Source organism: Coffea arabica, chromosome 4e, assembly GCF_036785885.1.
Source record: "Coffea arabica cultivar ET-39 chromosome 4e, Coffea Arabica ET-39 HiFi, whole genome shotgun sequence".
Classification (NCBI taxonomy): domain Eukaryota; kingdom Viridiplantae; phylum Streptophyta; class Magnoliopsida; order Gentianales; family Rubiaceae; genus Coffea; species Coffea arabica.
Window position 1 is genome coordinate 2756813 of NC_092317.1, and position 137647 is coordinate 2894459.

At 35.6% G+C, this 137647-nt stretch overlaps 16 protein-coding genes and 2 long non-coding RNA genes across 32 annotated transcripts; 9 read left to right on the forward strand and 9 right to left on the reverse strand.

Moving 5' to 3' along the window:
- Positions 1-1630: 1630 nt before the first annotated feature.
- LOC113740607 (DNA-repair protein XRCC1) lies at positions 1631-5738 on the forward strand. Its single transcript, XM_027268156.2, has 7 exons — positions 1631-2041; positions 2140-2328; positions 2733-2844; positions 3591-3673; positions 3893-4003; positions 4343-4429; positions 5228-5738. Exons 1-7 carry the CDS (start codon positions 1862-1864, stop codon positions 5573-5575), a joined length of 1110 nt encoding a protein of 369 aa, XP_027123957.1. The 5' UTR covers positions 1631-1861; the 3' UTR covers positions 5576-5738.
- Positions 5739-6558: 820 nt separating this feature from the next.
- Positions 6559-19485, forward strand: LOC113741955 (N-terminal acetyltransferase A complex auxiliary subunit NAA15). The gene is made up of 26 exons (XM_027269628.2): positions 6559-6882; positions 7755-7833; positions 9041-9123; positions 9237-9386; positions 9905-10020; positions 11095-11200; positions 12393-12464; positions 12568-12683; positions 12861-12993; positions 13412-13489; positions 13622-13675; positions 13776-13846; positions 14321-14375; positions 14468-14563; positions 15661-15789; positions 15924-16006; positions 16087-16317; positions 16596-16728; positions 16807-16914; positions 17084-17215; positions 17442-17498; positions 17648-17745; positions 17853-17911; positions 18015-18126; positions 18250-18350; positions 18703-19485. Exons 1-26 carry the CDS (start codon positions 6832-6834, stop codon positions 18927-18929), a joined length of 2730 nt encoding a protein of 909 aa, XP_027125429.1. The 5' UTR covers positions 6559-6831; the 3' UTR covers positions 18930-19485.
- A 5408-nt stretch (positions 19486-24893) lies between these two features.
- Positions 24894-27720, forward strand: LOC113741884 (auxin-induced protein 22A-like). The gene is made up of 3 exons (XM_027269538.2): positions 24894-25628; positions 26337-26430; positions 27291-27720. Exons 1-3 carry the CDS (start codon positions 25229-25231, stop codon positions 27397-27399), a joined length of 603 nt encoding a protein of 200 aa, XP_027125339.1. The 5' UTR covers positions 24894-25228; the 3' UTR covers positions 27400-27720.
- Positions 27721-34182: 6462 nt separating this feature from the next.
- LOC113741706 (auxin-responsive protein IAA1) lies at positions 34183-35955 on the forward strand. Its single transcript, XM_027269302.2, has 5 exons — positions 34183-34492; positions 34833-35014; positions 35160-35271; positions 35431-35492; positions 35691-35955. The coding sequence occupies exons 1-5, from the start codon at positions 34281-34283 to the stop codon at positions 35726-35728; spliced, it is 606 nt and encodes a 201-aa protein (XP_027125103.1). The 5' UTR covers positions 34183-34280; the 3' UTR covers positions 35729-35955.
- Positions 35956-41065: 5110 nt separating this feature from the next.
- LOC113742950 (protein CDI-like) lies at positions 41066-42387 on the forward strand. The gene is made up of 2 exons (XM_027270979.2): positions 41066-41232; positions 41313-42387. The coding sequence occupies exon 2, from the start codon at positions 41338-41340 to the stop codon at positions 42187-42189; it is 852 nt and encodes a 283-aa protein (XP_027126780.2). The 5' UTR covers positions 41066-41232; positions 41313-41337; the 3' UTR covers positions 42190-42387.
- A 2433-nt stretch (positions 42388-44820) lies between these two features.
- On the forward strand, positions 44821-45984 carry LOC113742585 (uncharacterized). The gene is made up of 2 exons (XR_003460858.2): positions 44821-45532; positions 45716-45984. It is a non-coding gene; the product is annotated as an uncharacterized lncRNA (long non-coding RNA).
- A 494-nt stretch (positions 45985-46478) lies between these two features.
- Positions 46479-50483, reverse strand: LOC140003799 (D-glycerate 3-kinase, chloroplastic-like). The gene is made up of 12 exons (XM_072047148.1): positions 50168-50483; positions 48650-49035; positions 48371-48450; positions 48213-48264; positions 48075-48116; positions 47897-47975; positions 47778-47809; positions 47625-47693; positions 47306-47380; positions 47070-47186; positions 46914-46964; positions 46479-46795 (listed from the first exon to the last, which is right to left on the reverse strand). Exons 1-12 carry the CDS (start codon positions 50412-50414, stop codon positions 46652-46654), a joined length of 1374 nt encoding a protein of 457 aa, XP_071903249.1. The 5' UTR covers positions 50415-50483; the 3' UTR covers positions 46479-46651.
- A 570-nt stretch (positions 50484-51053) lies between these two features.
- Positions 51054-57606, reverse strand: LOC140005906 (cyclin-A2-4-like). Of its 6 annotated transcripts, none has more exons than XM_072047145.1 (12): positions 57525-57606; positions 55882-56229; positions 55223-55505; positions 54301-54434; positions 53646-53738; positions 53173-53306; positions 52651-52726; positions 52284-52360; positions 52156-52189; positions 51861-52010; positions 51642-51776; positions 51054-51469 (listed from the first exon to the last, which is right to left on the reverse strand). In XM_072047145.1, exons 2-12 carry the CDS (start codon positions 56164-56166, stop codon positions 51410-51412), a joined length of 1461 nt encoding a protein of 486 aa, XP_071903246.1. In that variant the 5' UTR covers positions 56167-56229; positions 57525-57606; the 3' UTR covers positions 51054-51409. The 6 variants fall into 6 exon arrangements, with proteins under 6 accessions (XP_071903246.1, XP_071903247.1, XP_071903245.1 ...); XM_072047146.1 differs by lacking the exon at positions 57525-57606 and adding an exon at positions 56831-56872; XM_072047144.1 differs by lacking the exon at positions 57525-57606 and adding an exon at positions 56502-56696.
- A 3236-nt stretch (positions 57607-60842) lies between these two features.
- On the forward strand, positions 60843-65864 carry LOC140005907 (aromatic aminotransferase ISS1-like). Its single transcript, XM_072047149.1, has 9 exons — positions 60843-61296; positions 61498-61545; positions 62144-62272; positions 62490-62549; positions 63062-63218; positions 63690-63796; positions 63932-63990; positions 64915-65023; positions 65277-65864. Exons 1-9 carry the CDS (start codon positions 61234-61236, stop codon positions 65727-65729), a joined length of 1185 nt encoding a protein of 394 aa, XP_071903250.1. The 5' UTR covers positions 60843-61233; the 3' UTR covers positions 65730-65864.
- A 1554-nt stretch (positions 65865-67418) lies between these two features.
- LOC113742784 (katanin p60 ATPase-containing subunit A1) lies at positions 67419-71893 on the forward strand. Of its 2 annotated transcripts, none has more exons than XM_027270741.2 (7): positions 67419-67853; positions 68486-68969; positions 69310-69507; positions 69882-70126; positions 70566-70724; positions 70819-70906; positions 71440-71893. In XM_027270741.2, the coding sequence occupies exons 1-7, from the start codon at positions 67732-67734 to the stop codon at positions 71719-71721; spliced, it is 1578 nt and encodes a 525-aa protein (XP_027126542.1). In that variant the 5' UTR covers positions 67419-67731; the 3' UTR covers positions 71722-71893. The 2 variants fall into 2 exon arrangements, with proteins under 2 accessions (XP_027126542.1, XP_027126541.1); XM_027270740.2 differs by having other exon boundaries at positions 67587-67853; positions 71434-71893.
- A 1563-nt stretch (positions 71894-73456) lies between these two features.
- On the forward strand, positions 73457-75797 carry LOC140005909 (uncharacterized). Of its 2 annotated transcripts, none has more exons than XM_072047152.1 (6): positions 73457-73712; positions 73900-74037; positions 74442-74543; positions 74617-74745; positions 74952-75074; positions 75569-75797. In XM_072047152.1, the coding sequence occupies exons 1-6, from the start codon at positions 73583-73585 to the stop codon at positions 75655-75657; spliced, it is 711 nt and encodes a 236-aa protein (XP_071903253.1). In that variant the 5' UTR covers positions 73457-73582; the 3' UTR covers positions 75658-75797. The 2 variants fall into 2 exon arrangements, with proteins under 2 accessions (XP_071903253.1, XP_071903254.1); XM_072047153.1 differs by having other exon boundaries at positions 73459-73712; positions 74952-75023.
- LOC140005908 (deoxypodophyllotoxin synthase-like) lies at positions 75345-77523 on the reverse strand. 2 transcript variants are annotated; one of them, XM_072047151.1, is made up of 4 exons: positions 76957-77523; positions 76449-76770; positions 76015-76276; positions 75345-75681 (listed from the first exon to the last, which is right to left on the reverse strand). In XM_072047151.1, exons 1-3 carry the CDS (start codon positions 77337-77339, stop codon positions 76037-76039), a joined length of 945 nt encoding a protein of 314 aa, XP_071903252.1. In that variant the 5' UTR covers positions 77340-77523; the 3' UTR covers positions 75345-75681; positions 76015-76036. The 2 variants fall into 2 exon arrangements, with proteins under 2 accessions (XP_071903252.1, XP_071903251.1); XM_072047150.1 differs by having other exon boundaries at positions 76009-76276.
- A 1200-nt stretch (positions 77524-78723) lies between these two features.
- On the reverse strand, positions 78724-80306 carry LOC113742956 (probable 2-oxoglutarate-dependent dioxygenase AOP1). Its single transcript, XM_027270986.2, has 3 exons — positions 79854-80306; positions 79401-79728; positions 78724-79173 (listed from the first exon to the last, which is right to left on the reverse strand). Exons 1-3 carry the CDS (start codon positions 80231-80233, stop codon positions 78934-78936), a joined length of 948 nt encoding a protein of 315 aa, XP_027126787.1. The 5' UTR covers positions 80234-80306; the 3' UTR covers positions 78724-78933.
- An 8318-nt stretch (positions 80307-88624) lies between these two features.
- On the reverse strand, positions 88625-90374 carry LOC113743058 (probable 2-oxoglutarate-dependent dioxygenase AOP1). The gene is made up of 3 exons (XM_027271125.2): positions 89902-90374; positions 89283-89604; positions 88625-89063 (listed from the first exon to the last, which is right to left on the reverse strand). Exons 1-3 carry the CDS (start codon positions 90273-90275, stop codon positions 88815-88817), a joined length of 945 nt encoding a protein of 314 aa, XP_027126926.1. The 5' UTR covers positions 90276-90374; the 3' UTR covers positions 88625-88814.
- A 2185-nt stretch (positions 90375-92559) lies between these two features.
- LOC113743055 (probable 2-oxoglutarate-dependent dioxygenase AOP1) lies at positions 92560-94376 on the reverse strand. The gene is made up of 3 exons (XM_027271122.2): positions 93832-94376; positions 93340-93661; positions 92560-92935 (listed from the first exon to the last, which is right to left on the reverse strand). The coding sequence occupies exons 1-3, from the start codon at positions 94218-94220 to the stop codon at positions 92690-92692; spliced, it is 957 nt and encodes a 318-aa protein (XP_027126923.1). The 5' UTR covers positions 94221-94376; the 3' UTR covers positions 92560-92689.
- A 4524-nt stretch (positions 94377-98900) lies between these two features.
- Positions 98901-101011, reverse strand: LOC113743057 (probable 2-oxoglutarate-dependent dioxygenase AOP1). The gene is made up of 3 exons (XM_027271124.2): positions 100479-101011; positions 100015-100339; positions 98901-99684 (listed from the first exon to the last, which is right to left on the reverse strand). The coding sequence occupies exons 1-3, from the start codon at positions 100850-100852 to the stop codon at positions 99436-99438; spliced, it is 948 nt and encodes a 315-aa protein (XP_027126925.1). The 5' UTR covers positions 100853-101011; the 3' UTR covers positions 98901-99435.
- Positions 101012-102054: 1043 nt separating this feature from the next.
- Positions 102055-107242, reverse strand: LOC113742803 (uncharacterized). 7 transcript variants are annotated; one of them, XR_003460891.2, is made up of 9 exons: positions 106841-107242; positions 106688-106700; positions 106526-106613; positions 105945-106061; positions 105795-105842; positions 104462-104511; positions 103422-103534; positions 102408-102481; positions 102055-102268 (listed from the first exon to the last, which is right to left on the reverse strand). It is a non-coding gene; the product is annotated as an uncharacterized lncRNA (long non-coding RNA). The 7 variants fall into 7 exon arrangements; XR_003460895.2 differs by lacking the exon at positions 106526-106613 and having other exon boundaries at positions 106841-106882; positions 106973-107241; XR_011813422.1 differs by lacking the exon at positions 106526-106613 and having other exon boundaries at positions 105916-106061.
- A 4276-nt stretch (positions 107243-111518) lies between these two features.
- Positions 111519-118793, reverse strand: LOC140005910 (pleiotropic drug resistance protein 1-like). Its single transcript, XM_072047155.1, has 23 exons — positions 118073-118793; positions 117834-117954; positions 117597-117685; positions 117390-117474; positions 117135-117294; positions 116970-117046; positions 116819-116872; positions 116645-116735; positions 116250-116551; positions 115560-116158; positions 115277-115437; positions 115074-115177; positions 114827-114983; positions 114674-114751; positions 114478-114584; positions 114003-114335; positions 113588-113878; positions 113424-113507; positions 113206-113339; positions 112843-113070; positions 112566-112737; positions 112219-112473; positions 111519-112085 (listed from the first exon to the last, which is right to left on the reverse strand). The coding sequence occupies exons 1-23, from the start codon at positions 118396-118398 to the stop codon at positions 111825-111827; spliced, it is 4269 nt and encodes a 1422-aa protein (XP_071903256.1). The 5' UTR covers positions 118399-118793; the 3' UTR covers positions 111519-111824.
- Between the last annotated feature and the right edge of the window lie 18854 nt (positions 118794-137647).

The window sequence follows — 137647 nt, forward strand, 5'->3', positions numbered from 1 at the left end:
AAATTAGATAAATTGAAAGAAAAATAAAAAAAGAAGAAATTATTTTAATTCCTGAAGTATGGTTCAAATTGAGGAAAACATGCCTTGTGCTCTCCGCAACATGCCTTGAACCACAAATTCGAACCATACTTGAAGATTTAAAATAATTGCTTCTTTTTTATTTTTCTTTCAATTTATCTAATTTTTAATATTCATTTTTAAGATTTAAAATAATTATTGATTCAAAACTATTTATGGAAGCAAAGATATGATTTTTATAAAATAATAAGCAAAAACTTTTTTCTATTTTTTTGGATTACTTGAAGGTTAATAAATAAAAATATGTTCTTTTTTAATGCAACGTGGCCTCAATAAGAGCATTTTCGGCATTAAGGGGTTTTTGTTAAACGTTTGATCATTCAAAGGGTGAGACCGTTATTTGGACAAATTACAGGGATCAATTGGTAATATGATCAAACCTCAGGGGAGGTAAATGTAATTAACCCAAAAATTAAACATACACTAATCATTGCTGATTTTTTTAATTGTATTAAATAAATTTACCAAATATTGAAATTTCAAGCCAATTTTCATTTAGGTAGTTAATCTACAAATTTTTATCCATGGTCCAGTCTATTTGGTGCCTTTAAAACACCAAATAAGATATGAATCAAATATCATTTTAATCAGTAAACAACAAATTTAATCAACGAAAGCATTGCCAATTTATAGGGTAGATGGTAATTTAAAGCATTAATAATTAATTTAGTTTCCTTTTGAGTGTGTCTATTTGGTGCCCTTAGAAAAAAAAAAAGGTAAAGCATTTAATCCAATTCAATCATTGAGATGTAGAGTCGAGCTGCTTTTATTATTTTTACCATACCTAGATACATAATTGCAAATATTAAATTCAGATTTACAATTAATCCATAAAATTCTACAAAGTACACAAAATCGATTGTTGTAATAATTTAGATATACAATTATAAATGTTAAATTTGAATATATAGTTGATAAATAAAGGGTAGATGGTAATTTAAAGCATTAATAATTAATTTAGTTTCCTTTTGAGTGTGTCTATTTGGTGCCCTTAGAAAGAAAAAAGGTAAAGCATTTAATCCAATTCAATCATTGAGACGTAGAGTCAAGTTGCTTTTATTATTTTTACCATACCTAGATACAGAATTGCAAATATTAAATTCAAATTTACAATTAATCCATAAAATTCTACAAAGTGCACAAAATCGATTGTTGTAATAATTTAGATATACAATTATAAATGTTTAATTTGAATATATAGTTGATAGATAAAATTCTATGAGTGCACCCATTTGATTTAGAAATTATCATACAAAGTATTTTAATATTCATTTGGATTAAGAAATTTGATGAAGAATGGATTAAAAAATTTGAAATCTATCCAAATGCTCTAATTATTATTTAAATTACTTAAGCAACATTTGAATTTATAATTCACGAATTATTAAAATATATTTTAAATACTATAATAATTTAATTTAAAAATTTAAATATCTCCTAAATAAACTTAAGAATTTGAATTCTTTCGTCAAATCTCTCGGTCCTATCCCAATCTCAAAGATTTGTGAGGCATTCGTCTAGTATTTTGCATGCCAGAAAGCTGGACGGTATTATAGATGACCGCTTTCTATGGAGAATTATAGAAGAAAAGCAATTAGGGTCGCCTAAGTTTCGAAGTCCTCACTTGACTTTGAGAATGCTCTACTTTCCCCTTTGTTTGTAATCGATTTTAATTTTCCCTTTGTTTGTAATCGAGCAGCAAAATTTTGTAATTCTCCCGTAAATAACTGATGCTAATTACAGCGTGCGAGAAAATTTTTTAAGTGTACAGCAAATAGCGCTTATGTCAGAGTCGAAGAAAGCAAGCTCCGGCGACGGCCGAAATAGCGCCGGAACCAAACGGAATCTTCCTTCATGGATGAGTGCCAGAGAAGAGAGAGATAGTTCAGGTGGTAAAAATAAGGAGCCCAAATCTTCTGCTTCCGCCTCAAATTCCGGTTCCCACGACTTCTCAAAACTCATGGTATACTACCGTTATTGACGTTTTTTTTTCCCCCATTGATCGTTGAATAAAACGAATAAAAAGAATAAAATTTTCATCCAAAACTCGCGTGATTGCAGGAAGGGGTGGTGTTTGTGCTATCCGGGTTTGTCAACCCGGAGCGGGCCGAGTTACGGTCTTGGGCACTTGAAATGGGAGCGGAGTATCAACCCGATTGGAATTCGAACTGTACCTTGCTCATCTGTGCATTTCCTAACACACCAAAATTTCGGCAAGTAGAGGCTGATTCTGGGACCATTGTTTCCAAGGTGATCCTTTTTTTTTGGGGGGGGCGCTTCCCTTACCATGCAAGCGCTTAATTTTTTGATATTCAGGAGGTGAAAAGAGACCTTTTAAACTTTATCTATTTGGCTTAGCTTAAGTCTATAGACATGTATGAATGTTATCCATATATTTGTGCAGCATTGTTACTTCCATCGTAGTATAGACTTTAGACCTTTTTTTTTTTTCTGGGTACGTTTTTTAGATTGGACTAATATAGAGGTAATGACCAAGACTCTTTGTAAGCCTGCAATAGTTGAAAATGCTCAAGAATCATGATTGTTCACTTTAAGGACTGGTTGTGCCGAAAATTTGTTGTTGTTTAATGTTTTCATTGGAATGCTACTCTATGAAAATGAGATGTTAAGATCATTATTTCCTTTTGCTGCAGGAATGGATTTTGGAGTGTCATGAGCAGAAAAAGCTTGTGGATATTGAACCTTATCTTTTGCATCCGGGCAAGCCATGGAGGAGGCAAAGTGTTCCCAATGAAGCCAGCAATGGTACTCGCTCCCTTGTATTCAATGTTGTATATATAGGTGCAAGTAACTGTTTATGGAAGTAATGGACATTAGTGACTTATAGATCTGCTGCAGTTCATTTTCTGATGTTATAATGGATATTAAGTGGGGATGGAGAGTTAGTTATCGACTTATCGTTTCTCTTGATTGCATCTATTACTAATATAGGTCAACTAGAAATCTACCAGAGAACAGATGGAAAATAATGTTACTGGTTGCTATCCAAAGTCCATCTGATCATTGTTTCATGGCTCCTGAAATAAGCACAAAGCCTCAGAAATATGCATCTTTTCTCCTCAGGGACCTGCTTATTCATGCTATGAGACTTGTCTAAAACATCTTAACTTTGGTAATTGATGTAATTTTAGCATGACAACCTGTAGGTGATGTTGTCTTTCTCCAAATTCAGTCAATGTTGAGCGGCTTGATATGTTTTTTACTTTTTACTTTTTTGGAGAATAATTAAAGAGCATAAAACGCAAGAAGGCAACCTCATTGTCATTTTCCATTCTATTATTTTCTAGCACATGAGACAAGTTTTATGTTTCGGGCTGATCCCTGATATTGGATTCATGAAATATGAAACACTAACATGGTTGGCAGTGATTAAGTTGATGTCATGATACTTTGTACAGGGCATTGTTTAATTTGACCATATACGACAAGGAAAGTTTTTGTACTTTGACCCACCTGCTTTCTTAAAGTTTAAACTGGCATATGACGTGCAGATTGTAGAGCAACTTCATCTCTGAAATTGCAGAAAAATGTGGAGAAAAGCTCATGTGCACTGCCTACTGATGGTGCTTCTGAGGTACACATTTTATCTGTGCCTGCTGGCACTACGTCGCCATAGAGTTCAAGTTAAAGAAGTGTTGAAGTTTAGTTCATATGACATATGGGGATAATCAAAACAAACAATATGGCTGGAAGAAATGTTCATGCAGAATAAGAGAAACTGTTTAGATTTATTATTTTGTATTACCTGCATACAATTTATCACTGATCTAGTGTTATGTCTTGTATGAAACAGGATCAGCCTTCTAACCAAGTTAGTGATTGTTTTTCTCCTTCTAGAGTAAAGAAATGGGCTAGTGATGATTTGACTAGGACGCTATCATGGCTGGAAAGTCAAGATGAGAAGGTATGTACATTCTACAGCTGGTTTTATCAACTTCAAGATGGTGGTATGGGACTATTAGTTCTCAGTATTTCTTGCTTAGTCTGCTTTCTAATCAGTTTCATTGCATATCACGGGCTTGGTCATCTTTCAAAAAAAGATAGTATGTTCTGTCATTGCATATTTTGTATTGCTTTTAATTGATCTGTCCAATTAAGATTGTAAGGTTTTTGCGTTCAGCTTGCATACTGATCTAGGAGCATTATATGTGTATTTGCTGTTTCTATTGTGGTTGGATTTCTCTTTTGCCGAAGAGTTGTGAAAGATCTTTAAGTTATGTTTTGAGTCAATCCATTTCTGCAGCCAGAACAGAGTGAGATAAAGAAAATAGCTGCAGAGGGGATCCTCACCTGTTTGCAGGATGCCATAGATGCACTCAAGCAAGGGCAGGTATGTTAACTTTTGATAGGGGATTCTGGGGTTATAATTGGACTACATTCTGGTTTATAGTTAAGAATTCCTGTCACTGTCATAATATACTGGTTGAATGGGTTATTTATCTAAGTACTGCATTTCATATCGGAACGAAAGAAAAATGGTGTTGGTTTTAATAGAGTTCCAAAAATATAGAAGCTGATTTCAAAGTTGATTTCTTGCAATGGACCTTAAGGTTGCTTTTTGGTTACGTCGTCCACAGATTTTTAAAGAAAAAGGAAGGCAGAGGGATATCTAATAAACATTTGGATAATTAGAAATGCAATATTTGGATAAGCAACCCTTGAAATGGCTGGTAGCATTTGTTTGTGTTATATGCAATATCGTGAGCTTCAAGTTGATTTGTATCAGTCGGTCATGTGTAGTTAGGTAGTGATTTGCTCTGTAATAAAAACTTCAGAGTTCTGATGAAAGGCATCTAGTGGTATTTTGTTCTTCTGGCACAGTAAATTTACTTGTGTGGTCTGTCAATTGTTGCATTGGCATTTATATTCTAAAAGTCAATAATTGAGTGGCAGAATCTGGGGTTCCTCCCTTTCCTCCTATCCCGTCAGTGGCATCAGGTTGGAAATTTTGGTGGTCAAACTACAATGTTTTATGTTACTCCATTTTCTTCCATGAGAGATATAACAAATTATTTCTGAGGGCAATATTTAATTTGCTAACTGGCAAGAAATGGTTGTTATCTTGGTGCAATGCTGATTTGAGCAAATGTTGTGTAGAGCTTTCTTCTGACTGATCTTGGTTCTTCAGCTTATCCTGCAAATAAATGAGCAGTGGGCCTGCGTCCCCAGGGTGGTTGAGGAGCTGATGAAGTTTGATGGCACCAAGGATGATTCAGCTTCAGTTAGCAAGAAATATCTTTGCAGACATGCTGTCGCCTGTAAACAGATTTATGAGAATGAGTACAGAAACTTGGAAGATGATTCATCTCCAAAGAAGAAGTCGAAGACTAATGACCATGGGAAGTGCGGGTATGAAGAAGGGACAGCTTCTAAGGGTGGCGATGCCTATGAAAGCGATGATACTGTTGAGATGACAGAAGAGGAAATAGAGCGAGCTTATAATACCATTTCTTCTACACTACTTGATGCTGGCTAATGTTAACGTTGTTGTGCGCTCTTGTTGAAATTTTGCTTGCCTTTTGTCATCTGGTCTCAGTTGCACTGATGAAACAGTGATTGGCAGTAAATACTTGGATTCCTCTCGTCTTCTTCATTGTTTTGCAATAGTAAATCGGTAAACTCCGAATTTTCTTTGCAAATTCCTGCATCATACGTCAGTCAGTATATACTTGAAAATGACGCGGTAAATAAATCACTGCCTGTTTTTGTACCATCGATTCAAATTTCAGTCGAAGAATGAAGGTTGCTTCAACATATCTTGGTTGGCAATACCACACCGGCAAAATGACGTGGCTCGCAACCCACATTCCAGCTCTGATGAACTCGAAAGGATAGATTTTTTGTACCAAAAAAGTTGGATAGATTATTTTTGGGGGCAAAATATATGTCGGATTCCAGAACTTATGTGACCTTCAAGTCTTGATCTTTCCTCTTTTTAAGTTCAATTCTAATGATTCCGTCGCTTTATGTTCTGAAACTCTGAAGGATATTTTTGCATAACATGTACTATATGGGATGTCGTTAGGTATACGTGCAATTGGAGTGTGTTAGCTTTTCATCCATTATTGTCATTACAAGACAAAAGTTTTTGCATTGCGACCTTTTTGACTTGCTTGTGATTGTTCCTTTGGGTTCCCACTTCAAGTCATGCTTAATACAAAAAGGTCAACCATAAGGATGTAAAATGCATTATCTTTGTTATTTCGATTTACTCTTACAATATGTATCTACATTGATTCCTTCGGTGCCATCGTAAGTGGGCATTAGAGGAATCCGATGAATAGTTCATGTGGGAAAAAAAACGAATCATTAAGTTGGAAACCAATCTCCCAGTGTCAAAAAAGGAAAAAAAGATAATGTAAAAATAAATCCGGGAAAAAAAATAAAAGCTAGTAAAATGGTCAAAGGAAAAAGAATGGAAACGCAAAAAGAAACCGCTTGATCAATTGCAGTGAAATTACGGAAAAGCTCTAGCGGCGTTTAGCTTAGCAGCCGGTCTTAGAAGAGTATTGCTAAGTTGCTCGCTCCAGTGTTCTCTCTCTTGAGTAGGGTTGCAGTAGATAAACGCCACCTCCCTCCCATTTTTTAGACTCATACTCCGTCGTCTATTCTTTTCCTCCGGCGCCCTATAAATACTACTGCCACCTTACCAGTTTCGATCAGTTATTCCTCTTTCGTCTCTTGCCGCCCAGTCTCTCCCCTTAGGGGTTTCCTCTCTCGTGTTCAACTGCCATGGGCACCTCACTTCCTTCTAGGGAGGGTAACCTCTTCAAATTGATTGTGGTGAGTTCTCCGATTGCAGTTAGCATTTTTGAGAAAGTAACCTGGAGCTTATTCACTTCAATCTTTGAAAATTGCACCGCTAAAACCCTAGGTTTAGTACTAGTTTGGATTCTTTTGACTATTTGGTGTTTTACTGTTGGATATCCAAAGAATTCTTATGACTTTTCTACTTTCGATTAAGTGTGATTCTCTTGCACTGAAAGTTTGAGAGCTAAGCTGAGCTTTAGATCTTATTTCGCCAGCTGCATTTTGGATGTTAAAATTGTTTTTGACTCGTTGAGATGTTTGCTTGATATGTGTTGGATGAGTTTTGTTGAATTTTGTGCTAGTTATTGTGTATTTGATTATGTTGTATCTTGTATGCTTGTACAGGTGAATAGTTCTAATCTGTTTTCTTTCTTTAGTTAGACGATGTTTTTGCTTAGCTGAGATGTTTTCCTTGAGTTCATTGATGGGCCCGTCCGTCGGAACTAATCAGTAAACTACATAAAATGTTGGAACGCTCTCCTTTTACATTGTAAATTGTTCTGAATATCGATCCTCTGGAGTTAAAATTCATCTACAAAATGGATTTTAACATCCTTTCCTCTCCAGCCTAGTTTGTGTAGGGCGAGTTTGCATGGTACTTTTTTCTGATTTTCGTTGTTGCTTTTGGTTTTAACACAAATTAGTTGACACTTGTGATTTGATAACATTTTTTGTATTTTGAATTTGTTTAAGAAGGAATGCATTGAAGACCTTTGCAATTATCATCAATCTGATTACAAGCTTCATATTCTCAAATTTTATGCTCTTGTTTCTCTTTTACTCCTTTTGTTGAACGAAGGTTCTATTTAGAGTACAAGTTAACTTTTGTCACTCAATCAATGCAGAAATCATATGAAACGAAGCAGTATAAAAAGGGGTTGAAGGCAGCCGATTCAATTTTAAAGAAGTTTCCCAATCATGGAGGTATGTCAAGTCTTTTCCTTTTATGTGAAGTGGGCTCGTGGTATATATATTATGTGAATCAGTATGACGTAACTGGTATGTATTCTCAAATTTGATTGGTTTATCATTTTCTTCTCTCCTTTTCTTTGTTGTAGTTCGCTTATTGCTTAATGAGAAAAATGATTAGATGATTGTTTTACTCCTCTAGCAAAACACTAACTTTATGCCGATGAGGCCTTGGTCAAATCCCCCTTCCCCCTTCCCTATCTCTTGAATCCCACCCCTCCCTACTAGGAAAAGAATTCAAGAAAAGAAATGCAGAAGGGCTTTATATTGGATGTAGCAGAATTCTAAAAGAGGTCCTTTCTGCCTTATTTTAGGAGCTAGAGGTTTAGCCAGCCTGGTCTCGCAGACAAACTTGACTATTATGTTGTTCTTGAAGCCACCTTGTGGTAAAAATGCATAGCCTGGATTCTCCTATTTCCGCCTACCCTTTTTACAGACACCAATCACTCAGAGGAACCTAGAATTTTGCTGGTTTTCATGGAGCTCTTGACAAGGACAAAAATCTCTTGGCTTCTTTTTACCTTGAGCTTCTAGTCCTGAACCTGCTGCAAAGTAAACATTTATAACCATAGGCAATCTTTTACAGAGTGTGCCTTGTCAGAAAAGAAGTATTGATAAACAGTTAGGCAATAAAAGCATCAGTTAATGTATGAAGGAAAAACTCAAAAGTCAGAAAACAGAAAGAGTGTATAGTATAATTGCCACAACTATGAGCTTAGTCTCCACTTATTTTCTTAAGACAGTTTATGTTTCGGCATAATCATGTCTAGGGCCAGCAGGATATTGAATTGTCACAAGCTTATACTTGGGAATATCTGAAATTCTTTCCTGATCATTTTCTGTCCTCAGTTGCAAAGCACAAGACACAGAATATGTCCTTTACTGTTTCCTTTGCTGAACCATTATTGTTTACTCTTTTTTTTTTAAAAATTTAAAAACCTAAGTGATTGAATGCTGATTACATGGATTTCTGTGAGAAAAGTGAGGAGCCTTTTGCAACTGTCTCCAACCATAACGGAATTTTCACTCTTCTTGAAGACATGCTTTTTGTATTTGGTTGCTTGGAATTTGTTCTTCTAAGTTGAATATCTACCTTCATTGATACTGATGTCTGGCTTTTGATTTCTTCGTCTTATGACCTGTCTTTTCTTTATGTTACTAGAAACGCTTTCGATGAAAGGATTGACATTGAATTGCCTAGACCGCAAACCAGAAGCTTATGAACTTGTTCGACGAGGTTTGAAGGTTGCACACACATTCTTATAATCTTTTAGGGTGATAATTTGGATACTTTGTGTCTTCTCTTCCTTTCAAAATTTTTTTAGTAGTACCCTAAATTGAAAGCTGCTTCTTTGCAGAATGACCTTAAAAGTCACGTTTGCTGGCATGTTTATGGTCTTCTGTATCGGTCTGACAGAGAGTACAGGGAGGCAATCAAATGCTACCGTAATGCACTTAGGATTGATCCTGACAACATTGAAATACTTCGTGACCTGTCTCTTTTACAGGTTGAAGTGATTTACCTTCTTGCTCTTGTGACTTATTTTCCTAATGAATGGCAGCATCCTTCAACTAACAAATAGTTACTTGTTTCAATTATTTGTCATAGCATGCTTCATGTAAAGCGCAGCCTAAAATTTCTACCTAATAAAATTTCATTTTTGCACAAAGAATTGTTTTCTGGCTCTTTTGCTATGGTTGGTGCTTCTCTGAGAAAGAAGCAAATTGATGTACATCAGTTTTAGGGAACCCCTGTACTTATTTACTTTCCTTATATTTCTTATTTTTTACAGAGCTTATCTTGTACTGCTAGTTGTTATAATTTTCACATTCATTTGGTTCCACTAGATTGCTCCTTGTGGATTCTTTATAATTGGTTATTCTTTGGTTTCTTAGCGTGGATATGAGTTTACAGAAATAACAGAAATATATGACAATGTTGTGTTGACGACTCAATGGTGTTTTTCTTATTTTACTCCTGTTAGTTTTTATGTAAGAGCTTCTCAAAAATATCTTTTTCTTTCAGGCACAAATGCGTGATTTGGATGGTTTTGTTGAAACAAGACAACGACTGCTCACTTTGAAACCAAACCACCGCATGAACTGGATAGGCTTTGCTGTAGCCCATCACTTGAACTCAAAGTAAACTGAGTTTTTTTTTTTTTTTGGGTGGCTGTACATTTTTTGTAGGCAAAACAACAATAAGAAATTTTGACTTCTTGCCTTGTGATGCTTAGTTGCTTATGCCTCCTCTGTAGTGTTAAGTTTTAGAATCTAACAAGTAGTTCCAAGCTACGTGGTTGAATGGTTTCATATAGCCACAGGAAATATGAAGCATTCTTTTGCGATCTAGGAATCTCTTGTTCCAGTTCCGGAGCATATCTGTGCAGATATTAAAAAGACAGTTCTAGAAATAAAAACTGAGTTCTTTTTGGTGTTACCTCAGCTTCGTTTTAGCCTGATGTTTTGAATTTTCTACCTTTTGCTGCATGCATTGATGTTGGTTCCTTGTGTCACGGGTTGTGTTTCGAAATACCCTAAAGGATTGCGAAAAATTGGGGTCAGAACGAGTGGCTGGTGACACTTGTAATGCAGTATTTTATTCTGTTTTTTGGGTGGCTGCACTTGTTGGTTAACTTTGTAGCTGCTGCTTTCAGCTTATGCATGTGGCATGATGAATTTGTCATGTTTCTATATACAAGCCCTACAATTTGTTGGCAAAAAATCTTTTGAGTTTAGATTATCAAAGAAGATAGGAAAAGCAGCAACCGTCTTCTGCTGATAGATGGCCAGAGAAATGGTGTGATATGGCATTTGAACCGATAGTATAAGTATCGTAAATCTGGTAATTATGGGTCTAATTCCACAAGTCACTGCATGTTGAACCTTTATTACTGAATCACTTGGGAGTGTCCATGCTTTTGGTACATTGTATGACATGAGAGTTGCAACTTGGCTTATCTCTCAGAAATCTATTCGTAGATGAAATGATAATTTTTTAATTGTGCTTTGTATGTACAAGAAGTTTGTACACTACCATCTATCCTAAGCTGATTACATGTTAAGGTAGTGGGACTCTTGCTGATATTTGCCCTTATGTGAAGTAATCTGGTTTTATAATTGCTGGAATGTAATTAAGCAGAAATTAGTCGTATCTGGTGGAATACTGGTATTGATGCATACACCTATATAAATTCTTTTTTTTTTTAAAATCAGTGGATCAAAAGCCATAGAAATCCTTGAAGCATATGAAGGAACTCTGGATGATGATCATCCGCCAGATAATGAGCGTTGTGAGCATGGGGAAATGCTTTTGTACAAGGTAATAGTACAGGCTCCACATAACTTATGATTTTGTTGAGTATCCTTTACGTTCTGGGGTTGCTATGTCTTTATCAGTATTTCCAACATACAGCGGGTGTACATGTTAGCCATTGTGCATAATCTAACACAATAGTGCATTCATAAACTTAATTCTTTCTGATTTTGGAGTTATGGTTGGAATTGAACTAATTGCTAATCTAGATGTTGATAAAGGTTTGGACTTTTATGATATGATTGTTCGTTTATTACTTGAGTCGCTTCTTGGTTTTGACATTGTTACACCAAAATCTAAGCAATTAGGATTGATTTGTTGTTTTTTGTTGGTTGGGTTTTGCAAAAAGATGTACTTTTGACTGCACGTTTTAGGGATTTAAGAACTGTCAGCACTTCGGTATTTAGTTGCATTATCTTGGTTGAATTAGGATTCAACTGGAGCATAGCTTTATTTACCTTCTAGAGTTAATATAAGACCATGCGCTACTTGAAGAGTTTCAAAAGTAGTACTCCCTCCATCGCATTGAGACTGTTATGCTTTCCTTTTTGGGCTGTCCCAAAGTATGGCTCACACCCAAAATGGAATGCAAAATTTCTCTTGTTTCAACTTTTTACCCTCCAAGATTCTCTTCTTTTTTTTATTTATTTATTGGTGGACCCCTTGAACTTCACTTGCTATAGACCAAAATTACTTGCTTTGCCATGAGATACACATGCCTAGATACAAGATATGAAATCATGCATGAAACTTAATCTTCTAAATGGGTTGTAAATTCTTGTAATCAATGTTGGCTCTACATGTCAATCTTGTCTTCAAAAGTTACTTTAAGAGTGGCAAAATTGGAAAAATAGGCTGAAGCTCACGTTCATATGGCGCTGTGCATAAAAAGTTCAACTCCCAAAGCATGACAAAGTTTATGGGACGGAGGGAGTATTAAGTACAGAAAGGTATACTGCTGATGTGTTGGTGGAATTGGTCCAAATGATTTATGGAATTACCCTTTGAAACTCGTAGTATTGAAATGTGTGTATGGCATGTGGTTTTGGGCATATTTTGCTGATAGCGATGGAAGTATTCTTATGCTGGTGCATAGTCTGTGTTTTCTCGTTTGTGGGTGTCTTTATGGTATTTGACTGGAATCTGTTGTCTTTATGGTGTTTGGCTGTAATTTTATGCATGAGATTTCTTGTTTCAGATATCTTTGCTTGAGGAGAGTGGGCTTCTTGAGAGAGCTCTCGAGGAATTGCACAAGAAAGAGTCCAAAATTGTAAGTATGTATGTATGATACTCTTGTTCGGTAGCTAGTTGATGCAGAGAGCATGTATGTTAGACCTGTAAAATTTATTGTGTTCTATGAATGACATTTCTAGGTTGATAAACTGGCCTACAAGGAACAAGAGGTTTCTCTTCTGACGAAGCTTGGTCTTCTGGAAGAAGGTGAAAAAGAGTACAGATTGCTGCTCTCCATGAATCCTGACAATTACAGGTATTATCTTTTAGACTTTTAGTCTGACAGTCATCTTTTCTTTGGGTTTCTATCTATTCCCTGTCTTTGATACTGTACTTCAGAGGATGATATGCTTTTATTTTGCCGTATGATATTCCTGACAATTATTACATGTGAAGAGATGCTTGTCATACCTTTAGTGTTTCTGCTCTTCAGATATTATGAAGGGTTACAAAGATGCCTGGGGCTTTTTTCTGAAAAGGGTCATTATTCATCAGATGAGATTGGTCAGTTAGAAGAATTGTACGAGTCACTTGCTCAGCAATACAACAAGTCATCTGCTGTTAAGGTTACATAGCTCCTTTCATTGTCTCTTCACATTTTTTGCCTGCCTTGAAGATTTATCTGGTCCATTGTCTAAAACTTGGAAGGTTATCTTACTTGGTGATTGTATGCCTGGGAGGATAACTTTATAGGAAAGTACTCTCATTTGGCTTTGATGTGGTAAATGTCGCTTATTGTGCACAATTTGTTAATTGCAAACTATTCTTATCAAGGTAGATCGTTTTGAGATTGCTTGTGATGTGGTAAATGTAGCCAGTTCTGCTTGTTATCCTTGCAGAAATAGACCCTTTTGAGATTGTTTGTTCTTCAATTTGCTGGTTTCTGGACTTCTTGAGGACGTTCTGGAATCAATGTTAAATCTACATCACACCACTCCCCCTCGCTTCTTCCTTTCATTTTAATTTCTCAATTTCGTATGCCAGAGAATCCCACTGGATTTTCTTGAAGGTGAAAAGTTCCAGAAAGCGGTAGAGAGTTATATTCGTCCTCTCTTAACAAAGGTATGGAAATTCATCTTTTCATGTTACTTTTTGACTAGCTAGATAACTTTTTCTGGCGTTTGAGTTGTAATACTTGACCTTGAATCATATCTTGGTTATGAAGCTTAAATACTCTCTTTGGTTGATTTGTAGGGGGTTCCTTCATTATTTTCTGATCTATCCCCTCTCTATGATCACCCTGGAAAGGTTTGGTGTACTTGTGAAATCTTTCCTGTTGGGAGGAGAAAATTTATTTTCTGATACACTTGCTTGGTGTTTACACCTATTTCACTACCTTTTTCTACAGGCAGATATCCTGGAACATGTAGTTCTTGGGTTGGAGTTGTCCCTTAAGACAAGTGGTGGATATCCTGGGAGGTATTGGTTATAAAAGTCATTGCAGATCTTGTATTGTGCTGTAGTCCTTTTGATACTCGGCACATGAACTCAGTTCTCAGTCTTGCACTGTTTTGAGTAATTACCAGTTGTATTTTATTTTTAATAATTTTCAATGATGAATATAGCACTGAAAAGGGTCCCTACAGCTGATAATTAACCTTCTAAGATATATAATGCTAGAATAAAACAAGTTTTACAGATTTAAATTTCTGGTCCTTAGTGCTTCTGTGCATATTCTCTAATTATTTTTTAATTATAACAAGTCAAGATGTTGTCAATGAAAGATATTGTGAAGCTTATGCCACAACTAGATGTTGGTCGTGTCTTATGGAGCTTCATTTTCCTTCTTAATTGGTTATCTTTGACTGGTAGTGAATACCTGATATGCACAAAATTATGCTATCATATCAATTTGTGCATATCAACATGTTTTGTATTTTCCTGTGCATGCAGCTTGGATAAAGAGCCACCTTCTACATTGATGTGGGCCTTGTTTTATTTAGCTCAGGTTTCAATTGATCTCCTTAATATCTTTTACATCTTTTTCTGTTTCATATGTAAGCTTCTTCCTAAATCTCCTAAGGAGCTTCATTATTGCAGCACTATGACAGACGTGATCAACAAGATATTGCTCTAGCAAAAATTGATGAGGCTATAGTACACACTCCGACTGCGATAGATTTGTACTCTGTCAAGGTTTGTCTTCTCTGTGCATAGAGGTTATTTTATAGCTGTGATGCTTATTTTCAATTTTTCATTGCCCATAGTCTATGGGTTTTATGTCTATTTTGTTCCCATTCACTTATCTTGCTGTGATGATATGATCACGTTAGTTTCTTGTAGAAATTATTATATTTTACCATTATCCTGTTTGTTTAGTCAAATCTTTGCTCCATGTAGCTCATCCAACTAGGATACATGTTACTAAATGTAAAGCACCTAAAAACATTAGACTATTTTTTCATAAAGTTAGGTGGATGTTTGGAATAATTACTGCAGCAGGGAGTAAGAAATGGAATGATATGATCCACGTATATAATATGTTAAGCTAATTCCTTTAGTAGAAGATAGAGAGGTTTTCGACTTTATCAAAGCAGATAAATAGCTGGAACCTGTTTTTTACATCTTTATGACACTAGAGTACTCTTTTCTTTTTCCTTCACAAGTCATAATAAGTAATTGCTGATTTTAAATGCTGATTCCTTGTTGATTTCTTGGTTTATTGTAGAATAAATATGCGGAATGTACTGAATAACATACATGTTTTGTTGATTAGAAAAATGCTATACAAGCTTTGCTCTAAAGCATAATTCAACAAGTTGCTCACCATTGCTAAAATTTTGTTGGAAACTTGAAATGCTGATTGGCTGACAGTTTGTTGGAAGGGTGCTGGTTTCTTGTCCCTTTGCACTTAAAATACAATAATATTCGATGTTATATACTAAGGACGTCTTGATTCATCATGTGTTTATATTAGATGGGTAACTGTGTATGCTATGGTTGCACAAATGCATAGATGTGATGAATCTAATGCATTTCGTGTAAACATGTGCTCTTAGTTGGAATGGATCATGGTCTTTACTTTTCATTTGGGTGCTTAAGGTTCAAGGCCTTTCTAGTTTGGCCCACCTCGCACTTTCAACTATTTTGATGTTGATTTGTAGGCCTTTCAACTATGTTGTTCTTTATCTGGTTTCTATCTTCTTCAATTTGTGCCAATTAGGATCCATTTGCTTTCGATTTAGATTGTGCTTTTTCTTTATGCTACTTACGTGGTTTTCTATCTACAACAGAGCAGGATTTTAAAACATGCAGGTGACTTCTTAGCTGCTGCTGCAATGGCAGATGAAGCTAGGTGTATGGATCTTGCAGATCGCTATATTAATAGCGAATGTGTTAAACGCATGCTGCAGGCTGATCAGGTTACAAGCTTTTAAGACTAATGTTTCTACTTTCTACAGAAGAAGGAAAGATATTACTTAATTTTTGAAGCTATAAGTTGATTCTTGGTCTCAATTGTTGAATCATTCTGTCGACTTGTGACATTTCTTTGAAGGTTACTCTGGCAGAAAAAACAGCTGTATTATTCACAAAAGATGGAGAGCAACATAACAACCTCTATGACATGCAGTGCATGTGGTCTGCCTCTATTCAGACTATTTCAATAATTTCTGGGAATTCTGGAATATTTGATTATGGTAATTAATCTTTGATCGTAGGTATGAATTGGCATCAGGTGAAAGTTACTTGCGGCAAGGTGACCTTGGACGAGCTTTGAAGAAATTCTTAGCTGTTGAAAAGCACTATGCTGATATCGTTGAAGACCAATTTGATTTCCATTCCTATTGCTTAAGAAAAATGACTCTCCGGACTTATGTTGAAATGTTGAAATTTCAAGATAGGCTCCATTCACATACTTATTTTCGTAAAGCAGCTTTTGGAGCTGTCAGGTAATGGTTCTAATCAGCTTAATTCTTAAGTTCCTGATCATTTGATAACAAAGTTGAAGGTTTCTATTGCATCATGGTTATGCCAGTGAAACAATACGAGGTTTTAGGAAGTTGGCTGTTTGATTGATACACCTTAATGCACGCTTCTCATTTTAGCACGATAGTCTTGCTTTCGTATTCTATGCAAGGCTAGTATACATTGAATAATTATAATCTCCAGTGACTGTAATATTTTTCATGTCTAATTAACATATTCATGTCTTTTTGAATTGATTCAGATGCTATATTAAGCTGTACGATTCTCCTTCTAAGCCATCAGCTGAAGAAGATGATGAGATGTCGAAGTTGCCACCTTCTCAAAGAAAGAAACTGAGGCAAAAACAAAAGAAGGCAGAAGCGCGAGCTAAGAAAGTATTCTGTGTTTCTTTCTGTGGCTAATAACAACTGTTTCTTGCATATGCACTTTGATTATACTTGAATTGTTTTTAGGAGGCAGAAATTAAAACGGAAGAATCACAAGCCAGTAACGCCTCTAAATCTGTGAAGCGTCATGTGAAACCAGTAGATCCAGATCCACACGGTGAAAGGTTATTGCAGGTAATTTATCCTGTGTGCTGTGAAATTTATCTGGTTTGTTAAATGTTTAAGTTGCTATGACTCAGGTTAATATTAGTCTTCTCATCAGTTACATTTTTCATGAACAAGTCATTGACAAATGGAAAAATATTCATAAACAAGATGATGTAATTTTGGACCGCTTTTGTAGGTTGAAGATCCATTGCTTGAAGCAACTAAGTATTTGAAGCTTCTTCAGGAATACTCACCTGATTTCTTGGAGACACATGTACTCTCTTTTGAAGTACATATGAGAAAGCAGAAACGCTTGTGTGCTTTGAAGGTAGACTATTTTTCTTTCAGACATCTTAAAGGAGGACATAGGAAAAAGAAAAGTGTTTGGAGGGGTTATATAAATGTCGTACATTTTTTAAAGCAATCATTATTGAGCTTTTCCCCTAGTTTTTATTTTTATTTTTTGCTACCCCTTTCCTAACTGGGTCAGTACTCTGCTCGTCTGCCTTTTGTTGAATTGTAAGTGGATGAAGAAATTTCTTTATTTTATGCAGGCAGTAAGGAATTTATTGCGGTTGAATGCTGACCATCCAGACACACATCGTTGCTTGGTATGTAGTTGTTACATCAAATAAGTTGATGTGACTTCTTGACTGTTTCTGTTGGGGATTTATGATATACCTAGACATCCAAACAAGTGTTTGGAGTTCTGAAGGGCCTAGTTTTCTTGTCATCGTGATATCATGTGTAATTGTCGCAGATAAAATTCTTTCACAAAGTAGGATCCTTGCCTGCTGCAGTGACAACTGCTGAAAAGATCATCTGGGCTGCAATTGAAGAAGAGCGACTGACATATGGGTACTTTTTGTCTTCTGAAGTTTGTTTTAACCACACCCCTTTCGTATGTGGCTGCAGGCTTTCAGCTAGATACTTGTATCTTACCATCTTTTTTTAACTTTTTCCAGTCAGTTGCGCGAGAAATCTCTTCTGGAGGCTAATGCCTCTTTCTTTGAGACACATAAAGGTCATCATTGTCTACCTCTTGTTGCTTGGAAATGTCCAATATACAATACATGACATGATACCATAATTACCTGGAATTTTTTCTCTTGTTTCTTGTCCTGCAGATTCTTTGATGCATAGAGCAGCTGCAGCAGAAATGCTGTTTGTTTTGGAATCAAACAAGAAGGATGAGGCTGTCAAATTAATTGAAGAATCAATCAATGAACCCTTGTCAATGTAATGTCACTCGACAGCCCAGAATAATTTTTTATTTTTTTTCCATGATGCTGTTTTGCATGGTATTTTGCTTTCTTTTAGATTATTGCATGTTGGAGCTCTCACATGTTTTTCGTTGATCAGAAAAGGACTTCTTGGACCGGCGAGGAAATGGAAGCTCAAAGATTGTATTGCTGTTCACAGTGCTCTAGAGAAAATATTTGATGATCAAGATGCAGCCTTGCGTAAGTCTTCATCCCATGTCTCTTGCATTATCTTGACTTCAGTAACAGATATTTAAATCCTGCTTGCTTGAAGAGATGAGGGTATAGGACACTTGTAATTAGCTTATCAGTCCGCAGTTTAGTTGCATGGGAATCTATTACTTGAATCTAAGTTATCTTGTCTGGTTTTTAGTTGCATTCATTCTGATGTTGTATCATGTTTAAATATAATTTATCCTTGACCTTGTTATTGCCTGATGCAAGGACGTGGAAGTTTCATGTGTCAGAATATGTATAAACGCATGGCTATGTGGTTCAGAAAGAATCAGAAGCATCTAGTGCTGAACTTGTTTTACATATGTTCGTTTGGCAGGATGGAAATTACGCTGTGCTGAATATTTTCCATATTCTACATACTTCGGAGGCAAAAAGTGTTCTGCTATCACAAAATTGGCTCATCACCAAACAGAGGAAACCTCTGAAAGTGCAGGTACAGTCAATCCCCATGCCACTGAATTTTCAACGAATGGAAACCTGGAGAAATCAGAAGGGTCTAAGGATTTGGCTGGCCAACTACATTCAAGTCTTGTACTCAGCTAACCTGGCAGTTAGATGGTTTTTGTCTGGCTGATAACGCATCCTTTTGAGACGTTGGATTACCGTTTCAAGGAGGAGAAATATCCAGAGTGCTAATTTTTGATGTTTGTGCAAATAGCTGGGAGTTTTGCTGTTGGTTTAGGACCTTTTCATTGTGCCCCACTTTGACCTCTGCACGGTAATTATATGATTTCCTTGAGAATGTGCGTGAACCGCTCCGAATGTAATATGGTAGAACTTGCGCGCTATATTAGCTATTTGACGGTGAGCTGTTGAGGCCGAGATTCCGAGTCTTCTGTTGCCAACATGATGAGCAACTTTTCAATTGAAGTGGCTCACTTGGAATTGACCGGTCACTGGTTCTAGTTTATTATAAGCAGGATACTCTTGATAGTCATAGCAATTTGAAGAGCATGTTGTACTTCCCAATTTCATTCACATTCTTAATGTATAAATGCTACTGCATGTAAGAAAATTTTGTCCTTACCTCATAAAGTAAGACATTTGAGATTTGTAGCCAAGAAATTCACACAAGGCAATATATTCAGTTTCCTCTGCAGTCTGCACTTCACTTTTTATTCCGCCTGGGTAAAATAGCCCAAGCCGCCCTTCGCTCTACAGTCTGAGAGACCAAGTGCCCGTCAAGAACTCTGGTGCAATGTCGCAGATAAACAAAGATTGGGAAGACCGGGTGCCTCCTTATCAGCAGATCCATTTGCCTCTGAGCACGGCCGTCTCTGCAACCCCATGAAAACATGAGTAACCTGCAAGGTTTTCCTTTCGAGTCTTTCATTGCTTGATGAATGCCACCGGACGTTCAGTAAGATTATCTTCTCTGGAGTCCGCCGTCTTATTTAATGAAAGAGGCATCGACATAAATATACATTAAGAATAAGATGCTTGACAGGGTTGCTTTTTACTTGATAGTGCTAAATTGTCAAGTTCCCCTTAAAATCATGATCTCCTCGCAAGATTTTAAGTAGTGAGGGGAAAATGCCAATGCCATGCTCATTTGTGGTCTTTCTGTTGGTATTTCATGTTGCATGTAAAGCCGGGAATAACAACATCATGCCGCGTTCTGAAAATTACAAATGCACAATGTGACGTGTCTTATGAGCCAAGAATTAGCTGATTTACTATGCCTTTTTAGAACTTTCTATTGGAATAGAAACCCTTGTATACTACCAATATTTTAAATGGCCAACACACATGAAAATTGTTATGGCACTTCAGAAACATTATCAAATGGATTCTGAGAATAGCTTGTCAAAAAATCCGAGCATTAGAAATATTAATACGAGAATGGACTGTGGAGTTGCGTGTTAACATATTTATAATATTAGACATCGTTCCCTCAGTGTCAACTTTATAATAAATCTTTCACTGCGACTTTGATTGTCTCAGTCTTTTTTTCTTTTCTTTTCTGGGTGAAACAAAGTTTATGTTCTCTAGTCATTCAATAAGATTTATCGTCTTATTCCTATTTTTGGTTCAGAAGAGCTGCTCAATCGAATGTTTATTCAGAATACCTTCCTCCTGCTGTTTCTGTGCTCAACTTTCACTCTCATCTACTCTCTGAACGGATCTCCCGTGGCATTTAATGCTCTTCTTCGAAACATTTCACAGCCACATGATTAATTTTGAACGATCGAGACTTCGAGAGTGGCCCATGGTTCAGATTTCTGTATTTGAAGCTTGTGCCTTCAGGGCCATGAGATATATATCTGAAGGCATGGATCATGTTAATACACACTTCCAATCTCGCGTCCACCAATGCATGCATGCGTGGAACCTGGAAGTTGCCTTGAAATGGTGGGTCGGTGATCGATGTGCTCTTCTTGAGGATTTTAGAGCGAGCATGCGGCAGCATGGAAAACTACATCGTACGGACTATTAATTTTAGCTCAATTCATTTCATTTGGCCCTCCTCCTCCTCCTATAGTCCTATTACGTCCTTCTCATCCATTTCAATTCATTTCATTTGACTCGGATAGTGAGAGGTTTGTAAATTTGAGAATACAATGGAATATGGGAAGACAGATAAAAGTAGAGCTGAAAGGGATAAGTTCGGAGCGTAATTTACATAATTAAATAAAATGAGGTTTCTCTTCAACAATTTTCTTTTTAAATTGGATCCAATCATGCGCAAGGCTAGAAGTGCACAGAAAAATGAAAATCAATATAGGGAACATTAATTCTTGAATAAAGTTCGAGTTTTTGTGAAACCGCAAATTACATTGATGAGTGGAGTTGGTTCATCCTCCCAAGACGACCTCAACACTGAAATCTACTGAATCTTTTTTTTTTTCATCCATCTGTTGGGTCATGGGTGGGCTAGCTGAATTGGAGCCATGGTTCAAAGACTCGGCTGAGTCCGATTTCGAAATACTTGAATTTTCGAGACGTCACTATAAAGGGTTAAAACGGTCGAGTCACACCGAATCACTCCGAGTCATCACGAGTTAACTCGAATTTTTATTATTTTTACTAATTTTTTAATTAATTTTGTTTATCATATTTTTTTACAATTTTTAGAATATTAAATATTTTAAAAATTCGCGTCTTGCGGAGACCGCAACGATATACCGAAATCCATGTGGAACCGTTTGAGCCGCGACTGCGACTTTGAACCATGATTGGAGCACAAATTAGAATTTCCATCTGATTAACGCCTTCGACGATGCCTCGATCATATGCAGTGGAATCCACGAACATGAATGAAAATGATGGCACTAATGAGAATGAGAACCTCAAGATCATAGCATCGCCAACACACGGACGACTATCCATCACACCGCTGGAGTCTTGCTTCAACAACGAGCTTTTAACACGGCAGCTAGCTGTTCTTGCAGTTCTACTTTCGTCCATTTCTTGCAATTCTTGTACTTGTTATATTATTTGATATATTATAACATTATATTATTACATTTTTTAAAAATTAATATATACATGCACACACTTATTACATTATTTGGTATATAATAACATTCTAAGCATGTTTGAATAACAAACTTTTTTCAAATTTGATTTTGTTTCCATCACAAATATATTTTTCAATCATCTTTTTCATTCTACATACATCACAAAAGGTATTACAATAATTATTTCAAATAATATTTTAAATAATCTCTCATCCGAATACACCGGTTATATTGTTGCTTTCATAAAAGCATTAATGTGCATAAATCAAATATTTCATATATATTCAGCATAGCATTGTAGACACAGTTACACCCCAAAGATTATGATATACATAACAACCGAACCCAACATGACTGCATCTGCCTCTACCCTACAGAGAAGAGGAACTGATAATGGGAAGACGTCCTTCACTTTCCCGAATCCATTAATGTGTAGTAACAAAGTCTTGCATGGTCCTATCTTCTATCGTGCTGCTTAACAAAGGGGAATTCTTGACATGCATATAGGGCATTTATCAATTTCTTTTTTAAAAAAAAAAATTTGAAGGTCACATTTTGAATCTTTTGCCCAGAAGTACGTAGGGTATGTTCCAGCCTTGATGTCCATTCACGGTTGGAGCCTATCGTGTAATTCGGACACCAATTTTCTTAAATAATTATATGTAAGTGGTTGAGGGAGAAAACTTAGAAATATATAGCGGATCCTGGCAGGCTTTTTTTTTTAAAAATTTTTTTGGTTGGTTTAATTCTTTCCCAACCAAGGAGAGGCAGAGGCAGTATTATTATATATGGATGTGCAGGGAGACAACTCCATCACAGATAACCCTTTTGTGGGACGTTGTATCGGTGCATTTCACTGCCATGTCCGGCGCTAATGAAGCATATGCTGGGTTGGAAAGAAACACGCTCTCAATTTTTAATTAGTCTTTAATTAGCAACCTTATAATGAATATGATTAGTCTTCAATCACAAGGTTAAATAAATTATATGTGTACACATGCAAGTCTTGTGCGAGTGAGCACACGCAAACACACATAGATCTAATAAGGTACATATGGTATACATATATAGAGGAAAAGTAACCCCTTAGTTCAAGTCACTTTTTCCATGAAATGACTATATGTCATTTTACATACATGGGGTTTTTTTTTTTTTTTGGCTCCTAGTGTTTGTATATAGGAGTTGAAAGTGTCTGAAAGATTAAAAAAATAATAATAATTCTCCATCATGACATCTTGGAGGGTCACAAGAGGCTATTATTGAAGGTTGGATGAGGTTTTTAATCTCTACTTAATTAATTTTAGCTTGCCTTGATGGTATTGCTTTATCACCGAAACAAAGAAACTAGAAAATATCAAAGAGATTTCATGTGGACGCACATATGAGGCTACTTGGGTTCACAAAATCTTGACTGTGGCAGATGGAATTTTGAAGTATTATTTGCTCACACTTTCAATTCAAATTAACTCTTTGGTGAGTTATAAATGGATAGAGATGACCTTTAATCATCAAGTATGCTAATGGTAGACTTAAAAAAAAAGGGATAATTTCACAAACCTCCCCTTAAGTTTATGACGATTGCAGGAAGTACCCTCTAAGTTTAAAAAATTACATAAACCTCCTTTAGACGTAGTTTGGGGCTCACTTTGCTGATATAAGCAAAATATCTCCGTTGATAATCCTATATTACCCCAGGGGGCTTTTCTCCATAGAAATAAAATTACTTTGTAATTTTAAACTTAATATATTGCCACATACTTTAAGAAAACTTGGGATGATCACTATATTATTACCGCGAGACCGACTTCACTAGACTGATTTCTTTGATGATAAGAAATCGCATGATTTGTCAGGACACATAAAAATCTAGCACAAAGTTAGCCGATTTAACTACTCAAGACACAGTCCCCTTCAGTCAGAAAGGGTAGGATGTGCTTTTAATTAGTTGACGTATAAATATTAGTGATCCCAACGATAAGACAATTTTTCTCCTACTTATTAGTTAGGTTAGTTAAAGTTCGTTGATTCTTCTCCTTGTACTAGCCTAAAGATTCACATCAACAACATTCAAGATATGGTTGCACATGAATGCATTTGTATGCTTGAATTAACTGGGTTCTCTTTCAACCAGTAAATTAATAACTTTGCGCACTAAACTAGTAAGTATATGGTGGTTTTAGTTTCCCAACCGTCGTGCTTGATCTTGTTCTCCGATACACACCGTTCACCGACCATATTGGTCGGATTCTTGTTCTCTGCAAAATGAAGGAAAAACGAATATTGGCAGTTGGCATGACTTTGCAATATCGAACAAGATACATATATGGAGTATTTGGCACGTTCCTGTGAAGTGTGAACTTGCTGCTTTTCCATGGAAGATCATTCGCTACGATCTACATCGAAGAAGAATATGTTCTTTAATTTTGACGATCGATTTCTTTTGCGAGAGACAATGAAACTATATATGTGCCAGCCAACTCACGAGGGTGTATAAACTGATGAGACTTCATCTTTGTAAGAGTAATTTTTTTTAATTTCTCCCTCCTTCAATTCCTCACACCCAAAAAAATAAGACAAAGGAAAAAAAATGATGGTGAAGATATTTTTAAGGCAGACATAAATTAGAAAAAAGTTGGAATTCCTCTTCTTTGTATCTCATGCACCTTTTTATTTTTCTTTATGGAATCCCCAGTGTCCCATCCTCGATTGAGTAGAATCATAACTTGAGACAAGCAACGAATCAAAGTCTAGGCATATAAACATGTTGGAGGCGCGAGTACTACGTACTAACTCTGGAGGGAGATTCGGCAGTCGAAGTTTCGGTGCCAAAATTCTAGTAATACATTATAATATGACTAGGAAGAAAATAGGAAAGCAACAAATTAAGAGCCTAACCGAATTAATTAATAAGACTAAACTAGTTGATAAATGGTAATCCATTTTTAAAGAATACATACATACATGCAGATATTTTTCTCTTTCTTTTTGTTTTCCCTTGTTTGCGAGTGTGTGTATATATGTATATCCCAAAGCTTTCACCACCCTGCTGGTCAATTAGGCAAAGCACATGGCTTGTTCCATTTTAAACATGTCCAACGGTGGGGATTAGTTTCCTGCAAATCATGAAATAGCGGATACCCTTAGGATCTTTTCCATATCCACCTTTGAGTTTTGCCGGCCTTTCCTTGTGTTTTAGGTAGCAAACATTTCCCTACCATTGTTTCTCATGTGACCGACCACTCAGTTTGCTTGACCTGGCATTGCTTCTTCCAAAAGTGCACTATAAAACCTAACTATCTGTTTAATATATTGCTTAAAAACCGAGAACTACAATTGTCACTCATATCTGCGCAAAAACCCTTCTCAAACATTAATAGCAAGATGGGAATATCTTCGACGTTACAAGAGATGGCGAAAGACGGTCTTGGACTTGAAATTACCGAGCTCAGGTTAGGGCTTCCAGGAGGTGGCTTGGATCAAGTGATGCTGAAAACTGGCAAGAAAAGGGTGTTTTCCGAGATTGAAGAGGATCATCATCAGAATGGGAAGAGATCGAATGAAGCTAAGTCTGAAATAATACCAAAAAATCAAGTGGTGGGATGGCCTCCAGTTTGCTCCCACCGGAGGAAGATTAGCTTTAATGGCCAGGAATCAACAAAACTGTACGTCAAAGTTAGCATGGATGGAGCCCCTTTTCTCCGCAAAATTGATTTGGCTGCTCAGAAATGCTATTCTGACCTTCAGCTGAATCTTGAAAGGCTTTTCGGTTGTTACGGTATTGGTAAGTAGTCATCTTATCCAACTCTGGCTAATTCCATTTAGCATGAAACTTAATTAGTTCACTAACTAAGCTTTGAATGGAGTTATTATAGAAGCTAATTAATTAATCACTTATTTTGTCGCCCTTCGCCATGCAAATTCCTAACTTAATTTAGATAAAGTATGACTAAATCCTTGCAGACATTCACATGTTGTTGCTACAAACTCCTAGTGCTTGACTTTGGCAGCTAATTCCCTTAGTTTATGCTCATGACCTTCATAATAAGCAAAACTAATCTAGTGGAACTCAATGTGGGACTGTTTTTTTGGTTTCCCTTCAAGTTTCACCTTATTTACCACATAGAAGGAATCAATGTTTCAATATTTCGTTTATCTTCCTAGACATACGTTTTGCCTAATTCTTCTATTGTATCACATGTTATTCTGGGACAAAGACATAATTCACCATGGTTTATTGTCGGAACTAGGTGTCCATATGCTGCTATAGTTTTGGAAGTTGGGTTATTACAAGGATTACAATTTGAAATAAAATGTCCTAAAAGAAAGGGCTAAAGAACTCCTGATGCATGATGTAAAACAGTACTAAAAGTACAAGATAGTAAAGTACCAAGTGAAAAAAAAAAAAAAGCCTAGAAAGAACTTATTTCATACTGAGAAAAACAAATTCAGCTGTCCTTATGATCTCATTTGATATGTTGATTGTTGACAGGAGAGGCGTTGAACGATGCGGACAGTTCAGAATACGTTCCCATATATGAGGACAAGGACGGGGACTGGATGCTCTTGGGTGATGTTCCCTGGACGTAAGTCTCAATTTTACCTCGTTTCCACCAATACATTTGACAAAATACGCATACGAAAATGCAATGTCGCAAATTTTCTTCTCTAGTTTGTGTGGAGGGGCCAAAAAAAAAAAGAAGAAGAAGAAGAATGCTGTAAGAAAAAGATGTTCTTTGCAAGAATTTAATTTAAACGCCTATTTTCACTGTCAGACAATAAATATAACAAAGCCATGCATTTCAAGTTAATTTGTGATGATATTTGAATCGATCTGAGAAGGGAAATTTTCATATTTTAACAGAAAAAGAAATACTGTGTTATTATGGGTTTTGGCAACAACACCAGTCTTTTTCACTTAATACAGTATATATCGCCGACAGGCTCGATTTTTCCGCTAGTTTGCATCTCTCCATGACATAATTGTCCTTGAGGACAGATCCCCATCCAACATGATTTAGTGCATGCAAAGCCCTAGGAAAGATCTAGCCAGAATTAGTACTAGCAGATCTCATGCGTGTGCAGCAAAACTATGAAGATTTTGAACATGTTGATAGAACCGAAAACACCCCCCCCCCACAAAAAAAAAAAAAAAACCATATTCCTTTAATAGTTCTTTTCCTTTTTGTTTTCCCCTAATCTTAAGTTTTAGAAATTGAATCAATTCGTGGCACGAAGGACGTTAGTTCTTTACTTGTTAATTCATGTGTCAGGCTCAGGCGAAATTTGATAAAATGAACTTACATGCTAAGTTGTTTCTTTTTATGTGTCTAAATGTTCATTAGAACGTGAAAAATCTAATCTAATCTAATCTAATCGCGATTAGAGTCGAAAAGATCTTATAATGCTAAAAAGCATCTTGTTTCTTTTTAAAATTAATTTGCAGGATGTTCATTGAATCATGTAAAAGGCTGAGGATCATGAAGAGGACGGATGCAAAAGGCATTGGGATTCATCCAAAGAGCACTTTGAAAGGAACCTCACGAGATGGATGATACATATATGCAATTTCTTCCTCACGCTTAGTACTGAGAAGTACTTGAGACTGAATTCGGTGTACCCACTATGACTTATCTTTCCACATAATTACCTGTCTGAAACAGTAGTATTTTAACTTTGATTGGATGGGATGGATGAGTTTCCTTCCCTAGATGTCCCAAATTTATGTAAGTTGACAATTCCTTTGCCTTTTTATATGTAGCATTTGCTCAAATTGACGATCGATTTGTCATATTTGGATTTTGTGTAATGAACAACATATTGTGTTCCTTAATACATTTTTGGCTCATGTATATATATCAGTTGCTTGCTAGGCACATCAGTTTTGTTATAGTAGAAGTTTTTTTTTTTTTTAAATTTGCTAGCGAAAAGATAAAAAGAGAGAGCTCAATTTTTTTAAAAATTTGCGATGCACATGAATTTTTTTTGGTTGGTTGGTAATAAAAAAAGATGATCATTATGATGATTTTTTTCGCCTATAATAAGCGATGATTATCGCTAATAAACCGATTAGTGACGATATGATCCTCGTTTGTGGCTCGGAAAAAGTCTATATAGCCACAAACTGCTAATTGGTCTAGAATAAATATGGTTCAAACTAGACAGAAGATTAATAAATTGGATTGTTTTCGCAATTTCAGTTTAGAAGATTATACCCTTTGATTTCTATTGGCATGTGAATTCTAAATACCGAGTAACTAGACATTTAGAGACATTTAGTATATACACTTGAATTGTTGTTCCAGACATATTCACATGGACATAGCCATATTCACATGAACTCCAGGTACAGAACCTCCTTCTGCTGCTGCTGCATAAATATATATATATATATATGTTCTGGGCAGTTGCTTCAATCACATATTTTAACTACCTAAAACTACTAGCATCACGGTACCCGGACAGAATGAATGAAGTCTGACAAGGCTGTGTAAATTTATAATCCTAGTGAACAGTATTTGTCGTCGATTACTATGATTGAATTGAAATCTTAAGTCATCCTCAATTTTGAAGTCATATTAAGGTCATATCTTTATTAACATGTGATTTTGATAATTGTTGTCGACGAGTAAGCCACGTCCACACAATTTATTTGGCTTCGAGTTTGACCGTGTCTTTGTGATCAAATTAAATTAACCCTTTAAATCACTTAGGCTCCGTTTGATAACACTGAATCTGAATTCTGAATTCTAAATTCTGAATACTGAAATAATTAATTTGCTGAATTTTAAACATTGAAAAGAGATATATGAATGTCTGAATCTTAATGCTGAATCTATTTATACTGTTTGATAAATATTCATAACTTAATGCTTAATAAGCTAAATTGTACAATTTTGCCCTTCTATCTTTTAATCCAAAAAGGAAATAGAACCTATGATTTAATTAACTTAAAATTGTTAGGTATGAAAATGACAATGATTGTGAAGAGCAACGCATACAATGACAATGTTTCTTTGTGTGGGAAAAGGGTATGGTTTCATCATTTTTGAGAATGGGAAAACGAGTTTTTAATACTCCAAAAGCACGTTCAATTATATTTCTCAATCTTGCATGTGCTTGGTTAAAGCGTTCTTCTTTTGATCTTGGACGAGAAGCATTTCGAAAATTAGACAACCAATATCTAATATTTCGATATGGTGTCATAAAGCCACGTGTGTGTGGATAAGCTGCATCACATAAATAAAATTTATCTACACAAAAAAAATATATATCAAAATATAAATGTTTGTGGATGAAAATTACTGCAAAAAAATACTATTGTTAAAAAAAAATTTTGAATAGAGAATATCAGGTTGTTTTGTTTAATTAGATAAGGATTTTGAATAGGGAATATTAGATTGTTTAATTAGATAAAGGTTTTGAATGTAATTAACAAACAGGGATATATTTGGTAGATAAGATAAAGTAGTTGAAGTAAATCTCTTGATTCTTATCAAATTAAGCATTCAGCTACGATTCTTGTGCTGAAAAAAATACATACAAATTCAGCACTACTTAATAAGTTCAGCAGGTGAATTTTTATTTATCAAACACCCACAACATCTGAATGTCTGAATGAATTCAGTTTCAGCTAGGGGTGGGCAAAATTATCCGCTAACCCGAAAACCCGTCATATCCAATCCGATCCGATCTGAAAATTAGGATATCCGATTTTTATTATTTGATCGGGTCAAAAGAGGATCGGGTACCCGCTAAGATGCGGGGCGGGTTAGGGTCACATAATTAAAAACCCGCGGGTACCCGATCCGCCCCGCATATATATATTTTTTATTTTATTTTTATTTTTATACACACACTATAAAATAATAAGAACTAAATAAGTAATTTTATTGAATAAATTATATTACAAATATGAGAGACTATAGTTTATTTACAAGATTCATTTGTAGAGGCCATGATCTTATATTTTATAGAAAAAAGTTTAATTAATGTGGAACATATATATTAAAAAATGTGCTACTTATTTCAAACTTTTATTGATTTCGAATTCTTTTAATTTTTTTCCTTTATCTTATATTTTCTTCACATGCTTATTTCTTGGTGGGAAACCTTTTTTAGAAAAAAAATATTTCTTAAATCTTAGATGAATGTGTAAAATATAAAATTAAATTGGTATAAATTATTTTTTAAAAAATTAAATGATAAATGGGGCGGGGCGGGTACCCGTTGACCCGACCCTATCTCAGCGGGTACCCTATTATAGGATACCCGCTGATATGCGGGGCGGGTAAGGGTCAAAAAATGGCTGACCCGCAAGGTGCGGTCGGGTCAGCCAAATGGTGAATGGGGCGGGTACCCGACCCGCGCCCACCCCTAGTTTCAGCACTTTTTTATGTTATCAAACAGGCACTTATTCAGGTTCTCTGTATTATTGGTCTCAAAACTGTTTATGCTAATCCAGTATAGCAGAATTGAATAACAGAATTGAAAACGGGAGTCAATCTTTTATTCAACTTCTTTGACTTTGAAGACCAACTAATAATTTTTCGCCCTCCTCGAATTTACGCTTGAAATCTCCAATTTAAACTAAGTTACGCTGACTTCCTTCTTGAATTATTATGACTTTTTTTTTTTGGTAAGATGGGTTCGATTTCGATCACTATCATGAGTCAGACTATGCTTTCGGGACCATTGGTTATTTATAAATCACACTGACTTCCTTCTTGAATTATTATGACTTTTTTTGGTATGATGGGTTCGATTTCGATCACTACCACGAGTCAGAGTATGCTCTCAAGACCATTGGTTATTTATAAGGGTTCTTGTAGATCATTGATCAATACAACTCTCATATTAACAGTGGGATTCAAATACATAACATTTTACGAACAAGTGACCCGTTCTTATCAATTGAACCAATTTATGTTATCGAATTATCATGATCATGCTTATGGTATTTCATACGCATATGACATATTCTTCAACTCTTCGATATTCAAATAAATCTCTAATTTTTTGACTGTGTACTTAAACGTCGATGGGTGGCTGTATAAAGTGGCAGTGAAGAGAAATTGAAACGCCTCTCATAAAAAGATGACTGCAAAACCGGGCAGGAGCATGTGTAAAACTCATTGAATTGATATAGACGCTTTAATAATATTGCCGAAGAATATAATAAATTACCAAAGATGTTAATCCGCACTATATACAAGTTCACTTATAAAGTAATTTGTTCAGGTCAATTAGAATCATGATATGTGTAATCGAAAGGGGCGATCCCCATTCATGTGAAAACGTTGCTTGCTTAATCAAATCTAGCTAATGGCCCAATATGACAAAACATTAAAACGTGCGATATGATCAAGACATTTTCTTGGTGGGAAAAATCCAAAAGACATAATTTTTTATAAAGGGAAAAGTGCTGCTGATTGATTCGTGATTTCAGTATCGTGTAGAACCAATACCAGTAATACGGATAGAAGACACTTGAGAGACATGTTTGCATGCTGCCATCGAATGACAACGTACGCCTTCATGTGATTGGCATCTTCTTATAACAAATTTTGGTGATATTGGAAATCCATTTAAGTGCTTGGTCTGCTCAAATTTACACATGCATGTTGTCACGTCTCAGCGTGAAATTAGTTCATCTAGTTAATATTGCTGCTAGAATGTAAAGAAGAGAGAATGTTGGTTAATTTAGTCTAAAATTATGAACTTGATATTTGTATGAACGAGTAAATAGCCAGAATGATCACTAAACTATCTAAAGTGGCGCGGTTTGATCACCAGATCGATTTTAATTTTTTTGGTCCAAATGGTCACTCAACTTCTTAAAATGGACAGTCATTTTCTGTTAAATCAACCAGAAATGACTTACAATCTAGGACTTACATCAAGATGTACGCCATATAATAGTGGACTAGCTAGTAAAATTTCTGAACTTCTTGTTGTTGCACATATTAATTAGCTATGTAAACTTTTGTTATGTTATTGTAATATTTTCTCTGAGAACAAGCGCTTCATATGGTCCCTAATGTTCTTCAAAACCAAAATAAAATTTGGTTTTAAAGCCTTTTATTCTGCAAATGTCAATTTTACGAATTTAATGATCTTTGTTCGAGGTCTTTATCTGGCATTGAAATCATTGGTTGCAAGCCTCGATCCAAAGAGGCCAAGTTTGTTCGTGGTTTTCGTCAACAGTAAACTTTTGTAGCACCTCATATTGATATTGTTAATCAATAGTGACATGCATGATGCTTACGTTGATTAGAATTGTCGCCTTTGAATTGGTTTATGTGAATAATTTCTGCCTCTGTTTTTTTTTTTTTCCTGAAACTGAATGTGTGTTGCACGTTTTGATTTGTACGACAAATTTGATAAGCGTAATTACATAATTTTGAATCTTGAATTAGATGAGATTTTGTAAATTAAAAGTTTTTACATCTAATTAAAGAGACTTTTACTGGTATGTGTGTTGAAAATCACACGATAAAAAATGGGCTCCATATTTTGAGGATATTTATTTGCTTTTTGAGGATAATAAGTTACTTCAAGTAAGGCTTTGTTTGGATTATCATTTTTTTAAAAAAAAAATTATATCTTTCATAAATACATTTTTTAAATATATTTTTACTCCATACGCATATTAAATTATTACAGTGAAATTTTTTTATAAAAATTTCAAAAAATAGCAGTCTAAATAGGCTCTAAAAAGTTTTGTAATCCTTGTACTTTTGAGCAAGAAAATAGCGCGGAGACCCGGTGGGAAAAGGAAAAGGAAAAGAAAAAGAAAAAGAAAAAATATCGGGGCTGACTAGAAACAACCCAGCGGTAAATTATGACGTGTATCAACCTAGGGGCGACGGCAACGAGGAAAGCAGGGGGCGGAAAAATTAAAGCAGCCCACTCGTGTCGGTTGATTCTGGTCCTTAACAGACTAATAAGTAGATGCGACTCATACTACTGTCAAGGCCCGACAAAGCGACACCGTCACATGCTGGTCTGTGGGCCCATCTTCAATTTGAGGAATTCTTATCATATGGACTTATGGAAAGTTGACTCGTACCTTATAAAACCCGACATCTGGGCCCTACTTTCCGTTTGATCACCTTCTACACACGAGCACATGGCTGTGCTCCTCTGTAGCACCCTTCAGTCCTCTATTCATGCACTTGCGTGTTCCGGAGGTCTTTCCATTCCGGTTATTGTTTATACAATTCGAGAAACCTCATTGATTAGGGAGAGACAGCCGGCTAGTTAATTTCCAATAAGTACAAAAAAAATAAAAAGTTCGGAAATTGATTATCATAAATATGGTAGGAGTTGAATTTCATTTAGTGATCAATAATTGGAATTTTAATGTACCGAAAATTCACTTGCTTAAAATTTTTGAGTTATTGTTGAAAGATCAATTGATTTAATCTTCTTTTTTTTTTTTTTTCAAAAGCTGATATCTTTGTGTTAATTTTCTTAAATGAGCCAAGCATGCGAATAAGATTAAACTACTTAAGTCGTTAATCAAAAACTTGGATTATACACTTGTTCGAGATCTTTCTTTTATTTCTTTTCGATCTATTGATAGTTATATTTATAATTAAAGATGATATTTGTTATACATGTATTGAATAAAAATTCGATGAATGTATTTACAATCCATGCATCTAATATAAAAAAATAGAGTTAACCCATTCTACATCTCGATGAATGGTTAAAATAAAAGCATGGTTAATAACTAAAAAAGCTAATACCATTCCCATTTTCATTTATCAGACAATTTAAAGGACATTTGATACTAAGATCAAGAACAAATCTTGATACTCCCTTCGGAGGTAGGGCGCCATTATAGAAAAAGGAAAAGATTGAAACAAAGAAGCCCGCCACTCTTTAGCCGGACCTTTATTTTCTGGCAAGCCGCACCTCAAACCCCCCCCAACACACACACACACACACAAACAAAAAACTACTCTTGTACCATCGGATGTTGATCTAGATCACGTAAGTAAAACTTGATGATCCCACATGGACGATGGACAGGGACTTATAGTGACGGTACATACATGCCCCAGCAACAGGCTATCACAGCTTCCACATAAAAAAAAATTGAAAGAAATAATTAAGAAACTGACCAGGTCGAACCCGACATGGACCCAAAATATTGAAAGCACTCAAAATCAAAGCACACGCTTCACATCATTCAGTCACCGATCTACATGGACCAATGAGAACGCCCTGTTAAGATACGTGTCAAATCCTCAATGGTCAGTTCCCGGAACAGCCGTCCGAATTGAATTCCTCCTCCTCCGCTTCATTTTTTATATGCGTACATACACACGGAGGTAAAAGCCAAACGCGCTTGTAACTCTTTAGTCATCCTTTTGTTTTTGGTTAAGTTGCCCCTCTGCAGCCGGACAAACTACTAGAAGGAAAGAAGATGTCATCCGACAAGTCTAAAGTGTCGCCAGAATCCTACTCCTCCGCCATGAATTTTGAGGAAACTGAGCTCAGCTTAGGCTTACCAGGTGGACCTCGAGTCCTGAATTGCAGCCGGAAACGGAGTCTTTCAGGAGGTGCTGATCTGAGACTGTGGTGTTCAAGTTCTGGGCAAAATGAAACCTCAGACTCAACAACCATACCTCCAGCAAAGTAAGCACTAGTACTAGCTAGGCATGCATATACATATATGTATAATTATGTACTAAGCAAGTATATGTTTTGTACAAAATGGCCAAAACAATTTATTTGCTTCTTGCAGATGCTTTGAATATTGCTTCTACACATTTCCGCGTTAGATAATCCAATTTATAGATACAAGTTTTTGTATTGATCATATATACCAGAAGTACTGATGTACCGAATCTTGTCATGCCCCCTCGATCCCCTCCTATACTATTGTACGGCAACCCATGAAATCATAGCTAGCTAAGGTAGGATGTGATTCTATTTCTAAACTCTTAATTAATTAAGCAGGGGTTTTGAATTTCAGGGCACAAGTGGTAGGATGGCCACCTGTAAAATCATCGAGGAGGAACATGATGAAGAGTAGCAAATACGTAAAGGTGGCAGTAGATGGAGCTCCATACCTGAGAAAAGTTGATTTGGAGATGTACAACGGCTACCAGCAGCTTTTAGCCGGTCTGGAGGGCATGTTTACCTGCCAAACCATATGTAAGCATTTTTTTTATTTTAAATTACTGCATATGTACGTAGACAGCAATCTGTTTTTCTTCAGTGTTGGGTACAACCATATGTTCCCGGCCGACCACGGAAAATATGAATTTGTAGCATGATATATGACTGTGTGTATCATCAGGTAATGGTGCGAATCAGAAAAAGCTGATGGATCCTGCAAATGGTATGCAATATGTGCCAACCTATGAAGACAAGGACGGAGACTGGATGTTAGTTGGAGATGTTCCTTGGAAGTACGTTCGTTCGTTCAAGAATTGTTTAGTTGTTCCTCAAAATAATTATATATTTTTTTTATTAAAAAAGAAAAACCAGATTTGCTTGATCTCTTTAACTTCGTTTTCCTTTCGGGCTCGGCAGTAACTTCCGTTTTGTTAATTGATCTGAATTTACAGAATGTTTGTGGAATCGTGCAAGAGATTGAGATTAATGAAAAGCTCGGAGGCAATTGAATTGGGTGAGTTGCACAATTTTTTAAGCCCTCTGGTGTTCTTTTCATTTGAATGATTCCAACTTGTTCTCAGAAAAAACTACACACGCATTGAGTCTGATTTGAGTGGAAATAGTTAATATATATATATAGAAATAAAAAACTGTAGTTGTACTTTATTTGGTTACATTGCTTAACATTTTCTTAATTTTGACGTGCATGCAGCTACAAGGACGCCTCCAAATTGCTCGAGCACTTGCTGAAGAAAACCTACTTATTTGGGATAGAAATTTCATGTACAGATCTAGGTCGGTCGGCTCTTTGAGGAGTTAAAGTTTTGAGGATTAATTATAGGATATGTTATACTAGTAGTGTAAGATTATTTAAGGTGTAGTAGAACAAATTTCTGGCTTCTTTTTCCTTTTCAGTCAATGTAAAATTTGGATACCCTGAAATGAATACGATACTCTTTGAAGTTAATTTCTACACATACCTACCTGTGTTTCAAAATACTGTTGGCTGTGTTAGGTACCATTGAATTTACAGCAAGGGATAGAGGAGGAATTCAATTCAACCTTTTTATCCTAAACGAATCCACAGAAGGGATTTTTTTTTTTCCCACTTAAGAAGAAAATGTTTAATTTTAGAGAATAAAGCAAAATCTTTGGAGCCCTCAAAGTATCAAACTGTTATTTGTTTTCAATAAATATGATTCGACACTTATCATGTATGCAACACATTTTCCACTTTGTATTGATTTTTTGTTCTTTTGGGAATCAAGTTGATCATGGCTTTCCGGCTCCGAACAAAGACAAGCAACAGAAAAATGGAAACCATATTCCAATCTTGATGACGTTTTTCAGCTAAAACAGCTTCTTTTTTTTCTTTTTTTGTAAATAAAGAAAACTGAGTTAATGAAAATAAAAAATAGAGCGGCTTAGTCTTCTTTTTAAATGGCAAGCAAGACTCTCCGAGATGTTCTCAAGCCTATGCGTTTTGCTGGAAACTAAAATGCAATGGGGTGTAAACGAATCTAATCAAGATGAACATTTTAGTGTTCAAGTTTCTTGTTTAATTATTTTACCGAATTTGAAATTTCGTTTTATTTATTTGTCGAATTGAATGTAAACGAATTTTGTTATCGAGTTTGAATGTTATCGAACATAAGATGCTGTTTATCATTGAATTAACTAGTTAACAAATCAGATTTGAACGAATTCTGTCAAATCGGGTTTGAATTTGAGTATGAAAAAAGTTTGATTCTCTTTCGGTTCTAATCACGCGTCAAACGGACATTGGATCTGTTATTTCACTGAGGCCGAGTCCAGATTACTAAAAGGTGGCTTATTATGATTGACCTCAATGGCATCGGCTAATGGGCTGAACAGTGACATAAATGATAGGGAGTGGTGTAAAAGGAGATAAAGGAGCCTTCCATCATTGAAAGCTGAAAGCTGAAGTGCTAACCCGCTGTTAGACAGAATATTTATCGTTTCAAGGCCAATATGGGCCTAATTAAGTCCAAAACAAACTGTTCGAAGTTTCTTTTCTCCTTTTTAAGGTAAACAAGCTATTGTATTTAAAGATTAAAGCCTCAAAAGCATCCTTCTCATTTTTCTTATTTTCTTAGTGCATTTTACAATTTTTTTTGAATGGTAGTTGTCGATTCTTTGCGAACGGGACAAATGATTTAATGACATATACTAGATTGCATCATATTCTTGAACAATTTTTCCATCCATCCATTTTTTTTCAATTCTTTAGAGTTTACACGTATTATACCATACTTTTCTCTTCATCCTAATGCAATCCAAACTATTCCGATTAAACACCTTTAGTTCCCCCCCCCCCCCCCTCTCCCGGCCTTTTTTTATGGATAATGGAAAGTTTAAGAGAAAAAGATGAGGTTAACCAATTATGAAGTCGAGCCATAATATTTCAAATCCACCATGAAGATGTTCCTTTACAAAATTGCCTACCATGAGGAACTATTTCTAGTAGCAATAGAATTTCAAACCTAACATGTTAAAATGGTACTAGTTGAGCCAACCCTCATAGACTTCCAATTGCATGTGTGATTGGAAATTACACCAAAAATAATCTTCACTTGTTGACGAAAATTTCTAATTAATGAGAAAAAGCTTACATTCTCCGCATGCGTGATAATACACACCTATTTCTAATATTTTTTTTTTCTGAAGCACATAATAATCCCTCTGATTTAAGCCAAATACTAGTATGTCGGGATACCTTAGGGTACAAACTTTAGAAATAAAAGCCAACTCAAAGGGCATTCGTGATTCGACCATTGTTAAGCTCTTTTCGTAGGGCAACTTGCTTTCTTTTCTACATAATTCAAAGGGATAATTGCAGAAACCTCCCCTGAGGTTTCTACTACTAGCATTGACCTCCCCTATCAATTTTGAAATAGCATTGACCTCCCCTAAAAAAAGTTGGAGCCAATTTAAAAGGTAAAAGTGTGTGAATTTACTAGAGTACCCCCAATTGGATTTAACTTTACCAGATAAAAGGTTTAATTACTTTCATCAAAACCAACAAATCCTTTCTTAAACAAATTAAACTAAACAAACTATTTCTGCATAGTTAAACTAATTAACTAAAGCTTACTTTCATCAAAACCAACAAATCCTTTCTTAAACAAATTAAACTAAACAAACTATTTCTTCTTCTTATTATTAAACTAAACAAACAATTAATATGCTGAATTAATCGATCACCTAAAACATTATCCTAAGATGCATTCTCAATCATCGGCATAGATTCTTCAATGCAAGTCTCAACTCCCAACTACCTTAATTTGTCCAAACAAAACGCGGAAAAGAAAATAAAATAATGTCCCAACGACCAATAATTCAGTCATCTGCAAACTCTCCACAGAAAAATTGGATTATATATCAATAACTCATGGTCGCAGCTGCAACAAAAAAACGTGTACCTTTTACTTGCTTATAAGTTAATTTGTTGTGAAAAGAAGCGGGACGTAAATTTGATTACAGGGAACTCTTTCTTCCCGCATTAGTATGAACCAGTATCGCACCATTGGAGCTAAGTTCTTGTTACGCGTAAGCTGATTCTAAAGTACAATGACATTTGACCTTACAATAACTCTACCAGCTGTGTATGCTTTATGTACGCACTTGTATAAGGTAACCTATATATGTTAGCACTAATTTGAATAGTTTTAGTTTTTTGTTTTACATTTGTAACTCAATTATTGAATGTCAGTGTTGCAGAATCTGAGGTTATTTTCACCTTCAAATTAATTGGCAAACACTCCCTCTTACCCTTGGCTTGAGCTGAACAGATTAATGTGACTTGCTAAACAGATCAAGTGGACTAGATTTATAATTAAGACAAAATTTACTAGTTAAGACAAAAAAAACAGGCTAAATGAATCAGAGCATTTTCATAGCAAAAGTCTATGAAACCAAGCTCAATACATAGAGTTCGAGCCGTATGTGAATGGAACGTGATCAAGTACTACCTTTGAAAACATGTTAAAGAATATAAACTTTTACTTCAAAACCAATTGGGAATGACTGAAGTAGCCATTGTTAATTAGTTTAGTTGGTCTTGATTAACTGATGGGGAAATTAGAATGTATAACGGCCACCATTTAGCTTCTTCCTTCCCATCTTTTCCCTTTTTTTTCCATTTTTCTCTTTAGCCAAATAGATGAAGTTTGTTTTTTTTTCTTCAAACAACTAGATGAAAATGTGAATCCAATTAAGATGATGCATCTTGAAAGGCTTAACAACTTTAAAGAAATGAAATCTATGTAAATTTTCCACAACTACTTTCAAATTGTCAAACAAAACTTTGAATGAAACATTTAGATCAAAAAATCTCCTGCAAACAAAGAGAACGTACATGTGATCTACTTTCGCTATTTTTTGCAAGACAACTTGCGGTCAGTTTCATGCTCAGGCCATGGAAGTGCCTACCTAGATGGCTTAGCTTTAGATGGTGGAAAACTAGTTTGTGAATGTAATGGATGCTATACAGGCCATGATTGTTCTGAGCTTATACCTGACTGCATTGCAGACGTTGATAGGTATTAGTCTAACCACAGATAGAACTAGAGCAGGGGGAAGGGAGGGTCAATTGCCCAAGGTCTGAAAATTTGGGTTTTATACCGTTGTGAATTCTAGATTGAATTTTTTGAAATCCCTTCTCCAGTGTTCTATATTTGCAAACTTTTTGAAAAGTTCTAATACTTTTGGATAAGCAAAAAAATTCTACATTACAGTTTTAGTTGATGAATCAGAACTGCATTCCTTGCGTATGTTGAATTGGACTGAAAAAACGTTGAAATCTAATCTTGACTCTCTTGGTTGCATGCAGCAGAAACCCGACGTTCTTGGAGCCTTTCTGGAGGAAGAATGCAGCAAGTAGTGCAATTATGGTGGCAGGATGGCATCACATGGGCTATGAATTTGAAGATGGTTCACTAACATCTAAAGAACTGGAGGAGCAAATACGAAAGCTCCATGCTACAGCCGGAAATGCAATCACAGACGGAAAATACATAGTCTTTGGCGGTGGCTCGACTCAGCTCCTTAGTGCAGCAGTAAATGCTCTTTCATCCAAGGTTTCAGCATCACCTACAAAGGTCGTTGCATCTGTGCCATATTACCCGGTTAGTCATTGAAAACATCAAGTGAATTATCATCTCTAACACTTGAAGCCAAAACTGGTCAAGAATTATATGTTACTCTTGTTTGATGCTTGGTGAAGTTAATCATTTCCTGTTACTACTCTTCAATGTTGCCTTTCGATTGCACCAGCAATATTTGTTTTGTATTGTGAAGGATGTTGGGGAGTTCCATGATGCTCTCCTGTGGCTGGAAGAAGCCATTCTCTAGGGACTGCAATATGACTTGAAGCTGCCAAACTGAGTATCAAGCAAGCTGCGCAAACTGAGTTGGAAAATTGCTGCTCATTATTTTGTAGTAATCCTGGTATTCATGGGAGACTGACCATCGTTTATAAGCTAGTGCAAGGAACTGCACAATTAGCCGTTAAGTAGCCGTTGGTTTCTCAGCAAATGAAGTTGTTGCAGGTCTGCATCTGGAAGCATGATGTTGCATTTATACCCCCTGAACTTACTTGATGATTAATGCCTATGCCCCTCCCTTATTAATACTACTTGTCAAACAAGATCAGAGCAAATTTGAAAGAAATTTCTTATCTCACTTCTACAAATAATTTTTTAATGGGACATCAAGCTGCCTGGACTGATTCTGCAACATATTGTTCCTGTTCAGGGATGCTGTATGCCATTTCTGAACTTAGAGGGGAGGTCAGTGCAAGTGTCAGTAGTTTCAGGGGAGGTTTCTGCAATTTTCCCTAATTCAAATTCAACACGTTATTTTAAGAGGTGTACACCCTTAAAAAAAAAAAAAAAAAAAAGGCAATCAACAGTCAACAGCGGGTTAGCACTTGGCAGTACACAGATTTTCACGTCATCTAGAATTCATCCACAAGACCGCCGGCACGCGCAGCGGAATTACCATTTACAGCCACGCAAAATCCCCGTGCCGACACATGTTTGACAACTGTAAAGATGCCTTCCCCCCATCCCCTCCTGATTTCCTCCACACCGAAGACATCAATGCCCCTAAATTTCCGCGTTCCCTCTCTTACTTCCTTAGACTCGTTTTCTCCACCCCACAGACCAAAATTCTCACTCTTTTTCCATTTTCAGGTCCATCCCAGATCTAGAAGATCCAATTCTTCCAAGAAGGTACGGAATCCTGTACGTAGGTAATGTATGATCTCTTGTTATTCAAGATTTAATTTTGATTATTCTGGGTTTGGCTGCAGGAGTGAAAATCTTGGAAAAACGGTAATGTCTACATTGGTGGCAGAAACGAATTTCAAGAATGAAGAGGTAAGGAAATCTTTGAGCCCTACTAAGGCTGGACTTGATTCGCTTCCCAGGAGTTTGGTTAACGGCAATGCTAACAAGGACAATGCTGATAAGCCCCCCAAATTGAAGATCTTTATTGGGTATGATCCCCGTGAGGACATCGCTTACGAGGTTTGCCGTTATTCATTGCTGAAAAGATCTTCTATCCCGGTTGAGATTACCCCAATTAAACAATCTGAATTGAGGGGAAAGGGTCTTTATTGGCGTGAAAGAGGGAAGCTAGAGAGCACTGAATTTTCGTTTTCGCGGTTTTTGACTCCCCATTTAGCTGATTATGAAGGTTGGGCCATGTTTGTTGATTGTGATTTTCTGTACCTTGGTGATATAAAGGAATTAACCGATTTGATTGATGATAAATTTGCTATAATGTGTGTACAACATGATTATGCCCCTAAAGAAACAACCAAAATGGATGGGGCTGTGCAGACGGTTTATCCGAGGAAGAATTGGTCTTCCATGGTTTTGTACAATTGTAGTCACCCTAAAAATAGGATCTTGACTCCTGAGGTGGTGAACACAGAATCAGGGGCATTTTTGCATAGGTTTCAGTGGTTGGAGGATGATGAGATTGGGGAGATTCCGTTCGTGTGGAATTTTCTTGTGGGGCATAACAGGGTTGTTGAGGGCGATTCAAGCACATTCCCTAAGGCAATACATTATACATTAGGAGGCCCATGGTTCGAGGCATGGAAGGATTGTGAGTTTGGAGACTTGTGGTTGAAGGAGCTTGAGGAGTATAAGAAGGCGAAAGAGAAGAAGGTAGATAGCTAAAATGTAGTTCAAAACATTGTTTGATTACTGTTTAATTCCACACTGAGATTACCATTTGGTTTCCATTTGTTATCCCAATTATTCTTGCTAGGCTTGTAGAGTTGCTCCCCTTTAGGGGTCATTTCGATGTAATAGTTGTATTATTCAATTTCTAGCAGTTTCTTATTGAAGAATGATGCTATTAGTTCTCCGGATTTACTACTAGTTTCCATATTTCTTTCTTACAATTGACCAGCTATTTGTTGGAAACAATTTGACGCTTAACCACTTTCTCTTTCTTGAACTCTTGAGATTGCTTTGGTTGCTTGCCCGTTTGCACATTGCATCCTGTTTTAGGTACTACTGTTTTTGTCTTGATTCCTGGTTGAGTAGCTGATCTTACTGGAGAAGTAACTGATGTTATGATCTTTAGGACCGCACTTTGTTGGCACATCATCGCTTTCGTGGTTGCTCCTGGATCAAATAGGATGCAGAGTTTATGTGTTTAGACTAGTATGTTTTCTCATCCGTATGCAGAGCTACAAGCATGCCTTTTGGAGATCACCTGTGGTACTTATATATGGTAGTAGTTTCTACAAGAGGGACAACTGTAGTGTTTCAACTTTTGCGCTACAATCTCAGGCTTAACCCCAGAAAAACCTGGTTTCTCCCCCATCAGATGCATGACATTTAAGAGTCAGGCAGAAATTCCATACAAGATGCAGTTTCATTATGTATGCATATCTACTCCTCTTCCACAATTGTAATTCCTTTTCCCTGCTGTTCCAAATTCTACTCGAGTATTCATCTCAGCAAGAAGAATTGACATCTAATTCAATCAACCTGACTAAGAATTATATCTCTTCATGTTCAGTATTCCGCTATGTGGCATCTTGGTTGCTTTTTGTCCTCGGAGAAATTTTTTGTTCTAGGCTTACAAACCCTGGTTTGCTTTACAAAAGGGAAACAAATAGAGCCAATATTATTGCGGAAGCTATAAATACATGGCAATATTGCATTCACGTTCTTACGTGCTTAATGCACTCCTTATATGCAATTTCTGCTTGGCAAAAAAGAGTGAGAGCGAGACTTTACTTGTAGAAACGAACTAGAACTAATGGAAGGACCTAATACAGTCCTGATTCTTGATTATATGTTCTTGTCCTATCTATGTTTTCTTCTAACAGCGGCATTAGTATTCAATCATATAATAATGTTATTCTTAGTCAATATTGCTCATTGCGCACGGAAAAGTCTCTGCTCTGTTCCAGTACAGCTATGATAGAACACGGCGAATTGACTGGTTTAAGTTGTTCGCTTTTAAATGATGCGGCAGCAGCATTCACCGGTTGCATAAACCGTGGTGACGGGGCCAAACAAGTTAGTATTTGCGAGGCATAGTTACAAAACCCCGGTCTAGCCGTGACGGGTCAGTCAGTTGGCCAGTGAACTGGCTGCTCAACCCAACCGAGTTGATAATTGGACCAAATAAGGAAGAAATCAGTTAAAAAGTCAATGACCAGCTTTTTTTTTAAAAAAAAAAATTTGATTGGTTCAACCATTGTTTTGGCCACAACTTTAACAATTACGGCTCGGGAAGGATTAGGTGTTTTTTTTTGGATATTTTTTAAAAATTTTATTATAACAGTATATATTAAAAACTTTATATTGTAGATGATCCATTTGAATTAGATATACTTTGGGGTGTTTTAAAATTTAAAATTTTATTGAGATATTTTTTTAAAAATTTCCTACCACCCACCACCCCTCCTCTCTCCTCCATAGCCACCAACCCTCTCCTCCCCTCCGCTGCTGCCATCCTCTTCCTCTTTCTCTCTCCTCCTATTTTGACTGCACAACTTTGCTGTATTAAGTTAGTGAAATAGTAGCCGTAGTTTGTGGAGTAATTAAATTGCTCCTAATTTCATATGGAGATGACATAACATATCAAACAGGGCCTTAGTGAGACAGTGCGTCCCGTTTAGCTACTTACCTGAGCATCATTATGTAGTTTCTATTCCTCTTTCTTTCCATTTTGTATCGATGAAGTGCTTAATTTTACTCCGTGAAGGAAATCGCCATGGGAGGAGAGGAAGCAAAGAAGTGAGGGGCCATTCTTGTTGGTTTGTTTCATGAACTCTGTTTTTTTTTTTTTTTTTTTCGCAACGATAGATGTCCTATAACCTAATCTAGTCTAGTTTAATGGGAACCTAATCTAGTCTAGTTTAATGGGAAGGGAAGGGGGTTCGATGTGAGTACAAACTCCATCGATGAAGGTCAATTAAGACCGCCATAAATTGTGGCAAATTTATGGGAGGCAGGAATTGAACCCCTGACCTCCAGCATCACCTTTAATGGTGATGACCACCGGACCAAATGACCAGTGGCGTTTCATGAACTCTGTTGAGCGATAGATTTCGGAGCATCACCGTAGGTAGAATAATATCAATATGATGATATCCGCCGTAATGAAAATGACAGCCCCGGCCGAAAGGACAAATGCTATTAGATGATTAGACTGGTCTTAGATGATTGATTTCTCTCAATTCAGGAAACCTCATAAACGTGCAAAACACTTTCTCTTAATTAGCTTGACAAGTTTTCATATACTATATTTAAACAACACACAAATAAATTAAATTAAAGGTGAGATAGGAGACACACGGCACGCTTGTGTGATAGAACAAAGACATATGTATGATAGGCTTATCCACGACTACAATCTAAAGGACTTATTTGTGCTGTGGAATAATAGAAACTCATCAGAACACGAAACTGAGGCAGGCGGATGTGATTGTGAAGACTAAAGAGAGGAATATGCCAAAATGCCAGAGCATCCATCCCTAAGCGCCAATATGCCAAGTCCACGTCTTTTATTTTAGATCTTATTTGATAACTCAGTTAAATTTAATGAATTCAGATCCTGTTTTATGATAAAAAATTGAACATCTGAATTAATTAAGTGACACTAAATTTTTCTAGACAAAACTTACTCCCAAAATTAAGTGAGAAGTTATTCACTTATCACTGAATCTGATATGCACTCAAATATATTAGATTTAAAACTTAATAATTTAATAATTTAATGAATTCAGACTTCATATTTCAGATTTCAGTTTTATCAAACGCACCCACACGTTACAAATTTAATAAAGAGCACAGGCTTGGCTTATGACTTTTAACTAGAATTTGATAGTAATAATAGCTTCACTCTGAAGCAGTCTAGCTAAAAGCTGCTGTGTATAAGAAAGCAAAAGCAGTAGTAGAACTAGTTGAAGATGGATGCCCCGCCGCTCTCTCAAGAGATGTCTTACTACGATCATGTTAAGCAGCGACATACGGATAAAGGCTGCCTCTATGCTTGGTCTGTATATCTAATTAATTTCTTCCTTTTGTATTACTGTATTTATTTATTTTTTACTGAGATCGATGGATATGGATGTTATCTCTTTTCTTCAGTTCCGAAAACCTAATCAAATCCTTACCTTACCCAGAAAATACTACTACATATATTGCATGTAATTCTTTGCAAACCTTTGATGTGCAGTTTGTTCGCGGCGTGTTGCTGTTTCTGTTGCTACGAGACATGCGAGTGCTGTTTGGATATCATCTGCTGCAAGTGTTTCTAACGTCTTCTTGGTCTACTGATTCAATTCTCTTTTAATTTGTGCCCGTGAAGCAAACTATGTCGTCCTGTTGTTTTAGTTTTTTGAGCTCCTTCAGCTTCTTGGTGTGGTTCAAAATTGAGACTTTAACCGGTCTCAGGTGTTAAAAAGATTGTCAGACTCGTATAAACTGTTCTCCCTTCGTAATTAATTCCTTCTTCGTACTTTGGCTGAATGATTCTGCATTTACAAAAATAATTTTATACCTCTGCCTAGTACCAAGTCGCTAGAACCGAAACAGACCAAACACTCTCTTACAGTTTAAGTGACATCCAATCCATTGTAGTAAAGCAACGTTCAAGCTTTACACCTTGTGTGACGTTTCATAATAAAAGCTCACGTTGATGAATATTTTCGTTTTCTAGGTGGCAACTTGCTGTCGTGATTAATCTCTAATACTCATGGTTTCACGACTGAAAATTCTGGCCCGGTCAGCTTGTCCAGAGTGAGGATCATATAATTCACTTTTACACGCACAGCTTTTTCCCATTCTTTGCCTAATTCCTTGTTTGCCCCCTCCAAGTCTCACTTCTTTGAAGCCATTGAAAGTCTACCTTCAAATTTACATCTATTCTCGGCCATATTAGCCTTTTGCACTCTGCTAAAACAAAGGGGAAGGAGAAAAAAAAAAAAAGAAATCAACGGTTTCACCTAATAATACCTACCATATGACCTTTAAATTGTACAAAAAGTTGGATAAAAAAATGGTGAAGACAATAGTACAATGATAAGGCTGATCCAAAAAACCATGTCTAAGCAAATGCACGGGAAAAATCAAGTCCCCCTGCACCGAAGCCTATTGAGCTGCTAATCTTTACCTAGCAACCAAGGATGGGGTTTCTTCCTTCGTCAATCTCAATGACAAGGACATGCTTTGGATCAGAACCCTTGGGTCCTTCGGCGTAAAGGGTAGGGAGATAAGCCTTGTATGCAGGCAAGTACCGTGAAACAAAATCCATAACCTGTGATGAATTGAATAAGAAAAACATTTCAATATTCAAAAGCAGATTCCAATATACCAATTGAATTATCAATTTTGGTATTCATCAAGCAACAGATATATGTGCTTATTAACCACACCTCTTCATCGGACATGCCTGGGTTTCCATCCGCCCTCATAGCAATCTCTGCCTGAAAATAATCCCACATGACTTAGTTAGAAACTTGGATGGTTTTTGCAAGGAAAAGTTTTCTTCCTGTCCCAGGAGAAAGGCTAATGGGTAACTAATGATTAACCTGCAACCGCCACTGGTAGACATAATTTGGGTCTTGAATCTTGATAATTATCCATGAGTTTACAAACCTGTCCCATACATCATAATATGCTTCCAGATTCTTATTCACTGTCTCAAGCTGCAAAGTCAAGTTCATATCTGACCATTATGGTTTTGATCAAACTTGTTACTCAGTGGGAGGATGAGTAAACACGGTCGGCTAACATGTTCCACTAGATCAATATCGAGTACTCTTACCTGAGGATCAACAGCTTTGACGGTTTCAGCAGGGACAGGTTTAAAACCAAGCATCCAACCCTCAAACAGGACAGCCTAACAGATTGGAAAAAAGAAAAATTACAACTCAATGTATATCTGCCATGTTCATAAATGAAGCATTATTCAGATGAGAAAAAAAAAAAACCCATAAGAGTGTATAGTTTACTCATAAAGGCGGTCTAGCAAGGGCTCAAGTCAGATCCCACAAAGAGTGGAAGGACCAGCTACTTTCTAAGAAACCAGAACCAAAATTCAATATCAAGTTGCTATATTATAATGCTCAACTGAAGCCTCTTACAGTTAGTGGCCCCTCAACTTCTGGCCATGTCGAAGGATCAGCTCGGTCACCTCTACCATTGTGTGCAGACTGAAAGGTCAAGAGACGGGTTGGCAAATCTAAACTCCAGATGTACGACTGAGATAAAAAATTTTGAAAGTTACACCAGCTTACTTTATCATACCGAGGAAGTTTCATTTTCAACCCTGAAAAGTTCAATGTATGATTAAACTAAATTCTCCAACTATAGGATCAATCAGCAAGCCAAGGAAAATGATGCTGGATGTTCTTACCTTCTTTAGTCAATTTGGATAGAGCTGTCAGTGTCTCAACTGACAATGAAAGATCATGGCTTCCAGCATTTCCGCGAAACTGATTTCAACAATATAGGTCTTAGAAAATTCCTTCCATCTCTGCCGCTCTCATTTGAAACAAAAAGACAGAGAATGTTGAGTACTTAAATTGCCTTACCTCTAAAAGCGCATTCCCTGAATTGCTTTCACGCAGTTTTGCCTAAAAATAAATCAGTATTTCTCTATGGAATGAAAACATGAAGCAGAAATGCAAGAAAATAGGGAAATGAAATTCCAGATCCCGACAGACATTTACCTGACTTTCTGCAGTTAAATAGAAGTCGTCAATGGATAAGGTTGCAGTCTTCCTGTTATTCAACATATTATAGAAGTTATCAGTCTTTCTTTTCCCATGTACACAAAGAACAACTTAGATGGCTCAAATTCAATAGAAATCACCATTTTGCAATCTACCTCCCAGTGATCCGAAAAAGATAATCCAGTGCAAAGACAAGTGTTGTTTTTCCACAACCTTGTGGTGCACTAAAACCAATCTGCATTAGAAGATAATGACAGATTTATTAGGTTGAATAGCTTAATGGACATAAACTCCACAAGACGGTGACACGTGCGTCTCACTTGAACTTGACCATCTTGGGTTTTCCTTCTTTTTTCTACTTCTAACAATCGCTAGCGTTTGAACCCAGTGAGAAAAAAAAAGGACTAAAGGAACATTAGAAAATAACTATGTACCACCAAAGGAGGGATATCTTCTCCTTCATTAAAAGTTGACATATGCTGAGAAATTTCGTCTTCACACCACAAGAACACTGGAACATAGTAGTGGTAGATTCGAATTTTTTGAGGTTCTGTCATATACAACTCATCGAGTTGAAACAATCTACACAATTTTGAGCCATACAGTAACCACTTATCAATAGACTCTGCCACCTTCTCTGTGGTTAGACCGAACTTGTCTAGAAGTGGTCCTGAGCATATGAAATCAAATAGATCCTTCACAGCTGAAACTTCAGCAGGGGCTGTAGGAAAGCGGGAATGTATTGGGCCTTGCCTGTGACCATTGTGAACAAAATTATCACCACAGGCAGAATTGTCTTGTATCCAAGAACTTTTACTGCCTGCATCAATAATACTAGTCAACGAATAAACTTTACAACCAAATCTCATTTATGAATAGTTGGAATGAGAGGATGATTTCAAGTTTTTACTTCTTTCATTTAAATTGCTCATACTGAAAAGCTACAGAGTAGGCCAAAAAGCATGATAAATGCAAATGAAATTGCTAAGCACAAAAATTTTTGTCATTTTCATTTTCAATTGAGTATAAATGATGATATGAGTAGAGAAATAACTGCAGCTCTTTGCCAGCCACTTTTACACAATACTACCACGTAAAATGAGATTGGATACTCTAGAGATTTCTAGAGAATCACAAAGTTACAGGATTAGAAGAGAGCAACGAGTCATTGAGGCAGCCTAAATCCTTTGGTTCACCTTAGAGTGGCCACCAACATCACATGTTACTGGTATCATGTTCACGGAAATAGGCAACGCCAGATTCTTCTAAGTAGCTGCTTCACACTTGTAGTCTGTTGTGGACTGAATGGTGGGAGCAACTGATTTGCATTATTGGGATATGCATTCTAATAGGGGAGAAAACCTAAGCCTACGACTAACTCTTGAGAAAATCATAAACCTCTGCATAGTTCTTGAGAGTTTCCACTTTCCAACAGATTATTATTCCTCGCACATTACGTTTGTATGGGGACGAATAATGATTTAATGATGTACTGTAGTTCGAAACTCCCTTGTAGGTGTAGTAATTTAAGAATTTAAAAGCGAAAAGTATAACTGTACTTAAAAATCAGTTCAGCCTTTAAGAAAAAGATGAACTTAAACTTGGTATTAGCCACACATAATCATCCCTCAACCCTTCTTTGATCTGTACGTTAAAAATCTTAATTCATGATTGTACAAAAAAATAACGGGATTTCAAATTGAACTTTACTGGAAAACTTACCAAAATTTAATAAATAAATAAAAATCTCATTCAGCAGCAAATAAATACTCCAGAAACGTAATGTAAAGCTAAAAACAAAAATCAAAGGAAATACACCAAAAAAAAAAAAAACTGTAGCATTTCAGTGTAAATTCAATTAAAAAAGTCAAGATTTGCTGAATAACAAAACATCCCAGAAAAACAAATTAAAAATAATTATAATTGGCCTAGGAATTCTTCATAAAATTTACCTGATGAAATTGAGGATTCAGGCAACATTTGGGAAGGTAAAGGAGAGAACTTTGCTCTGACTTTGGTCAGTGCTCTTCTTGGGACGGCAGCCCATTTGGATTTGATAGCTATCCGATTAGTACTATTATTATGATAACAATCAGTATGAATTATATCGGAATTGAAATTGGAATGAGATGGTGAGGTGGAGGGCGGTGTCAGCTGCCCTGGATTTGTGGGTTGCCATAGTATATTCACCGCCGCCATTGCCGGGCTTATCCCTCAGTGCTCTTTCTCACTCCAAGGGTGGCAATGCGGGTACGGGAATATGAGACGGTTAATAAAACGTTGGTTTTCTCCGAAAGAACATGTGAAAGTACTAAAGTACCCTGCTATAAATGGATAATAATTCTCTTTTCCCCTCTCTTTTCTGAGCCATCAGTTTGTAGGTAATAATAATATATTGCAAAGCCGACTCGCTCTTTTTCCTAGTAGAAGACGCAAATTAGTTTTTAAGAATTGTAGCCAGGGGCTCTTCCAGCTGCAACTGAGAATTAACCTGAATTAATCAATTTATACAGCCCTCTCATTCTTTCCTCCAAATAAAAAGATTTCTCCAGCGGACAAACATATAAGCTTTGACATTGGATAGCACGGTACTGATGTCCTCCTTCAGCTCAATATTAACCATCCAAGTTGTTCCTCACATTCTTATATGCTTCGTCCAATAGCAATTGGCAACAAGATCAAGGCTTTAAATTCAGAACTTTATTACTTTTCTCTGTCCTATCATGTAAACATGATGCCATTCTTGTGAACCATTTTCATCTTCTCTCCTGAAGTTGAATACGTACAAAGCATCCCTCTTTTTTTCTGTTTACTCAAAAGCATCCACATAAAACAATGTGAGCGAAACTTCGCAAGTAATATTTGCATCCGGTTACCTACAACTTACAGCCAAAGATCAGTATTTTACAGCATTTGAAGGCATCGAAGTTGTTTAATCCAAGAAATATTCCAAGTTCAAGAGACAGGTTTGGAAGGACCAAAACCTTCAGAGAAGTTCAAAGTATTGTCAATGCTGGTAATGAAGAAAGAGGCTGCACAACAAATGTGCATGGCGACCAAAACAAAAGATAACTATAGACACCAAGACTGATAGAAGGAGTAGGAGGTCAAGCAGAATTGTTTCTAGCCAATGGCAATCTGCAGGTATAGAATCAGTCTTCAACTGTCCTCCATCCATCAGGACATCGGCCATTTCATGTTTGGAACACAGTGTCACAAAGTTTTGGGGAGCGCAGAGCCGCAACACATTTAAACTGTTGTCAAAGAGCAATTTACATTAGTACTATGACACACATTATACAAGGGATGAAGCAGCATAGGATTCACTGCACTTCCTGTCATACAGCATCAGATAATCACCTCAAGTTAATATGAAATACAGATAAACTCAAGTATGATTCCATGCCTATCTTCACTATATCTGACCTTATCTTGCTGGTACTTTGTGCGTATAGCATTTGAAGGACAAGAATGACTGTCTAACTGAAGACATTGTAAAGCAAGAACTGTTGTTTTCAGATCTGAAGCCTTGTACTTGGTATAGTATTCCATTGTTGGATTCTGCCATTGAAGGACGAGTTAGTGGTAATCCCCTGCGGAAAACTGAACCAAATAGATCAACTCATGAAAGCTAAGGGTACAAACCCATGGGTGGCCTGATTGTTTAAGTGTCCATCTGGCAAGGAATATTGCTGATGCAGCAATTACAGAAGGAAGGAACTTCAGGAAACCATAATGGACCAATGTCAACTCTGCAAGGTACTTGGCTAAGAACTCCAACACGAGACTCGAGCACTGTAGATATATTAACATTTAGCACACGACTTTAGCCTTTCCACCAAAATATACTGGATTGGTGAGTCTTTCAGGCAACAATAAATGACCCAAGATCTAAAAGCATCCACTGTAGTAAAGCATTACTAAATGCTGACTGTACTACCTCATAAGATGAATGTGCTGCACGTAGGAATCTCCTGTTAAAATAACACACAAGGAAGGACTAAATGTGAGAAATCAGAGTGTCAAGCACACTAAATTAACCAAGATTTGTGATCAAGCAAAACCTACCTAAGAAAAGTTTTAGCAGTAGGAGCTGACAGTTGAAACCCCAAATTGTTCAAAACTTCACTCTCTAGTTCCAGGACCTGCAGGTTTACTTCCATCAGAATCAGATGCTTCACTCATATAAATCTTAAGAATGACTTTTGCTAATTAATTAGTGAGATCCTACCAATAACAAAGAAAATTTTAAATAAAATCTCCCATTATCAGTGAGCGGGTTGAGCAAAACAAAGCCTTATAGAATCTGAAACACCGCGTCTTCTCGACTTTTCACTTCACAAAATGACTCTTTTATTGGTTTTTCCATTTTCAGTTTGCTTGAGTGTCCATTCTCAAAGTGAAAAGGAAAACATGTGATGTGTGAAATGTGTACCTCAGTTTTGGTGTAAGTGTTGTCCGTGATGAAACACAACTCCTCCACACGTGGTGCACAAATTTCTTCATATTTCCTTCAAGAATGCGAATTGATATTCAGATTAATGTATTGTATGAAGGAAAAATGCATGGTATCTTAGAGAGATGTTATTCAAACTACTGGTACAGGAGAAATTGATCTTATCTTGATTCTGGCCAAGAATATTTATGAAAGATAAATCAAAATTCAGTTTGTCTATGTAACTGCACAGTGGGAAGAAGCTAGAGAGCTGCTAGTGTCAAAGTTCTGAAATGTAAGAAACCCTCTCACAAAAAAATTGCAACATTAGTTTTCATGAAGGGCACATAATTTCGTCAATATGGTTTCTACTGATTATGTTTTGTCAATACCAGAACTAAAAGGAAATTTTGTAGAACTTTTAAACATTATAAGTGTTTATGCAAAAAATTTTCAACAACAAAAATTAGAGATAATACTATCAAGAAAGCAGTAATAGAACATGGTAGGATATATGCTTACGAGGCAATTAGCATACAAGTAATGCCAAGAAGTTGAAGTCTTTGCCTTGCTATGTACTTTTGAGAGAGGAACATATCGACCAGATATACTGTCAGATAAAGTGTGTCTGGCACCAGCTTATAATGATCACACGCCTACATAGATTTTGCCAATTGGTTATGTTGTACTTTGGCAATAACTTTTCAAGGAAAAGAAAATTTTAACCAACAGCATTAAAATTTGGAAGAAGAAAGTTTATAAGCTGATGCTTCCAGAAAAAATGACATGATTGATGCTAGCAACACAAACTATTGCTAGCCCTGAATCAACAGAAGCACACTGGAAGTATCATTCTTTTTGTGAAGTGTATGAATAACTAGGACAGACATTGAAGTTGGAATCCTGAATACACTCAATTGGATTTTCTAAGTGCCATATAAACACATAGCTCTCTTGAAGCACATTATCTCAGGATGGGAAAAAAATTTTCTCACCTCGACAAGCCAGTCTACTAAAATTCCCCGCATTGTCTGACTGATATCTTGCTGAATTCCTTCCATATAAAGAGAATCTGGTCTTCTGATGATCTGGAGAAATAAAGGGTTATAACATGTTTCAGCTGCAAATGTTCTACCCATGGTTTAGAGATATGGAGATCTTTTTCCATTACTATTACATCATAGAATAGTTATGCAACAAAAAACTACAGATGGAAAACTTTCCATGAAAACACTGACATGCAAACTTCTCAAGTGTACCAGTAAAATTATGGTATTGCTGCAACCTCTGGTGGAAAAGCACTAATACAGTGGTATCTCCTAACTTTGTTGCAAAATCTCAAAGTATTTCCTTCATGAGAAAGAAAATTGTAATAGAACTCAATCTGGCTCTTCTAAATAAATGAAACTGGGTTGAATGGAAAACTTACTTTTGACAGCATATATTAGAAGCATTCACGAGTGACTTCTGATCAAGTTAACATCAATTTTAATCATAAAAGAGACAATCTAACTTCTCATTCTTACGGGGGATTATGGTCTATCTAGCTCATCCCACAAGCTGTAGGAGGTAGGACAAGGTATTCTATACCATTAGTTATATGTATGTATGTGTTTGACATGAACATAAATATATTTTGTATGAACCTACCTCTGCAACATGTAAGTTCCTATATATCTCAGAAGCGTATAGGCTGCATAACTGGGGATCCCCGTGATCAGCATCAATATCAGTAAAGTCTGGTGTTGTAGATGCTGCTGACATCTCATTTTCAAGAATGGTTTCTGCAGTAGTAAAAGAAATTTCAGATTTCGTGTTGCCAGAGCTTCAAAAGGAAAGAAAAGGCAAAGCCTTGACATACATGGTATGCAGGTTAAAATAATGTGTTCAAATTCCTTAATATCAGCAGTCAATATAAGAAACAAAAACATCCTATCCAGTTGAATGTGTTTGTACAATATCTGCCAGATAAACCAAGAAACCTCTAGTAGAACAATAAATTAACAAGCATAGCCTCTGCAATATGATTGGTTTCACTTAGACAAACAAAATTAGGGATACATATGACTGACTGCTATAACTTCACAATGAATCTAAAGTTAAAGAAAGCCTTCAAAGATCCACCTATTCTGGTATATTAAAATGGGTGAGATTGGACATGAATGATGTATCTCCCTGTAGTAGAAATGACAAAATGTGCTGCTCCAGAAGTCCATCAAAACTGTTAGAAAAGGAGAGAAAAATATGACTAAGAACTATATGACCTTTGTGCATTTGTTCACCATACCCGTCCTGAAACAAGAAATCTCAGATTGATGAGAAACTGAACTGTGCGCCATTTTATTGTCTAGGAAAGTAACAGATAAATGTCTTTCAATATCTACACAAGAAGGAAATATTATGTTGGCACAAGCATCTAGCATACTTTCAATTTCTTGAAGCTTTTGTACATAAAACATATTCACATGCTTAATTGACCTATATAAATGCGTATCAAGTCCAGCTCACTAGTACTCATTAGCGTAGCTGGTTAAGTTTGTTATGATTTGGCTGACAAAGAGGAAGAACCAACCTTTCTTTGAAATGCTTTCGCGTCGCAAGAGATTGCCACATTCTTGCTTTATGAGCTGACAATCTTTGCCACAATTTTTCCTGATAAATTCATTTGAGCTGCATAATGAGTGCTTATCCAACTTCAGTGAACAGGCAACTTTGCCAGATTGAAGTGATGTACGCTCAATTTCTTGGCTGATACTTGTTGCTGAATCAACCACAGCCTGTTGCGCTTCTACTGCCACAGGAGCAACCAATTTGGACTCCATTATTGAGCTTTTTCTACCTTCTTTTCTGTTCCTCTAATGATTAGAAGAATGAAAACAAAAGTAAAAGTGATTATTGAAGAAAGAAGAAACAAAAGCTCCATAGTTTTATAAGTAAAAGACACACTAATAAGCATGCTAAGTGGAGTTGTCAAGCTATGATGTGAACTGGTATCAAATACACTAAGAGAAAACTAGTAGTGGCAGGCTTGTTCTGATCTTGTGACTCTTTTGAGTAACCACACTTTCAGCTTAAACATTGTTTCGGATTCAACTTGCCTTTCTGCGACTCAAGTATTAGGATATTGAAGACATATACAATCTGAAAGTGACATATACGGATGATATTTCTACATTTAAATACTTCTACAGGATACAAACTACAAAACAAGCTGAAGGATAGGGTACAGACAGGAATTTTAGTTGCATTAAGGCACTTCCTTCGTGAATTCTTGCAGAAAACATTAGTGACATCCTCAAGAACAGCCCTCCTCTTTGGCTGATTACAAGGATTAGGAGGAGCATCGTTGTTCCTCCCATTCAAGGCCGGTCTTTTCAAGTTCAACTTCTCATCTTGCAGCTTTGACAGTTCCTTGGAATGCATATCTCCTGATTGACGATAAGCAGCTGCTCGAGCTCTTGTGATTCGGCCTGTTGGCTCTCCAACTGCAGATTTTACCAGATTTTCCTTCATCATCTTGAGAAGACTCAGAAATACTGTAAGGCAAGTCCTTCTAACTTGAAGGTCAATTCATCAGACCTGAAAGTTTTCAAGTGACAGAACATAAAATTGATGACAATCTGAACAACTGAGATCAAACTGCAAATACAATGGTAAGAACAGTTAGCACCATGATAAGAAGGCAACGAACAGAATAAAGAATCCCCCAAATACTGGATTTCAATTACTATAACCATAATCCTTGTGTTTAGGTTAATTTCTTCCCCATCCCGCAAAAAGGATACAAGAAAACACAAGGGAACAGAGTTATGTAAGAAACCCTTAGTACATGTTTACTATTAAGATTATACAATTCCATAATCTGATGCAGAGTAATGCTAGACCAGTCATCATCAGCCCAGCGTGCTATCTGATCGTTCAAAATTGTACAAACTGTGTGCAATCTTGGTAATCTGAGCAAGTCAATTTTTTCAGCAAGTGGCTTTCTAGCTGTTATAAGACTAAAAAAGAAGAGTATCTAGATTCCATTTATGCAATCTATTGATGAGTTTGTCTTCTTCCTTGTATTTTACACTGCTGGTTCATAAACTAGGAATAAAAGGAAAACAATAAAATCTTCTAGAAAGACCAAAAAACATGTTTAGTTGTTGAAGATATATTTGGTCATAGCCCATGGTACCTCAATCAGCATGACCTGATAGGCTTAATTTCGAGCAATAAAGGATCTTAGGATTGAAGTTAAAGTATAAATTTCAAGAAGCGAGATATTATATGCCTGCATCAGTAAATAGAACCTAAATCACCATATTGAAGACTAAAAATAAAATGTCAAGATCAGTACATCATACAGGGAGAATAACACAAACCAAAAAGCCTCAATCTTCCATAACTAATAATCGCTATCCCATTTGTGTTTTCTTTAATGATATTAAAAAAAAAAAAAGTGTTCTTTCATGCTCTACATTGCTTGCAAGAACAAGAAGCACAAATCTTGATGGAAAAGAAACTCAAGGCAAACCAAAAAGGAGCAATGTCATACAACTTCTTTTCTTTTCTTCTGAATATTTGAAATTGGTCTAAAAACTTTGAACCCATCTAGATAAGTTTTTTTTTCCTTCCCCTCTCTCATTCAAGATAAATCCAAAATGCACCAAAAAGTCTTGATGAGATGGGGTTTCCCAGCAACCAAACAAGAGCAATGTGGACTAAAAGCCAAGTCTTTTTTAGCAAATAAATGTCTTAAAACTGTAAAAATTTGGCATTGGACAAATGATTACAGACTCGTGAATCCCAGAAAAAAGCATAGCCAATCAAGAAAATTCCAGAAACCACATGCATTAGCATAATCAAGTATTGTTGATTAGAGTCAGAACCTTAGACACCCTGCTTTCCGAGCTCAAAAACCCTCCAAGAAAATCTTGCATAAAAGGGGAGAAGGAAATGTAAAGAGTGTTGGGTAAAGTAAGAATCTTTATATAGTCCCATGAGCGGGACAATGTGGAGTTCAAACTCTACTTAAAAGAAAAAAGAAAAACGTAGTCTGAATTTACAGTGAGGCCATTTGACTAAAGCCTATGGGAATGGGAGTATTAAGATTGGACTCTTTTGACTCGGACAAAGTTAGTTAGTGTCATTTAAGATTTTTAAGCGTTTTAATTGGGTGCAATTAACGTAAAGCTGCAACTTATCCGAGCTGGCAAATTTTTAATTTTTACAATCTGCCCCTGAGTTTCGTCTTCAATTACAAAAGTTGTTTAGGCGCTGTCAGTTGGTGTTTCATCCTTTAAAGGGGGCTTTTGGGAAACGAAATCCCTCATGTTAAAATTTGTTGGTGGATTGGAACGGTGGGCGATTGATTCTGAAAGCAGTGATATGCTGCATTTATAGTCTTTGTTTGTGACCTGTGAACCTGATGAATCTGGGCTGTTAGTCAGTATGACTTTAAAATGTTAATCGAACTAGAAATTTTGCGGAATGCAGCAAGAGGGTAATTACTTGACTCCGGTGAAAAAGATCTGCTACTATTGCAAAACAGGCTCACCAAAACAGGTTAGATTGCTCCCAACTTTCTTGAATTGTTACATTTGTGGAACTTGTCCGAAATTGGTCTCATGCATCTTCATTTGCTATATAAAGTCCTAAAAGTTTCATGTTGGTGCTCTGCAACTTGACAATAACAAATTTGATAATTACATGTTCAGAAGGTGACCTTATACCTTTGAACAGTCAATTGGTCGCTAATTGAGTTCTGTCTGGTTGTTTTTGTCATAAATTCGTAAAATTTTAATGTAATTATGATGTTTAGTCGTACTTAATTCCAAGTTTACAAATTCGTGTTTACACTAAGGTTGTATCAGTTTATACTTTATACATGTGTGATAAGGAGGGATGGGATTGATTGGGTGGCATGAGGAAATGAAACGTGAGTAAGAGATTTCGAATTTGAAACATTTTACCTATGTGACTTAAAAAAGAAAAAAGTTTATATGAACGTCATAATAATTATATCCGGCCGGATAGAATTCGACAACACTTCAACTTAAGAGCCCTAGATTTGATGTTTTATATATACAAGTTGTAGGTAATGACAAGAGACACATAAGATGTTGTTAATCAAGAGACATAATAACTTGGAAACCGAATTTGAAAATTTTACATCGTTTCTTCCTTTCAAATGATCACTGTGTTCAAAGTAACAAATTATTAATTTTAACTTCAATAATTAGTTGTATATATTTGTCATTAAAAGATATCTTTTCGGTGGCATGAATTTACTAAATGATGAGATTGAAATCTCATGAACAATATTAGTTGATCCATCTGCATAATTTTGTTGTTAGTACGATTTATCATCGACATCTTGGATCCTCTATTACCTGACAACTAATTAAATTGCATGTATGCTTGCAAGTTTAACTCTATATAGCTACAAGCCTGCAATTGTAGCGTTACTCCTAATCCAAAACCTGAAATATTAGAATCTCTAGATCGTTGATATGTCAATGTAATCCAAGAATGGGAATATGTCCTCTAATATTTGGTTCCATGTTCGACTTTTTTTTTTTTAAAAGAAAAAAGAAGGAAAATTAATCATGTTAGTTAGAGTAGATGACCAGCACTAGGTCTGGAGAGGCAAGGCTTTTCTTGCTAATACAAAACATTACTCGAATCAACTGTGCAGGAAATTATGCCTGCTAGCTGACTCACTCCTGGAAATGTTAAGATGAAACAAATCCAACCAAGTTCCAAGAACATTGGAGCTGGAAAAAGATGGTCGTTATTTTTTATTTTTTGGGTTCCATTTGTGCTTTCAAATAATCCTCAAAACTCAACCAAAACGAGAGGAAAAAAAAACTTTGATCACATAAGCAGACCGCACTGGCTGGCTTAATCCGTAAGAGTTATCAGCATCTTTTTAAATTCTCAAATGCATTTCAGGTGGGTCGTCCAAATCAGATAAATCCAGAATGGTTCAACAAATTTTGGCTTCAAGGACCAGCAACAGAAACTACCAAACAAATCACTGGACCAACTTCGGAAAAGACAATCCAAAATGTAGCAGCCACAAAAACGTGGAAAATAAGACAACCTCCATATACCACAAAAAACCCTTCACTGCAAGCATGAATTTATTCGCACCTTAAAGTTAGCTCGGATGGTTTCGAGATAGCCTAATTAGGTTTTGAGATCACTTGTTCAAGTAATCTCTCTATTACTTGTGTATCCTTAGGGGCTGAATGCACAAGCGCAGGAAAATTATTCCAGCAAAAAATTAGAATAGTCCCTGTGTTGACAACCAAAAAAAAAAGCATGAATTTATTTTAATATAGTTATTTTAATATAGTAGGTCTTTTTTCCAAGGGTCAAATGTAACGTCTTGGAAAAAAGTAATTGGCCAATCAACCTCCACATGTTTTCACGGAAGGCATACAGGGCCCTTCATTTGGTTCTTGATAATGCTTTAGTACAGTGTACTTTAATTTGCCTCTAGATGATTCTTTTTTTCTTTCTTCTTCTTCTTCTTCTTCTTTTTTGAATTATTGCCATCAGTGCTTAAAGTTTTGGAAATAACCTACAAATCACTAGAGAGAAAAATCCAAAGGGAAAAAGGAGGAGGAGTGTATGAGCATCTATAGCTGCCAGATTTTGTTTTTATTTTCTCTGCCGACTTATCAGTCATCCGTAGGCTGGAACGCAACAATGCCAGTCCAAAGTCAAATCCCAATTACTTATACTTAATCCGTTCAGGAAAATCAAGAATTATATTCATATATATCCCGTCCTCAGTATCCACCTCATTCCGTCCTGTCCCACCACCCAAACTGAGTTAGGAAAAATTATACGATGTTCGTTTGACAGTTCATGTTGCAAGATTCTCTAAATTCCTACATAGAGAACGAAATTTCTCAGAAGTATCAAAAGTATTAAACATCTATAAAAATAGCTCAATAATATGCGTAGAAACTGTGTTACATTAACCCATGAAGACTTTAAACTTTTCAAATTATTGGCAACTCAATAATATGCGAAGCCTGTTAAGACATTTCTATTCTACCAAAAAAGTTAAAAAAGGAAAAAAAAATAAAAATCTAATCTTGCTGCCAATTTAAAGAAAACGTTGGTCAAACTGTTTGGAAGCTGTTAAAACAGGTCAAGAATGCGAAAAGAGGCAGATAAGAGAATACAAAACAAAAGTGGAACGTAAGTGCATCTCTCTGGCCTTCATTTTTGGCTGCAGTTGCTTGTGAAGATAAGCGGCAGCCTATAAGAGGCGTTTCCTACAAGGAAAAATGGATAAAGGAGAAGACAACTAAATAAAATCAAAAGGGTGGCAGCCTTTTTTTTATGATTGGCAACTTTTTCCACATTTCAGTAATCTGAATTCTAAATTCGGTAGACTGCGTAAAAGACAAGGGCCTTTTCTGCTTTTACCATAAAAGTATTCAGATTTAAAAAGACTTGATTTTGGGGGCTTTGAGGAGTAGGTGAAGACAAAGTTCTCTCTATTCGGCTTATATTTTATGCAGTTGCATATTCGGTGGGGGAGTTGAGTAGAGGAGAGAAAAAGACGAGTTGAGAAATATGGGTTCTCATGGAATGCTTGCTAGAAGAGCTCTGCTCACTGAGAATCCTGTTATGGTTGAGGTATTGCACATTTGATTGTTAAATTCAATTGTGTGTTTTTTTTGGCCCTTTCATTTATTACTTGTCTTATTTGCTTCAATTCAGCCTGTGCACCTATATGTCATAAACTGGTATCTATTAGTCTGTGGAAGAAATTGAAATGCGTGCTTGGGCTTTTTGTTGGTAAAGGTCTGAATCAGTTTTGTGCTTACCATTTTGTAGATTCAAGAATTGATCCGAGGTGTAAAAGATAGCATTTCTCTTGCTCAGGTTTGTTTACTATCCCCTATGTTTTGGAGTTTGTTCTTCCGAGTATACCTTTGCTTGGTTGTTCTTCTGGTTTTGGATTTCAAGAAATCGAAAAAATGGGAATCAATATCTGTTTGTCTCCCCCTGTCAATAGCTTGTAATGTGCGACTTTGGAATTTGGATTCGGAATTTCTTGGACAAATAAATTGGACTGAATTTGACTTATATGACCACTGAAAACTAGAACCAAAGTGGTTGTTCTTGATCTCCTTTCCGGACTTTGACTTGTTACCAATTTCAACCGTTTTACTTGTCATCATGACTTGCCTCATTACTCAGTCTGCCTGATTAATCAACCGGAGGACGCCGCCTTTGTTTCTATTTCAATTTGAGTGAGAGAAAGAGAAAGAGAGACGTAAATATGTGCTTGTCTGTCTATCTACTCTGTAGACCTCTTTGCTTAAATTTACAAACATATATGAAAATTTAAATAAAAGGATGTATTCTTATTAAAAATTAATTTTTAATTTGTTAATCTCCTGATGTTTCTTCTTGTTTTGGGAAGTTGATGTGCTTTCTATATTGGTTCTCTATCACTGATTATGACGCTATCATGCAGGGAGTAGTATACTGGCAACCACCAAAGCAGGCATTGCAAAAGGTACAAGAAATTGTCGGGGAGCCTTCTGTTAGTCGTTATGGTGCTGATGAAGGTCTTCCTGAACTAAGGAAGGCAATAGTAGAAAAGGTTTGGTCCTTCATTATCATCATTTACTCTAGTAGTTTTAGCTGGAAGTTGTGTTGCTTGTCATAGATGGTTCATTGTTGACTAGAATGTTCTTTGCTATTTGGCTTTTTAGATATAATGAACAATTTTTAGTTGCTACTAACCTACTGAAAGCTACTTATTATTCAGAAAGTTAGCCAATCCTTTCAAATTAATTCTTTTCAATTTGTCTCTTCAGATGCGCCAAGAAAATAAGCTGCACAAATCCTCTGTAATGGTGACTGCTGGTGCAAATCAGGTATCAAGCTGCATTGTAGTTCACAATAAAGAACACAAGTTCTAACTCTTTAGGTTCTCTTGGTTTCTTGTGATTATAATCATCTCATGGCATCTCTCTTTTGTTATTTGTGCCTGCTATCTTCATTTTACTCTGTTCTGTCTCTCTTTTTGTTTTGGTGAAGTTATTAAACCAATTTGAACTCATCCCCATCCCTTGGCCATGTATATTGTACATTTTCATGCATGGGAAAATAGTTTTTCGAAGAGCCAGCAACTCATGTATAGAAATATCTCAGGCTTTCTAAGCTATTTAAGCCAAGTCAGATCTTAAAAAGGCTAGCCTTAGATGCAACCAAGTAAGCAGAGATAAAGTAGGGAAGCTGGTAAAGATTTGGAGGTTCCTAAAAATGTATGTGGGCAGAATGCAAAGATTGAACTTTGTTTCACAAAGTTTCAGACTTTTGATCAGTAATGTTTTGCCCTTAAACTCAAAATAATCTTCATTTAAGCTTCTGTCTACACTGATTGCAGGCATTTGTCAATGTTGTTCTGACATTATGTGATGCTGAGGATTCTGTAATTATGTTTGCACCGTACTACTTCAATGCATACATGTCATTCCAGATGACAGGTGTTACTAACATTCTTGTTGGTCCCAGTGATCCAAAGACTCTTCATCCAGATGCAGGTTGATTACTCTGCAAAATACTTGTTTCGTGTCATTATTCGTTCCATTATGTTTATTCTTGATTTCGATGCACTGTTCTGAAACTTTGCTGTCATTGAAGTAGGGCCTAAATTTTTCGGTTTTGGCTTCTGAAGTAGCGTTTGCTTGTTAGGCAGATTTATTCTCGTTTTGTATTCGTTTTAAAGCTTAGAAAGTTTAAGTCTATTCTTGGATTTGTCATGCATTTAACAAGTATTCTCAACTTAGTTTTTGTCCTAATAATTTTAGTCAAGTGCAACTTGCTTGGGTAATGATGTGTATAAAGTTTGTCCAGCACTAGAAATTAAACAAAAAGTTGTGGCTATTGATATGGAGGTATTCAGAAGTACCCCATGTTTACAACAGTCATAGTTCAATACTGTTTGCTAAAACAATGGATAGCATATTGGGTGATGAACAATGTGTCTCACTTAAATCTCACTTGATTTTCAGATTGGTTAGAAAAGACTTTACTGGAGACTAAACCAACACCTAAGCTTGTTACTGTTGTAAATCCCGGCAACCCCTCTGGAACCTATATCCCGGAGCCTCTTCTTAAGGTCTCTCTCTAAAACTACTTCTATATCTGTTTAAGTGCTGTTCGGCTAATGATGGTAGCAGTCTGTTCTTTATATTCACACGTGCCCTTATCCTCTGGAAAACCAACTTACATTCACATATGACATGTTCAACAGAGGATATCGGACATTTGCAAAAGTGCAGGGTGTTGGCTTGTTGTGGATAATACATACGAGTAAGTACAGTTTCAGTTTACTTTTATGAGCAATTACTTGTGTTGAAGTCTATCCTTTCTCTCATGGACATTTGTTCACTTCATGGAAATATGCTACTAATGCCTGTTTTTGTACTGCATAAGTCACTTCTGCAGTATCTCATTGGTGCTTGTCTATGTTGCAAAGGTTTAAGCTATTCTTCATAGCTATTTCATGCGTGACCTCCTCAGCTGGTAATATAGTTGGTTTACTACAGCATTGGGTAAAGGTCTGACAATCTGACTCCTTAGATTACTGAAGTGACCACACAGACTTGAGATGGATGATTCTTCGTAAACTTAGCTTTGGATTACAAGATCCCTTAATATACGGAACTAAGTTTATATCTGTCAATCAACTCATTGCATGGACCAGATACACGTGAAAAGTCACGATTGATTCAGCACGAGGCTCTTGCTCGTCTGGACGACCCTAAGAATGAATGTGTGGTACAAAGCTACCTCTATAGGTGGTACAAAGCTTTATCACCTATGCAAGCTATGACCTCCCAAGTCAGGTTTGGTCAACCTGTTCATTACATGACACCACCCTTGTTAGAGCAATCTCACTGATGCAGTCTCATCTAAGTTTAGGGTTAAACTGAAAATAAGAAGAGTAGCATGGGCCAACAGCTGGATGTAATCAAGTTTGATTTCTTTATAGAAGGCGGAATAAACTGAAGACCTTCCATTCAGCAGCTTGTTACAAAAATATGTCATACAAGACTTGATTGGTAGTGCATTTTGGTAAGGTTGTCGCTAATGTGTTTTGATGGAAGAACAAGGACGACGCATGACAAAAGAGCTAACAAAATCACTGTCCTGTTGCTTGTTTCATTAAATATCTGTCTAATCCTACTTTTGAGTACGCATAGCTTACACGGGGTTAAAATGTCAAATGTGCAGGTACTTTATGTATGATGGTCATAAACATGTCTGTGTAGAGGATACTCATGTAGTCAACATCTTTTCCTTCTCCAAGGCTTATGGTATGATGGGTTGGCGAGTTGGCTATGTAAGTAATGCTTTACTGCTCCGTCCTGAGATTGTCCCATGTTTGTTTAAAGAAATAATAATGAAGTTGTTTTGTTTCATCCCTCTTCTTCTTCTTCTTTTACTTCATGACATAGCAACTATTCTTGTGAACTTAGTGATGGCACCAACTTGTTTATTTGCTAACGTGAAAATGCTACTAGACATACTTGTCTCTGAGGCAAGAATGCCTGCATTGAGTTTTGATGTTTGAAATAACATTTTGCTCCATCCAGATTGCTTTCCCTTCAGAAGATGAGGACTTGAAAGATCAACTTCTCAAAGTCCAAGACAACATACCCATCTGCGCACCCATAATCTCGCAAAAGCTGGCTCTTTTCTCATTGCAAATGGGACCAGAGTGGGTCACTGATCAAGTGAAAGACCTTGTCAAGAACAGAGCACTTGTTCTTGAAGCATTATCACCCTTAGGAGAGGGTGCTGTTAGAGGTGGAGAAGGTGCAATATATTTGTGGGCAAAGCTTCCAGAGGAATATCCGGACGACTTTGAAGTCGTTCGCTGGCTAGCAAGGAAACATAGAATAGTTATAATTCCAGGGAGTTCCAGCGGCTGTCCTGGTTATGTAAGGATCTCATATGGCGGATTGGCTGCAGATGGTTGTCGAGTTGCTTCAGAAAGACTAAGAGAAGGGTTAGAAGAACTGGTGAAAAAGGGAATGGTGGAATAGTTTCTCTTGAATATTATTATAAAGCCCAGAATGACTTGATTCTAATGGATTCTGGCTCTGGCACATTTCAATGTTAGAAAAAGGACGGATTTTTGTGCATTCTAATAACAAACATTCACTCTGTTAAAGCTTTCACTGGTGGTGGTTGTTCTGTCGGCCTAAATGATGATTGAATCGGCATGTCTCTAGGGACAAACATTTTCATATAGTTGAATTTTTTTTTTCTTTATCCCATTAATGTCTCTCTATGCATTGCTAAACATTCATCACACATTAAAATTTATTTATTTCCGTCGACTGGTTCGTGGCGTTTAGCCATAAATTGTTTAAGACGCTGTTGCTTGTGATGGCTGGACCTGATTGAAAAGGAGGAAGGTTCAAGAATGCACTATTAGCAAATGGAAGAAACAATTAGTAGTTCAGAAAAGGATAAGCAACAAAGGAATGTGCTTTTGAGTCTTTGATGCCTAATTCCCTCGATTAAAAAAGAAATCTTTGATGCCTGATGCAAAGCAAATTGGGTATCAGTTATCAAGAATGAAGTCGCTGAGCTACCCGGCAATTCCCGTGCCGTGATGGGAACATGTACATTACATTTGAGGGAGGTAACAGGGGGTTTACAGGCTCCCACGGTACAGAGGTTAAATTCGAGTTTTCCCCTTGAGGTTAATTCCGTATAAGTTTTTGTGCCTTTAACCTTTTTTATTTACATGGATCCACCCTTACTTCTGTTTAATTCTTTAAGTTAGTAAGATATTTTTCAGCTATCAAATAGTTCTTTTTTAAAAAAAAAAGTTAGAGGAAGCCAATTGAAGATATTAAACTATGTGTATGAGAGAAAGCCGACAATTAGATTTACGGCGTAAAATTTTGAATTAACCCCAAAAAGAAATCATTCAAAATGATAATGTGATATACAAGATTCATCTTTTCATTGAATTGATTGAGAGCTTGAGTGAGAATGCAAAGAATTAATTGAGCTATTGTTGAAGTTTGTTAAGTCAAAATTTGATTGTAAACTCAAGTAACTCATATAGTTTGATGAATTTGAACTTGAGCCTATATATGTGATGTGATGTTTTAAAGCACCTTGAAGTATAATCAAGTCTTAAATGTATAATTTTTTAAATTTTTTTTATGTATTAATATAAAATACCTATTGTATCCTTTGTTTAAAAAATATAAAATATTAACTTATATTATTTACTTAAACTCCACTGAATTTCACCGAGTTAGGCTTTATTGATCTCGAGTAAACTAAATTATAGATGAGAATGAATTGGAGCTTAAACTTTAAAAATTTGGGTTTAATTTGATTCATTTACGTTTGCTTGATTTTACGTGATACCAATGTAAGCATATAGCATACAAGCAACTTTCATTAAGAAATACTTCAAGTTAGCAAGATTGGAAATGCTTCAAGTAGAAATAAACAGCAAGATTGGAAATACTTCAAGTATCAAAGGAAAAAATGGGCGCGAGCAAAAAGCATAAACGAAAAATATGAAAAATTAGAAAAGCGGCCTCCAAAGTGAATGTTAGGCACATTAAACAATTCAGACCGCACAAAAAGGTACAGGCTACAGTGCCTCCAAATCTACTCGTCCCTAATTCAAACGGAAATCGAATAAAAATTAAAATGTCCCAAGCTCCGAGGATAATATTGTAAATCTAACAATCTCCTTCCTTACCCGTCATCAGACCGTTCAAACGTCGCCGTCGTTCTCCGCCCTGCTCGAACCCACCCGAGCAAAACTAGAGAGAGAAATTACCCAACACTCCCCAACTTCTAGAGAGAGAAAGACTGTGATATCTGTACCGCCTCGGCATCTTTGCTTCAATTTCTATCTCTATCCGTTTGATTTCTGAAATTCCATTTTTCTCAGCAAATTTCTTACCAGAACCCAAACATTTAAAAACCCTAAATCCCGAGGTTTAATAGTACAAGTCGATATTTTGCACTACAAGAAGTAAGAGGTAAGCAAAATTCAGCTGACAAATAATGGTGGGCGCGTCACTGGCCGGGTTGCAGGATCATCTGAAATTGGCCAGAGAATACGCTCAGGAAGGCCTTTACGATACTTCAATCATCTTCTTCGATGGCGCCATTGCTCAGATCAACAAGTACTTCTGCTAACTTTTGCTTGTAGTATCAAAATGCTCGCCAGTTTTATGTTGTTTATGTAAATGCATAGCTGAGAAACAGTTTGGACATTGGAAAGCTTTTCTTGAACTTTGAAGTAGGAAAGTTGAAGTTTTTGTATAGCTTTGAGAGAGAGTGAATTGGGTGTTGGTGCATGGTGTGGATGTAGGATCTTTGAGTTTTGATCCGGTCAGTAATGGATTAGGAAAAATGGCAAAAGAGCTAGGGTTTTTTTAACTTGGAAAAGTTGTCTCTGAAGGATTTAAGTTTGGGGTGTGAAATGTGATGCGATTTTGTGCACCTTTCGTGCTAATCTAGCATGTGACGATCTCGAGATTTCTGAAAATATATGAAATAGAGGAATGAAGATGTTAGGAAATGATATAGGAAAAGGGGAAAAGAAAAATTTCCCCCCCTTTCTTTCCCTAACTTTTCTTAAAAATGTAAAGTTGGAAAGAGTCATAATGCAGTTAGGATTTGCTCAAGCTTCAATACTGTAGGGAAAGGAAAATTGAAGACAAAAAACAGTTTTAGCTTTTCTAGGTAGTCATGTTGAATGTAATGCTATTGTTTATAAATGTCTTGCTTTTCTTACGTCTTATGTCATATTTAGGCACTTAAATACAGTTGATGATCCAATGACGCGTTCCAAGTGGATGAATGTAAAGAAAGCTATTTCTGAAGAAACAGAAGTTGTGAAGCAGTTGGATGCAGAAAAGAGGTCTTTCAAGGAGGTTCCTGTTGGTAGGCGGCCCAATTCACCACCAATTTCAACTAAATCATCCTTTGTCTTTCAGCCCTTGGATGAGTATCCAACTTCGTCTGGTGCTCCAATGGATGATCCTGATGTATGGAGGCCACCCAGTCGAGACACAAGTAGAAGGCCAGCAAGAGCTGGTCAAGTAGGAGCAAGGAAGTCTCCACAAGATGGAACTTGGGCTCGTGGTTCTACAAGAGCAGGAACAACTGGCCGTGGAGGTAAGGCTGGTGGTTCTAGTAAGTCTAATGCTGGAGTTAGAGCCTCAACTGCAGGGAAGAAAGGCACAGGCACAGGCACAGGCACTGGCACTGGGAAGGCCGGAAAGGCTGAATCTGTGGTAGGTTTTGTGGATAAACATTATATTTTGTTCCTTATGTATGTTATCTTTTGGTTTTGCATTTTGAGAAATTTTTCTTGCCAAAGAGAAAATGAGAATATACAGGTTTAGCCAGTCAAATCGAGAAAACTTGAAGTGATTCTCACCTTTGGCAAGAAAAATTTTCTCAAAGTGCAAAACTAATATATGAATCTGCATGACCCACGTGGAAGCTTTACATTGGAACCCAAATATATTCTCACCTTTGGATTCTAGTGTGCCTTGATCGTGTGTTAATCAGTGTTTATTTTTAATTGGAAAAGTTTCCATGGGTTGCTCATGATTATGTTTCAACTATTAGAATGGTGATACTGAAGATGGAAAGCCAAAGAAGATACAGTACGAGGGACCTGATGGAGACTTGGCTGCTATGCTTGAAAGAGATGTATTGGAAACGAGTCCTGGAGTGAGATGGGATGATGTTGCTGGGCTGAGTGAAGCAAAAAGGCTTCTAGAGGAAGCAGTTGTTCTCCCGCTGTGGATGCCTGAATATTTCCAGGTATGATGGGCACAAAACCAATTGCTATTGATTTAGATGTTTGCATTGTATGATAGAATTAAGCTAGATGTACCTTATTTTGTGAACACATAGAACTTTTAAGATTTGGTTCAATGCCTTTGCCGTATTACTTGTCAGTTCCTTGTCTGATGGTGCTTTATTACTAATAGATCGTTTCCTTGTTGTCCGGAGAGAGTATAGTCTAGAATAACTTTGTCTGGATTCTTTTGGAATTTTACCTTGTCCCTGAATTTGAGATGCAGCTGCTTCTTTACTTAATTCCATTGTTAAATGAACACTAAGGCTTAATAGAGGTGCATCATCTCATAATCACAAAAGCGTAAAGTTGAATCTTGAGATGTATTTGCTGACAGGGAATTAGGAGACCGTGGAAGGGTGTCCTTATGTTTGGCCCCCCTGGTACTGGGAAGACACTTTTGGCTAAAGCAGTTGCTACTGAGTGTGGGACGACATTTTTCAATGTTTCTTCTGCTACTTTGGCTTCAAAATGGCGTGGGGAAAGTGAGCGGATGGTTCGTTGCTTGTTTGATCTTGCACGTGCTTATGCTCCTAGTACAATTTTCATTGATGAGATTGATTCGCTTTGCAATGCTCGGGGGTAAGGGTTCTGTAATTCCTGAAGAGAGGTTCTGCCTATTTTCCTATTAACAAATTTTCAGTGTCTTATTGTACTTTTAAGTCTCCTCCCAGTATCTGTTAGTTGTAAATGAAATTGTGTGTTTTGGAAGTCTTCTGATATAGGTAAGTTGGGCATTTCTGGTTGCCTAGCTGCATATGACTATTGTTATCCTCTCTTAGACACAAAGAAGTTGCTTTTTCACATCTAGTGTCATTTATCTTTATGTATGTGGGTGAACCTCCCCATTTTGTACTTTAAACTGTCTATGTATCTGTTTGGTTTAGATGGAACTGGAAAAAACTGATATTTCTTTTGACTGACATGAAATCTATGCTAAATTTTTGTCTTATTATGCTTTTTTTTTGGATGGGTAACTATACATGTAAGTATACCTATACATGTCTATGTTTTTGTTCAGGGCTTCAGGGGAGCATGAGTCATCTAGGAGAGTCAAGTCTGAACTTCTAGTTCAGGTAGATGGTGTGAGCAATTCTTCCACTAATGAAGATGGTACTCGCAAAATTGTCATGGTTTTAGCAGCTACTAACTTTCCCTGGGACATAGATGAGGCATTGAGGTTTTGTTCTTGAATCATCCTTCAACTCATTTCATATTTGTTTATAGTAGTCATCTGGGGACGAGATGAATACCTTTTCGTTAATATCATACAGGAGGCGTCTCGAAAAGCGTATATATATTCCTCTTCCAAATTTTGAGAGCCGTAAGGAGCTTATAAGGATCAATTTGAAATCTATCGAGGTGAGCAGAGCAATTGCAGATACTTTGTGGTTGAGTTGTAAATTTAATGCTTTCATCATCTACTAATTTGGATGTAGAATTGGAGGTTAAATCCTCGTTAAGTCACTTAAAGTTTCAGCTATTGCATGGACAATTTTGAGGTTCAACTTTTTTATTTTTCAAAATTCCAATTAATTAAAATTTTTTTTTTCTGAGTACCCTGAAAAGATCTTTTATCTGAGTGAAAAGAATTTGGCTTCTGAACTTGATAGCTGGATCACTTATTTCTTTCCTTTGGTAATGACACATAGGATTATGTTTGTAGAGCATAATAAGAAGATGTTACTTGTTTGTGCAATGCAGAACATACAAGAAGATCATATTATAACATCACTTCATGTTTGATGTGTTACTTCTTTCCTGCATTCACATCAATATTCTATTGTCTCCAATGAGGGAGTTGGTGGAATTCTAAGGAAAATCTAGATGTTCTACTTCCAGATTAAATGGATATTCTTGTGAACTGATTCTCTTTGTCTATGCATAAGGATCAGGTAGCTGCAGATGTGGATATTGATGAAGTAGCCCGAAGAACGGAGGGATACAGTGGAGATGATTTAACAAATGTTTGTAGGGATGCATCTTTAAATGGCATGAGGCGTAAGATAGCGGGGAAGACACGTGATGAGATCAAGAACATGTCAAAGGATGAGATTTCTAAAGATCCTGTTGCCATGTGCGACTTTTTAGAAGCATTGACCAAAGTTCAACCAAGTGTTTCTGCTGCAGACATAGAACGGCACGAGAAGTGGTTCTCAGAATTTGGATCAGCCTAGAAGAATTGAGTTATTGTGAGTCACTAATTTTCTTTTGCTTAAGATTTTGTTGCTTTGGTGTATCTATCTGCCGTGCTTTAGCATTTTGTAACGTAACTGCCTGCTTTCTCAAGTTACTGGGCAATCACTGCTCCCAATTCATCTATTCTTTAGCTGCCCTTGTTGATTGTCATCTTTGGTGGTTGTGTTGTTTTTCTTTATTTTTTTCTCGCCAAATATGTAAGCACCAAAACTAGTTAATTTGATTCCAGTAATTGTAAATTTTAAAGTTATAATTGAGTTCTGGAAAATGGGTCTCCAGATTATCTGATTTGTCATTACTACATGGACAATCTATATTCTTTCCTTTTGCAAGCCAGAGAGATGTTGAATTTAGGTTACTGCTGGGGCCAATGAAGGTTTGGTGAACGGTCCTTTTTAAAGCTACCGTTTCTCTAGATGAAGAGAGCATGGAGGAGGGAGGGAGTGTTTTCTTCTTCTTCAACGTTTGTGTGTGTGTATATATATATGTATATATATATATTTTTTTGGTTTTGGGGGCGGGGGATGGGTTGGGGAAAGGGGTTGTGGTTTGGAGGGGCAGCTCTTTGGCAGTTTTGCTGCGTAGGTAGGAGCCTATCAATGTTTCTGCATCATGGTCCAAGAAGTAATTTCAGCGGGAGAAAGTGCGACTTGGTATCATATTTCACATTATGGGATTGAAGAACTTCAAGTTTGGTAGTGTGAATGTTGGGCGTCCTTACTGTTCTTTGAGTGCGTGATTGTGGGCTTGCCACCAAACGCTGCCTTTTAAAATCCTCACCTCAGGTAGTTCGAATTATCAATTGGTTGTCTGTTCCTTTTGTATGGCACTGCAGAAATGTCCAACTTTCTTGGAGTACGGGCGTATTGATTGCCTCACATGACGCATTTGAAGACGGCTAACAACTTACAAGCTCGGTGATGTTTACGTTATTAAGCATGTTCGCCACTTTGTAGAAATCGTCACAGATGCTAATGATTTCGTCTGCGTTCTGTGCATCGCTTGGCCCGCCCGCTCTCATAATCAACTTCTAACATTTTGCCGAAAGAAGATATAGGGTGCAATCTCATGCGCTCCTAATTGGCTCTGATTTTTATCGAGTTCACTTTTTATGTCTTTTGTGACATGTAGCATAATGCGCCTGGTTAACCTCCTTAAAGATTGAGAATTTTGTCATGATCTCTTTGGATACACTTTTGACAGCTTCTCCTCAGGATCTGGGTTTGAGCAATTGATACATAGGAAAATTGCATGAACTCTGTGTAAACGCTATAGCAATTTTCAGTGAAAGTTGCGTTCCCCATTTAATTCCTCCATTTAAATTGAGAGCAACCCTATCATCGTCAGGAATTATCTCATGCAAACCCATTTAATTAGATAGGTGCACGTATAAATGTACATGTCTATGCTCGAGCCTTAAGTGTTCTTGGATGAAAATTTTCCCCCTTTCAAACTGGTGAAATGTTGAGATCCGAAATGCCAATCTGCTATACTGTCAATTTTAGATTCGTTGTCATATTGAGGTAAAAGATATACTGAACAAAAGAAAGAAACGAATGTCACTCTTGACAAATTTTGTTTTAAGGTAATTCTGATCAGAAAAGCGTACTTTCTAATATACAAAACAATGGACGTGGAATAATATATATATGGGTGAGTTGGAACAGTTTTCTTGGTGGTAACTGGGTGAGCTTACCAAAGCTTCTACTCAAGCCTCCATGTCTTCTTCTGTGCTTGTAATCCTCAACTTACACTGCCGGCAGCATTTCATCTATTTTGACATCCCCCGCGAAAAGTAAAAGGTCGGTCCTTAATTTCATCCGCCTAAGATTCCAAATCATGGGAAGCCACAACCTGCATTGCACTCTAATTCTTTCCCATATTCTGCTTTTCTTGTTTATCCACAATATTGCAGCCGGTGGTGGTACTAGTACTGCTACAAACGAGTTGTCGAGGGTGACATTAAGAGGTAATTACTAACAGTCAATTTAAGGTCACTGTTAATCATTTGTGCACATAATTATCCCTTTAATGCTTTCGTGATCCATTGAATAATGCGAGTTAATTAATTTTTTGTTATCGGTTAATAAGATCATATGCCGTACGTCATATGAAACTACTGAAGTTGTTGAATGGTGATTAATTTGACGTTGCAGATGATCCTTGTGCTAAGGCCTCTTGCGGACAAGGAGCATGTGTGCCTTCATTGCTGGGATTTGACTGCGTGTGTAAAGCCGGATGGAGCAAGATGCAGCTAGGTCCTATTGTGTTCCCTGCTTGTACCGTTCCCAACTGTGAGTCTCTCTCACCAATTACACTTGGAATTGGTATCGAATATCTTTAAATGCAGACTCCAATTATAGTAAATAAACATGTTGAAATCTTGCCCATGCTATAATTGATTTGACAGAACTTGTGTGTGTGCATGATTTTAGACCCAGATTACTGGACCAAGTGCAGTTTAATTTCTTGAAGTTTATATTCTGTCGCATAGCATCTGGTTGTTGTTAGTACTTTAGGCTATTGCGCAGTAACTTGCAATAGGATTTGATACAAACAGTGCTATATATATATATATACTGCTTTTAATTTATTTGCGCCCTTTGATTATGTCTAGTTAGCATAGTTTAATGTTTTTCGATTGAAAGAAGGAAAATGGGAAAATTTCACCAATCACTGGGAGCGAGTGAATATGCAGGCACCATCAATTCGCAATGTGGCAACGGGGCGCCGCCACCACCAGCTGCTCCTCCGCCATCATCAGCTAATGCTCCTCCTCCCCCATTCAATCTCTTCAACCGTAGGCCACCTGAACTCGTCCTGTCTTGTTTTTCCTGTCTATTTCGGTTCCTTAATGCGGCTTTAATACACAGCTTGTAATCTGGTTTGGTGCGGCGATGGAACCTGCGTTCCGAATCCGAATGGGCTGGGATACTACTGTAAATGTAACAATGGATCGGCCAACTTGTTCAACTTGACAGGCGTTGCTTGTTTGAAGGAGTGTGAGTTTCCAACTCTGTTCATCATCTTTGACGCATCAACCATTGAACAGGATAACCATCTTTGACGCATAAATTAAAAAGTTCCATTTTTGTTTCCCAGTTGGTACCAAAACTGCACCTTGTGATCAACGATTGACTAGGCACTAGTAACAACTAACAAACGTTTTAAGAGGCTAATTGGCATTTCTTTCTCGCGAAATTTACAGGCTACCTTGGAGCTGATTGCAAAGGAGTGACTTTTGGCTCTCCTTCGAGCCCACCACCACCGCCGCCCCCAGGTAATCTGTTCGGCCCGCCTACCGGCTTCTCCCCATCACCACCAGAAAATGGTAAAGTTGATTAGCCCAGTAATCGTTGCACCTCCCTCCACGTTAACTTGTGGTCCCATGCATGTTTACCATTCAGACTAGTTTAAGAAGATTACTTTCATAAAATTATGATGAACCAGATCTTCCAGTGAATTCATTTTTTTGGGATCTTTACATGAGAGTTATCGTCGGAATAATAAACAAAAAACAGAGAATGCAAGCAGGTATCTGGAAAATTCAGCAACCAATCCAGAAACCTTGATGCCTTTGAGGTAATTTTGCTTTAGTTAATTGATCACGGAATCAACTTTTGTGAACATACATTTATATGGTCAAGTAATCATGAAAATCATCCCAAAAAAAAAAAAAAATTTCGCAGCTTTTTAATAGAACCTCCAACACCACGAGTGCTTCCAAAATATATTCATTTGCCATTCCTTTCATTTTAATTCAAAGTAGTGGAGTGATTCTCTCACTGGTAGTATTCAATTCTTTTTCTTTTTTGGCTGTGCTAGCTTCAAGCAACGCGGCGAATTGCTCGACAAGTCTTGGCTCAGTGATTTTGATGCTATTATCGTTGATCTTCTTAGCATGCTCTATGTAAACGGGGTTGAAGGTCCAATTGCAGCTGTAAGCAATGAAACGCCTGTTGTTAGCATGCATTTGTGAACTCATAATAAATAGTCTATGATAATTGTTCTATAGCTTATTATACTAAATCCTTTTCCTGCTGTGATTGATAAATGAATTACTCATTGACATATAGTCTCACTGATAATGCATATAATTGCTTTATTTCGTTAGGAAAATTATCATCATCGGAAATAGATGAAAACCCAAAAATATAGAAAATGATATATTACATGGCGTTTTAAAACTAAGCTTTTGTTCCACACACATTCACACAAGTTATTGAGAGACACAAATAATAGGTAAATGGAATATAGAAGCCAGCCTTAACATGAGAAACGAAGGCATCAAGATCAAGTTCCACAGAAATCCTTGATGGCACGTGCAGTAATATTATCTCCACTGCAGTAGTCAAGAAACGCTACGTTGTTAAATGGCTTGAATTGCAATGGGTTTTGGTCATCATCGACAAGCTCCTCTGGGATTTGCAGCGTCCCATGCATAAAAGAGAATAGTCCGATGCTGTATTTTTCTTCCGTTCCATCTATGATAACTCGATGGAGGGGAGCATATACTTTGCCATTGCTCCAGGCCTACCACCAAAACCAAAGGAAAAATCAGAACTAATCTTATATCTAGTCAGTTTTGCATCCTCTGCCCATTTCATTTTCAATGCTGCTCTTATTCTCTACAATATGCATGCCAGTAATTGAAACAAATATATTTTTGTTAATTGAATAAAAAAAAAAAAGGAGCAGGCCCCACCGTAAATCCCTCGCCTGCTACGACCAAGAAGGCTGAAGGCGTGGGCGCAAAATCGATCCACTCTCCATCTTTGGTCTCAATCTGCAGTCCCTTAACATGGTTCCCGGCCAAAACGCTCAAGAAAGTTTTGTCCACATGAGGTCGAAGGCCAGTATTAATTTCATTCGTCTTTGGCGTTCGATATTTTATGAATCTCATAAGGTGGAAGGCAGACCGCACCAGGAGCTCGTAGTACTTCTCTACCCCATAATTTTCCAATACCATTTGCATCATCAAGTTTTTCAGTTCCAGTAGCTGCTTCGCGTATGAAAATGCTGTTTCACTAATTAAAATAGCAAAAGATAAATTAGGTATATATATATATGTTCATTTAAAAGGGTAGACGAGCTAATAATGCATATACTATACTATCAGTGTAGAAAAAATTAATCTCTGGATAAGTCTGTATATTCTTGAAACACTTTGACCAGTTTAGAGCAACGTACAAAGAAGTAGAAGAATTGGTTACCAGAAGCTATCATTCCCATCTGGCCAGATGAGATTGGTGAAATCCTTAGTTGCTTCGAGAGTTGCAGCGTTTGTTATGCCCAAGTATTCAATCAGGGGCATAACGGAGTAGTTTCCACCATAGCCGAAGCCAAGATAATCGGAAGTGTTCTGCACCTTGATTTCGACGGGCACGTCGAACAACTCCTTTGAGAGATTTAGCATCTTTTCGTGGAGCTCTGGGGAAATATTTTTGTAGACTGCTACAAAACATCCATATGATTCCAGGGCTTTTTGGACGATTTCAGATGTTGATAGCCAGGAACTTGAGCCGGGAGTCAAGTTTTCGGAGTTAAAATGTATTATCGGAAGAGCCTTCTCTAGTGTTTGATCAGAACCCATCATTTATTTTATTTTTTTGGCCCTCTCGAGTATATTAAATACAGGAGCTCTTGCTAGATGGTGGTATTGAAACAACAAAACTAGACAACCAAAGTATATATAAAGCCTAAGCATATCGGAATTGGTGCAATTGTAGCCGATTGATGTCCTTTTTAGAGTTATGGTGTGTGCTTACAATTACAAAAGCTATTGCTATTAGTAGTATATATATATATATAAAACTAAACTGTAACAGAATATCTATAGCCGTTAAAACCATATGGAGGAGTTTGGAGAGAAAGTGTTTGTCTTTTGGTGATATTATACAAAATATTACGAAATTAGAAAGTTATTATGTGGTGACTGATTAAATTTATTGAAATTCTGAATTTGGAACGATGAAACAATTCTTTTATAGTTTTGATGAGCAAGTATAATGTTCAAAGTAACTTAAGTTCGAGGTTATAAGATTGAGAGCCATCACTAATATGCATACATACATATACACACACACATAGACACATATATAGAGAAGGCAATTAAAAGAAAATCTTGTGGTGAATTAATATTTTAAGCGAGAAAAATGACAAAAGACTTAATAGTATTTTCATTTCTACAATCCAATCAAATCAATGTTACGCTATCAAATTGACTCCCCAACAACTCACGTGAATGCATGATGATATATACAGATTATTTTTGGTACCGAAAAATAATTAGGAATTTGCTCAACATTGTGCAGCGTATCTCATGAAACCATCCACATTAAAATGAATATTGTACTAATTAGTGGAAGGACTACTACGTACCATTTGATCCACGAATTATTTTAGCTATACCCCTAGCACTTCGCTTAATTAATTTATTATCCAAAACCTCTTCTTCTTTTTTGTACTCTTTTCAGGCTGATAATTGTATTGTACTACTTGCATGCGTTGCAAAGTTGAACATGAATTTCAAGTTTTGGCATGTATTCCAATAGCTGCAAAGTTATATTCCAGTACCTTGATCACTCCAAGGTCGAAGATGTAATTAATCTCTAGTGCTATTTTCAATCTAACTAGGGAGGATTCAATTCTTCCAAAACATTCTTGGTTCAATCCTCTGTTGGTGAAGTCAAGTTCTCCCAAACAAAAAAAAAAAAAAAAAGAAGCCTAAATATGAAAATGTTGATATGGACACTCGACCTGAAATCAAGCATTTTAAAAATATTAAAGTCAAATGATTGAAAATGTTTCGCAAAATACTGATTTTATATTGGATTTTGGGTCCGTGATATTATTTGGTCTGAGTTAATTTATGATAAGTGAGAACAGGGGTGGAATTGGGACTAGAAATTTAGTTGGGTAAAGTAAACCCCTTTTTTTTTTTAAAAAAAAAACAAAATTATCAGAACAATACTCATGAGTAGCACTAGCAAGCTTGACATATTGCATTTCATATACTGCACAGTCTTTCATACAAAACGATAAACATATGTGACAAGTTCCCACCAAAGAGCTTCAAAATCACAAATCACAACATAATTAAGGAGTAGTACTTTGTAGAAAAGGATTATCAGGAATTCTTGGCTGCTATGTCCCTGATTGAAAAAACTAAGGTAGTACATGATGATAGATCAAACACCACAGAAGGCCACGATTGGACGTTCCATTTTATATTTCCCTCCTCGTAGAAATTCAAGAAAGTCCAAGTGATTGAAGTCCTTGAACTGTAGCGGGTTCTTCTCGTCAATTAATTCTTCCGGAATTTTCACCTTCTCACGCATGAAGGAGAACAGTCCAATGGTGTATTTCTCTTCAGTTCCTCTTATGACTACTTTATGTAGTGGAGCATGCACTCTTCCATTGCTCCATGCCTAACAAGCCAATCTTATTAAACTTCACTAAAGCTTTAAACAACAGTAAAAAAAAAAAAAAAAAAAAGCATAAAAAGATTGTAGATTGTGGTATCAAGATTACAAATGGTTGATCTAATTGGATCGGATTTTACAATCCCTTCTTTGTTCAAGATTATGTTTTTCTCCTTACCTATTCATTCATTTATGTTTTCTGCGTCTATGACAGAAAGGAATAGGAGGGTGACCTGAAAAGGCTCTCCCGCTATGACCAGGAAGGTTGACAGTGAAGTTGATGGCTCATAAGTGATCCATTCACCATGTTTCAGTTGTATTTCTAGTCCAGTCACTTGATTAGTATCAAGGATGGCCAAGAAGCCTTTGTCCACATGAGGATGAAGACCAATATTGATCTCATCAGTCTTGGGTGCTCGGTACTTTAAGAACCTCATGAGGTAGAAAGAAGATTTGATCAGAGGGTCCAAGTACTTCTCCACACCATAACTTCCAAAAACCATTCTCATTACACCATGATCCAATTCCGATAGCAGCTTCGAGTATGAAAAAGCAGTTTCACTTGTAAAGAAAGCCAGAATATATGATAATTAGAAAACTTAGTTGGTAAAAAAAAGAAAAAAAGGAAGAAGATTACTGAAGTTTAAAGATAAAAGAAAGAGAAAATATTTGAATGAAAATTCTACCAAAAACTTGAGTTTCCGGCTGGCCACATGAGGTTGGTGAATTCTTCGGTCGCTTTAAGAGTTGCCCCATTTTCGATACCGAAGTACTCAACCAGGGGCATGAAAGAAAAGTTTGTACCATAGCCGAAGCCAAGAATATTAGAAGTGTTTTGTACTTTGATTTCAGTTGGGAGTTGAAATAACTGTTTTGAAAGTTCGAACATTTTGTCATGCAACTCCTGAGAAAGTTTTTTGTATTTTACTAGGAAACACCCATAGGATTCAAGGGCTTGACGAACCAGGTCAGAAGTTGATAGCCAAGAAGTTGTACCGGGAGTCAAGTTTTCCTCGTTGAATTCTATGATAGGTAGCTTAGATTGGGCATCGGATTCGGAACCCATTGTGATTTTTCAAGAAGTAAATCTGGAAAGAGGAAGGGGGGGGGGGGGGGGGGGCGCTGAGGATGGTTAAGGATTCTGAGCTATGAGTTGCTCATGTCCATGGGTATATATAGATACGGAATATGATTTACATTTGTCTGGTAAAACGCCTGGGTACTTACCGACATTAAGCCTCCCTTTCATGCTTCACTCAGTTATCTGATTGGTGGCTACGGAATCAGAACCAACAGATCCCAGGCGCTGATCCTGGGCTTATTCATATCTTCTTTTTTTATTATTTATATCTTTAGTTATTACTACCTTCTTATGGGGTGAATGCGGAATCAAATACAACAATTGAATGCGGAGAATTACAACAATTTGAAAAATAAAGAACCTAGCAATTTAATGAAAATAAGAAGAAGTGGGAACTTAAAAAGGGAAGAATTGGGAGAAAAAAAAAAGCAAATAAATTAGATTTTATACTGATTGATAGGAAGAGAGTACTATTTTCTTCAAGTTAGGCATGCACGGGATGTTATATTCATCTTTCCAATATAGCATTTGTATGCTAGTGGATTTTGTTTTTCTTTGTTTAAGGTATATGGTATTGGGTTGATGCTAAATATCTTTCCTTTTTTAGTGGCAAGTCGAGCAGTGATACTAATAAAGTCGTGCACGAGTTGTATTTTCCTATTTAATAGCACACAAAATGTTTTCAAAACTTGTGTTATCACACAAAAATGTTATCCCCACCCGTTGAGGGGGCTTTGCTATAAAAAAAAAAAAAAAACCCTTAAACCTAGGCTTCAAAATTGTCTTAATAATGCAATGATTCGAGATGATAAATGGATATTACAGAGTCTGCACTCGTTCACTAGAATTTTACACCTTGGATCTTATGCGGAAGTTTACTTTTGGATATAAATTGCTTGTCTCAGGACTTATCGCTCGCAAGGGCGAGTCGATTTTGATACTAAAATCACCATTGGCTCCAACCCCAAATTATGTGAAAAACTGGAAAATTGTTCAGCTTACAAATGGCAAATATATGCGTACATTGAAGTTCAAAAGTGGAGGCTTATGAGGATTTGGTCTAATTGCTAAAGTTGAATTTCATGATTTAAAAAATCTTGAGTTCTAATCCGGTCATCCTCCTTCCGCTTTTCACTTTTTAAATCTCATTCCTCTCTTGCTAAAAAAAAAACAAAAATAAAAGAATTTGAAAGGTGGAGACTAGATAACTTAGTTCAAATTTCATTTCTACAAGAAGAAAAACATAGAAACCCCAATATGACGGCTGGGATGCATTTCTGGGACTAATTATTTCACTTTAGATATCACACATAAACTTAATTGCTAGCTTCAATTTACATGTCACATTTGCTTTTTTAGCCTTTTAGATAGTCCTCTCCATTTAAGTTCAATCAACTTAGAGTGCGTTTGATAAAACTGAAGTCTGAAATCTGAATCTATTAAGTTATTGAATTGTTAAATATTAAATCTAATACATTTGAGTGTTTATCATATTCAGTGATAAGTGAATAACTTATCACTTAATTTTGGGAGTAAGTTTTACTTAGAAATTCAGTGCTACTTAATTAATTCAAATATTCAATTTTTTGTTATCAAAAGGTCTGAATATGTTAAGATTTGATTTCATTAACTTTAAGTGCTGAATTGGATTATCAAACAGGACCTTAAGCATGAGAAGAAGAATTGATTAGACCCCACAGTCCACAGTAGGCTTTAATACCACATTTTGACCGCTTGCCCTCTTTGTAGTAAAAGTCAATATACTTGTAGTGATTGAATGGCTAAAACTGCAGCGGGTGCTCATCATCAACTAGTTCTTCCGGTACTTGAACTATCAGGTCTCAGATAAATGTGAACAGGCCGAAAGAAATACCTTTCTGCATTTCCGGACATTATAACCTGGTGGTGTGGAGGTTCAGTCCTGCCATTAGTCCATGCCTAGCCCAACCACATCATAGATGTACATGGTTAATCATGGATTACTAAAACTATTTAAAAACATTAGCACATACTTTGATAAGACCAATTTTGATGAATTTGTACCACTTTGTATGAAGATTGTGTGACTTACCTTGTTGAGTTCTCATAAGTTGGGTTCTGTGCAATTCAAATCGATTCGTGTACGTTTGATATCCATTTATATAGCTTTGGTGTAATCGTGAATGTTACCAATTTATTAGTTAATAAATTTAAATTTACATTCGAATTGTATGGATTTGCACTACAAGTTAGAAGAATTATATCAACTGGTTTACACCTGTGTTTTAAAACTCGGACCGGACCGGCCGGTTCGACCGGTCGAACTGGGAATCGGTCAAGTGTCTGGTCCGAGTCATGCTTAAAAACCGGGTAAGTAAAAACCCGATCAAATCCGGTCAAAAACCAGGTTTGACCGAAAAAACCGGATTTTTCCGATTCAAACAGCATTTAAAAAAAAACTCAAACTTTTTCAATATTATGTTTTGACCCCTAGATTGTTAAAAATTATTAATATATCTCAAATATTTCATACTTTATCAATATTTTCTTAAAGTTTGGTATTATTTTTCAATTAAATCCATAATTTTAATTCTAAACTTGTTAATGATCATTAAATAATATAAATTGTTACTTGATTGTTCTAATTTCTTTGTATTTTCTTGTTAAATATATTTAAAACATCAAATATATATGAATATACATTTATTAATATTTACATGTTATTAGGTATTTTACATATAATATTTTAATTTTTAAATAATTTTTATTTATGACATCATCCGGTTCAACTCCTATCAAATCCGGTTGAACCCATTGACCCCTGATTCTTGAGCTTGACCGAGTCGATACTCGGTCCGGTTCTGAAAACATAGGTTTACACTAGACAGAACTCAAGTTGTGAGCTCCGTTTCCCATTCTTAATATCGTGTTTTGAATTGAGGATTTCCTATAGAGTTGATGCTGGAGGTCAGGGGTTCAACCCCTGCCTCCCACAAACTTGCCACTTTACGTGGCTGATCTTCTGCCCCCACGGGATAGCTCGAGCGGTCCGCTCCCCCTCCTTAGGATATGGCGACCTTCCTGACTTGTCCAGGGTTCGAGTCCCGCTGTTAACGTGCTCGGTGTGGAGTGGGGCCTCCTCTCCCGGGCCGCAGGGGATTAGTCGGTCCCGTAAGGATTGACCCGGACATCCCTGTGTTGACAAAAAAAAAAAATGATACAAATATTATATTATTGAGCTACTTATTTTGCCATCAACTCCTAAACGTCCTATTTCAGCTAAAAATCTCTGTTGGAGCAACTTTCAAAAATGTATTGCACTCGAAACAACTTTAATTAGTGGGTCTAAATCACGTCAAATCATAATAATAATAAATACTCATCTTCTTAAGATTCTGCCAGCGTATAATTGAGGGGAATACATAAAAAGGTGGAGTGAAGTTGAATCCGTCAATCTACTTGTATTTGAGACCTCTCTACTTCCAAAGTGCAACTTAACAGAAATTCATCATCAAACATCTTACCATGTCGGTAGCAGGAATTTTGACTATGATCGAAGTTATTCGGGAAGAATGTGCTGCGTCTGAACCCGCGGAGAGGATGATTATTCTACCTTAAACAGTTGCATTTCGACAAAGGAGTCCGGTGTCTGCTAGTGTCGCAAATAGTAATTAATCCCTTACAGGATCTGATCCCAATCTTGTGGATGCACGAGCTGTCCAGTAAAAAATTGTTTCCGCAAGCTGCATAAATCTGCTGTACAACGACTGAACCATATGAATAGCTTTTGGTTTTGGCACTATGTCAATAGGGCTTGCATGCGATTGGATACTCTTCACATTTAGATTGAGTTGGTTTCATTACTTCAAACCTTGTATAGTCGCATAAGGATAAAGTTTTAACGTTATATGGTTAAGAAAAGCTTCTAGTTAGCTGTGACAACAAAGATATTGCATGATATTGGGACTAAATTTGGTACACACACATGGGTGGTTTAGTCAAATTACAAAACGACAGCTCCAGGGTTCATTTCTTCCAATTTCCTAAACCGTAAATTAATTACTAATGACTTCGCACGTATAAGTAGGTCTGACATACATGAATGTGCCATGAGCAATTCATTATGGATGAAAATATTTATCAGTTGGAAAGGAGAAGAACCAAGTCTGTTTAACTTTATAATAAAGTTACTCTTTTCTGTGTGCTTTATAGCTTTTGCTCTCCAGTGGAAGTTCAATGGGCACCAGCAAATCAATGAGTGCGTTTGGATTGAAAATTATTTAGGGAATTTTTTTAAAAAAAATTTACTGTAATATTTTTTGTAATTTTGATTTATGTGCAATAAAAAGTTGGTTGAGAAATCGAAAAATTAATTAGAAAAATGTTTTGAGATTTTTAATTTTCTTTTCAAATGACTCTAATATTAAATCAAGGACAGGTATTACCTGCCAATATGTGACCAAGATTGCTATTAGACTGCGGACACGATGGCAAAGAGCGGATCTAACTTACATAATCAGATCATATATTAGTTCGCCAATATATATCACCGATGTCCCATCATATATATAAGACCATTCTCCGAAATATCAATTGCAAGCCCAATAATTGAGGTAGCTATTTTATATATTTTGTATCTCTAAAGGAACAAGAAATAGTAAACACATTATTTGAGTCATTATCTGAGAAGATTTTCTGGTTAGCCGACTTGACTCAGCATTTAAAACTCGTATAACACTTTGAACTATTGTTGCCTGTAACACTTCGAACAGTTGTTTTGCCTGTAACACTTCGAACAAAAGGAATATCCTTTTTTTCCCAACACAATGCGATTGGAATAATGTTACCAAGAGTTTGTTGTAAATAAATGAGCATTTCAAAAGATCTTATCCCACATTGAAAAATCAAAGGGACTTCTCTTCACTTTCTAATGCTTAGGTTTTTATTGGATTTGAGTTATGTTGGTAATTAGTGTGGGTTTACGCGCATGAGAGGAAAGTTAGATTGGGCAGTTTTCAGTACAACTTTACGGATTTTAGTTTTACTTTTATTTCATCGGTTACAAAAGTCAAGCACGTTCACAACATTCTTTTTATTAACATATATTATCTCTTATCCTCTCCGACGTACGCTGCCTGATGTCTAAAAATAGCAGCTATTTCCACTTTAGAAAGTACACCAAGAAAGCTGACAGTAGAGACCTTCCTGCCAGCTTTCTTCTTTTCCACTCTCTGCTAGATTTACATAACATTTGCTAGTTCTGATCCTTCTTGTTCATAACAAAAAGAAGGCTTGTTCAATTCTAGGGAAACATTTCAACCACCTGAAATAGTTTCTTAGAACAGTGCTATTAAGCACGACTCAAACTTCATTTTATTAGCTTTAGTTAACATTATTTTTGGCTATTTTTACAACAGAGTTTAGTCTTTTACAGTTTTTTGAGTTGTAGCACTTTGACAAATTTCAATAACTAGAGTTCTAATACCTAGAGAGAATGATGAGTATCTACCCAAATTCCAAAAACTACATACGTATTTTTTTCAATAAGGGAGGGATGTAATTTAAGTAGCAATAAGGGAGGGATGTAATTTAAGTAGTGGAGAAGGAGAAGCAAAATTTTCATCCCAAAATCTCTAATTTCAGGAGCTTCAGTTTAAGTTATTAGACCAAGGACTCTTCTATCCAAATTCCAACACATGGTAATTCTATTGTTCTAACTATTTGTCCATGTAAGAGCTGTTCTTCAGGGTCATTGGCTATCAGTGCTTTCCTTGAAAGTGAAACAAGTGTCACAGATTCGATCGAAGAGATTAAGAAAATAAACACAAAAACTAACAAGAACGAAGAGTACACGCCATGTAGTGGATCTGATTAATCACTCAGCTGACGGTGTTCGAAAATTAAACGTCTTGTTATGACTGGATTGGTAAATTGAAAGACCATGGTAGGGATCCCTTCAATCTGTCTTATTCCATTTGAAGCAAGTGCTTACGTTTCGATCTTAGATTAATGTTTAAGTCAGCGTAAGGTTACCATCATCTTGACCACCGAAACATATTCTAAAGCTCCAAGAACTTTCCTGAGAGTTTCTAATTGTATTGATCTTATTTTAAGATATCTTTAATTAATTTAAATAGTATTAGTTTGTGTCTTATTTTCTGTCATCCTCTCGTTGTTTTGTATCTTTCCATCAAAGTCCATCTCAGATATGGTCCATGTTTTGTGACCTAATATGGTCCTTCTGAGTTGATGAGCAAATTTAACCTCAAACACGATTTCAAAACTTGTATTCCTCACACATTTAAACTTTTCTGATAATTGTTCCTTGACCTTGTGATCTAATACGGTCGTCTCCTAAGGATTTCTTTTCCAAGACAACCAAAAATCTTTATTCTAGTTACTACTGATTTCGGGCAACATCGATCAATGCAGTATCTAGCATGGTCCCTTCAATTATAACTAAAACTCATGGGGGGTACTACGTGGGGTATGCTATGTGGGGGTTTCATATGATGCTGGGGACTTAATGTTTAGTTTTTCTCAGCTCAAAGACTATTATTGTTTGTGTTTTCCCTCAAAGACTATTGAGAATCTATTGTTAATCTCTTGTCAAAATCCAACTTGCAACCTAGCATTTTCTACTGTGGTCCTTTTGGAGACATAACGTTCATATATAATTGTTAAGATTTCTGGTAATTATCAAACTGTTTAACTTTTGCCTCATGTAATTTCATCCAGTTACAAACCAATAATTTTATTTGTATTTGGCTAAAATGTTACCATACAAATTTATTTATTTGTCACTATTGATGATCTACGTTTCCTCCAACATGAATTAGTCTAACATGGTCCCCTTCAATGATAGCTAAAATCCATTGGGATATGTGTTCAACAGTCCTAGCTTGATGACGAGTTTGCCTCCCCACTAGAAGTTTTGAATGTTGAATGATAGATAATGGATTTAGTCACATCCAATTTGCTTATATTGTGCGGTCCCTTCACATATTAAGATTTTAGTACATTTTAGACATTTTCCCTTGACTTTAGAAGAACTGTCAAATTTTATTTTGACATGAACATCATTCAATTTGAATCCAATTACTCTTATTTGTGGTTCGTTTTCACATACTCACTTGAAAGTTATCATTAGTGTCTTGTTTATGATTTTTGGTTACATCTAAATGTAACAATCCCCTATGGTCCCCCTTCAAATCGTGGAAGTGCCTAAAAAACTTCTAATTTTCGGCTATACAGGTTGTCCTAATATTTTTAGTTGTAGTTTTGTCTTAATTTTCACCTCTTGAGGAACTATTTCTCCATATACTTTTAGAACTGATTTCTTGTTACCTCTTGCTTGCAGTCTAAAATGGTCCCCTTCAATTATAATTAGTGTCCATAAGGATAACTATTATGGTATTTAGAATCCAATTGTGATTTTTTTTTTCATGTCGCTTTATTTGTCTACAAGAGTATACATAGCTCTTTTTGTAAATGAATTCTGGTTACATCCCGAAGCACTAACCAATACGGTCCCCCCCTTCAATTATAACTAGTATATATATATACAGCAATCAATCGTATGATTTCTATCGTCATTTTAATAAGAAAGAAGAAATTGGAAGCCGTCCAGATAATATATACGGCCTCCATGACAAATTAATAGTTCAGAAATTCCTACGTACACTAATTAAAGAATACGTATAGACTATTTTCCCCATATTATAGCAGGAAAAAGGATAGCAGTCGGGATTGCCTCCATGACAAATTAATCCATTCTGAATGTTAAATGTCAAATAAAGTGAAAAAAAAAACTCCATCATTGACGTGCTAATCGAATTACCTCAAAAACATTATAGAATGTTAATGATGCCAGTGTATTCCGACATTTTTATACATACAAAAAACAAATAAATTATTACAATATTTTGATTTTTTTTTTGTGTGTGTGTCTAATGCCATTTCTATGCATAATCCTCCCAGCAAGATTTTGTGTTCAAAGAATTTTTTTGTAAATGTGTGTCGTTGAACTTTAGTTTAATTGAAACGAATTTCATCACAAGTAGGATCTTGTATCAGTAGTCATGGTAGAGGACTTGTTTTTTCTGTTCGATTGACAACGCATCACAACGATATTTTTCCAATATTGCTACCATATAATACATAAATTTGACAGGTGAAATATTTTTCCAACGATATTTTTTCTTTCTAAAAAAAAAAGAAGGAAGCAGAAGGCTAATTAATTACTTAGTTGAGGAGTAGCCAGGATTCAGGATTAATTACTAATACATATGTGATGAAATAAACCTTTTCCAGGCGACCCAAATTTTTAGGCCATAGATTGATGTATAGTAGTACGAGATCCTCCTTTCCTGATTCTTCATGTCATACGGAAATCTGTTGCTGCAATCATCTTTTTATGATCATACATTAATCGTAAATTTGGACTTGTAATATTACAGGAAATACACGACAAATCAAATCAAGAAAACACTGCAGATGTGGTTACATCAACCAAGAACTCCTAGATCGATGTAGCGTTTATTTAGTACAGCAACTTAAAGGAAGTACCACGACAACATAGACTTCTTCAAACGCCACAGAAATCTTTGAGGATGTTTTGTGATCTCCGTCCTTGGTCAGTGGCATAAAAGTTGAGTAAATCCACATGGACGAATGGTTTAAACTGCAGCGGCTTTTCATCATCAACTAATTCTTCTGGTACTTGCACCATCTTGCTGAGGAATGAGAACAGGGCTATTGTGTACCTTGTTTCTTTTCCATTTGCGTCCATGGTGACCTTATGGTTGGGAGAAAGCACCCTATCATTGCTCCAAGCCTAATCCCATGCCAAAATATTAGAAATTAGTACACATTACCTCGAAGATGCATGCAAACCTTTCATGACCGACAAGAATGATACATGTTATTCAACATGCTATTTGTTTATTTATTTATTTATTTGTGTTGCCTTTCGGCCTTGTGGTCTTAATGCAACAGATTCAATATGGTCTCGTGCATATTCAAGGAATAATTAATTCCCAGAGATCTATCAAACCTGGCAGGCATCCCCGGCCATGACAACAAATGATCTGGGAGGGAAATCAACGGTAATCCACTCACCATCCCTTGTCCTTATTTCCAAGCCAGAAATGTGATTTTGATAAAGAATGGTCAAGAAGCTCTTATCGGTATGAGATGGAAATGCCATGGTGGTCTCATTCACTTCTGGGGCTCTGTATTTAAGAAACCGAAGAAGATATGTGCTCGATTCTACATGAGAATCGCTGTGTTTCTCTACACCATAGCTTTCAAAAGCCATCTTTATTACCATTTCATCTAACTTCGCCACTGTCTTTGCAAATGAAAATGAACTTTCACTGAAAAAAAAAATTATAATACAGAAAGAAAATTGGTAAGTGCAACCAAAAAGAACTAGAATTCAATGTAAAGAGAATCAAAGATCAAGCATATATAAATAATTTAAAAAGAAAAAAAAAGTTGCATGGTATAATTTTTAGGTATATGAGCTAGTGTAAAGTTAGAATACTGGCTGGCACAAAGCGAGGTCCAAAAGAGTTCTAGCTCTGACTATGCGAGATGAGATACGTATAGACTGGCTCGGGATAAAATTGCACGAAAATAAATAAATCCATGAGAAGGAACAAAAAGTTTACCTGAAAGATTTATTTCCTTGAGGCCACATGAGATTGGTGAAGCTTTGTACTCCATCAAGAGTGGTGGCATAGTCAATCCCTAAGCCTTCATGGAGTGGAACGAAGGGAATTTGACCAACGTAGCCATGGTAAGGCTTTTCATTGGTATTTTGGACCTTAAGTTGGGTTGGGAGGTCAAATAAATCATCAGCTGCATGAAAGATGGCCTCGTCAAGTTCTTGGGAAATTTTGTCGTAAAGAGCTATAAAGCAGCCGTGGTTTTCAAGGGCATGCCGGATATCGTTGCATGCCAATGACCAACAGCTTGAACCTGGATTCAGTTCTTTGTTTGTAAAGTCCACAACAAGAAGATTTGTTGGTGTTACGGAACCCATAGTCTTAATATCTTGATTGATCAGAATTATTAATAGATTGTATAGAGGCAAGTTTGGCAAAGATTAGCGTTTCCCGAGCGGGTTCTTATAGAATTGGCCCGCAGGTTAATTGGAAATATATTTTTGATAGTCATATTGCACTTCATTACTTATATGGGTGTAGAATTATCTCTAGTTTAATGTTTTGATTTTCCTTGAGATCCTCTACGTACCGACTGAATCAAATATTAGCAGTATGATTTTGCATGAGATTGGGACACGACAATATTCATAATTCATCTGACGTATTAATGGGACCTGAATGTTTTAGAGAACAAAAGAAAATTAGGACCCAACTGATTGAGAATTCGATTACTCAGAAAGCTGAATTACAATTCTTAATCCAGTGAAGAATTTTGCATTAATTGTAGGATAGCATTGTACAGAAAGAGAGAGAGGCGTTCTTATTATTACTACTATTACTATGTTTTTTAACAAGAGAGGTGGTGCATCTTAGTTTTGAGTGATAAGAGAAAATTTTAGAAGAGTGAAAAATGAAATCTTTTGTTTCAAAAGAAATATGAAATCTTTTAACTTCTCTGTTTCCTTTGGTCAAGAGTGAAAATCATATTTGACAATCCAATGTTAGAAAGAGGGAGGCTCAAACAAAGGGAGCCCTCAAACAACGGATCGACCAGAAGGTTACCAAATGTAACAGCGACTTTTGTTCTTGCATAAGGCAGGAAAAGAGCAAAACTTTGATAAACGAAAAAGATAGCCAGTCATTAATCTTACAAAATATGCTGGCAATGGGTAGATTGGGGAAAATCTGCCTCTAATATGTTGTTAAGCAATTAAAAAAACAATTACATGTCGATCATTTGGATCATAACTTTTTTTGGGCACCTTATATCTTATATTTTAGTTTATTTATTATTTTTTTTTTTGGAGTATGTGAGGAGATAAGATGGGAGATTAGGAACTACATTTATGACTGGGAATGAAAAGGGAGTAATTAATTAGACAGTGACTCCATTGTGGTCCTGAAGAAGGAAAAGTTTTTTATGTTAAATGTTCTTGTCGGGGTCTCAAAAGCTACATTAACTAAGGTCAATGTGAGAATAAAAAGCAAGTTATTTCCTTGTCAAATGACCTATTAGCAGATAACTGCTGTATAAAAGTACATCATCCACACATTTATACCAGATAGTAATACATAGGATCATCAATAATGCCAGCCATTTTTTCCTTTGAAACCACATTCTACAAATAAGCATATATATATATATATATATATATATATATATATATGGAATTCTATTCCTGCATTTATGCCAAGAAACACAGAAAATAAGGCTTCCTACATATTTAGATTCAAAAGCTTGCTGCTTAAAAGAAGATGAAAATTATGATGAGGTAAACATGTACGTATGGCAATCTTCTTTTTCTCTAAATTAGTTTGAAGAGAGATTTTATGTATGGTCATAGTACTGGATCTCCCCACTAAAACGAAGAAAAAGCACCTCTATCACATTACCTCGAAGCATGTAAATTACCGCATGATCTTAATTCTTTTGAATCATCTAACCACTACTGCACATTTTATGGCAATAGTTTCTAATATGAAATCCTTTACTAAGTGGTTTTAGCCATTCATCAAGATGGAATGCGTGATAAGCTTGAATAATATCTTAAGATGTTTAATCATGTACATATAATTGAGAGATCCCAATCAAAAGATAGACACCGTAAAATAAAACACTTGAGTAGTTTCCGTTACATTGAGAAAACAAGTTCCAAGAAGGTTGCTCATGGATATGTGGTCAACGAAGCCAATCTGTGCCCGAAGCTGGTGTAAGGACAACATACCTTCTCTCTAAAATAGAACAGCAATTTTCTAACGTGTGGTAGGTGTCGGCAGAAAGATGAATGAGTGGTGGCAAATTAAAAGATAACTTAGAGAAGTTAGAAGCCGACGAAGAAGGATTGTGATAATTTATAACGTTGAGGTGGCAAAATTCGTTGCCTAGCTCCTACATCAGTTAGGATCAACAGATCAAAATTTAACTTTTTAATTGAAACTAAGAGTTGAGGAATTATGTCCTTTCCTCCTGAGCTCATCAACCCAAAGAATGATGTTGTTTTAGCTTGAGCATTGCGGATTAACGTCTCGAAGATTTAGCACTGCTACATCGCACTGTTGATGCAAATTCGTAGCAGGTCATGGAACTTTACTGAAAAAGTTCAAAGTTAAATTGTTAATTTTATACAATAATTATAATCATTCTTATTTGAATTACTCAAATTCTGGCAAATTAAAATCCCACAATTTTCACTGAAAAGAAGAAACTAAACAATAAGACAAGACGCAAGCCAACAACCACGATTTATTTCACTGTGCTAGACACAGATATCAAGTCACATTAACAAATGTCTCAAACACCACAGTAAGTTTTGAGGGCACACTCAAGCCTCCGGTTCTCCTCCTTGCTGAAAAAGCTGAGATATTCAAGGTGGTCAAATGGCTTGAATTGTAAGGGATGTTCATCATCGACCAGCTCTTGTGGTGTTTGTACAGTGCCATCCATGAATGAGAATTGTGCGATCGAATATCTTGGTCGTCCCTTCCCTTCCATAATCACTCGATGATGAGGAGATTTAATTCTGTTGTTGCTCCATGCCTAGTTGTCCGCGCAAAATAGTCATGCTAAAGAATTTCAATCTAATAAAAAATGGCAAAACAAACCCTGGAAAGCGATCAAGAAATAAGAATTCATAGCATGATAATTCTCTCTTCTCTTTTTTTTAAAAAAAATTTCCTTAACCTTACAATCTCTTATATAATGTTATCTTTCTTTCTTTGCCTTTTCTTGTCCGGATCTTTTGGGTTCCAAAGGGTAGGTTAAAATCATCACAAAATGTGGTTTATCGGGTTCTATGGCTGAAATCGACTATCTCTGAGATATATACTAGAGTGGGAAACTAACCATAGATTTAATTTTTTTTAACCGTCCAGTTACATGAAATTTTTCTACTCAAGTCAAGACATGCAGTGAAATGGTAGCAGTAGCAGATGATTACTTACCATGATTGCATCACCGGCCATGACTACAACACTTGAAGGTGAGAGATCAACACCGAAATATTCACCATCTTTGGCTTTTATCTCCAAACCATTAACTTGGTTTTGATGAATGGTTGACATAAAGCTCTTATCCGTATGCGAGACAAATCCCAATTTGGTCTCATTTTCTTTGGCTTCTCTATATTTCATCACTCGACTCAGATAGCCAACTGATTGCAGGTGGCTGTCACAATACTTTTCCACGCCATAGCTTTCAAATATCATTCTTACGACAATTTCTTCCAATTCTGCTGCCAATTTTGTGTAAGCAAGCAGCTTCTCACTGATTTAAAAAAAAAAAAAAAAAAAGCCATAATAATAATGGAGACCAAATAACTCAAAAAGTAAATGAACATGTACTGATAATCATAATCTCTAAATATATGCAGGTTGAGAACTTATCTTGAAAAAATTGTGAGGAAAATAAAAATAAAAAAATATATTGAATCGTACCTGAAGCCCTCATTTCCATTTGGCCACATGGCATAAGTGAAAGCTTGCATTCCTTCACTTGTATTGGCGTCATCAATTCCCATGCTTTCATAAAGAGGAACAACTGGGATTTGACCCACGTAGCCATACAAGGGTTTGCTGGATATGTTCTGCATTTTGGTTTGAGTGGGGAGATCAAACAGCTCCTCTAATGCACCGAAAACTGCATCTTGGAGTTGTGGGATTTTTTCATACGAGGCCACAAAGCTGCCATATTCTTCGAGGGCGGACATGACTTCTTTGCGTATCTTATTCCATGCTGTTGTCCCTGGTTTGAGGTTTTCCTTGGAAAAATCAATGGTGGGAAGTTTGTGCAGCGTCAGAGAACCCATTGGATTCAGTATTCTCATCAGATAATTACTTGATTTTTACTTAGTACTGAGATGAGACTGAGTTGCCTTTGTTCGTGTTCTTATAGAGTTACAGGTACCAAGAATTTATTCCAAGCCGTAGTAGGTTTAGCTAGAAGGTGACGGATTCCGTCTCATAACATGACAATGAGTGAATGATTGATTTCCGTCACCATTATCAGAATCTGAGGAATTATTGTGTTGATTAGGCATTAATGTTTCCACATAATATAAAAAAGAACAGGATAACTTAAATCTTTGCACTCGCATTTACATCTATCTATAAGGACAAACATTTTCCAGGAAAAATATGTACTGTGAATCCTTCATGTTTATTCAAATTTTATTTTTCACCATCAAGTTTTATTTGCACCACGGACAGACACTTTCCAGGGAAAATTGCACGCTTAATCCTTCATGCTTATTCAAATCTTATTTTGGTTATAATAATGATTTTTTTTTTCCTGATAACACAACTAGGAAACTAAAATGATAGGAGGACGAACGATAACACTATTACAAAATAATCACCAAGTATAATACTATTATATAATTATCTAAAATTCACACATAATGAGAGTTGAATCAAAATCTTCTAATTCTTGGGGTCTTAAAAGTTGACTACTAAACTAAACCAAGGTATGGTCGTAAACATTCTTAAATATCGACAATCTTTTTTTTATAAAGAGCATTAAATAACGTCAATTACATAGCTTCTTCGACCCATATGTTTTACATAATTCAGTCCCAGCAATTCTTGTTGATGCTCAATTGCTTAGAAGAGTCAGAACTAATTAAGGTTCCCATCTTGGAAGATTCTTGATCATAAATAGTTGGGACAATTTTTTGACAAAAATACTGTAACATTTTTTTTGATGTGATGTATGTGAAATAAAAGGGTAATTAAAAAATATATTGATGATACAAGTAAATCAGTGTGTGTAAATAAAATGCAAACCAATTATGGTTGTTGCTGCATGATTAGACTCTGGCTGGCTTTTACTACAAAACAAGACCAGGCATTGGGAATGAGACAATGAGCTAATTGCTCACCATCACTCTGATTATATCTTTGGTCTCTTTTGTAAAAAAAAAAAAAGAAAAAAAATTCTATGGTCCACTAGCTTTATCACCAATTATTATTGTAGTCGGAAAACAAATGGCATTTTCTACCAATAAACATCAACAAATGAGGACGTATCAAGTAGTATGGCTCTATCTATGATTTTTAATCATCCAGATTCCTTCAATTATATTTTGATTATGGACATTAACAAAACCCTAATATAACACTATAACAGCACACATCATATATATTCGCATCGCGAAGCATCTGGTGGAGGGAATGAATGTTCCCTTTTTTAATAAGATGTGGTACTGATTTCCACTTTGCTTGAACCATATATATATATATATATATATATATATATATATATATATATATATATATATATATATATATATATATATATATAGACACACACTCAAGTATATACAAATCGATTTTGGAAGCGTACAAAAGGGACTTATTTGGTTGAGAAAAAAATTTAACACAGAATCTGCTGCATTAATCTGGATCTATTTTTTTATTGTTGTATTTGATAATTGATATGCCAATGAGAGTGTGTACATCCACAAGCGGTTGATAAATCAGCATTGCTACGCTTAGGGGCTCGAACATGCAAAACATCCATTATCCTTGTCAATAATTTTGGTGGGCCATTGATTGATGTTTGTTTAATGAAGAGAATTAGAATCTAGAGCATCTCTCAAACAACTTTGTCCGTGATTAATTGTTTTTGAAAAATTCAAAAAAACTATCATTGTTTTTCAGAAAAATATTCGCTCTTCCGTTCCGAATAATTACTCTTAACTCCGATTTATGAGTGAGACAACATGCTAGTGATATCAAGAAGTAAATAAGGGAAAAAGATAAGTCAGAAATATTAGTGGATAAAGCTTTCCATAAAATTAGATGACATTAACCTGTCCCGAGTATTCATTTGCATTAGAGTTTTCTTTTTTCAGAATTTCCAAATATTTACCTCGTCGAAGATTAACTTATGGATTAACAATTGGAATCCACATAGCCCTTTGATTGAAGCAAAACGTCAGAGGTACCTTGGTATTAATTTGGCATGGTTTAAACAGTACTATACTCCCTGGCATCCTTTTATAGTGTGGTGGGATTGTTTTGGGGAGAATTCGAAGGCGTTTTTGCTTGTTACATATGGGATTTATGGTTGTTCTCAAGAACTTAAATAGTGAAATCAACATATTAACTATGGTTCTTTTATCAATATGGTTTGTTAATGTGCTTTTGCAGTGACTTTTTATATTTTATACACTATGGAGAGACGAATAGAAGGCTGCTCTGTGGAAGCACTGTGGCTGCAGATGCTACCATTCAATCAATTGTGCAGATGATTGGGAATATTGGGTAAATTAGGAGTTTAGTTAGAATGGAATTTTGCTCCTGACGTCTTTCCTTCGAATCAGATTATAGTGCAGGAGTTTTACTGCTTTGTCACTGCATATTGCTTTTTCTAATAAAAGTTTATTATTCGCCCATGAAAAAAAGAAAGGGTCAATATCAAAGCAGTACATCATATATATAGGACAACCGTAAAATTACATTAAAAAAGAAAATTTTGGAAAATACCATGTAATTGTAGGAAGATAATGGAAATTATGCTTATTTGATGAATTTCTTGAAGGGCATAATCCTAAAATCCAAAAAAAAAAAAAATTCTATCCTAGTTTTGTTTAATAGGAAAAAAAAAAAAAGGAAAAGACGACCAAAAATTTTATGGCTTTCATGGGTTCAAGTTTCTTCCATACACAGATATGCGCATCCATCCAAGTCTGCTTTTCCAAAGCCGAGTCCGTTCATCAATTTTGGGCGATAAGTGTGGCTCGAAATGGACAAGCTGCTTGCTTCGTACTGGTTTTTCCAACCCATCCAAGGTAATTCTGACGTGGCTCAGTGGGCTTATGAAAAATTGCATGATATGAGACACTTATGAAGTTTTCTAACTTTATTTGATGTTGGACTGGCCTAGTACTAACCTCAAACCCATTTCAGCTTCTAGGTCCACAGATCTTGCAAGTTAGTTTTATTCTTCTGCTTCTTGGTCCTAGCAATTTCTTCTGCGATATTTCTAAATATCTTCACAAGTTTAATCCATTTTTGTTTCGATAACAAGGGAGGGAGTGCCCGTGCATCATGCGAGTATTTGGTGTTTGTAATTAATTAAAGAGAATTTTAAGATAGCTATTTGTTGGTGGTTGTGTTGTTATTTTGTGGATCTTTGAAAGTATTTAAACTGGTAGGAGAGTAAGTAAATAAAGATAAAAGTGGAATATCATACTAAATGATAATATTTCATAGCACATGTTTCACTAATAGATTGTCTGCAAAAACCATTTAAGTTTCCATTTCTTTAGATTATTATTCAATTTTCATTTCACAAATTACAGGTAATTTCATTAGCTATATGTCTATTATTAGGGTTAAAATGTTAATCAACATGTTGATCAATAAGGAAAGTCATTTAAGTTTCCCTTTTTTCAGATTATTATTCAATTTACGTTTCATGGATTATAAGTAATTTCATTAGTTATATGTATGTTCTTGGGGTTAAAATTCAAAGCCACACTCATTCTTATATAGTGTGAGGTTTTGTTTCGCATCTTTTTGGTTTCTTTTTGGTTCATCTTTTTAGTCTTTTTGCAGCAATTTTAGGTTTGTTTATTTGTATAAGAAAGCATTCATTATTGTTCTATAATATAAAAAAGTACTTATTGAAGTTGTTTGCTTGAAATAGTTTCTACAAATTCATCACTGCATAAGGAAATCAAACTATTTCTATTACCTTTGCTTAATTAGAAGGTATATGTGAAACACTATCAATATCAATAGTTTAGAAGCTGTTTATTCTATTAATTAATTAGTGGTTAAACAATTCAAACTCAAATCAGCAGTATATCATGTAACCTACCAATTTACAATGCTTCACTAACAAATTACTATCAAAATGAATTCTATCTATAAATCACTCACTACATGCAGTAAAAAATACACCATAACTGAACTAATTAAGATGTTTTTTTTTGGCTTACCTTATTCCAAATACCTCTCGGAAAACTTTTTCTTGTAGTTGCTCCAAACATATTACATCATAAGCACACCATTCAAATTATACAGACCAACCAAATTTTCAAAATTTGTTATGGAAGTAGTCACCCAACACTACACACCACCAAACCCATCCAAGTAAACAATAAAATTAAGGAACAAAACTCACTTCAAGTTGAACCACCAAAAATAGTTTACCTTGAAAACCATTTTGGCATGCAGAGTATAAAGGTAGCAAAAACAATTGAATATGTTTTCTTCGGATTAATCGGGATCTAAAGAGCAAAGACAATTGAATATGTTTTCAATGTGTATTCATTTCAATTGCACAATAAATACCACACTTCAAGTAAATGTGCCTGTAACACCATTTAAGTAATTACACCAATATATAAGCTTATATGACTTGTACCCGATGCAAAAATAATTATAAAATAATCCCACGTACCAAAAATTTCTAAATGTCTTCACAAATATACGCTTTAAATGTACAAATATAAGGAGATTTTTATAAACATATCACCATCATTTGTACCAAAAGCTAAAAAATAAACTCCATATTATTCCATATTTCGAAAATACCCCAATTTATGCAATTGAAATTTAAAATCTCTTTTTGATCACAACTCAAGCTTATACAGTAGAAGGATTTGAAAGTGCACTTTAAAACCAAAGGGCAAGGAGTCATGGCCAGTAACACGAAGACCATGAAGTTACATCAGAAATTAGAATTGCCAAACAAGTTGGACTTTAGGAGATGCTGTCCACTGACTAGCTTTGATTCGACATCCTTTAATTACTCCGTGAGACACGAAAGGTTCAGTGCAATAACTGTGCCTTTTGAGTTTTGACCACGAGGAACACCAGAAAATGAAAAATGTCCATTCAAACAGACCCTTAGTCCACACTCTACTCAGTATTCCACGTTCAAATTTCAAATTTCAATCCAATCAGAGGACTTTATTTCCACTCACTGCACCGCTAGCTAACATCATAATTCTAGAAAACGACATAGAAATTCATAGAAAAAGCACAATCATTGGATGCTTTGCAACAAAATACTTGTAATTAGGATCATCAGACTCCACAGTAGGATTTAATTTGACACTTGGATTTTTGCCCCTCCTCTGTCACGCAGAATAGAAGATACTTGAAGGGATCGAATGGCTTGTACTGCAACGGATGCTCATCATCAACTAGCTTTTCTGGTACTTGAACCATCACGTCCCTCATGAATGCAAATAGGCTGAGGGAATATCTTTGTTCACTCCCTGACATTATTGTTACCCGATGAAGTGGAGGTTCGATCCTGCCATTAGTCCACGCCTAGAAAGGCCAAATTAAAACAACATTTAGATTGAAAATTAAGTCAAGCCAGTTTTAAGTATTACAACTAGTGTAGATGAGTTAAAGAAACCTTCGTTTAGTAACTAAAATTAAGATTCGGCCTTGTTCCGTGATTACATTTTTCTATTAACTTTTTCACTCACATACATCAAATCGTTACAGTATTTTTTTCATGAAAAATCAAGAAAAATGCAACCCAAACACAAAAATTTTCCGTTCCTCCACCACCCTTCTTAAATTTTACTTCTCACCGGTTTAAATGAAAAAAAAAAAATTGTAGAACGAATGAAGGAATGGGATGTGGCATACCATACATACATCCCCCGCCATGACAATGAAAGAAGAAGGAGATAAGGAATCAATAAGCATCCAGTCGCCATTCTTGGTCATGATCTCTAGACCATTTACTTGTGCTTGATGAAGAATGGACATGAAGGTCTGGTCGGCGTGAGGGAAAAGACCGACATTGCTTTCATCTTCTCGGGGCGCCCTGTACTTGATTAGCCTAAGAAGGTAGTAAATGGATCCGAGGAGTGATTCACAATCCTTCTCTACGCCGTAAGTCTCTGCCACCATCCTCATCACCACATGATTTAGTTCAGCAACAAGCTTTGAGTACGAGAGTGCTGTTTCACTGTTCCATTCAAGAAATCATAGCTCAAAAAAGCACTAGCAATTCAACATGTCAAGTGAAGTAACCACTCCACTGATTAACTGATAGCAGAATACACACACGCACGCACGCATTTACACACTTATAAAGGAGTACACACCTAAAATGATTGTTTCCATTGGGCCATAATACGTTGGTGAATCTTTGAACTCCGTCAACAGTGGTGGCATTTTCGATGCCCAAAGCTTCGAGCAAAGGAATTCTACGGTGTGCAATATAGCCATGAGAAGGCGAATCAGAAGTGTTGAGGACTTTGGTTTCCGTCGGGAGTTCAAACAACTCCTGGGATGCAAGAAAGATGGCCTGGTGAAGTTCCAAGGAAACCTTATCGTAGTTCGCTATGAAGCAGCCATACTCTTCCAGCGCTCGAACAACTTCTTCCCGTGTCGATAGCCAACGAGTAGAACTGGGATTCAAGGTTTCCCCGGTGAAATCTAGAACAGGAAGCTGGTTTTGCCTTGTTACAGAACCCATGAAAAGAATCGAGTATCCTGTTACAGGTAGCTGGCTTTGCTCGGAGTTTTCCTAGTTTTAGAAATGGCAAAGGAAAATCTTTGGTCTCTGGTAATAGCTCAGAACCACTAGTGCTCAGTTCACGCGTAGGGTGTTTATAATTGTCGGCGGTAAAGGATGTCAGTCATGGCGTGGAGTTGCAATCCGATGGGCCCCAATGTAATGAGAAAATTATTATAAAAAAAAAAAACAAATGAAGAAGAAACTCTCCTCGTAATAATCATAGCCTGTTTCAGGATAAAGTGAGTCACAACTCACAAATGATTTTTTTTTTTTTTTTTTTGAGGGTAACTCACAAATGATTCAATGCTCCGCTTCATAACACTTGTATTTGAAATGCTTTCTGTCTTTATTTTTTATTTTTTTTTGCAAAACGGTAACAGCTTCCATTAAAATTCAAATTACATACTCCCTCCGTCCCACTTTGATAGTTCTGTTTCTTTTTTCACACAGTTTAAGAAAAAATAGTTAACTTTGTTGGAAAAGTAAATTTAGATTGCTATTTTCCTAAAATACCCTCACATTAAATATGGTACAACTTTATGGGAACTTGAATTGATGGTAAAAAAAGAATCAACTCTCATTAAATGGGTTAGGTTTATAGTAACAACTACTTACATTGAATAAGGGTATTTTAGGAAAATTAAAATACAACTACATTCTTCAATTGGAAAGTGGACTACAATTTGGGACAGATGAAAAAGGAATACAGGACTATCAAAATGGGACGGAGGGAGTATATAGTTTGAGCAACTGCTCTTACATCTTGCTTGGCTAAGTGTCTTTAATAGGCACACCATCTTTGTAAGTACTAGGAGGAGAACACCGCGCGATGCGCGGTGAAAATTTTCATGTTTGCCCAGTTATGCATCATACATAATTAAATTTCAAGTTTACCCAATTATTTAGGTTTTTCCAGTTATACAAAGTACATAATGGTTGCAAATTATATTAAGCTAAATCATAAATATTGTATTCATCCATTCAAAATTAGATAAAGCTGTATCGTATTTATCCATTCAAAAGTTTCTAAAGCAATTAGCAAAAGTAATTTCCGATGATACTGTAACCGTGAAGTGCATCCATGTTAGCAGACTTAAGAAAATGACTCTCATCTAGAAAGAAAACGAATAGTATAATTCTAAGTTACAGGACTTGTTGGATTTCTTTCTCCACCAAATTTTCCCATTAGAAAGCAGTATCAGTACAATATTCTTAATGTTTCAAAAGGTATAAATTATAAAAATACAAAAAAGCTATGAAATGCCCTTTTTCTCTCAACTACTAACACCCATGAAGACTCCTTTTTTAATGTAAATAGTAAGAGATACAAGACTCAAACACAATTGGGAGTGGAGAGCTGCATATGCTTCCAGTCTGTGATAAGATAAACAAGTCATTATCTCAAGTTTAGAACCTTATTGACATAGCAAATGAGATATGATAAAGCAAATGAAATAGATATATAATGGAAATATTTTGGGCGCATGATAACAGCAAAGAAAGGTATTAATACCTTTCAAAATGGCATTTGAGGCCAAAATATTCATCCACCGACCCAACAAATTTTATCACTTTAATCTTGTTTTCCTACAACAATTGAAACTTATTCAGAACTGTTTTTGAATTTTGGAATTAAAATCACCAAAAGACGAAACAAGTTCGATTTCTTTGGAATTCATACAAGGTAGAGACATCAAGAAAAGAATATAGGAACTTGTAGAATAGAAAACTTGCAATAATATTTTTTGAACTAATTTTGACTATTTAACTAACATAAAGTAAGAACTCACCAAGAAGGCTTCATACTCTTGTTTCATCAAATGTAATAAAACATCTCTACACTTAAAAGTCACCAAGAAGATACACAACTATTTATTTGGCTGAGTTAGACTAAGTATAAAAATTGTGCATCTCATGTTTAAAGGTTTGAAACTGCACACTTGTCAAATGGATTTAAACCAAATTTTGCATTCCCACTTGTGCCCTCAAATAAGGACAAGATATTAGTCGGCCAATATTCTGCATCTTTTTGTCATTACTTATGAGTTGTATGTAAGTTCTTAATCGAATTCGAGAAAAGAAGAAAGACAAAAAAATTTTTTGTATAATACATACTGTATAAAAAAATCAATAAAAAGAAAATGACAACTTCTTTAGTGCTACAATTTAAATATGTTTCACCTTTTTGAAAAAGACATTTTTTAAACCATTTCAGCCATTTAATTAGTTAAACAACTTCCTAAATTGTCAAGTCCTTGTGCTCCAATGAAACAGCAAAAGTGGCACGCCACTTAAGTTCCCAATTTATATTAAATCTACCATAGGAATTTTCTCGTCCTAATTTTTGTGCTTATCTTAGTAGCCAAATTTTTAAAGTCAATGATTAAGAAACTTATTTACATAGCACACCAAACATCTTACTAAAGCAAGCAGCACATTGTGGGCATAATCAAACTTATGTAGGCATAATCAAACTTATTGATACAAAACTAAGAAAAAAAGAAGCCAAGAATTTAATTTCACTTACTTGAGTTATAAAATGCTATCCAAAAGTGTGAAATAGCTGGCTACCTATCTCTCATAGTAGACCGCGTATACATAAACCGTTGCACCTTTATCTTGGGCACAATTTTCTTACTTCTATTTTGAAAAGCAAAAAAGAAATTTAGAACCAAGTTTTTACCATAGCCATGATGCACAGGTATTCAAAGATTCAAAAGTCAAAAGAATTAGCTTTCTGGATGATGCTCTCTGTGTCTTGCTTAGGAACCTTATATACGCTTCAATAAAACAAATTAAATTGCAGCAAGAAGTACAATTATTAATATGCATATCTTAAGTCATAACCATTTTCTTCTTTGTCAGGAAGAAATTACCTTATTTCTATGTGCTTTGGTAGCCATCTACCATGAGGAAAAAATGATCAAAAGGGTTAAAACAAAAAAGGATGTCCCATGATAGCTTAAACAAATAAAAGCTAGAGCAAGAACAAAACCAAGAAAATGATTTGAGAAATCACCAAACAACAGAATCATGATGGGAACAAGAGGAGATTCATCAAAAAGAGCTGAGAAAGAGTATTCATCGCCAAGATATCATCAATATACATTATATTTAGTCATACTTACACAAAATCAATAAGATTCCAACATCAGTACAATATGTCTTGTTTTACAAATAAACACTCACCAAGGGATAAAATGCAAAGATAATCTGGTCGCAACCAATTGTTTTTTATTCTGTATTGCTAGCAAAATAGTCAGATATTCCCCTATATATGAAGTTTCACTTGGAGGTTAATCTTTTAATTCCTACAATCCATTTTGCAGTTTCAAGAAATGCTTCAATATGATGCAAAAAATACCAGAGAGAGAAAAACATAAAAAATAAAAATGAAATAGGTAATCTAATAACTTTAAATCTAGAGGAAATAGGATAACCTTCCCAAACAATCATCCTCCACTTTTTTCAAGACCAATAAATAGGGCAAAGCGAGAAAAAAATTACAATAAACTACTAAGGAGGAAGAGGGGGGAATGAAGAGAACACAAAAACATTAAAACACACCTTCATGGTTGAATGGAGAAAAGTAGCCTCCTTTTTCCTTGTTCCTTTATCTAGAAATAATATAGAACAAACAAATGCAGAAAAAATCAAATTAATTAGGAAAAAGTAAAGACAAAATCAAATTAGATTAACTTTTTTCCAGGGGAAAAAACAGAGAGTCTAAATAATGTGCACTTTGAGAAAAGAATTTCTCCAATCCTTTGTTGCATATCTTAATATCTTGTAATAAACATTTGGAACATATTAAAGCATAGAAGATAATTATAATTAATATGTTAGACCACCAAATCTAGCATAGGGTCTGTGAAACTACAATACGAAACAAAACAATAGCAACAAAGCCTGAGGATTAGCAGGAAGCAAAGAACTTGTGTTTGCCAAACCATAAATAGGCATTAAGCACTAAACATCTGAATGCATTTCCAAAGTTTCACATCCAAATTGATTAAGAAACCAAAATTAAAGAAAAAGCCAACTAAAAAAACCGGAAAAAGGTAAAGAAAAAACAAATCCAGATTTTTTCATCAAAGAAAACTATCAAATTCCACATATGATGAATTTCAACCAGCTAAACCTCTTCTTTCTTTTGGGTGGTTCTGCTTAACCAGCAATGCAAAACATAAATGACCAAGATTGGAACCTAAAATATTAAAATCTCAAAAAAAAAGTCAACATATATAATGCAAATACATGTTAAATACAAATACTAAAGCAAATCATATGATTTTTTCCCAAACAAATTTTGCTTGTTTGAAGCAAATCATGTCCACATCACGCCTGTGCTACCATACGTTGTGCTATAGCCATAATAAATCTTGGTGAATATATCAACATGAGTAAATGTTTTTTACACCCTGCAGTCTTCAAGGCAATAAAAAAAACCCTGATTCCTAAAGCAAAAATATTTTCCCAAGCAACAGTAATATGTCGAGATTTAAAGACACTAAGCCAAGTATAACTGAGCAAAACTTCTCTAGCAAAACTGCTGGATTGAGCAAATATGCAGCCATAATTTCCTAATCTTATACCTGTTAACGGTCTCTAAATACATTCTAGGAATAAACTCACCACATGTAATAGTCTTTTATACACACACATACACATACTTCACCATTGTTCTATAATAATCTGGACTAAACATTTCAATCTTTTGTCCAAGTCAAAACATCATATGCAAAAAACAGATAGACACACAGACCAGGCATTTTTGTAATAACTGATTATCTAGGTGTGATATTTCAAGTAAACCTCTTTTTGTTCCTAATACAAGAAACACACATGGAACAAAATGTTATCCGGTGATTAGCAAATGAAAGATAATGAGCAATTATACCTTAGCAGCATCTTCCAAGGATTTGTGGTAGAGTTCACTAGTTAAATTCTGCAAAATGAAAATCAAGAACCACCAAAATAATTCAGCAGAATGCAGTGTTTTATCACCAAATTACATATACCTTAGGCAGCATCTAGTTGAAGTTCATACAGAGTTGCTCTGTCAATTGACAAATCTTTAACATGTCTTCTATACTTGTTCTTTCCCATGTTAAGACTCCTTTCACTCCATTGCCAATTAGTCTCGCTCTAACTTATTTTGTCTAACCTGTTAACATATTAATTAGTCATATAATAATCCTTTAATTGCTAAAAATGCCATACACACTATAAACCCAGAAGGAAAACCCGTCTAAAATAAGTTGCATGATAAAAGGTAGGAAGGCTACTATTATCAAACTGTTCACTAATGAATTAAAGGAGTGAATTTCAAATTATTAGAGCCGACTTTCACATATCTGTCTATAATTGAGCATAGGCATTTCTGATTCATGACATTTGTTCAAAATCTGGTATTTTGATAAAACAGAAGGTTGAAGGGAAAAACTCATCAGAAGATTGCACCTATATAATATTCAACCTCACACTTTTTCTTTTGTCTAAACAAATAAACCAATCAAAATATTATGGGTAAAAACCCTGCACCATGACAAAGATTACACATTCGCACTCATGGGAAAAAATCTTAAATAGAAGACCTCTCCAAAAACCTTAAATAGAGTAGCGATTTACCTACATATAACCATTTATAGAATAGCAATGAAGCAGGTCGACAATCTTCTTGGAGCAAGATATGTGAATAAGGCATAGGCAAGACTAACTGCAGACATATTTCTATTATTTCGACCCATAACATCAGAAGGCATTAGGGAAAAAATTTCTCAAATTTCTTACATGTGTTTTGATGCTTCATAGCCATGGGAAAATTCGAGATATGCATATGGCAAGAAAAACAAGAATAAGTCAGTAATAGAAAAGGAAGGATGCAGCAAAAGCACATTTAATCATATAGAACCTGTTTTTAATAAGGGATCAACAAAAACTTACAAAATCTGATAAAAGTGTTGGAGGAAATTTGTAATATTTCACCTGCAAGATCAGAAATTTATGTATATTAGACAAATAAAAAATTTTAAAAAAAATAAAGGGCTAAATAAGTTTTGGCAGGGAGGGAAGAACTTTAAAACAAAGAGCCTCTCTGAGAAGATGAGAGAGGCTGGAAGATGAAGAAAACCATCTTGCTCGTTGTTGTTCTCAGAGAGAGGTTGGAAGATGAAGAAGAAGAGAGAGAGTTGTTCTAAGAGGTTTAGAGAGTGACGGTCGATGAACAAAGAGGGAAAGATGAGACTTTTGATGCATCGAGCCCAACCCCCTGTCAAATCCCACCAGAAAAAGCTGTTACAGAGAGAGGAAGTCTACACACCACATGTTTATTCAGAAAAGTGAAAAAAAAATGGGACAATGAGACTAATGGGAAGCGTTTTTCTCAAGGTGGAGCAAGGTAGATTAATTAACTAACAATTAATTGCAATAAATTGGTAATTAATTGTGATTTGTTAGGCAACAAAAAAGTAACAATATTAATTAATTAATTATCAATTAATTGTTAAAAAGGACAACCAAATGTGATTTGATTGGCAACCAAAAAAAAAAGGCTAAATTTTGGCTAATAACTACACATAATTGATAATTAAATGCGATTTGTTGGGTAACCAAAACAATATTAATAATTATAAAAGGCTGATAATTAAATGTGATTTGTCAGGCAATAAAATTGCGAAATTATTACTTAATTAATTAAAAATTAATTTCAAAAAATTGATAATTAAACTTGATTTGTTGGGCAACCCAAAATAAAAGAGGACATTTTTTATAAAATTTGAAAAAAAATTGTAATTAAATGTGTTTTTTGGGGCAAACACAAAAAAAAAGCCAAAATTTTTGTTAATAATTGCAAAAAAGTTATTAATTAAATGTGATTTGTTAGGTAAAAAAATAACACTATTAATTAGTTATTAACAATGAATTGTAAAATTTTGGTAATTAAATGTCATTTATTGGGTAACCGAAAAATGGAACCCAAATAAAAAGTAAATAAATAAATAATTATAACAAATAATAATGGGGAATCTATAATTAAATACGGTGTGTGGCGTGACCAAATAATAAATGACACTAATGGAAGGGCACCACATTGTTGATTGTTTACGTAGAATTAATACTAAATAAAGATTATCGTGGAAATTTGATAATAATAGTTGAATGTCTTCCCCTCTCATTCCAAAAAAAAAAATAAAAATAAAGAGCACCAATTTTTTTCAATGAGATTAGCTAGGTTCTCGTTGGAAAAAAATCAAATAAAGAGTAAATTTTTCACGATTGGAGCATAACAAAAGCAATTACAAAAAAAGATAACATAATAATAATTAATACAATTAGAGCATAACATAAGCAATTATTACAATAAATAAAAAATAATAATTACTAATTATGATTTATTTGGCAACCCAAAAAAACGTTGATAATTGTGAATAATTGGGATACCAATTTTTTGTTAACACAATTTATTGTTGGGAAAGGGAAAAAAAAGCTAAATTTTAGCACAATCCTGCATGCAATTAGAAAACTACCACCTCCCATCCAATCAAAACTCGCCACATCACCATTTTCATGTGCAATTGGGAGGACTACCACCAGTCGACGAATCAGAGGACGACAACTCATCAAATTGGAATCAATTGGAGGACTACCACCAATTGACCAATAGGAGAGTGCCACATCAGCAATTGAGTTCAATTTGAGGGAATGGCATTCACACATTTACTATATATGTTAATAAACACAACACACACACACACAGAGTCGCCGGTCCAGTCGCGTATCTTATTCCCCTGTATTTAACAAATTTATTTACCTTTTACGAGAAAGGTTATATCTTCAATGGCCTCGAAGCAACAAGGTTTACCTGAATCTTTCTAATCTTTTTGAATAATTTTGATGGTGGGTCCTCAAAATATTTGTTTGGTTCACCGCGATATATTATTCAGGATTCATGATCATGATTTCTGTAGGTGGGTTTCCTTCCTTTCTAATCTTAAAAAATCTCCTTTCCAATTTCATAGTTTGTAAGGACCGGAGAGTAGCTCCCGTACTCTCAACCCTATATTTAGCTAGGCATGTTAGTAGAGTTTGGGTGATATCAATTGTTAATAATTATTTAGGATTTATCTTTTTTTATGCTGACCATGTATTCAATATTATCATTGAACGTATAATAAATAATTTAAATTTGAATTTAAAATCTAAATTTGACACGACTCTACGTGTTTACACTACTGATACTGGGTGCATTAATAAAACTAAAGTCTAAAAATTGAAATTTAAAGTATGAATACATTAAGTTGCTAATTTGTTAAGTATTAAATATGATACATTTGAGCGTACTAATTTTTTAAAACAAGTTTTGTTTAGAAATTTCAGTGCTATTTAATTAATTTAGATGTTCTATTTTTTTAAAATTATGAAATGCATCTAAATATATTAATATTTGAATTCATTAAATTTAAATACTGAATTGAGTTATCAAATCAAGTTTATATAAACCTATTTGTAGAGGTACATGTAAGTGATGAAAATCAAAACGGATTTGCTGTACGAGCCCATTAATTGCCCAGAGTTGGCAACAGAGTTGAGTCTGACATTTGAATTCATCTACTATTTTGCAGGGATAGTTATGGGTTTGTCGACGTGGACAACCAGTAGAGACCAGAACACGGAATTTATAAGCCCCGACTAAGACACCGCAACACTTCGGCCCATTTAGGTTACCATTTTCAAGCAGGCTGCCTCAAATATTAATCCTTAGCGTAGGTCAACCCAGGTGTAGGCCTGTCAACGAGCTGGATCCGGGCCAAAGTTCATTATTCTGAACCCCGACCCAGCATACTATATCGGATCCGGATCCGAATCCAATGAGTCTCGGATTCGGGTCAGGTCTACCCAAAAAAAATCTATCAAAACTTACAATTTCCAACAAAAATGAGAAAAATTATATATTTGTAAGCTAATTTCTAACTAATACAAAAAAAATCAAATAAGAAAAGAAATTAAATTGACTTTACTCAAATACATCACCCTAATCAAATTATATTGATAAATATATACATTTTAAATTATTAATTCATTTATATCCGGATTCGGGTCGGATACGGGTAGGAATATTATATTCCGCATCCGACCCTTTTTTTGTTTAACAAAACGGATCCGGATAACGGAATTAAATCCCTACCCGTACCCAGAATAATTTGACGGATCCGGTCCAGGTCTGACCCGGACCGTTGAACCTCGCCGGATCTCCTAAGCAAATCCAAATTATTGTCCCAAAAAAATAAAAAATATATTCACTGAGAATTGAATTGTTTAGAGTAAATTATCAGAATCCATTTGACTGTGCGTGTTTTTGGTGTTTGTCTTAGGAAAAAAATTAATATTTGTTCAAAACTATTTATTTTTCCATAAAAAAATCTAGTAATATAAGTTTATTGGTATTTTTTAATTTATGAGTGTTTTATAGTGTTATCGTAAATAACGAAGGTCTTATTTGATAACCCAATTCAGCACTTAAATTTAATGAATTCAGATCTTAATATATTCAGACCATTTGATAACAAAAAATTGAACATCTGAATTAATTAAGTGGCACTGAATTTTCTAAACCAAACTTGTTTCCAAAATCAAGTGATAAGCTATTCACTTATCATTGAATGTGATATACATTCGAATGCATTAGATTTAATGTTTAGCAATTCAATAACTTAATGGATCATATTTCAGATATCAGATTTCAATTTTATCAGACGCAGTCTAAGACTTTCTATACCTTCAAAGCAGAGCTGCCAAAATAGACCCATCAATCTAATTCGAACTAGTCAAAGAAAGGAAAAAAAAAAGAATTTATTCTCTAGAAATCAAATCAAACTAGTCAAAGAAAAGAAAAGAAAAGAGGACGCTTTGTGGGATTTTCTATTGAGAGGACCAACTCCAAGATAACAGCACAGCAGCCAAAAAGATTGGAAGACCTTCTACGATTCTAATATCGGAATATTCAACAGTCAAATGAATGGAGGACCCATAGATCTTATTAATTTGGGGAGGTCCATTTCTTAAATTCAAACCTGTCCCTTAACTAATACGACTAGTACATTGCTGGTGTTTGCTAAAATTGCCTTCTTATTCTTAGTCAAAATTTGCATGGAAATGAAACAGGAGAAGGTGGCTTGTGAAGAAAAGTTGTAGCCGATCAATGTCGCGTGATTAGTAACAGCAAAATTGAGGTGGTGTTTTGAGATTTTTTTTGTGAGGACAATAAGGGAACCTAAATATTGCGACCATATTTTATTTCAGCAACTCCTAAGTTTTCAAATGAGTCTGCATTAGCCCGAAGACCATTCTCAGATAACGAGTCTCTAAGCAGGAAAGTACAAGCAATATTTGCTGATCCGGGGGTTAATCTCTAAACAAGTCAGATCATCATCCAATTAAAAAAATTTTTAATTCCTTCATGGCTTTGTTTTGTGTATGTGGGTAGATCATGCTACTGTTAACTTGTTTACTTTGCATGGAGCATTGACATAGAAAGATAAAATAATTTTAGAATAATAAAAACAAGATCTTCTGTCTATCAGAACTCAGAATGATAATTGAGCTCGATCGGAAAAGACAAAGCTTTTATGCAAAATTGCTGACTACCATTTATTATTACCTTAAACTAAGCTTGATCGTTTACAAATAAATGAATAACATATATCACACACTCTATATTTATTTATATATATATATATATATCTATGTATATCCACCCAGTGGAGTGGAGTGGATAATGCTTCAAAATGCCCAGCCCTTTTTAAATTGAGGATTGAGCATTCAAGCAAATCTATACACAAACATTTTTTATGCTTCCAAGTGTCTTGCTCAGGAGATGAATGATGATAAACCCAGCTTCGCTTCCGCAATTTTGTTATGACTGCGTCTTTTATCTCCTCTGGAAGTTGAAAGTTTTAATGGCGTAGGCAAATATGAAGGCAAAAATTACTGGCAATCCAACAACTACACCAGCAACAGCTGGAAGAAAGTCATGTTTGTAACCAAAGTAACTTCTCAGGTAATCTTTAATTAATTCGCCGTTGTCTTCAAGACGATCAGACAGATCCCCCCATTGGGATACAAATAGGCCATACAAGCTCCAAGCCACGGGACATCCCCAGTAATACCATCTCCACCAAATAGGAATCCTCTGTTGTTTGACAAGAAATTCAGAATTATTAAAAAGAAAGAAAGAAAAAAAAGAGAGAGTAAGATTTCTTGCTTTGCTTTGCTTTGCATGCGTGACTACTATGGAAAGAAATGATGATATTTGCACAACTTACCGGTCGGGGGATGAGGAATCCAGAAAAGAGATTCCATCCAGCATAAAAGGCAGCGGCGACGACGGCAGAAATGTTGTGATTGGGAGTGACAGACACAACCATCATGCCATAGAAGGTGAAGTACAGTAATGTGAAGTACATGAAAAACAAGTACCAAAAGAATTTCGCGGCGGTCCATTCAAATCCAATCATAGCGTAGGTAATGAGAGAATAGAATACAGCTTGTTTAAGGATGTATAAAATCTCAATTCCAACCTGGAGACAGCAAAACAATTTATCAGAACAAAAAAAAAAGACTACGCTCGTGAAGTGCCATGCAACGTCTGATATTCAGGAAATCGGCTCACCTGTGCAAAAGCATATGGCAAGGCAGAATACATTCCGGCTGCTCTCTCTCTGTAGAATACCGTCCGTTCTATAGCCACCACAGGTTGCACTGCTGCGGAGTTTTGCACCCCCAGGAAGAGAACAGCAGCATACATTGAACCCATGGCATTGATAAGATCTTGTGTAGTCCCCCTGCGTTACAACAAGCCAATACGTTTAGTCAATGGAACTTGTGTCGAAATCATGCTTCACAGGTTGTTTTTCAGGCCACATAATGTGAAGCGCTTGTTAACTTACTTTCTTTTACCCAGCTTCCAGAAGATTGTCCCAAATGACAGAGCAATGAAGGAGGTGAATAAAAATCTCACGGCTGTATAAGGTGGATTGCGCCAGTATGATATGCGTTGTTTCCAGAAGCAAGCCATGCATTGCACAGGGAACGCCTGAGAGTACTTGGTAGGGAAGTAGAGGTCTTTTGTACCAGGGCGCGGGCTATCTAGTTCATGAATGAGTGCTTTGTTCCTCCTGGAATTTGCAACATATACAGAGTAAAGAAGTGCATACTAGATTGATGGTGTATTCTGTCATTGAATATTGGCGGCCCAAAGTAGCATCATCTGATTTAGAGGCAGAAATTGACTGTTGAATAACTAAACTGACCTGTATAAATCAGAGTTTTTATAGATCTCAGCAAAATCGGCTCCCAACATAAGTTCTTGTGCTGAAGCAGTAACTTCCAACATCCAGGTTGCTGGGTTGTAACTATCTTTGATTTTGCTGACTCCATCAATTGCCTGAATTTGAAAGAAAAATGAATATGTAGGATTCTAATTTGGAAAACAAGCTTTTCAAGTACTACATGTTAATCAGAAACTTACCTCAAAGTACTTAATCAATTCGATGGAATTGTGGCCAAGCGGCCCGACATATATTTCTTGGCCTCCTCGCTTCAGAAGGAATAACTGCAGAACCATGTCCAGTTTTAGCAGTTCTCATTAATTCAAAAACCAAAAAGTACTCAAAATTCTGAACAGAACATTACCTCATCGAAAGCTTCAAATATGTCAATGCTTGGCTGATGAATGGTGCATACTACAGTTCTTCCAGTGTCTACAGTATTTCTCACAGTTCTCATCACAATTGCAGCAGCTCTTGCATCAAGACCTGAAGTTGGCTCGTCCATGAATATGATTGAGGGGTTAGCCACAAGTTCAACGGCAATAGTAAGCCTCTTGCGCTGCTCAGTTGAAAGACCGTTGACCCCTGGGAGCCCCACAAGTCCATCTCTCAATGAAGTAAGTTCCACAAGTTCCATAACTTCCTCAACGAACATCTGCAGATATTAGTAACATGAATATGCACATAAGACACTTGATAAAGGAGACGCACATTAGCAAGGTTTCATAAATTTGTCAGCATTTTGATTGTTAAGCCAAAACAGATTGAGGGATACAAACCATTCTGGTTTTAGCATCAACTTCTGCGGGCAGACGCAGCCAAGCTGAGTAAACTAGAGACTCATAAACAGTAACGTGAGGAGAGTGGATGTCATTCTGCTCGCAGTATCCAGATATCCGAGCAAAGGTCTCCTGATTCTTTGGATACCCAGAGATTGTAACGTTTCCTTCAATATATCCACCAGTTTTCCTACCAGCCAGCACATCCATTAAAGTTGTTTTACCGGCTCCACTGACACCCATTAAAGCAGTTAAAACACCAGGCCTAAACGCTCCACTAATCCCCTTGAGAAGCATGAGTTTATCTTCAACAGCACCCTGATCTTTCATTGCCTGCAGGTCATTGAAAGAATTAAGCAGTTATTTCGGAGATGGGTACTTCAATGACTAATTATTAGCAGTAGCAGTAGCTGCTTATAAATCATCAACACAGGATTCCTCTCGGAAAGTTTGAACTTGTAACTTGTCCAAGTACCTGTGGCATGTCAACTGAGTATCTTATGTCGTCAAAGGTAATTGAATGCGGTTCAAATGGAAGAATCATTCCTCTTCTCCGATTCTCATTGGACTCAGTGATGGCATCTGCCCACGTAAAAGTAAACCTTTAGAAACCACACAAGGTAGAGGCATCATTACATCCATAGGCATCATTACATCCCTATGCAACTTACCTACGGAGCCATCTCTTTGGCCAGAATTTTCAGTGTTTTCACTTTCTTCTGGTAGAACAGCTTGAGGCTTCCCGAGTGCTGCAAAAGTTTTGTCTAATTATTAGTACCTGACCTTCAAATGATTTCAACTTACTAAACAAAAACAAGACTCACGCTGAAGATAAGTGAGAGCGAGGGTATAGAAGAAATTTAACAGGAGAATGAATCCACCACACGCTCCAAGTCCGATCCAGTACCAGTATGATTGAGGGAAGAATCCTTTAGATTTCAAGACTTGAGCTCCCAATGTTTCATTTGTATTTGGCACAATCTATGCGAGTACAGAATATAATAAGAAGTTAGTCCAAATCCCAGATTCAGAAATTCAGGAACCATGCAATTGCTGAGCATAGTAATTTACTTGTCTCCAGTGCTTTCCCGTAAATTCGTTAACAAGAATTGCATTCTGTGCATACATCAATGGTGAGGACCAGTAACCCCACAACCACCATTTCTTCACTTGATCTGCATCATTCCATAAAATAAGAAAAACAAAAGCAAATATCAGTCACTTTTACTGATTATGAGGAGAACAGAGATTTGACTTTGAATTCGGAGCATTACCTCTTGATAAGACAAATCCACCCAATGCAAAAAGCAGCATCAATGCGAATGTCCCAAATGTGTTAGCCACAATCATGTTCCTGGAAGCTGCCCCAATGAATCTAAACAATGCTGATGCTACCTGATTTATAGCGACCAGTATCAGGTAGTGTTTGAAAAACCTGCAGCAAACGTACCAGATATGAAAAATGCGGACCTTTACAATAAAAGTTACTGAGCAAAGTTAGTTTGATAGTTTACTTTACTATAGAAGTTACTGAGCAAAGTTACTTAGGTAGTTTACCTCGCAGGGCTTGGATCAAATCCAATGACATAGTAGGTCATAACTACCCAAACAGCAACTTCAAGAAAAGTGATGGGTATCTTGAGAATCCATGTGGGCAGAGCATACGACCAGGCAGGAAAAAACCGGAAGTCCCTTTGCTTGAAGAAGACCGGAAGCTTGAGAATTGTCATCGCCAGTTCGGACATTCCATTAAACATGACCTGAACGACCGAGAAAAATAGAGCACCAAGATATATTCCTCCATCAACAACATTTCTTCTTGGCATTTTAGTCCTAAAGAACACTGTCATTCCGATAAGGGCCATCATGATTAGCTGAGAGATTTTGAAAATGTAGATAAAGGAGTTTCTCTTTATAAGCAAGAGTTCTCTAGCGGAGTTGGCTTTAAAAATCTCTTTATTGTTAACACCATAGGTTTGGGTAGTCAAAGCGGCTGGATGACTTTTGCTCTTATCAAATGGTGTTGCAAGTTCATTTGCTAGTGTCCTTCCAACATGGAATGATTGGAATGACTCGGCAAATTCAGTCGCAGCTATATATCTGTAGGGTTCGTCTCTACGTGCCCAGTACTGCTGCTGATCTTTCTTTGATGTAACCTGCACAAATATGTAATTTTATGTTATAACTGGATAAGGGGACTCAAAAATCGATGTTATTATAAATGTTTATTTTACAATAAAAGCATACTTCTTGCAAGAAGTCAGCAACTCCTTTCCTCTCCGGGCATCGGAAACCCATAGATTCAAAAAATTCAAGAACATTTTCTCGGGGGCCCTGGTAAACAATCAGGCCATCGGATAAGAGGACAATATCATCGAAGAGGTCATATGTCTCAGGAGCCGGCTGCAGGAGTGAAATGAACGCAGTTCCCTTCATAATATGCACATATTGTCTGAGGGAATTCACAATCTGGAAAGTAGTAGAACTATCTAATCCAGTTGATATCTCATCCATGAATAGTGCATTTGTCGGTCCAACAAGCATTTCACCTGAAATTTTAAGTAAACCATCAGCTAAGTTTAGGGCTGTAAAGTCTAAACAGGGCTTGCTCTGGTTTATTAGACGTATGGTTCAGTTTTTACCTGTTGTCACACGCTTCTTTTGTCCTCCAGAGATTCCTCTCAGCATTTCATCTCCCACCAGAGTGTCTGCGCAAATTTCCAGTCCCAAAATCTGCACAACAATGAAAAAATGAGTACTTATTTTGCGGTTTCATGCTGTTGTAAGACTAAGAGGAATCTAACGAGATACGGTACCCGAAGAACATAATCTGTGACAACAGTTGCTTCTTGGCCTTCAGTAGCCGCAGACTGGAATAACCAAATAGAATATGTGAATCACTAAATGGACAAACTAAAATTGCTTTGCTGATTAGTTCAACTATGACTAGTGTTATTTCTTTCTGACCTTCATGTATATATCAATATCGGGATCAGGCTTGATATTTGCTGCTTTTTCTCTTCTTGACAACTCCGCCAACATCTCTGCAATTTTTTTTTAAAGAAGAATGAATATACTTAATCACCAAGTAAACATAAAAGAGCAAGAAGTAGGAGTAATCTCCTGACTAACCATAACGAGATCCAACGCCTTGGCACCTGGCAGAAAATGCTAGAGTTTCTCTCACAGTCATTTCTCCAATATGGAGATCATGTTGACTAACATACGCAGCAGTTCTTTGGGGTACAAATTCATTCATGCCGTGCCCATTGTAAGTAATCCTTCCAGAAGACTGGTGTGAAAAAAGAAAAGACGTTAGTGCTTTCAATTAAGAAACTAGCTTCATATCGGACGTTAATTCCAGCAGTGTAGTTGCTGTAGATTTACCTTCAAATCGGGGTCAAGCTTTCCAGCCAAAGCCATCAAAAGTGTTGTCTTTCCAGACCCTGGAGGACCTAATAGTAATGTCATTCTGCAAAGACAAGATTAAAGAGTTGAACAAGAGACAATTATCTTCAAATATTGAAGTCACGTACAGATATAAAACCCCTGAATTAGGCCATGTTTGATTTCATTAGTAATCTGCTTTCTTACCTTGAAGGCTTGATAATTCCACTGACATCGCGAAGTATTTTAATATTCTTCTTTCTGCTTGGAAGTATGTGAAGATTGTTCAAGAGCCCCTTTTGAAAAGGTAAAAGAAAAAAAGGAAGAGCGGGGAAACAGACAAGTTAGATCAAAGCATCCGTTGCATGCTTGAAGGTACAAATAATCTAAAACAATTATATGTTTCATATAACGGAAAAGCAGGTGATGAATAACAAGATTTACCTCTATCATATTGGTAGCGAAGTTAAGGAAGGTAGGCAGAGCACTACTTCCTACATAAGCTTCTGCCTCAACATTTAGATGCTCATATCTTACTTCAATTGTAGGCAAATCGATTCCAACTCTAAAGTTATACCACAGCGAAAACCAAAAAAATCCATCATTTAAAAGATCAAATTTTTGGTTGATTTATTTGTTGAAAGATACAAAGTGAAGAGAGCAATCAGCAGAAGTGGTAGTACCTATCAATTCTGTTCCTCAGTTTCATCAAGAATTTCTCATTATCCTCTTCTGCAACCTTGATGAGCCTCTCAATGAGAGTTTTTCTTTCTTGAAATCCAAAGTTCTCTACATCCACTTCATTGACTTCACCTCGTGATCCAAAGAGCAGCCCTTTTCTCAGTCTATCAAAGGTTGGTAGCTTTTCAAGGGAAGCCCATTTCAGAGCGTCTTCATCATCTTCGTCTCGCGATGAACGTGAAAACACTTCCAGGCCTGTATTCCTCCACAAGGCTGAGCTGTTAGCTCTTAAACTACCTCTTAAACTACCGCTCGGTCCTATCTCCATTCTGATCCCAAGTGCGCACAATATGCAACACTAGGCCAGTAAAACGTCTTCAAAAACAGCTCGAGAATCCTCGAAACTTGGCAGGCTTGAATCAAAATCTTAGCAATTCAGCCGCCTTGATCAAAAGGGATGACTACTCAGTTCCTAGTCTCTTTCTTTCTTTCTCTTTCTTTTTTTTTTTTTTTTTTTTGCAACTGTTAGTTCAAAGTACGCCCCTAGCTGCAGAAGGCGTGCAATTACAGTTTGAGAAAGAGTTGGGAGACGAAGAAAAGAACGTAATATTTTGAAGGGGGTTTGAGTTGGAGAGTATTTATAGAGTTGTTAACTTATGAGGTTGTTAAATTGTTAAGTTGAACGAAGACCGGCGGCTCGTATATCTTGAAATGTACCCATTTCTAGAATACGTGAATTAGGCAGGGGGGAATTTGGATCAAATATTTTTCTCCTGTGTGCGTGGAAAATGGGAACATCATTGTTGACCAGTGACCCAGGCTCCTTCCTCTGCCTTTCGGATAATTTCAACGGTCAAAATAATAAACCCACAGGTCTTGGAAGATTCTTGATCATAAATAGTGGCATTAAGTTGGCTTCTAGCTCTTTTTTTTTTGTGCACTAAGTTGGCATTAAGTTGGCTTCTAGCTCTTCACATCATGCACATGGTTGTTTTAGAAGATCCCTAGTGTGATTGTTTAGATTTACAGTGTAGAAAAGTACTCCTCTTTTTTTTTTTTTCTTTTTGAGTTTTCTTTCCCTTTCCAAACGGGAGACTGATTAATTTAGTCAGAAAAATAGTCGGAATAATGAAATTATTTCAAATATTTTCCAACCCACCTTGAATAGTAAATTTATTTCAAATAATATTTCACTTGCATCATAAATTCATTTTCTAATTCATACTTTTATATTTTCAATCATCTTTTTATCTCACATATATCACATCATAAAAAGTGTTACAGTAATTATTTCAAATAATACTCTGTCCAAACAAACCCAAAGACAGCCGACTCTCTGTGTATTTTTGTCTGCCTCAGTGGTCATCGTGTTTCCCTCAACTTGATTCCGATTCCTTAAAAAGTTGTAATCTTCGAACTTGAAAGGAATATCTTATACTCCCTCCGTCCCGTTTTGTTAGTCTTGTTTTCCTTTTTTGTCTGTCCCAAATTGTAGTCCACTTTCCTAGTAAGAAATGTAGTAATCTTTCAAATTGTCTAAAATACCCTTATTAAATATCTTGTTATTAATACATTGTTATTAAATACTAACCCACTATATTGAATACATTGAGCTTTTCCAATACATAGATAAATGAAAAGTCTATCTTTGTTATTTATTGGCACTATTGGCGGTAATTGAAACAATCAGGGTGTATTGGCGGTAACTGATATTTATTGGCACCATTAGCTGTAACTGATATTAATTGGCACTCTTCGTGATTAGCATAAGGGTATTTTAGGAAATTATTAATCTAAATTTATGTTTCCAACCAAATTAATTACACTTTCTTAATCTGTGTGAAAAAAAAATTAAGACTAACAAAACGGGACGGAGGGAGTAATAAAACTAATTGGAGATTGATTTTGTTGAGGGTGCTTAGTTGTCACTCGTGTCCGTTCCCTCTTTCGCTTATAAATTATAATAATCCTTTCAACACTTCTTTTGTACCCTAGTCAAGATTGGTAGATAGTTCTTTTAAAGTAAACCACATGCCAAAATGAAATTAATCGACCAATTGAAATACACAAGAGATACAAATAAATAGAATCCAATATCCTTTAATTTCTTTGTATTTTCGTTCACGGCAACTAGAATTACCCAACCAAATCATCAAGTTCATGGTGCTTGTGGCCTTGAAATGGAATTTTCTCTCCTCCTAAATTTTTGTATACCAAAAATAGAAAACAACCACTTCTAGAACAACCAAGGGCAGCAAAAGAGTTTTATAATTACATGCTTGCCAAAGGCGAAACCAGCGTATATTTGGTAAATTCTTGCCTACAAGAATATATCTTGGAAGTTGGAAGCATGTTTTTATCGAGGAGTTATCTCCCATTTTATGCAGTTAATAGATGTTTGTGACTCCAAAAAAAAACACACACACACACACTTAAAAAGTGTGTTTGGATAGAGGATTATTTGAGACAATTTTTTGAGAAAAATACTGTAACATTTTTTTTTTGATGAGATGTATATGAAATAAAAGAAAAATTAAAAAATCTATTGATGATACAAGTAAGTAAATCAGTGTATGTAAATAAGATGCAAACCAAACTAATTATGGTTGTTGCTGCATGATTAGAATTTTTTGAGAAAAATACTGTAACATTTTTTTTTTGATGAGATGTATATGAAATAAAAGAAAAATTAAAAAATCTATTGATGATACAAGTAAGTAAATCAGTGTATGTAAATAAGATGCAAACCAAACTAATTATGGTTGTTGCTGCATGATTAGACTCTGGCTGGCTTTTACTACAAAACAAAATTTAACACAGTATCTGCTGTATTAATCTGGATCTATTTTTTTTTATTGTTTTATTTGATAATTGATACCAATGAGAGAATGTGTACAGCTACAAGCAGTAGATAAATCAGCATCGCTTTAGGGCGGCTCGAACATGCAAAACATCCATTGTCCTTGTCAATAATTTTGGTTGTGGGGTATTGATGTTTGTTTAACGAACTGAATTAGAATCCAGAGCATCTCTCAAACAACTTTGTCCGTGATTAATTGTTTTTGTTAAAAAAAACATTTATCTTTTTTTTTTTAAGAAAAATATTTGCTTTTCCATTCCGAATAATTACTCTTTTAACTCCGATTTATGAGTGAGACAACATGCTAGTGACATCAAGAAGTAGCTAAGGGAAAAAGATAAGGCAGAAATATTAGTGGATAAAGCTTTCCATAAAATTAGATGACATTAACCTGTCCCGAGTATTCATTTGCATTAGAGTTTTCTTTTTTCAGAAATTCCAAATATTTACCTCGTCGAAGATTAACTTATGGATTAACAATTGGAATCCACATAGTCCTTTGATTGAAGCAAAACATCAGAGGTAACTTGGTTTTAATTTGGCATGGTTTAAACAGTATACTCTTTGGCATGCTTTTATCGTGTGGTTGGATTGTAAGAAACAGGATAGCAATTAAAGACAGGTTATTGTGATGGGGAGTTGTTTCAGAAGGATGATGTTCTTCATGCGCCTATATGCAAATGATTCACTGGAGCACCTGTTTTTCTCTTGTGAATATATATAGCTTATGTTTTGGGGAGAGTTCGAAGGCATTTTTGCTTGTTATATATGGGATTTATGGTTGTTCTCAAGAACTTAATTCAACATATTAATAGGGATGGCAATAGGGGCGGGTGACCCGCCCCGCGGGGGGCTAATGGGGAGGGGGTTGGGGCAGGGGCGGGGGGAATTTTTTTCCCCCCGCTTAGAAACAGGGCGGGGGCGGGGGGTAACCGCCACCTGCTTTAAAAAAATAAATATATAAAATATATATGTATATAATTATATATATAATATATAATTTAATTAGTTACAAACTTATGATAATGATATTATTAGTTATATGTATTATATAATGTCTATTAGTATATATAATATAATTGATATTATTAATTATACTAATAATTATATATGTGTACTAATACAAATTATTAATTGGTTATACTAAATTTACTAATACATTTATACTAAATCCCTAATTACACTTAATACAACAACATTTTTTTCTTAAAAAAAGCACAAGCACAATAATGAATTAGTGATTGTATTTGTGCCAAAAGTGAAAACTTGACTACTTTAGTTATATTTATTTCATCATGTTGGATTGTATTTAAATAATTTTTATTTGATTGTTTTTGTAAGTTTCAATTATAAAATTACAATGAATAATAATTTGATGATGTGTTGATATTTTAGTACTTGATTATTTGTTAAAATTTAACCATAATAAAATTATATAACAAATTTTTATTAGTCTCGCAGGAGCACCCGCGGGGAAAACGGGGCGGGGGGAGCGGGGGACGGGGGATGGAGGAGGGGTCCCCCATCCCTACATATTAACTATGGTTCTTTTATCACTATGGTCTGTAAATGTGCTTTTGCAGTGACTATTTATATTTTATACCCCCTATGGAGAGAGGAACAGAAGGCTGCTTTGTAGAAGCACTATGGCTGCAGATGCTATCATTCAATCAATTATGCAGATGATTGGGAATATTGTGTAAATTAGGAGTTTAGTTACAATGGAATTTTGTTCCTGATGTCTTTCCTTTGAATCAGATTATAGTGCAGGAGTTTTACTGCTTTGTGACTGCATATTGCTTTTTCTAATAAAAGTTTATTAATCGCCCGAGAAAAAATAAAGGCCATGGCTCGTCAAATCTTGATTTGCTCCTACGCTATTGCTGTGCCTAGAGATTGGCAATAATGTTTGAATTTGTAAAAATTTAGCCTAATTTGAAACTTTAACTCATTTTAATCTGTCGCGCACTCTCAAAATACTATGACACTCATATGTAAATTACATTAGAAAAGAAAATTTTGGAAGATACCATGTAATTGCAAGGAAGATAATGGAAATTATGCTTATTTGATGAATTTCTTAGAGGGCTTAATCCTAAAATCCGAAAAAATAAATAAATAATTTCTATCCTAGTTTTGTTTTAAAGGAAAAAGAAGGAAAAGAAGACCAAAACTTTTAGGGTAAAGTACATAAAACCCCCATGTGGTTAAGGAAATTGACACGAAACCTCCTCATTGTTTAGAAACTCTCACTTAACCCTCCTGTGCTTTGGACTTATTTGAATTTTACCTGCTAACCGGCTGAGGAGCCGGTAATAATATGAAATACCAAAAATACCCTCATATATAATATGTGAAAAGTTACAGATGCAACGAGTCAATCTGGAGCGGATGAAAGAAACTGAGAGAGAAACCGGGTTATTCTCTACCTTGGACATAGTTTGGATTATTCGGTCTTTCAGCTGAAGTAGTTCTTCAGCCTCGGACAGGGGACGCCTTAGGTTCTCTGGAAGATTTCTATTTTCCAGAAATAAGTGTTCTTGGATTTCCACCAGCGGCGGAGTAGGAAAGCGAGGCACGGAAAAGTGGTGGAGTTGGAAATTTTGGGAAAGGGTTTTTTGCAATCCATCCCAGTCAATCTCTGGATGCCGTGGAACTTCAATCCCCGGTTGACCCAAATGCAAGTCCAGATCAAGATCCCCCAAATCAGCATGAGGAATGGCCTGTTCCATCGCATAGGCCACCGGCAGCGGCACCATAGACATGAGAATGAAAGCAAAGGGAAGAATCTTTGCCGGTCCATTCACGACGAAGAGTTACCAAAAAACAGCCAAAATACTGCAAAGAAAGCAAAGGGTCAAGCATAATTAGCAAGGAAGACAAACGGTTGATGAGTAAACCTTGAGCAGGAGCTTTATCCGAATGCCAAAGGCAATAGAAAAGCCCCTTCCACAGCCTTTTCATATCATCCTCGGGAAGTTCGGTTTGAGAGTCTGACAGCCAAGCTTGAATTAGCTTGAGGGATTGGGATTTGATTGAGGCGTTGCAAGAGGCTAAGTGCTTAATCAAGGACGGCCCAGGTAGGGCTGAGAGGGTTGCTAAAAAGGGTTTCGGCTTTGGGGTTCGTGGAGGAAGCAGTAGACGTGGTTCCCGTTTTGTCCTTGGCTTTGATTTTCTGCATTTTCTGGGTTGCGGTTTCAGATTGGGAAGCAGTAGACGTGGTTTTTGCTATTTTTACAGGCTTGGAAAATTTGCTAACTAATCCTTAGACTATTTATGAAGTTTTAATATGGTGCGACTTTTGATTTACAACTGTTTGCTCCTCCAGCTGCCCAGTAATAACTCGCATCGCTCAGCAATACAGTTACCTTCTTCCGTTTTGCATCTTTGGCCCTTCCCGTCCAAACTTTGGGTCTTCGTTTTGCATCTCTGTCGAAATTTTTCATTTGCAGATCTACAACTATGGTGGGTGCAAGCTTGGAAGAGACATGGAGGACAAAATTGGAATGAAATGAGTTTCTGCTAGACACAAGTTACCATTAAGTCGCGTAAATATCACTCGCTGGCTCTCCAGCCGGTTAGCAGGTAAAATCCAAACAAGTCCAAAGCACAGGGGGGTTAAGTGGGAGTTTCTAAACAATGAGGAGGTTTCGTGTCAATTTCCTTAACCACAGGGGGATTTTATGTACTTTACCCAAACTTTTATGGCTTTCATGGGTTCAAGTTTCGTCCATTCGCGGACATGCGCATCCATCCAAGTCTGCTTTTCGGAAGCCGAGTCCGTTCATCAATTTTGGGCGAAAAGTGTGGCTCGAAATGGACAAGCTGCTTGCTTCGTACTGGTTTTTCCAACCCATCCAAGGTAATTCTGACGTGGCTCAGTGGGCTTATGAAAAATTGCCTGATATGAGACACTTATGAGGTTTTCTAATTTTGTTTGATGTTGGACCGGCCTAGCGCTAAACTCAAACCCATTTCAGCTTCTCGGTCCATGCATCTTGCAAGTTTATTTTATTCTACTGCTTCTTGGTCCAAGCAAATTCTTCTAGGATATCTTTAAAGTTTAATCCATATTTGTTTCTGTAATTTGAATTGCACTTTAAAACGCCAAAGGCAAAGATTCATGGCCGGTAAAACGAAGGCCATGAGGTTATATACTTAAAAACTTAATTGCCAAACAAGTTGGGTTTTAGGACATGCTGTCCAATGACTAGCTTGATTCGACATCCTTTAATTTCTCCATGAGATACGAAAGTTTCAGTGCAATAAGTGTGCCTTTTGACAATGAGGAACACCAAAAGTCTTTAGGGCTTGGTGAGTGGGAAGCCAACCTTAGCTCTCATCATTTGCTATTTTACGTGGTTTGTCATTTTAAGTTATTTTTTTTACATTCATACGGATTTGTAGTGTACCCGTTTGATCTGATGATGGTTGAATTTTTGTCGATTTTCCTGTAGATTCGATTCCTAGAATAGGCTAAAATAAGAATAAGAGTAGGTATAAGATAGATAAGCGACAATTGACAAAAAAAATAATAATAAAGGACCATGAGGAACACCAGAAAATTATAAAAGTCCATTCAAACACACCCTTGGTCCACACTCTACTCAGTATTCAACGTTCAAATTTCAAGTTTCAATCCAACCAAAGGGCTTTATTTTCATTTTCCACTCACCACTCGCTGCACCACAAACTAACATCATAATTCTAGAAAATGACATAGAAATTCATAGTCAAAGCACATCCATTGGATTCTTTGCAACAAAATACTTGTAATTAGGATCATCAGACTCCACAGTAGGTTTTGACAAAAAAAAAAAAAAAAAAAAGACTCCACAGTAGGATTTAATTCGACACTTGGATTTCTGCCCCTCCTTAGTCAAGCAGAATAGAAGATACTTGTAGGGATCGAATGGCTTGTGCTGCAACGGATGCTCATCATCAACTAGCTTTTCTAGTACTTGAACCATCACGTCCCTTGTGAATGCAAATAGGCTGAGGGAATATCTTTCTTCACTCCCTGAATTTTTACCCGAGGAAGTGGAGGTTCGATCCTGCCATTAGTCCATGCCTAGAAAGGCCAAATTAAAACAACATTTAGATTGAAAATTAAGTCAAGCCAGTTTTAAGCATAGTTATTAAACCCGACCCGACCCGACCCGGCGGTTGAACCAGTCAAATTTGTGGACCCGCCATAAAATCGGGCAGGATTGATAATTGGATCGGAGTTGCAGATGACTCGTTTGGAATTGTTTGACCCGAACAGTCAAACTAATGACCTGCCAAACCCGGCAATTTTTTATGAATCCAGCGGGTTTCGAAATTTTTTGAAATTATCGTTTTACCCAATTTATTAATTTAACTGCCCATATCAGCATGGGCATTTGTTGTCTTTTTAACAATTAGATGAGAAAAATTGAAAAGAAATTTAGGATTTAGGATTTTTTTTCTTTCTTTGACACTTAGATTTGTCATTTATATTTGTGTATAATATCAATATGAATTATTGAATTAAGGAACACGTATGGGTATGAATTATGAAATATGAATAGGTTATGGTTTATTAACATTTAAGAATTTTTGTACTTATATTATAATTTATATGTTTATTTAATTATATTATATAGTATGATCCGACGATTCAACCAGTGATCTGTCGGTTGAATCACTGACCTGCCAACCTGATCCTCCAATCAGGTTATGATTTTAATAATTATGATTTTAAGTATTACAACTAGTGTAAATGTCATAATATATAGGTGTATACAAAATGATTATATATATATATATATATTTAACTTCCGGTAAATATGTAAAACGAATGAAGGTCAAGAAGGCCGTAGTTTAGTTACGAAGATTGAGATTTAGGAATTAGATCTTGTTTGGATTGCGGTTTATTTGTCAAAATATATTTGCTTACATCATCATTACAATTTCCAATACACCTTTTTATCTTTCCAATTACCTTTTTATCTCACATACATCACATCACAAAAAGTGCTATAATAAAAATATCTCTAATAATTCACAATCCAAACAATTGAATTTAAATTTTCTGTTCCTCCGAGCACTTCTTAAATCTTACTCTCTTAAAGAAGCAAAAAAAAAAAAAAAAAAGTGGTAGAGCGAAGAAAGTAATGGGACGTGGCATACCATACATACATCCCCCGCCATGACAATGAAAGAAGAAGGAGATAAGGAATCAATAAGCATCTATCCGCCATTCTTGGTCTTGATCTCTAGACCATTTACTTGTGCTTGATGAAGACTGGACCTGAAGGTCCGGTCAGTGTGATGGAAAAGACCGACATTGCTTTCATCTTCTCGGGGCCCCCTGTAATTGATTAGCCTAAAAAGGTAGTAAATGGATCCGAGAAGTGATTCACAATCTTTCTGTACACCGTAAGTCTCTGCCACCATCCTCATCACCACATGATATAGTTCAGCAACAAGCTTTGAGTACGAGAGTGTTGTGTCACTGTTCAATTCAAGAAATCATAACCCTGAAAAGCACTAGTAATTTAACATGTCAAGTGAAATAACCACTCCACTGATTAACTGATGGCAGAACACGCATTCACACATTTATAAATGAGTACACACCTAAAATGATTGTTTCCATTGCGCCATAAGACGTTGGTGAATTTCTGAACTCCATCAAAAGTTGTGCCATTTTCGATGCCCAAAGCTTCGAGCAAAAGAATTCTACGGTGTCCGATCTAGCCATGAGAAGGTGAATCAGAAAGTGTCGAGGACTTTGGTTTCCGTCGGGAGATCAAACAACTCCAGGGATGCACGAAAGATAGCCTGGTGAAGTTCCAAGGAAACCTTACCGTAGTTCGCTATGAAACAGCCATACTCTTCCAGGGCTCAAACAACTTCTTCCCGTGTCGAGAGCCAACGAGTAGAACTGGGATTCAAGGTTTGCCCAGTGAAGTCTAGAACAGGAAGCTGGTTTTGCCTTGATACAGAACCCATGAAAAGAATCGAGTATCCTGTTGGTAGCTGGCTTTGCTCGGAGTTTTCCTAGTTTTAGAAATGGCAAAGGAAAATCTTTGGTATATGCTAATAGCTAAGTACTACTACCATTCAATTCACGCGTACGATACTTATAATTGTGGGTGGAAAAGGGTGTTATGGCATGTACTCCACTTTCTTTCTCCTTTTTTTTTGGATAATTTTTGTTCACCTCTAATTGCTCTCGTAATATAGAGCATCTGGTAGCATTTTATTCATGATTAGTGCACAATACTGAAGTACAGTGAAGGCGTTAAGCATTAATTAATGGAAAGCTAAGTACATGGAATGCCTTCAGCATTTTATTCATTATTAACTATTAACTATTGATAATTTGATATGGTAGAATAAACGTCCTTTCCAACATAAACTCAAAAATCCCCTTTCCTACAGCAGTGCAGCTTATCTGCTGTTCCTACAAGGCTACAACTCGGGACGGCTCCCTTCGATACATTGTCCCCTTGGAGTCACTACTATTTTAAACGTATTCAGATGCGGTAAGAAGCCTTTTGGGTAGAGTAGTTGGACATTGGGTATAGGTCATGGAATCAAAATCTCTTAATTTGTATTCTATAAATTCGGCTTATATTCTAAAAATTCAAGATTTCCTGAAAATTTCATCAGAGTGCATAGGATCCCCTATTATAAAGTAAGAATATGTATAGAATAAAATCTATCGTATTAAAAAGAAAAAGAAAAAGAAGCCTTTTGGATCGTGATCTTGCAAGTTGTAATATCATATCTTGTTACTATCAGATGGGTCATGAGGGACTCCAAGGCAATGAGAAAAAAAAAAAAAAAATCTCCTCATAATAATCCTAACTTGTTTTAGGATAAATTGAGTCACAACTCACACATGATTCAATGCCTCATTCTTTGGCTTCATAACAGCTATACTTGAAATGCTTTTTGATCTTAATAGACATCGTCTTAGTAACTAGGCATGTCATGGGCAATGTTTGAATTATATCCCTTTGATCCAGATTCAAGCTCATTAAATTTAGTTAGACCCAATGTCAAACCCTTTTGGGTCTGAGAAAAAAAGTCCATACCCAAATTCTCCTGAATTTGGGTATCCATTAGGTATTCGTTATATTTTTGTAAATGTACTAAAATAAAAATATATTAAAAATATATAGATTTCAAAAAAATATATAAACACCATCCAATTTTTATTTTCAAATAATAAAATTAATATTCAAAAAGTTGAATGCAATGTTATGAACTCAAAAAAATAACTACTATCAACTACTTTTATTTATTTTTAAGGAAAAATTTCAGATATCTCTCCCGAGGTTTCTAACAGTCTCACTCCCTCCCCCTAAGGTTTCCAAAATATCACAAACTTCTCCCGATAGACTTTTGGGTTCTATTTCTTTCATCATCATAGTCAAAAAGACTTAAATACCCACACAACTTAGCAAATATTTTGTGATTATCTAAACAAATTTAGTTAAGTTAGTTATAAACACAGTTAAAGTAATTAACAATAAATTATGTTCCTTTAATGAATACATAAAAAGGCTTTAGCAAAATGACGCCAAAATATGGCGCCAATTGGTATATATATAAAGCTGCAGGTACATATTGTCACTTCTCCTTAGTCTCTTCCAGCCATTTTTGATCATTTGCAAAGAATGACCTTTTTCCATGGCGGTAGGGATTGAATCTTGCTTATAAAAAGATGATTCCATTAGCTACTAGGCGGTACTGCTGCCACCACATTTGCAGCAACTTTAGGCTTCAGTTTCCTGGACTATTATTGAACGATTTATTCTGGAAAGCTGCTAAGAGCTATGATGCAATAGGTTACAACGAAGCAATAATGAGCATTAAAGACATTAATGTAAAAGCATGGAGATACTTATCAAAGATTTCACATGAATCTTGGATTAGGCACGCATACTCAAATGAGATGAAGTGTGATATGTCACAAATAATTTTACTGAATCTTTCTTCATGCATAGCTTCACTTACACCCCTTCAAGTTTTATTTTTGGTAAACTTCCTGGTTATTCTTCATGTGATATTAGCTCATAATGCAAGACAATGAGGTCATAGTTGTTTCTCTCTCCAACTCCCCATTTTTTGTTGTTACTTTTTTTGAAATGGGTTGGATTTGAGAATGCCTATTTAGTTTTAGGGGAGGTTTGTGATATTTTGGAAACCTCAGAGGAGGTATCTAAAATTATCCCTATTTTTAAAGCTTCGACTATATTTACATTTCATCTTTCATTTATTTGCCTTTATTTTTTCTCCTTTTTTCTTAAAAAGTTTGTACAAATTATAATGACAACTAGATTGAAAAAAGAAAATAATCATGAAGTCTTATTGTATTCAGTCCAATAACCATAGAATATTAGAATATTATATAAATTTACTAATATATATAATTTAATTATATATATATATATATATATATATATATATATATATATATATATATATATATGAATCTGGATAGAGTCTGGTGTGGGTTTGAATTTAGATATAAATAATAAAAAATCATACACTATCCAGACCCATAACTTTTTTACAGGGCTTGGGTCTGGGTAGGGTTTAGATCTGAGAAATTAAATTCAAACCCTACTCAAGTACATTGGGTTTGAATTGGATCTAAATAAGGTCCGATCCATTGACATGTCTATTTGTAACTATAAACACACACACTTGCGTGTATTATTCCCTTGTATTTAACAAATTTATCTATTTAACTTCATTCTATTAAAAATATATTATTATTTCTCACCAGTGCCCGCAAGTTGTTTGCTAACAAGCAAGTTTTTTACGCTGATTCAGATAAGACTGATATGTTTTTCTCTTTAACTCTCCTTGTAATATCTTATTTCTACCAATGCAGTTTTCACATTAACAATAAAATTAAGTTCTATTCTGCTTACCTCTTGTTAGAAGAATCTTTTCCAATCTTTTCTGTGGGAAATACCGAAGGTTACCTTGATATTTTTAAAAGTCATTGGTGAAGAATTTAGTAAACTCGTCCTATTGGTCTATCGTTCAGAAGGAAAAATTTCATCATCTTTTATGAGCAAGGGTTTATTTTCAATGGCTTTGATTCAAACGAACAAGGCTTACCTCAATGTTTCTAATCTTTTTGAATAATTTTGATGATGGGGTCCTTAAAATATTTTGGTTCATCACGATATATTTTATTATTCAAGATTCATGATTTCTATAGGTAGGGTTTCCTTTCTTTCTAATCTTAAAAAATCTCCTTTTCCAATTTCATAGTTTGTAAGAACTGGAGAGTAGTCCCAGTACTCACAATTAGGGGTGGCAATTCGGGTCCAAATCAGGTTGACGGGTCGGGTTCGGGTCAACCCGTCAGAAAATCTGTTGACCCGAACCCGACCCGCCAACCCGTGACAGGTCAGGTATGCTGACCCGAATCCAAAAATTTCGGGTTGGCGGGTCAACCCGAAATGATCCGAAACTTAATTTTAATTTATTAATTTATCACTGTAATTTCTAATAAAATCAATTTCTCACAAAACTAATTACATAATCAAGTAATAAAAATTTAAATAAATAATTCCAAACCAAATCTAAAATAAATTAAACACCGTAAAAGTGTTTTATCCCAAACAAAATATAAAATAAATTAAAACAATATAAAAGTAAAAAATAATATAATATATTCTTTGTCCAAATATAATAATTTCAACTTCACACAAATTAAATAAATTCATTTAGGATTAAGTAATTAATGCCTTTGAAAAAAAGAATAACTTAGTTTAGTTAGATAAAATTATTTTTATGTTTATTAAATTATTTTTAATTCGTAAACGGGTTATATCGGGTCATATCAGGTCACCACGGGTTGACCCGAAATCGACCTGTTTTCTTTTCGGGTTCATCGGGTCCAACCCGATTCTGACCCGAATTCCCGAAACCTCAACCCAAACCCATTAATTTCGTGTTAGGTTCGTGTCGTGTTTTCAGGTCGTGTCGAAAATTGCCACCCCTACTCACAATCCTGTATTTCGCCAGACACATTAGTACAGTTTTGGTGATATCAATTTTTTATAATTATTTAGGATTTATCTTTTTTTATATTGACCATGCATTCAATAGTATCATTGAACGTATAACAATTAATTTAAATTTGAATTTAAAATCTAAATTTTATACATTTCAATGTGTTTACACTATTAATACTAGGTGCATTTAATAAAATTGAAATTTGAAATCTGAATTTTGAAATCTGAATCTATTAAATTACTAAATTGTTAATTATTAAATATGATACATTTGAATGCACTTATTTTTTTGGAGCAAATTTTGTTTAAACAATTCAGTGTCATTTAATTAATTCAGATGTTCCACTTTTTTTATGAAGCACATCTGAATATATTAAGATTTAAATTTATTAAATTTAAATGCTAAATTGAATTATCAAATAGAGCTTATATAAACTTACGACGAAATTCTCGTTACAAATTCGTAGAGGCACTTGTTAGTGATGAAAATCAAAACGGATTTGCTATACGAGCCCATTAATTGCCCAGATTTGGCAACTAAAGTTGAGTAAGACATTTGAATACATTTATTTTGCAAGAAAAATTATGGGTTTGTAGAAGTGAACAATCAGTAGAGGCCGAAAAATGGAATTTATAGCTTGGACTAAGACACTGCAACACCTGACCAATTTTGTTACACCTTCGGCCCATTTTGGTTACCATTTTCAAGCAGTCTGCCTCAAATTTCCATTTTTAGGTTCCGTTTGATAAAACTGAATTTGAATTCTGAAGTCTGAACTCTAAAATCTAAATACTGAAACAATTAATTTACTGAATTTTAAGCACTGAAAAGAAATATATGAATGTCTGAATTTTAATGTTGAACCTATTTATATTATTTGATACGCATTTATACTGAATGCTTAATAAGTTAAATTCTTATATCTTTTCATCCAAAAAAGAAATAGAACCTATGATTTAATTAGTTTAAAATTTTTAGGCATGAAAATGACAATATTTATTTTTAAATCAAATTAATATAAAAGATGAAATATATTATATGATGGGTATGGAGAAGATGTGAAAGTCATTAGAAAGGAAGAAAAGAGAAATAGAAAATCATTAGATAGAGAATATTAAGTTGTTTAATTAGATAAGAATTTTGAATATAATTAATAAATAAGGGTAGATTTGGTAGATAACATAAGATAGTTGAAGTTATTCTATTGATTCTTATCAAAATTAAGCAATTAATTAGGATTCTTGTGTTGAAAAAAATACACACAAGTTCAGCACTACTTAACAAATTCAGCAAATGTATTTTCATTTATTAAACACTCAAAACATCTGAATGTCTGAAAAAAGTTCAGATTCAGTACTTTTTTATGTTATCAAACAGACCCTTAGTATAGGACAACCCAGGTCACCGGATCTCCTAAGCTTGGTCAAAAAAAAAAAAAAAAAAAAAATTGCTCACTCTGAATTGAATTGTTTAAAGTAAATTATCAGGATCCGTTTGACTGAGCATGTTTTTTGGTGTTTGTTTTAGGGAAAAAAATTAATGTTTGTTCAAAACTATTTATTTTTCCAAAAAAAAAAATTTCCTATCTAATACTATATGTTTATTGATATTTTTTAAAATTTATGAGTATTTTAGAGTGCTATCGTAAATAACTAGACTTTCCATACCTTCAAAACAGAGCTGCCAAAACAGTCCTATCAATCTTAATTCGAACTAGTCAAAGAGAGGTAAAAAACAGATTTTATTCTCCAGAAATCAAATCAAACTAGTCAAAGAAAAGAAAAGAAAAGAAAAGAGGATGCTTGTGGGATTTTCTATCGAGAGATCAACTTCAAGATAATAGCACAGCAAACAAAAAGATTGGAAGACTCGCTTATTGGAATATTCCTGTAGTGGACAAAAAGATTGGAAGACCTTTTATGATTCTATTATCGGAATACTAAACAGTCAAATGAATGGAGGACCCATAGATCTTATTAATCTAGCTCAAAAATCTTGAGAAATCAATAACGCAATATAGCTAAAAATCCTTTAGAAATCAACTGTGTGAAATTTAGACACTTGACAGGTGACGAAACTGTGTAATAATAAATACTTACTCACGAAAATATATAAACGAATATAATGGTAAATAAGATTGTTTTTACAGGGACCAGGAGAAGAATTTGTCTCTTTCCAAATAAAAACTAATTGAGAGTTTTGAGAAATTAAAATTAAAATAAATGATCAGCGTAAATAAAAAATAATTAAATTAAGACAAATTAAATTCAAATCAAGAATAAACAAGCTCTAGTCAAGGAAAAAATTTCAAAAGTGGTTCATAAAACAGTTCATCAATGCAATAATTATTTCATCTATACATTAAAAAACAGGTTATAGTTGCCAATATGCGATGACAACCAACTTTTTCTTACCGTCTCGATAGTTAAAGTACGTCCGTTAACTACTTTCCTAACCAAAAAATAACGCTAGGTACCCCCAGAGAATTTAATTTTTTGATTACATTATAAAATAGAAAAATCATGTTCTAATCAATAAACACACTACCAAAATTTATTTAAATTAGATTATATGTTTTCCTAACATCACGCGAGTCACCATTAATTTAAAATAATTAAATAATTATGAATTTAATTGTCTTAAGTGGCGTTAGTTTGCTAAGGTGAATTAAATATCGGGTGCTTTTGATATTCAATCAACAAAACAACCATAAAAAATTAAATTAGAAAAAATATATGAATACTAACAAATAGAAGAAATAGGTAAAATAATTAGATCTTACAGATGCAGTTGAACCAAATCGTTCACTATCTCTTGACTAGAAAAAGAAAATTGGTTGCCTTCCATTGGGAATAAACCAAGCAACTTCATTGATAAATGTTGTATCAGCTGGGTTCGATAATAGACAATGAAAGGGAAAAGAAAAGCCAAGAAACGACCGCCCCTCGTTCTTGCCTCTAGTCCCGGCTAAATAAATAGATTCTCTCTCAAAATTTATCAAAAGCCAAATCCTTCCTCGACATGTTTCCTTTCGAAGCTATTACTTCTACTAATATTTCTAATTTCCTATGAAAGGAATATTTTCCTAAATTAACATAAGATAATTCATTGTTGTTTTCCAATACAATTTGGAAACACACTTCTTAGGTCTTCAACTTAAATTGAGAAACTACCACGCACATAATTTTCAACTTCTCCGGACTTGAAGGCTAACTTTAGGTTCGGCCACGAGGAACAAGTTAAAAATCTTCATTAAACCACTTTTTACTTCATTTCTTGTCAAATTCCTATGGTCAGTACCAATTGTCAAATATAAGTAGAATCCATCTAATGCTATAATATTTGGCAAATATCAAGGGAAAATATTCACAATTTAATATCCATTATGCATCCTATCAATTCCTCGCACACCTAAACCATGTTTATTCTTAAGTATGAAAACAACCAATCAAACAATCGCGTTCAAACAGTGGCTATCACTCAAATCATTTATTGCCAACGTATAATTAAAACACACGTCAAGCATTAGTGGCTAGTTTTTAAGAAATATCTCTCCGATTAGTTTTTAAAACCAATAACTTTTTCACTTTCTAAATCACTAATCTAAGAATATAAATATTCAACCAACATTCATTAGCAAATAGTTCGACTATTAAGCAAAATCTCAATACTAAAACTCATGGATTAGTAGGCTAACCATTCACATACTCTTACTTTCATATACATTTTTTCATTTTTCACCATTAGCACAACTTTTTTCTCCTTTCTAAGATGTCCTTATATTTGATTTTTTCCTATTTTTAGGGGGAATGCTTGGTTCTTAACCATTCAAGTTTTTTAACCTGAATTTCAGCATCTACCAAATAAATCAATCCGGTTACTCAATTCTCATTGCCATCGAATCACATACTTATAATTATTGTCACTTTTTAATGCGAAAGTCGACACTTGTGATAAAAATTCCCTGTTACCAGACAGCGATAATTAGTGCAGTATAGCCAACTACTTGTCATAAATAAGTATCAAAAATAAAATTAAAAACCACATCAACCTACTTCATTTTTCAACTACGAAGAACTAAAATTAATAATTGAACCAATATTTATTAAAAATGTCAAAAAATATTTACAATTCATAAAATCTCAAATATCATCAGAGAGATACTTTTAGATCTTACTATATCATACTTAACACATTAATATATAAAATCTTAGTAATAAAAAATTTGAGACATTTAGCCATTATTGATTAGAATTAACCACAAAATTGCACAAAAATGAAAAAAAATAAATAAAATTCAAAAACTTTAACAAAAAGTTCAATCTAAACGCCTAAAAGGAATAGTACCACTATACTATACCCCCCAAAAGAATCGAAAGGGAACAACAAAACTTTTTTGATCAGCGAGGGGGGTATAGCAGCTATGGATAAGGGGCAAAAGGAGGAGTACAATAGACAGAATGGTTGCAGCGCTGACCATAACTAGCAAAGGCGAGCAGTGATGATGACGTCCAAACTCGATGACATTTTCTAAATGGCGATGGAAAAGAGTTCGTCGTTTGGAATATAAGGGGGAAAGAAAAAAAATGAAAAGAAAGAAAGAGATAAGGAAAAAGAAAGAAAAGAAAAGAAAGAGAATAATTAGAATTTTGGGATTTTTTTGCTCCCCTTTGTTGGAATAAGACGCGGGCATGTCTTATTACTCTGTAGTTTTCTAATAATGATTTTGAAATTTTTACGAGATTCAGCGCGCTCTCAAAACGTGGCACGTTTTGTTTCCCGGTTGTCTTTTGAAATTTTTGAAATTGAAATATGAACTTGCCAGTCAGTTAGACGTGGGCACGCCTTGCTGGATAGCAGTTTTCTATCCACTAAAATAGTAAAACGAAAGTCAAACACATAAAATATAAGAAATTTAAACTAAAAATAATAAAAATGATAACAATGAACTTAAAATTGAATTAGGTTGTCTCCTAATAAGTGCCTTTTTTTAACGTTCTTGGTTAGACATAATGTATCATTTTTCAATTCAATTGTAATTCAAACTTTCTTGCAATTGATGAAATTTCTCCAGGATCCAAATCACCACTATATATAATCACCTTCTTTAACTTTTTATCCATTTTCACATCATAAGTTACTTTTAACCCATGATGCTTGGTCGCAACAATTTTTAACTTACCCCTGTAATTAGATTCAGAAAATTCTCGCACAAAGAGATTAATAGTATAAATGACAAACATAAAATGAGAGTTAATAGGATATTTCATTGCGTCAAAAATATTAAAATGGATTACTTCTTCAACAAATTCTATCGTAAGAATAACCTTACTAACATCAATCTTAGTTTGAATAGTACTCAAGAAGGATTTCCCTAATATAATGGGTGATGAATTTGAAACGCTTCTATCATTCATCTAAAGCACATAAAAATTAGTAGGAAAAACTAAATCCATTAACTTGCACTAAAATATCTTCAATCACCCCATCCGAATAAGCAAATGAATAATTAGATAATTAAATTATTATCCCCGTTTCTTTTCAAAAATCCTAAATTTAGAGAATCATAAATAGATTTAGATATCACATTAATAGAAGTCCTAAATCTAGTATGATATTTTTTAATTCTAAAATATCCAATCGTACAGGGGATAGTAAACATACCTGAATCCCCACATTTAAGTGTTAGTTTTCTTTGTAA

Excerpts from the sequence above, each read along its gene's own strand:
- LOC113741884 (XM_027269538.2), top strand. The coding sequence starts at position 25,229 with ATGGGAATATCTTCGACGTTACAAGAGATGGCGAAAGACGGTCTTGGA. Across the intron at positions 25,629-26,336 it reads TTTCGGTTGTTACGGTATTG|GAGAGGCGTTGAACGATGCG; the intron begins GTAAGTAGTCAT and ends GATTGTTGACAG. Across the intron at positions 26,431-27,290 it reads TTGGGTGATGTTCCCTGGAC|GATGTTCATTGAATCATGTA; the intron begins GTAAGTCTCAAT and ends ATTAATTTGCAG.
- LOC113742950 (XM_027270979.2), top strand. The coding sequence starts at position 41,338 with ATGTCTACATTGGTGGCAGAAACGAATTTCAAGAATGAAGAGGTAAGG.
- LOC113741706 (XM_027269302.2), top strand. The coding sequence starts at position 34,281 with ATGTCATCCGACAAGTCTAAAGTGTCGCCAGAATCCTACTCCTCCGCC. Across the intron at positions 35,015-35,159 it reads GTTTACCTGCCAAACCATAT|GTAATGGTGCGAATCAGAAA; the intron begins GTAAGCATTTTT and ends GTGTATCATCAG. Across the intron at positions 35,493-35,690 it reads CTCGGAGGCAATTGAATTGG|CTACAAGGACGCCTCCAAAT; the intron begins GTGAGTTGCACA and ends ACGTGCATGCAG.
- LOC140005908 (XM_072047151.1), bottom strand. The coding sequence starts at position 77,339 with ATGATGGGTTCTGATCAAACACTAGAGAAGGCTCTTCCGATAATACAT. Across the intron at positions 76,771-76,956 it reads GATGGGAATGATAGCTTCTG|TGAAACAGCATTTTCATACG; the intron begins GTAACCAATTCT and ends TATTTTAATTAG. Across the intron at positions 76,277-76,448 it reads TAGCAGGCGAGGGATTTACG|GCCTGGAGCAATGGCAAAGT; the intron begins GTGGGGCCTGCT and ends TTTTGGTGGTAG.
- LOC140003799 (XM_072047148.1), bottom strand. The coding sequence starts at position 50,414 with ATGGCGGCGGTGAATATACTATGGCAACCCACAAATCCAGGGCAGCTG. Across the intron at positions 47,694-47,777 it reads AACTTCCTCGGTATGATAAA|TCTGCACACAATGGTAGAGG; the intron begins GTAAGCTGGTGT and ends TTGACCTTTCAG. Across the intron at positions 47,187-47,305 it reads TCAAAGCTGTTGATCCTCAG|CTTGAGACAGTGAATAAGAA; the intron begins GTAAGAGTACTC and ends TTGACTTTGCAG.
- LOC140005907 (XM_072047149.1), top strand. The coding sequence starts at position 61,234 with ATGGGTTCTCATGGAATGCTTGCTAGAAGAGCTCTGCTCACTGAGAAT. Across the intron at positions 63,797-63,931 it reads TCCCGGAGCCTCTTCTTAAG|AGGATATCGGACATTTGCAA; the intron begins GTCTCTCTCTAA and ends CATGTTCAACAG. Across the intron at positions 63,991-64,914 it reads GTTGTGGATAATACATACGA|GTACTTTATGTATGATGGTC; the intron begins GTAAGTACAGTT and ends TCAAATGTGCAG.
- LOC113741955 (XM_027269628.2), top strand. The coding sequence starts at position 6,832 with ATGGGCACCTCACTTCCTTCTAGGGAGGGTAACCTCTTCAAATTGATT. Across the intron at positions 10,021-11,094 it reads GCCCATCACTTGAACTCAAA|TGGATCAAAAGCCATAGAAA; the intron begins GTAAACTGAGTT and ends TTTTAAAATCAG. Across the intron at positions 13,676-13,775 it reads TCTATGATCACCCTGGAAAG|GCAGATATCCTGGAACATGT; the intron begins GTTTGGTGTACT and ends CTTTTTCTACAG.
- LOC140005909 (XM_072047152.1), top strand. The coding sequence starts at position 73,583 with ATGGGAAGCCACAACCTGCATTGCACTCTAATTCTTTCCCATATTCTG. Across the intron at positions 73,713-73,899 it reads GTCGAGGGTGACATTAAGAG|ATGATCCTTGTGCTAAGGCC; the intron begins GTAATTACTAAC and ends TTGACGTTGCAG. Across the intron at positions 74,038-74,441 it reads TGCTTGTACCGTTCCCAACT|GCACCATCAATTCGCAATGT; the intron begins GTGAGTCTCTCT and ends GTGAATATGCAG.
- LOC113743057 (XM_027271124.2), bottom strand. The coding sequence starts at position 100,852 with ATGGGTTCTGTAACAAGGCAAAACCAGCTTCCTGTTCTAGATTTCACC. Across the intron at positions 100,340-100,478 it reads AATGGAAACAATCATTTTAG|TGAAACAGCACTCTCGTACT; the intron begins GTGTGTACTCCT and ends TGAATGGAACAG. Across the intron at positions 99,685-100,014 it reads TGGCGGGGGATGTATGTATG|GCGTGGACTAATGGCAGGAT; the intron begins GTATGCCACATC and ends TGGCCTTTCTAG.
- LOC113742784 (XM_027270740.2), top strand. The coding sequence starts at position 67,732 with ATGGTGGGCGCGTCACTGGCCGGGTTGCAGGATCATCTGAAATTGGCC. Across the intron at positions 67,854-68,485 it reads GCCATTGCTCAGATCAACAA|GCACTTAAATACAGTTGATG; the intron begins GTACTTCTGCTA and ends TGTCATATTTAG. Across the intron at positions 69,508-69,881 it reads GGATGCCTGAATATTTCCAG|GGAATTAGGAGACCGTGGAA; the intron begins GTATGATGGGCA and ends ATTTGCTGACAG.
- LOC113743055 (XM_027271122.2), bottom strand. The coding sequence starts at position 94,220 with ATGAGAATACTGAATCCAATGGGTTCTCTGACGCTGCACAAACTTCCC. Across the intron at positions 93,662-93,831 it reads AATGGAAATGAGGGCTTCAG|TGAGAAGCTGCTTGCTTACA; the intron begins GTACGATTCAAT and ends TTTTTAAATCAG. Across the intron at positions 92,936-93,339 it reads TGGCCGGTGATGCAATCATG|GCATGGAGCAACAACAGAAT; the intron begins GTAAGTAATCAT and ends GCGGACAACTAG.
- LOC113743058 (XM_027271125.2), bottom strand. The coding sequence starts at position 90,275 with ATGGGTTCCGTAACACCAACAAATCTTCTTGTTGTGGACTTTACAAAC. Across the intron at positions 89,605-89,901 it reads CAAGGAAATAAATCTTTCAG|TGAAAGTTCATTTTCATTTG; the intron begins GTAAACTTTTTG and ends TTTTTTTTTCAG. Across the intron at positions 89,064-89,282 it reads TGGCCGGGGATGCCTGCCAG|GCTTGGAGCAATGATAGGGT; the intron begins GTTTGATAGATC and ends GCATGGGATTAG.
- LOC140005910 (XM_072047155.1), bottom strand. The coding sequence starts at position 118,398 with ATGGAGATAGGACCGAGCGGTAGTTTAAGAGGTAGTTTAAGAGCTAAC. Across the intron at positions 117,955-118,072 it reads CTGAGGAACAGAATTGATAG|AGTTGGAATCGATTTGCCTA; the intron begins GTACTACCACTT and ends GTATAACTTTAG. Across the intron at positions 117,686-117,833 it reads TCGCTACCAATATGATAGAG|GGGCTCTTGAACAATCTTCA; the intron begins GTAAATCTTGTT and ends CCTTTTCAAAAG.
- LOC113742956 (XM_027270986.2), bottom strand. The coding sequence starts at position 80,233 with ATGGGTTCCGAATCCGATGCCCAATCTAAGCTACCTATCATAGAATTC. Across the intron at positions 79,729-79,853 it reads GCCGGAAACTCAAGTTTTTG|TGAAACTGCTTTTTCATACT; the intron begins GTAGAATTTTCA and ends TTTCTTTACAAG. Across the intron at positions 79,174-79,400 it reads TAGCGGGAGAGCCTTTTCAG|GCATGGAGCAATGGAAGAGT; the intron begins GTCACCCTCCTA and ends TTGGCTTGTTAG.
- LOC113740607 (XM_027268156.2), top strand. The coding sequence starts at position 1,862 with ATGTCAGAGTCGAAGAAAGCAAGCTCCGGCGACGGCCGAAATAGCGCC. Across the intron at positions 2,329-2,732 it reads CTGGGACCATTGTTTCCAAG|GAATGGATTTTGGAGTGTCA; the intron begins GTGATCCTTTTT and ends CTTTTGCTGCAG. Across the intron at positions 4,004-4,342 it reads TGGAAAGTCAAGATGAGAAG|CCAGAACAGAGTGAGATAAA; the intron begins GTATGTACATTC and ends CCATTTCTGCAG.
- LOC140005906 (XM_072047145.1), bottom strand. The coding sequence starts at position 56,166 with ATGATGAAGGAAAATCTGGTAAAATCTGCAGTTGGAGAGCCAACAGGC. Across the intron at positions 54,435-55,222 it reads CGAAAGCATTTCAAAGAAAG|AAACCATTCTTGAAAATGAG; the intron begins GTTGGTTCTTCC and ends TTACTACTGCAG. Across the intron at positions 52,190-52,283 it reads ACTGCTAAAACTTTTCTTAG|GAGATTCCTACGTGCAGCAC; the intron begins GTAGGTTTTGCT and ends TTATTTTAACAG.